Source organism: Dreissena polymorpha, chromosome 3 (assembly GCF_020536995.1).
Source record: "Dreissena polymorpha isolate Duluth1 chromosome 3, UMN_Dpol_1.0, whole genome shotgun sequence".
In the NCBI taxonomy this organism is placed as follows: domain Eukaryota; kingdom Metazoa; phylum Mollusca; class Bivalvia; order Myida; family Dreissenidae; genus Dreissena; species Dreissena polymorpha.
This window is the reverse complement of record NC_068357.1, coordinates 127,029,109-127,150,951: the sequence shown is the minus strand read 5'-3', so window position 1 is coordinate 127,150,951 and position 121,843 is coordinate 127,029,109. Positions and strand designations below refer to the sequence as shown.

The following is a 121,843-nucleotide window of genomic DNA, read 5'->3' as shown; positions in this document are numbered from 1 at the left end:
CTTGTTAACACTCTAGAGGCCACATTTACTCTCCAATCTTCATGAAACTTGGTCAGAAGATTCCTCCCGATAATATCTTGGACTATATCAAAAATGATGCTGGTTGGTTAAAAAACATGGCTGCCAGAGGGCGGGGCATTTTTCCTTATATGGTTATAGTAAAACCTTGTTAACACTCTAAAGGCCACATTTATTTTCCGATCTTCATGAAATGGGTCAGAAAATTTGTCCCGATAATATCTTGTTATCTCAGGTGAGCAACTTTGGGCCTTTCAGGCCCTCTTGTCTTTAAATTCTGTATGAATATGTCAATGATGTTAACATTTTTTGTGCCCCTGGTAGGGTTGCATATAGCAGTTGAACTGTCCGTCAGTCTGTCCGTCCGTCCGTCCCAAAACTTTAACATTGCTTATAACTTTTGCAATAAAGATAGCAACTTAATATCTGGCATGCATGTGTATCTAATGGAGCTGCATACTTTGAGTGATTTTTGAAAGGTAAAGGTTATCCCTCAAGGTCAAAGGTCAAATATATGGCTTCAAAGCAGCGCAGTAGGGAGCGTTGTGTTTCTGACAAACACATCTCTTGTTCTTTTTTTGTTCTCATTTATTTTACCATGTTTGACGTGTACATAAACAACATTTCTATTTGTATGCATAGTACATTGGTTATATAACATATATGGCACACTCATTCAGAATAGTTTTTAGGATTACACAAGTGAAAAAACAACAACTTGTTTCCTTACACCAACATTAGTGTTCATACATACTACATGTACCTTACTAACCATTAAAAAAAACTTCGCAAATTTGCATGCTTTAAACATAATATTGTATATGCAAAATGTATTATGATTATGTAGGAAATGTAATTAATTTTTTTTAGAGCAATTTAAAGACCTTTCTCCGTCTTATAATTAGTGCATAAAAAGTATGTGAATCCTATTATTTTAGTATCACTTTTTGTTTAGCCACATTATGTAATGAACTGTCCAATAGTTATGGATACATGTGAACCCACTGGACTATTAGAATTATTTATTATTAATGTTAAATTTCATATTGCAATTGGACAAAGAAAATTGTTATTTGATTATTTTATTTTTTGAAATAAACTGTGATCAGAGTTTTTTTCATGTTGTGGCTTATTTTCTTGATATTATATTATTACATAATATACTTTGAGGACTTTTGTATATTTTATTATTATATAACATCATAGAAAATACAATAGTCTGTGTTGGCAGTTAAATAATGTGCGGACTGCACAAGCTAATCTAGGGCTGCGGACTGCACAAGCTAATCTAGGGCGACACTTTACGAACATTCATTAAGCCCAGATTTCACACAAGTTGACACAACTAAGCTCAAAAACGTTATACATGTATATAGGAAAGGATTGTTGGATCTAAAATGGATGGTCAGATACTGCCAAATTTATTTTATATAACTGCCATGAAAAAGGTATTTCAATCTCGACTAATGCCAATTTATCAGGAGTGTTATTTTTCTGCAGATTTCATCGTATCAAATTCACCCATGGGTCATTTTTGTTTCTCGTGTGAATTCGTAAACACTTAAGGATGAGATGCTAGGACCGATTGTGTAAGCGGCCCAAACAATCCTATCTTTCAACCTCTCTCGAACAATCTTATCTTTCAACCTCTCTCGAACAATTCTATTTTTCAACCTCTTTCGAACAATCCTATCTTTCAACCCCTCTCCAACAATCCTATCTTTCAACCTCTCGAACGATCCTATCTTTCAACCCCTCTCCGAACAATCCTATCTTTCAACCTCTTTCCAACAATCCTATCTTTCAACCTCTCTCAAACAATCCTATCTTTCAACCCCTCTCGAACAATCCTATCTTTCAACCTCTCTCGAACGATCCTATCTTTCAACCTCTCTCAAACAATCGTATCGTTCAACCCCTCTTGAACAATCCTATCTTCCAACATCTCGAACAATCCTATATTTCAACCCCTCTTGAAAAATCCTATCTTTCAACCTTTCTCAAACAATTCTATCTCTCAACCTCTCTCGAGCAATCATATCTTTCAACTCCTCTTGAACAATCCTATCTTTTAACTCCTCTCGAACAATCCTATCTTTCAACCCCTCTGGAACAATCCTATCTTTCAACTCCATTCTAACAATCCTATTTTTCAACCCCTCTCAAATAATCCTATCTTTCAACCACTCTCGAACAATCCTATCTTTCAACCTCTCTCAAACAAACCTATCTTTCAACCTCTCTCGAACAATCCTATCTTTCAACCTCTCTCGAACAATCCTTTTTTGCAACCTCTCTCAAACAATCCAATCTTTCAACTCCTCGCAAACAATCCTATCTTTCAACCCCTCTCGAACAATCCTATATCTTTCAACCCCTCTCAAATAATCCTATCTTTCAACCCCTCTCGAACAATCCTATCTTTCAACCCCTCTCGAACAATCCTATCTTTTAACCCCTCTCAAACAATCCTATCTTTCAACCCCTCTCGAACAATCCTATATCTTTCAACCCCTCTCAAACAATCCTATCTTTTAACCCCTATCGAACAATCCTATCTTTCAACCCCTCTCGAACAATCCTACCTTTCAACCCCTCTCGAACAATCCTATCTTTCAACCCCCCTCAAACAATCCTATCTCAACCCCTCTCGAACAATCCTATATTTCAACCCCTATCGAACAATCCTATCTTTCAACCCCTCTCAAACAATCATATGTCTTTCAACCCCTCGTGAACAATCAAATCTTTCAACCTCTCTCAAACAATCCTATCTTTCAACCCCTATCGAACAATCCTATCTTTCAACCCCTCTCGAACAATCATATCTTTCAACCCCTCTCGAACAATCCTATCTTTCAACTCCTCTCAAACAATCCTATCTTCCAACCCCTCTCGAACAATTCTATATCTTTGAACCCCTCTCAAATAATCCTATCTTTCAACCCCTCTCGAACAATCCTATCTTTCAACCCCTCTCAAACAATCCTATCTTTTAACCCCTCTCAAACAATCCTATCTTTCAACCCCTCTCGAACAATCCTATATCTTTCAACCCCTCTCAAACAATCCTATCTTTCAACCCCTATCGAACAATCCTATCTTTCAACCCCTCTCGAACAATCTTATCTTTCAACCTCTCTCGAACAATCCTATCTTTCAACCCCTCTCGAACAATCCTATCTTTCAACCCCTCTCTAACAATCCTATCTTTCGACCCCTCTAGAACAATTCTATATTTCAACCCCTCTCGAACAATCCTATCTTTCAACCCTTTTCGAACAATCCTATCTTTCAACCTCTCTCCAACAATCCTAACTTTCAACCCCTCTCGAACAATCCTTTCTTTCAACCCCTCTCAAACAATCCTATCTTTCAACCTCTCTCTCAACAATCCTATCTTTCAACCTCTATCGAACAATCCTATTTTTCAACCCCTCTCGAACAATGCTATCTTTCAACCCCTCTCAAACAATCCTATTTTTCAACCTTTCTCTAACAATCCTATCTTTCAACCTTTTTCGAACAATCCTATCTTTCAACCCCTCTCTAACAATCCTATCTTTCAACCCCTCTCTAACAATCCTATCTTTCAACTCCTCTCGAACAATCGTATCTTTCAACCCCTCTCCTACAATCCTATCTTTCAACACCTCTCGAGTAATCCTATCTTTCAGCCCTCTGTATAATTCACTGGCACTACTCATAGTAGCATTTTTTGTAACAAGCATTGCAATTGACTGTCTTTTACCAATCTTCCAATACTATCGCAGAGACATAGTGTTAACTACGTCGCTGACTATCGGTATATGAAAACCTATGTATTACTTCTTATCTGACCAATTTGCATATCATAGTGTTGGTTTTAAAACATTTAAGTGTCTTCTGTTGTGCCAAGCACCAATCTACGTCTATAGTGCATTCGGGTGGCCAGTCTAGGAAAAACAGGTTTTGGGCGGATTTTGACTCCTTAAAACTGCTGCAAGACTTCCTTTCTGGAATCTGACTTGATCTCAGACAGACGTGTTTGCAGAGAGTGATCATTGTGTTATCCTGACCTGGTGCGCTTTGACAAGACAGTGTGAATAATTATTGGACCTGCGCGTGAGTAGTGTAGTTATTTGAGAGGCGTAAATAAAATGAAACCGCCAAACCGCAAAAATTCATCATCTATGCGAAAAAAATCGTGAGCTACTGATCCAGATGTATTTCGTCTTTAATGGATCACTGCACTGTCCATATTGTGAAAGTATATCGTATGCTAGTAGAGTTCATAGGAGCCGAGACACAATTGCGAACATTATCAAATTCACGGCAATTGAAACTGTTAAATTTAATGTTTGTTTATTGTTAGAAATGTTTTCAGACACATTAACGTATGTTCGTACTAACTGATGTGAACACTTGCACAGTATCATTTCATGTACTGTGTCTGTCAAAGATATTGTGTGTTGTTGGTTGCAAAATACTGACAAAAAAACTGCAACATTTGTTTTCATTAATGTTAATTTTATTAACGAAATAATAATACGAAATACATAGAAAAACTGGTATAAAAAGTTTAACACCGTCAGAAGCAAGAATAAACAATACATCACATTACACAACGTCATGGTTCAATCCTTACCCAGAATATAATAATAACAACAACAACAATAATTATAAAAATTGAAAATAATAATAATAATAATATTATTATTATTATCACTATTATAGTTAATTGGAAATAATCAGATCTAACATATGCCACATTACAACAAGTGTATAACATATATCAAAACAAGAATCAACCAAATTAAGTGGTAAATGGGCATTATGTCTGAACAGTTTCTTTTTACCAACCCAACCTACCCTTAATGTTTGAGCTAACTATTCAGTTGTTTTTTTGTAGTCCAGTTTGAGTATTTCTTCATTTTTAATAAATTCACTTATATCTTGTTTTCAACATTAGATTGTATTTGTAAAATTAACTTCACATTTACAAAAACACAAAACTAAAGAGAGATCGGGAAGATTTTTACATGCAAATGTATATTTTTTTATAAAAGTAGGGAATCGTAAAAAATCAACAACAAAAAAACAGTTAGCCGATGTACCAACATAATTTTAAGTGATGTTAAATTAGACATTTGACTTCCTGAGAATGTTTTAGGAGGATTTTTTTCTGGCAATTATCGAACTGAACATTGTATTAATCTTTACATCTTAACAAATGTTTTAAGTTTCTTTATAATATTTATTCATCTCCTTAAATTGCACATATAAACAATAACCCTGTACATAAAAACACTAACCCTGTTCTTTACAAATCACATGTCACGTGTAAAATCTTTACCCTTTTAAAAAGTACGAATATACTCGACTATAAATAAAATATCAAACTTTGTATTTAACCAATACATTTTACCAAACCGTTAGGTTGTTGAGAATATATATATATTCAGGTTTTATTTTAAATTATTGTTAAAATTGCAGACACACACGGATCAATTGAATTATATACGATGATGTTTCTTACATTTTTTAACAAGAAAAAAGAAATGTCACTTAAAAAAACCTTCTGTACATCGCAAAATAATGAAGGTAAACACTGAATATGCATGTACATTGTACATACAAGTCATGTAAGTGTCTTCATTTGTAAACATTTAAAACATATAAATATTCAAATATTTTTGTTACAATAAATTATCACAACTTTGTTGTCGAATTCGACTCTCCAATGGGTTCGTCCTTTGCATCTGTCGTACTTTTCTTAGCGCAACACGGCAAACATGCGACGATATTTTGCATGAATCTGTCCATGGGTTTGAGAGACCTTAGAGGCTCTGGCAAAAAATACCAGTTCCTTAAAATCATTGGCAGAGCCATCGGTGCTTTACTCTGGAGGATGTTTATGACGACGACTACTATAACCAGTAGGAGAATCGGCGCAAGAACTGCTACCATCGCAATCCAGTTGACCACGGAAAGCGCAAACACGGCTGCTGGGAGTAGGAAGAACACCAAAATGAGATACATGATAGCAAACCATCGGTATTTTGCGGTCTGATTACCCAGGAACTTAGCCAAGTTAATGGGAAAACGGAATTTAGGAATGGGAAAGAATAAAAGTATGCCAGTAAGGTTGAAAAACAAATGGCATAATGCGATCTGCAAAGCAAGTCTGATGTCGGTTGAGCTTTGAGCAAATGCCGCCAAAATGGCTGTTGTTGTTGTGCCGATGTTCGACCCGAGTGTAAGCGGATACATTCGGTCAAGTTCGATGACGCCGATTCCAACCAATGGTGTCAACGCAGATGTAAACACAGAACTCGATTGGACGAGAATAGTGAGTCCGGTCCCAATCAAAATCGCCAGGTATCCCGTGAAGTAACCCAAACATCCTGGAAAGTTTGCGTTGACGAATTTCTTGATGATTAGGCTGACTTTTCCTCTTAAGAGTGAGTTCAGGGTCTTGACAATGAGCACGAGGCAAGTGCAGAGTAGAACAAGGGCGATTAACAACAGGATGCCACCGATTGTCGCATCATTGAGGTGGGTGGCGGCACCCTCAAACATGTATTTACCTGGAACAGAGAGTGGGTTATTGACATATTTGCATGACTTTTAGAAAGCAATGTATAAACAAATATCTATTGAAGCTCTCAAATTTTATAAAAAACAAAAAAATGAAATGTTTTAAGGAGACACAAACAATAAACATAAAATAAAAATTGTCCTTTTTGCATTTTTTCAATTCTTTAAAATTGTAAACAGACTTATATGATCAAAGTTTTGTTTGTTGATGCAATCATTAGAATTGTTACTACCATACGACCAGTTACAGCTTGGGTAATCACTATATGGCGGCGTCCAACTCGAGACACGTATTTTTCGTCGTTGTATACTCTTTATTAATTGTTGAAATGCCGCTTTCTGTATACCGTATATTACTTGTATTTTAATGTTAAATGCCGATAACTTTGCAGTCATATCAGTAAGAAAATGATAAGTTTTTTTTGTATTAATATTCGCTTTATATCTCGACTACTCGCTACGAATTTTCTAAGCTGTAATTTTGTGATCCCGCTAATCAAGTTCTTACCGAGTAAAGTCGAGATGATATCAATGCTAACTAAACGCTTATAACTTTTTGGCTTATATGGCTGGAGAGAGAGCGGCATTAAACAAATTAATTGTAATGATAAACGGTTTAACACGGCGAACAATTCGCGTCTCATTATGGACGTCGCCATTTCGACTATCACGCGATTACCCATGAGTTACGCATGATGAATACTTGTTTTCATATTAAATACACGTATTGTAATCTTTAAGGCCTATGATGTTGTACAAGGAAAGAAACAGTAGTGATGAAAGAGAGCTTTCAATCAAAATGCAACCATAATGATAAGATTTAAGTTGCTCGTTCTTGCATAATGCAATACTTCAATCAAAATTGTTAAGACTTTTTCCAGATGAATAAAACATAATCGTAACTAACTTCACATAATGAGCCGTTTTCCCATATCCACGTACATCGTTACATATATTAAAATCAGACATATGAGATAATGTAATGCTCATATTTAGTTTCTAGTAGAAAGTTCAACTTTCTACCAATTGATTACAATTTCATCTCATACTCACATTTTTCCAGGCAAATTGTGCTGTTGTCCGACGTTGACGTATTGATATAGGTCACGTCGACGTTTCCCTTCTTGCAGCAATGTTTGATCATGCTTTTGTTCAGGGCATCTGGGTCGCCTTGGGCAACGCCCTCAATGACCTTACTGTCTACCTACAGGAAGAACAACCATTGACGTGTAGACAAAGTTTTGAAAACGTGACGTTAATTTTTTATAGTTTCCTTCGAGTTTTGTCATTGTAACGTCTTATTTGAAGATCTACTGTTAACAATTTGTTCTGCTATCCGAATACATATGTAAAAAAAAACAGCTAAAATGTCTTCATATTAGTGGAACGTCGCTTCTAACGACTGTTCAAAAGTTGTGCTTAAACAAACAATGACGCAAAGAAATGTAAAGGATTGCATATTAGATTATCAGCCTACTCATCTACATGCGTACTTAACACCGTTGGTAATTGGACAACCAAATATAATAAGAAAAACGTTCTTACATACATTTCAAATGAGTTTATGTTCAATAGTTTAATGTACTTACTTGAATTATTAGTTTCGTAAAAGGGTGAGTGATCACTGTCAGAAACTCCCGGTCCGCACCCTCATTCGTGGTCAGTGGCATGTGATCAACAATGAAGTCAGATAAGTGGAACAGGTAGCCTGAAATAAATGATACAACTAATTGATATGTTGTCTGCTTCATGAATCGTCTCATTTTTGAATACTTTTTCTAATGTTAAAAAGTAAATAGCATTTCCTATGTTCGTTTCCCAGCTTAACGAAATTAACATACAAAGAGAGACACTTATTATAAAATTTTAGTAAGGATGCACTTTTGTAATTACTAAAAAATTAAAAATTAAAAAGAGCAGACAATTTTCGTAAACATTTTACAAATGGAGACAATATTCATAACATTTTACAAGAGAAGACAATCTTCATTGATAAATGTATCCCTTTCCTTCCAAAGATGATGCACCACGTTTAACAAATGTATCTGTATATATTGGTTCTATAAAAAGCGATATAAAAAGCCACACTTTTTCCAAAATAAAACGTCCTCAAATTGTTCACAAGTAAGTACTATACTGTATACACCTATAAGGATCTTCTAACAATGGTTATGTCTAACGACGACTTACTCGAAACAACTTCTAAGGGGAGCAAAACCAGAACTGTGATCCAGTTAAACATATCATGGACAGTGGCGCCCGCAAAGGCGCGTCGGAAGTCCCCTTTGTTGGAAATCTGGCCGATGGAGACCAGCGTATTCGTAATGGAAGTTCCGATATTCGCACCCATAACCATCGGTATCGCGTTACGGATTGGAACAACTAGAGAAACAAGAACTATCTTTAAAACAAGACAATCAACGTTTACATTATCATCGATGTTATTTTTTTTGTGTGTAAATATTTACGTTATTAATATACACAGTTTAGATAATTATATAAGCTTTTTTAACGTAAATATTTAAGACAATAAGATTATTTATACATTAAACATAACTATTCTAGATAATAAGCTTATACATATAGAAATAATGAAACCTTTACAATCTACACCTTAAAGATAAGTTTATTGGGAAATACAAAATGCAATAATTCACAAAACTAATTGGTTGCAAGATATAAACGAACATCGACTATAAATTAATCAACGTGCTTTTTGAGGCCACCAGGCTGACAATGATAGATGTCGTAGTTGAAGATGATTGGAGGAGAACGGTTGCTAGGATACCAATCATGAGACCCGACACTGGGTTCGACAACACATCGCTTTGTTTGAATACTTCTCCGGCAGCTTTTCCTGGTATTAAAAAAATGTTTTTTACCATTATTTTATCTGGCTTAAAAAGCATTACCCACAAATCTCACATTTTGTTATACGACATAGTTTATAATGCGTTTCCGGATAAAAGGACATCTGGAAATAATCCTTCCGCAACATTCTATGATACACAACTATTCCCTGCTTAATTTTATGCAATTGTATTCCGTCTAAATAAACCAATGCGCTTGAAGTATTGGCAGGGTAAATGTTGCTGTGGACTAACAAATCACGTTTAAGTTTTACTGTTTGATGCTAAAGTGGCAAACTTGCAAGGAGTATTGGTGGATCTATCCCTTATTTTCATAGTATCCGGCCTTCCTCAGCGTATCGCGACTTTAAAGAGTCCACTTGAAAAACCACCAAGAAGAGAAGAACAGTCAATGCTGTTGTTGTTTCAATATTTAAAAATTTAATTTATTAAATGGTTATTTATGACAATTACGACGATCACTTTTATGATTTCCGGTTTCATAAGAAAGTAGGTAATGTATACTCTAGGGTGATGCTATGATTTTTAAATAATGTAACAGATAATTGTGCTAGTTTGTTTATGGTTAATTAGCAGGTTTATCCAATTTTGAATAAGCCACTTATTTTTAAAACAAATGTATACATATTCTAGGAACAATGTGATTGAGGGTTTCTTTTTAACATAACATAACTATTTAAAGATCAAGCACGCGCTAATAAAATCTTACCGTAGCAACCCATCAGAAAGGCGATATTTTGAGAACGTTTACAAATGCTACAGATAACCATATGGAGCTACGTTTAGCCAGTATTTGCCAAAACATTGCCGATATAAGTGCAGAGTTTGGTTTTTAAAGATTAAAATCATTTAACAATAGATTGACATATTAGACATGTTTGTGTTTTTTGTTTTAATATTTTCACTTGACATATTTAGATGTATTCATTAACCGGGCCGATACTACCGATACTCATGCTACATTTAACAAAAAGTAGGTCTAACATATTACATACATAGCATACATGTTTTAAAGTCAGCTTTGAATAGCATGCGAAAATGTTTTGTTACCCGTTTGTCATTAACATTTTGGAATGCCATAATCGTACATGTTTTCTCAATCGGTACAAGACAATCGAGCGTTTTCATAGTTTCTAAACAAAACATGACACTGGAAAAATTGATCTGTTAGATATGCAGTTTGGTAAGAGGTAAAGACATCGAGTGCTGATTTTTTGGTTTTCGTACCTCCGATTAGTTTAAAGGCGTTGCCAAGGAAATCCAAAGAGCAGATGAAAAGGTAGAGAAGGCAAACTAGGACGACGAGCTTGCCGAAGTAGTCCCACGTTACCCTCTTGAACTTTCCGCACGCAGACAGTTCTAAAAATAGAGAGGAAGAAAATAAAATGTTGATAGCATAGATACGAGTATCGGCCTAAATGGTGGTATACTTGTCTTTACTGCATTTACATTTCAAGCACGCTCGTCTATTATAGCAACAGACATGCATGCCAGAAAAGTATGCGTGACAACACAATCACAACATTTAAATATTTTACCAATCATGATACCTCTAAACATCAATTCTTCGTTTTCATTTTGTTTTCCATTTTTCAATATAATAAAATGAAATATAGTCTCGACTTTTCAGTTACGATTAAGTGCAAGGTTCAGCATTTATGTATTTTACACACGTTTTTAACACAGCACCGGTCTAATGATTTGCCAAGATGCCAACTTGTCTCCACTGTTTAGTATACATTTTCTATATACGTTTAATTGGGGTTTCAGAATGTTCCAAAGTTCATAATTGAATTTCGCTAACGGCATCGACATTCTTTGGAATTACTGATATGTTAAGTGTCTTAATCAATTTTATAAAATAACATAGAGCTTTTAAGTCTTAAAACATAATACTTTTAACCTGGAATAGCTTAAACTTATTTATTATATTTGTTTGCACATACCTGTGTAATGTGAGTGTTGTTTCTACCTCTTGTGTAGCAATACTTAAACCAATAGCTATATCAAGCTAGTTAAACGATATTTTTAAGAAACTCTATTATATGCATGTACTAAAACATTTTAAAGTCAACGTTCAATTCAACTTGTAATATATGGAGGTTAATAAAAGTTACATAACTTATTTAAATTTCCGTTTAAATGGGAATTGCAAGACTTCCTGTTTTTTTAGAACTATAACTGGCACAAACAATTTTCTAAACACTTAGTTGGTTACGACTGCGCGGGATTAGTAAACAAAACGAAAACTGCACACTACGTCAAACGATATAAACTGGTCTGAGCATTTGTAAAGGCAGACTTAGTTGTTTATATATACTATAGAAGTGTTTTAATATTTTAATGTATACATGTGTGAATGAAAATAATAATTCTTAATACGGGTTTATTTGTAAGATAATTTTTTTTTGAACGTATCAGCAATAACAAAAAAACAACTCCAGCTCCACGAGTCCAGCCAATTAATTTATATATCAATTTACGGACTCGAATCAAAGATAGAGCTACCTTAAGGCTGCTTTCTGAATACTTATTAATCTGAAAATTGTTCTTATAATCTCTTACTCTATAAAACACTTCCATGTATAAGTCATCACTTTTGTTACACGATTCGGTATTTTAAAAAAAAGCAACATATAGCATACGGCCCAGCATTACACCAAAATTGTATTTGCTAATAACTCTGCTTTTGAAATAAGAATCCGGAAAATTTCAGCATCCAAAACACAATCATGTCTAGAAGAAACAAGTTACTATCTACTCACCGTTCCAGGGTGTGACCTCGATGTAGACTTCAGATATTTTCCACGGGTCTTCCTCCAGCTCGATGTCCACCTTTGCCTCGTTAAGTTTGTCAGCGTTTATCTTATCGAGTCCTTTCTCCGTTGAAGCCTGTGCAAATGTCAGGAAGTAATTATTATTAAGGTATTGTGATTGATGGAAATCGTTTATTTTAATAAAATTATACTGTATCAGAGTCTTGACTATGTCGTCATCGAGGCATATTTGATACGCGATATGCACATTTTTGAACAGAAAATGCTAATAAAACTAATACTACTACACATACTACTACTACTAATAATAATAATAATAATAATAAGTACGATTATTCTACGTCGTAATATTATTAGTATAAGTAATATTATTATGATAAATACATTAATTAATTAACTTACTGCATCATCTATGCTATAATTGTACCCAAGATTCATAGCCCCCTTTTCCTGAAAAATTAAATGATAAACTACATTAATTCATAAATTCCATCATAACAACTTAATGATATTTTACATTCGAAACATTAAAGTGGTGTATTATATCAATATTTCATCTGACAAACGTTATTATAAAAAAAATATGATTAATTGACATAAATAATTGTGTTTTCTGATTTAAATATACTGTTGTTGTTTTTTATTTTGCGTTAAAACAAAACTGAATAGAATTTAAAACAAAGTCTCGCATTGCGATTAATACTATTTTTTAAATGCATTTTGTCTTCGAAAATATTAAACACTACCTCATAAGGTGGAGACGGTTCTCCATTTCTGGTTTTAGAACCATTTAAATCCATGACTAACGGCAATCGTGTTTGACAAGTCGTCTAGAATATTCAGTCTAATAAAATACTGCTTTCTGACTTTCTGTCCGTTGGACCACAAGAGCAATTACCGTCAATTGTCGTCAGCGAATTAGCACAAGTTGACGTCTGCTTATATACCCGACGCTCGAAATCAAGGGTCGCCTTTCGGGACGTTATCATGAGTGAAGCCTCGTATCGCGAATCTCGAGCACGCGTATAAACTTGGCGAAATTTTAAGGTAGAAAATGAGTCGAACAAAGTTCAATGTTTAGCGACGACGTTATTTAACCTAGGGTGGGTACTACCGTCAGATTGACACCCGTCTTTAATGAAAGAACGTTACTTCTGCTTATGTGCTAATCAGGAAGCATCGCTCTTTTCACAAATGAACTAAGTTGTCTGGTAATGATAAATTATGGTAATTTAATGAAATACAAGCAGCAATTTGTCAATTTACAATTATTGCATGTAACTACACTTTTTCAGCTTAATTAAATATAAGTTAATGCCAATATTCGTTGTATCAAGAACGTAAAATTTGTTTTTGTTCAAGTCAAATCACGCAATTACGTTGATTCCAATTACATACTTCAAGCAAGCGTTTGGTGTCGTTTGATTTCTTGCCAGTGTGTTGCGGGTTACTAAATAGTGTTCTAAAAAAAGAAGACGCAGTGTGTGGGCATTTGGATCGTAGTCAGAACATGGTAGATTGAAACATATGTGTAGTGTTCTGAGAAAACTGGGCATAATGCATGTTCGTAAAGTGTCGTCCCAGATAAGCCTGTGCAGTCCGCACAGGCTAATCAGGGACGATACGTTACGCCTAAATTTTTGCTAAGAAGAGACTTCATTTAAACCAAAAATGTCATAAAAGCGGAAAGTGTCGTCCCTGATTAGCCTGTGCGGACTGCACAGGCTAATCTGGGACGACACTTTACGCACATGCACTATACCCAGTTTTCTCAGAACGAGACTCATATATAAGCAGATAGAGCATCGTAAATCTGATTACAACATAATTGATCATATATCAATTGTTAAAATACATAATGGTTATGCAAATATTGGAGGTTTAACCCATTTATGCCTAGTGGACTCTCCCATCTTTCTAAATTGGATCAATTTATTTCCAAAATTAGGGAAGTCTAGTATATGTTTTTCTATATTTAGAATATTTCTAACAGAAATTCCTTTAAGCAAACAGCGTAGACCCTGATGAGACGCCGCATCATGCGGCGTCTCATCTGGGTCTACGCTGTTTCCCAATACTTTTTTTCTAGACGCTAGGCATAAATGGGTTAAATTCATGAAAGCTTCACCGTTGAAGACTTCACTGAAACCCGGCTTTAGATAGCTACTGCGGAGTCGGCTGTGCGTAAACATGGATGTTTCTAAGCTTTGGCGTACTTGCCACATAGTGGAATAAACTCTTGCGCAGTTTGTAATTCTGCTCATGTCAGGGTAAACGAAGGGTAAGTGTATTAACCAAAATCATGCTTTCAGATAGTGTATCCCATGACAGTAACGATAGCATCACAACTGTTAGACTTCTATCAGCTATCAGACGGAGGGGGAGGAGAACTTGGCAGTAGTAATGGAATGTCACTCGAAACAGGGGGCATCTCGGTATTTGTAATGGAATGTCATCCGAAACAAGGGGGGGGCATCTCGACAGGAGTAATGGAATGTCACCCAAACCAGGAACAAAGTATTTCCTGACCAGATTTTCGGCATTTTTTAAACATGTTTACAAATACGTGTCTTCGCGTATGCAGAAATAAATTAACGTAATTGTCAATATTTAATTAAAATGCATGCCATGATGCCTGTAAAAGCGGAGATTCTTTTCGTTGGTTTTATTGTCCAGTCATATCACCGAAATACCTTTTCGGATTGTTGTGTTTGAACAAATGACAATCCATTAAGTTCGCCGTGGCGTAATGGATGTGTCCGCCTAGCGATCGGGAGGTCACGGGTTCGATCCCCACTCGGGGAGCGTTCTCTAGTACTTCTCAAGTACTGGTTATAGACCAGGACACGGACTCGCAAGTGATTCTATAAACCTAAGGCTTTCGATGCAATCGAGCTAAAATAAATCGGTTTAAACTAACAGATGACAAAAAAAATCTTAGTCGATGTCTGTCAATGAATATATAAGTTTTATTCCAAACATTCAATGTGTTTACAAAACGCACGTGTCTGTTCATTTATTTAAATTATTTCAGCTATCAGTGATTAAAAAAGAGAAAAGAATATATACACTAATGTTAACAGTAATTTAGTCAAAAGGCATACTCATCATGATCGTTATGTTCGAGTTATTACAAGTACATACGTCCTTAAATTCGGTCTGTAGTGAAAAGCGTGGTTTCTTATCAGAATAAACCGGTAGGTGAATTTGCGACCGATTTTAGAACGGTCATGTATTGCATACGAGCCATCAATACCTCTTAGTTCACATTGATATATACATGTATAATTTTACACAATAGGGTATTATCGCATGGTATATAAATATATAGCCGATATTTCTTATTCCTACTTTACTAGTTTAGAAAGTCTTTGAGTGTTCTTTTCGTAATATTTGAAAATTGCTGCCTTATGCACGGACTGATTTTGTTGTAAAACTTTTTTTAAAGCAAAATGAGTCTTGGTTTCAGCGACAATTCAGGTATTTACCTTCTTCATAATATACATAATTTTACAAACTGCATAGCACACAGTTTTTCAGACCACTGTTGTGAATTGGAATCGGCATACCGGAATAATTACATCAGTTTGCCCATTTTTCAATCCGCATGCGTGTTTGAGCTGTCAGAAACAAAAGTCATTGATAACATATACGGGTATTGCATGCTCGTGTACTTAATACACGGAGAAATGGTAGATATTCAATGAGAGAGGACACATAAGTGAAACCCGTTGTCCCTTATCAGCTCAGTCGAGTGAGGACTTCATGGATAAAACGCGTCTGGGTATTGAACAGGCATGAAGCCTGCACGCGTGAACAATGTTTTTAATCGAACGTTTAAATTTGCGAAAATAATTAAAATAAACAAAGTCCCATCACACTGTATATATAGACAGATTTTCTTTATCCCGATTTTGAAGTCGGTTTCAGAAAGTCCGAGGGTACTTACACCACTTTCTTTGTTTTTTATAAATTTCTTTTTTGGATGTTTTTACTCATGAATGGACTGATTGGAAAGTCTGTCATAGGTGAGATATTTTTCAGTAATATTTCAGAAAAGTTTATTAAGACATTCCCCGAAATAAGAATGGGCATACTTTTTGTCATTTTAAAGGGGCCTTTTCACGTTTGGGTAAATTGACAAAATTGAAAAAATTTGTTTCAGATTCGCAAATTTTCGTTTTAGTTATGATATTTGATTATTTGTGAGGAAACAGTAATACTGAACATTAACCATGCTCTAAAATAGCCATAATATGCATCTTTTGACGATTTAAAAACCCGAAAATTATAAAGCGTTGCAACGCGAAACGAATTAATAATTTGGAGAGTTCTGTTGTTGTTGTTGTTATATTTTGTGAAACAACGAGGATTGGTTATATGAAGTATAAAATACACGTGTCATAGTATCCGGAAGGATGGTCGAGTGACCTAAGTGGAAGACTTTTTACTCCAGTACTTCAGGGGTCAGTGGTTCGAGCCCTGCTGAGGGTTACCCTTTTTTTCTTTTTTAAATTTTATTCTTTATTTTTTACTGGAGCTTTTGATATCCAATATTAACATTTATCAATATAAAGCATTAATGACAAACTTCAAAACATGCCAAAATCTGTAAAAAAGGCCCCTTTAACCGCGTGTAAATACTCGATATAACTAACCTACGTTAATATAATCTAAGTGTGCTTTATAATTTCCTGTAAAATATTCGATACTTTCATTAAGAAATACATTTGTTTTTCTAAGGAACAACATACAAAGCACAACTGAAGGATTCATTAAATGTTATGCGCATGTAAAAAACAAAATGCATTACGTGCACCATAAAACCTTAAATAGTTTTGGATGATTTCACTTGAATGAGATAATGGTATTGTAAAGGGGCTTTTAAAACAAAAAACTTATATCGAACGATTTCGTAGGCCCCTTACAAATGAGCATACATCTATGCCAATTATTTGATCTGAGTTGATACAGGCGACAATAAAATGTAAAGTTATCCACAATGAAGATAAAAGGCATGATAAGCGGCCACTTGATAGATCGTTGCACCATTCATCGAAACAATTACTTTTCAATAAATTTGTCGTTTAACCCGTCTTTAACTTTGTCCGTGCGTATGTGCCGAACTTCCACCAGGCTGTCACAAAACAGACGAGACATGTCTCTTTAAGAACTGGTAAATGTTAACATTCATTTGATAAACGAAGAAGCTGGTATGTAGTTCGCATGACCCGATAGCTTGACGTTCAGGTGACCTTAGTTTCTCTCATTCCTGAAAAGCCCACGCATCCCTTATCAGCCGTAACCTGGTTTATGATCAGATCTCATGTCGGTGTGTTGAATGAGCCGGATAAGTGTCTATCACGAAAGGCCCATGTGTGATACATCGCGCAAGGAAGTGAAATATCTAAATTTAACCCATTTATGCCTAGTGGACTCTCCCATCCTTCTAAATTGGATTAATTTCTTTCCAAAATTAGGGATGCCCAGTATATTTATTTCTATATTAAGAATATTTCTTACAGAAATTCCTTTAAGCAAACAGCGAAGACCCTGATGAGACGCCACATCATGCGGCGTCTCATCTGGGTCTACGCTCTTTGCCAAGGCCTTTTTTCTAGACGCTAGGCAAAAATGGGTTAAAGGCTTAATGCTTCTATAAGGTAACGTAGATTTATAACTGTATCAGAACCGTTCAAAAATGCGTTTCATACGTCTGTATCGTTTAAAAGAGCGTTAAATATGCGTTTAACTCGTATTGTTTTGTTGAATGAAACCTTAAAATTTATTGTCGTTCGTATCTACAGTCGTACCAAACGTCTTTCGTATTGCGCACGGAACTTTAAAGTTAAGTGTCGTTTAGTATGGATCGTGTTATTGAACGTCCATATTTCGTGTCGTTCGTTAATATCGATAACCAAGCGTAACATTCATAGAGAATACTAGGTTAGCGTTGAATACAGAGAAGTTTATGTTGCGAGGCTTAGAACGCCGGAAGCGCGAGCCTTGGCGAGCGCTTTCGGTGTTCGAGCCGAGCAACATAAACTTCTCTGCATTCAACGCTAATCCTAGTATTCTATTTATCCCATTTGATTTTTTCAACGTGACATTTAACATAAATAGATCTAATAACCTTAACAATAATTTTAATTCAGTCATAAAAGCGCTTAAAATCTAACAAATGTAACCATGCGTAGTGATATACATGTATTTGCTCTGGTACGCAAAATAGTCTTTAAAAAATTCACACAAAATGTAAAACAAGTAAAAATATCACCGTATGCCTACATTCAATTTTACGCAGTATGCGAATTTTAACACATTACGACCGCGAAAAGAAGATTTTACTTTACTATAATTCATTTTATTTTCGAAAGAAAATGATCAAAATCCAATATGGCGGCGATTGCTCCTGACAAAATGCTGCCGATGTCAACATACATGTACACCATCGACCTTTGTACAGGTCTGTCAATACTAAATAAACTGTACGCTGAAGTTTCTTTAGCTATCGAAGACCTTGACAATTTTGACGAGTAAACAGACAATTGCAGCGACTGACACTTTATTTGACAAAATAGGCTATAATACAGGGGACCGTTTCAATAAGCTCTCGTAAGTATGTTACGACTCGTAAACCAGTTGCGATTATCGCAACTTACCATTTTGCGTTTCAATAAACTTTCGTAACTTACGATATCGTAGAATGCTCTCGTAAGTTTACGAGAAGTAAGAAGCAGTCGTAGTGACGTCGAAACCAAAATGGACGCTGCGTACTATGTTGTTCGCAGACGCCGAGAAAGACGCTTTTCGTCCCGTGTTTTGTTAAACGATATACCAGATGATGTATTCATTTCGCGCTATAGGTTAAGCAAAGAAAGTGTCCGTGAAATAGTGGACTTGCTTCGCCATGATTTAGAGCCGCTTACAGTCCGTGGAAGAGCAATAACTGTGGAAACTAAAGTAAGTACTTTACGCCCGACTACGAGGTGATCACTTTTCTTAATGCACATTTTGTTTTGCGTGCTTTCTATAAATGTTTTTTCTTATAAGTTGACTACTTTCCTTTAAATAGTTTTAATTGGGATCAATAAGTCAGTTACTGCCCTTTGTTTATAATTTGGATAGACTCCGAACTAAATATTGAAATTTACGTAGTGAATATTATTTACGTCAAAACCTATGTATTAATTATTTTTGTTATAAAATTATATAGTTCAACAACAGTTGAACTAAATGAGCTTTCCGCCGCTCTAATCATTTGTGAAATAAATGATTACTGTGGCTGTACGCTTCTATCTACATTGAATGGGAAGGGATTTCGGATTTTGTTTGTGTTCGGATAAGTGCTGAATGGAGCTGAATGGAGCCTTGTTGTTTAACAAAATAATTTGCTAAAGGTTTGTTAATCAATGCTGTAAGTCTCGTAACAATGTATAAAAAAATTTCTTGTGATTCTTCAATATTCTTTAATATATTGATATTTCTAAATGATGTAAAGTGTGCCTTGTTTGGCAACTCTGTTATCAAACCCCAAACCACTGAACACTGAATTGGGGATATAACAATTGAGTTAGCAGGATGTCTTGTTCTTAAAAGCACACACGTTACATATTAAAGTAAACTTTTCATTTCAAATACATAAATGTATATTTAACGTCAAAAAGTATTCAATTGTTCATTGCTGTCCTACAGGTTCTCATCAGTTTAAGATTCTTGGCGAAAGGAAACATTTACTCAGAGCTGGCTGACCTTCATGGGATTAGCAGATCATCTGTCTCACGAATCCTACATGCGTTTGTGAGTTCAGTAAACAAGCGTATGATAAACATTCGGTAAATGTCTTTATGCCTTTTTAATAAATAATTTTCATTTATCATAAATTCATCCATCATGATTTTAAACTCCATTATTTCTAAATAAATGATATCTTACAATAGACATCATCTAGATACAACTTTTGACCAAGTTTGGTAAAGATCGGATGAAAACAAATCAAATTAGAGAGCGGACACTTAATACGGACAGACAGACCGACAGACAGACTAGCTCACTCCTATATACCCCCCTAAACTTCGTGGCTGGGGGTTTAATAAATAATGAAAACTAAATCAAAATTAACAAAATGTAAACAAATGATTTAAAACATAATATAAACACATGATACATTCCATAGGTTTCCAGTCGATGTACAAGATCAAACATGTGTGAAGGTTGGCTTCTTCCGACTATGCGGTCTGCCACAAGTCCTGGGAGCAGTGGACGGTACTTTGATACCAATAATAGCCCCGAAGGAGCACGAGGAAGCATTTGTATGTAGAAAAGGGTTCCACGCTCTGAATGTTCAGGCAATTGTTGATTCAGAATTAAGGTAATTCAATTTATTGACACCATTTTTTATAGATTTCAGTAAATTATTTGAAATAAGGAGTTAATATTGTGTAACCCAGCCAGACAAATCCATGACAAACAGGTGGATCAAATCCGGAACCTCCCGGTTCCAAATCAGGCAGACACTCTACCACGTGGTAATAAAAGCTAACTCATATAGCAAGGCAGTTTAAGTTCTCCTTATACCTAACCCTTCTACACACACCACCTCAAATTCTGCAATTCTTCCATGAATTTCCTACTGTCACGACATCTTTGGGATGTCTGACACACATGGTGGATTTTAAGTTGGGCGCCAATATAACCCAGCCAGAAAAATCCCAGACTGCCATGGGGATCGAATATGGAACCTCATGATTTCAAATCAGGCACACTTTACCGCGTCGCTTTAAAAGCTAGCTCATATAGCAAGGCATTGTAAATTCTCCTTATACGTAACCCTTCTACAATTGGTGTATACATCATAATGCTATACTAAATATCATATCATAAATAATGATTCACCATTATGCATTCATTTTTGCCTGTTTTGTAGACTGAAGAGGCTTATGTAATAGATATATATAATTTGTGTTTAATGTATTTCAATTATATTTTAGATTGTTAAAAAGATTAAATGAAGATTGTTGTTGTTTAACTTAACTTTAATCACACAAAAAATATCATGTTATATCAACTTTACAGATTCCTAAACGTGGTGTCAACCTTCCCTGGGTCAACACATGATGCATTCATGTTTGAAGGTTGTGGTGTAAAGGTATAACGATATAGCAAAAAATAAATGTTATTAAAAAAAAAGTTATTATGTATTGACAATCCAATATAAATGATAAAGCGCTATATTTAAAGTGCAAGGATTATGTTTTTATGCCCTCAGTAGGGAACTGTCAGTCTGTCTGTCCGTCCGAAATCTTTAACATTGTCAAGGTCATCCTTCAAGGTCAAAGGTAAAAAATGAATATTTTCAAAGCGGCGCAGTAGGGGGCATTGTATTTCTGACAAACATATCTCTTGTTTATTCCTAGAACATTATTCAAAGGTGCTGTATTGGGGCAGCTATTGGTTTATATTTTCCTTGAATAGAACAACAACAAAAAACACACTGAAAAATAACTTAATTTCAATGATAAAAACTAGTTGAAGAAGCTTAAAATGATCTACCTTTGAACATCATAGTATATTATATGATTGTTTGATCCATGTAGGACTATCTGGAGAGAAACGACGTGGGCTATCTGTTGGGTGATAGCGGATATACTCTTCGAAGATACTGCATGACACCATTTGCCAATCCAAACAGTGTCCAGCAAACCCGGTTTAATATAGCCCATAAGAGAGGACGAGTTGTTGTCGAGAGGGCCTTTGGTGTTCTTAAGAGTAGATTCAGGTAAATTATCATAATTTATTAATGTAATTAAACATATACATATATAAATCGTCATTAAAAAAACAATTTGTGCTCGTTTTAAATTTTTAATTACCCCCTTGAGTTTTGAAACAATAAAATATGAGATTCTCCCACATGTCAACATTTTATTTGATAAAAAAGTGTGTGTCTTTCTTAGTCTTTCCTATGAAAGGTACAATCTTAAAAAAGCCAAATACATAAAACAATTAATATGACATCATTTCTGAATACGTGATTAGCATATTTTAAAATTTCCTGCACATTTATGGTTTGAGAATTGTGTCATTCTTTTCTTAAATTAAAATAAATTCTCAAAATTTATCATTTAAAAATTGCAAATATTATATATTTATTATTATTTATTATATAGAGGATATTTGTTGGATTTGGTGGAATATCAATTTTATTTCACGAGTGATCATAGAAAACAATATTTTCGAGAGTGGCGCAGCCACGAGTGAAAATATATATTTTCTATGATCTCGAGTGAAATAAAATCGATATTCCATCGAATCAAACAAATTTTCTTTTTATTTTATGCTTTTTTCACCGTTTATTCGATACTTTTGCTGGATTCATGACGTCATTTCGTTGAGAAAATGACGTCATTTCACAGTAAAAGAGTGACAAATATCAATATTTTTCACTGTTATTTTTCACTGTTATTTTTCACTGTTTAAAACAGTGGAATACCAGTTTTATTTCACTGATATTTCTCTATAAACCACCGGAAATCATAAAATAAATTGTATTATTATTTATTTTCCTAATAGATTGAGAATTAAATTTGAAAAGTTAAACAAAAACGCTTACAAAAGCCAACATACAGACATCTTGTTTTGTGTACCTTCAGATGCCTACATAAGACTGGTGGCTGTCTACCATTCACGCCATCGAAATGCGCTCAAATTGTATTGGCATGCATGCATCTTCACAATTTTTGTATGGACAGAAACATCATGGACCCAACCCTTATGCCTGATGTTGATGATGATGATGAAGATGATGCAATAGATAGACAGGCTGATGGTGTGGAGGGCACAGATAGAAGAAATGTAATTATTGGGAGAATGTGAACAATTATAAATGAGACGCTCTCTGAAACATAGACAAAACAAGTCTATAAAATGTGTGATATTTGACATCTGATAAAAGACAAAACAAGTCTTAAAAATGTGTGTTATTTTACATCTGATAAAAGACAAAACAAGTCTATAACATGTGTGTTCATTTACATCTGATAAAGACAAAACAAGTCTTAAAAATGTGTGTCCATTTACATCTGATAAAGACAAAACAAGTCTATAAAATGTGTGTCCATTTACACCTGATAAAGACAAAACAAGTCTTTAAAATGTGTGTTCATTTAAAGTGCTGTGCCTCCGAACACAAGTGACACTCGGATTTTTAAACTTTAAATGGGAGGAGAAACCGATATTAGCCGAACCTAGCGACAATGAGTCGGGTGGCGCCCGATGATACCCCTGCCACAGAGCAGCTAATACGAGTTATAACTCGGGGGACTAGGTGCCTGAGCTACTTTCAGCGATACAGGGATATTGAAGCACTAACATATTTTATCTAAGTTACGGGAAAACAAATTAAATTATTGACCTAACAATTTCAATATGAACATAAGAGTGAATATCAATATACACATTAGAGTGAACAACCCATGTACATTGCACAGGCTAATCTTGGACGACACTTGACGCATTTGCATTTAACCCCTTTTTTCAGAGCGCGTCTCATTTATAATTGATCACATTCTTCCAATAATGCAGGTGCATTAAACCCCCTTTTCACAGAGTGAGGTTGAAATGTAATTTTTATGCCCCCAGTAGGGTGGCATATTGCAGTTGAACTGTCCGTCAGATTGTCTGTCAGTCTGTGCGTCTGTCCGAAAACTTTAACATTGGCCATAACTTTTGCAATATTAAAGATAGCAACTTGGTATTGGCATGCATGTGTATCTCATGGAGCTGCACATTTTGAGTGGTGAAAGGTCAATTTCCTTCAAGGTCAAAGGTAAAAAAACAAAATCCAAGGGAAGTAACAAGCTTTAAAGGGAGATAATTTCTTTACCTGCTAAATGATAGATATAAATTTTATTTCAAATGTTTTATTTCAAAGGGGCGCAGTAGGGGGCATTTTGTTTCTGACAAACACATCTCTTATTTAAAGATGTGAATGTAAACAATATTAAAATTTACAACAGTGAAATTATTTTCTACTGATTGTTGAAAGTCGTGTAACTGACATGTTTATAAAATGTTACTGGTTTTATTTTTTTGTTTATTTTGGTGACAAACATCATTAAATGGGCAGAGTAATGTAAGAGCTCTTTATGTATTTTGTGCATAATTTTCTCATGAAAAATTTACAATATGTCAGTTACACTAGTTTTAACATTCAGCAGACGAAATAATGAAACTGTATCTCCCTCATAAAAAATCATAAAAATACATAGAATTCATATTACAATGTATTTATTCATTGCAAACCACTTACTATTGGAGTAAAAGTCTAGCAATCATTGTAAATGTCAGAAAATATAAAGATAACGACAAAACTTTCCAAATTATTATTTTTCCTGTTTTTTTACTGGAGCTTTTTAGTTAAAACAAGGGCTGTTTGTAAAACATGCATGCCCCCCATATGGGCTCTCTGTTGTAGTGACAGCCATTGTGTGAGTATGTTTTGTCACTGTGACCTCGACCTTTGACCTAGTGACCTGAAAATCAATAGGGGCCATCTGCGAGTCATGATCAATGTACCTATGAAGTTTTATGATCCTAGGCATAAGCGTTCTTGAGTTATCATCCGTAAACCATTTTACTATTTCGGGTCACCATGACCTTGACCTTTGACCTAATGACCTCAAAATCAATAGGGGTCATCTGCGTGTCATGATCAATCTACCTTTGAAGTTTCATGATCGTAGCAATTAGCGTTCTTGAGTTATCATCCGGAAACCATTTTACTATTTCAGGTCACCGTGACCTTGACCTTTGATATAGTGACCTGAAAATCAATAGGGGTCAACTGCGAGTCATGATCAATGTACCTATGAAGTTTCATGATCCTAGGCCCAAGTGTTCTTGAGTTATCATTCAGAAACCACCTGGTGGATGGACCGACCGACAGACATGTGCAAAGCAATATACCCCCTCTTCTTCGAAGGGGGGCATAATGATTACTTAATCAATTCAAAACATTTAATAACACACTTCCATACATGCCAAGATCTTTAAAAAGGTCCATTTAACAAGAACATTTAAGATTCATAAACATGTAACAACTCGGTGTCAGACATCAGGTCGCTGACCTTTTGGGCTGAGAGCAAACGTAATTTTTCTTTTTTTAATTCAACCATTGTTGATAAAGAAGCCTGAATGGCTTCAAGGCATGTCATCATGCGCTCTTGCTGGTTGATGAAAGTCTCGTCAAAGGTTCCTACAAAACAAGTATAAAACATTTCAATTATTACTGTTTTGTTGTATGTATTACTTATTTGATAATTGAACGTATTTATAATTGATCAATTGTGTAATGATGTGATCATCAGTTATGAAAACATATATTTAATATGTGGAATAACTTAGGCAAATTGTTTATTTATTTGTTTTTTTTCAAAAAATACCTCCACACAATGTTGAACATTGGTTGAATATAAATAAATGTTGGGTGTGAAATGCACACCTAGTGATTGAAAAACTTACACAAGCATAGACACCTGTTAAGTTTAGAAGTCATGTATTTAACATAATCTTAGTTTAAATGTTTCAAATAAGTTCAAAATTTTGGCTTGCTTTGTTGAATAATGACTGGCATAACACTATGTTATTGTTTGCTATAAGCTTCAATGGGTTAATGATATTTACTTTTTGAAGATTTCTTTGGTGTTGTTCTGGAGCTGGTAGTGGCTGAAATATCATATGCGTTAAGTATATCTTTATCACATTTAAGTTGCATACAACAACACAAATCTAGTTCCTAGTAAGTGTTTACATTTTCAACAAAGTATGATATTTATTATGCCCCCTTTTGAAAAAAGGGGGTATATTGTTTTTGGCCTGTCTGTGTGTCTGTCTGTCATTCTGTCTGTCTGTCCAAAACTTTAATAAATATTTAAGTGTTGTCATACCTTTTGCAATATTGATCATAGCAACTTGATATTTGGCATGCATGTGTATCTCATGGAGCTATGACTGGCTGCACTTCTTACAAATGTATTAATGTGTTTGAATTTGCAATTAATATAATAACCTGTTGCACTTTCTTGCAGACTAGTGCTGGCATGTCCTTCAGTATCTTTGCACAGTGGTTGTGGTTTTACTATATTGGGTACAACAAGGGATGAAATAAATAGTAAATAAAAAATAAAAATGCTATTTTTCATACATACTTATGTATATCACATTTTGTTCTTTTTGAAATATTAACATTATGGTAAATATACCAATCATAAATTTATAAGTGCAACCCACTATGTAAAAACATAAATATTCCAAATTAATTTTATGAAATTACCAGGTGTTGATTATTATACCCCGCGAACGTAATTTAGGGGGTAGGAGTAAGCTTGTCTGTCGGTCTGTCTGTCTGTCGGTCTGTATTAGGTGTCCGCTCTCTAATTCGAGTTGTTTTCATTTGATCTTCACCAATCTTGGTCAGAAGTTATATCTAGATGATGTCTAGATCAAGTTCGAATATGGGTCATGTCAGGTCAAAAACTAGGTCACTGGGTCACTTAGTGTGTATTCCGTGTCAATGCTGCGTGTGGGGTATTGGTCACCTTAGTGACAAAGCTCTAGTTTGGTTTGAAAACAATGTTTCTAAAACTACACCACATTGTAAAAATTCATTCTATGCTTAATTATGGTCCAAAATTGCAACAATGCAATCTATGCTAAAGCATGGCTCAAAGTGAAATTGGTTTTGGAACCTTTTCTTGGATAGGCTTTAGGCTGATATCTGTTTCCGCAGGCCCGCCTCCTGTTCGCTGCATTGAAAGTCGCCTTTTCTGTTCCTTTTTTTTAACCACACTCTGAAATAGTATTCAAAATGGTCAATCCTGAAATGTGAATTATGATACAAGGAACATAAACCTACACTATTAATTGTACATTTGAATGTAAATATTAACATGATTCAATTTTAGAAAATATGCATATTTTTTTTATTTAAGGATAAATAGTAAACATTTGCATCCAAAATACACCCTATGTTTAAAAACAAGATAAGAAACATTCCTTAAAAACTCTTGCAAAGCAGGGTACCATGTCCGCCTAGCATCCGGAAGGTCACGGGTTTGATCCCCACTGTGGGAGCTTTCTTTAGATCTCCTCCATAGACATTAACTTGATTAAGTACTGGTTTTAGTCCCAGGAAACCTACTCAAGAGCGTTTCAAATAAGCCTAAGGCTTTTGATGCAATCAAGCTTAAATTATTTTAATAGGTTTAAAATGTCAAATGAATTTCGGCATTTGCACACCTACCTTCAGGTCTGTCCATTTCCGTTGACAGTCTTCGCCTTTTCGACTCCAACCACCAACAGCATTAACTCTTATGAAATCAAAATATGTATTGTAAAAAGTGTGTGCAATTACATCATAAAAATGACCAAACATAGATATAAAAAATAAGTATAATTATTTTATGCTTTCCGGTGGTTTATAGAGAAATATCAGTGAAATAAAACTGGTATTTCACTGTTTCAAACAGTGAAAAATAACAGTGAAAAATATCGATATTTTTCACTGCTTTGCTGTGAAATGACGTCATATTTTTCGACAAAATGACGTCATAAATCCAGCGACTTTATCCAGTTAACTCTACTACAATGAAAATTAACGGTGAAAAAAGCAATAAAGTAAAAAGTTTATTTTATATGATCACTTGTTAAATAAAATCGATATTCCATCGAATCCAACAAATATCCTCTATTTATTACAATTTGTAATTCTAGTTGTAGTCTTCAATATCTTTTGGGAGCACTTGCCCGAAATATCAAGTTATGTAGTCAACTTTTAAAAACTTATAAAGTGTACTACTTGCTCAAGTTCCAACAACATTAATTCAATAAATTAACAATTTACTTGTTAAGGTTTTGGTAAAGTGGGTTAGTGTGCATAATTATTCCTGACAATGCTGTTTTTCCAATTTTAAATATCACATCATTAATCAGTTAATAAAACACCCAAGTTTCTTAAACGATATCGTTATCAATAGTGGCATATGCTAATTCCACCGTGTCAACATATATCGTCATACATCTGCGAATATTTGCAGTAAGTCTTATTCCTTATTATTATTCAATAGTGTGAATCTATTATTGCTACTTACTCCTCGGCGATCATCTTCCACAGCGATGACTTATCCTTGGAGGTTAAATTTTGGCTGAACCTTCCAAACAAGCTTGTGTTGTGTTTTTCAATTGCGCCTGCAAGCGCAGCAATTTCACCGTCTGACCAATTTTTCGCCCGTTGGTTTTTTTCAGACTCCATCGTCAAAGTTGCAGACGACAGTACGTAAAATAAATACTACCGGATATTGACAGTACGCAGGAAAAAATACAACCGGATGTTGACATTTTGAATATAACCCCAAAGAAAACAGAATGTACAATAAAGAAATCGTAGATTACGAGAGCGTTTTACGAGGACAGTTACGAGGGCGTTATTGAAACGGTTTACGAGAATCGTAAATCTACTCGCAACTACCCGAGTTACGATATCGTAATATTTACGATACGATATCTTATTGAAACGGTCCCCAGGGCAATACATTTTCCGACTTCGGACGACGAATTTAAGGACGCGCAGAACGTGTTTTTTATATAATGTTATGGGTATGCCGTGTGTGATCCGATGCATCAATGGCGCCCATGTTAAAATCATTTCCCCGAGAACAGGGAACGACAAAAGTACAAACAAAAATCAAAACACGTAAGAACTAGTATCCTGCCGTAACCCAAATTCGACGACACCGAAATTCGACGATGTTTTGTTTTTATCGCATCATCGTAAATCACGCGCGATTTGAAAGGTGAAGGTCGTTTCTGTTTTTCCCACGGTCTACTTCCGCTTTACGCTCCCGATTATTTCCAAAAATTATGGAGATTAGACAGGTAATTCTTATATTTTTCAACGAATTCGCTCTAATAATTGCTTTTCTTCACATCTTTCTTTATAATGCCTACATATGTACCCGTTTTCTTAATGAAATGGTTCGTAGTACACTGCATCGTCTGCCATTGATAGTAAAGATAGTAAAAATCACGTGCTATGACGTCACTCGCTCAACACTTGGAAAAATACGGAAGCGCATAATTGACTTATTAATTTGGAATAACAAGCACATTATTTGCAATGAAGGGCATTTTGGTTATCAGTTTTTTTTACTTGTTTTCAGAAAACTGATACAAAAAGAGGCCCATATCGAAGTTGCTATGACCAGGCTGATTTAAAATTGGCTTATGATGCAGTGATGATAAATCACATTTCTGTGCAGAGAGCTGCCACTACTTATGGGGTACCAGTTACTACACTAAAAGATAGGGTCCATGGTAACATCCCAATAGATAATGTGCAGTCAGGCCGCACCCAGTTGTTCTCAAAAGACCAAGAAACCATGTTGGCCCAGCATTTGAATTCCATGGCAGAGGTTGGGTATGGATATTCACGAACAGAAGCTATTAACCTGGCATCTGACTATGCGGTCCACCTTGGTATCAGAGATAAAGATCACCCTCTAACTCTTAGATGGCTATACAAATTCCTGAAGAGATTTCCTGAATTGTCCGTCAAAAAGCCTCGCAGTCTTGAGTCTGCCCGTGCCAGCAGAGGTGCAATTTCCAATTACTTCACGGAGCTTAATAAGATCCTGAGTGAAAATGATTTGCTGAGTCGGCCTGAAGCAATTTTCAATGTTGACGAGAAAGGCCTATCAGTCGACCACAAACCCCCAAAAATTATCACTGGTGCTGTATACAAGGCCAAGGCAATAACATCTGGAAGGTCTCAAACTGTAACCTTGATTGGAGGAGCCAATGCCATGGGGAATCAGGTACCACCATTTTTTGTCTTTCCCGGCAAGCGAATGTTACCTGAATTACTGCAAGGTGCTTCCACTGGAGCTACAGGTGTTGTTTCCGAAACGGGTTGGTCAAACACTGATATCTTCAGCCAGTACATGAAGGAGCATTTAGTGAAGTATTTGCCACCCCACAATGCCAAATCCCCAGTGCTTGTCCTCTATGATGGTCATAAAAGCCACATATCACTGCCACTGATTCAATGGGCCAAAGAAAACCATATAATTCTGTTTGTCTTGCCTCCACATTGCAGCCACTTGCTCCAGCCATTAGACATTAGTTGTTTTGGCCCATTTGAAGTTTCCTGGAACTCAACATGCCATGGCTACATGCGAGAATCTGGTGGACGAGTAATAAACCGGTATGATGTGTGCAGATTGGCATGCAAGGTATATTCTTACACTCTGACACCATCCAATGTTCAAGCAGCCTTCAAGAAAAGTGGAGTATATCCTCTGAACCCGGATGTTGTGTCAGACCTTGACATTGCCCCATCATTGAGCTTTCCAGCTGCAAAGGAAAGTGACAACAGCAAAAACAAACAGCCTGAAACCAAAGTTGAAAACACTAATACTGATGAAGCAAACACATTCCTGAAAAACAGAGGTGGAAACATTTTGGAAAATGTTAAGGTTGCTAAAGCTAGAAACACCCTCAGCAAAGTTGTAGGAGGCAAGGCGATCACTAATGAGGATGTGATAACAAAAATACAAAATCACATTCACTCACAGTCCACATCTATGAAGAGAAAATTTATTCCTCCATTTAAAGACCACCAAACACACCAGAAAGAAACCTCTACAATTAAGAAGACAAAAGGGAAACAGCCACAAGCTCAACACGAAAAAGTGAAGACAATCACTCATGACAAAACCATGGATTCAGATGATGACATTGAATCTGAAGACGAAAAGTGTTGTGTATGTGGGAAATTCTACCCTGACAAATCAGATTATGACCACATAAAGATAGTTCAGTGGGGACAATGTGACACTTGCAACAAATGGGTCCATTTGAAATTCTGCACAAGAGTGAAAGTACTCAGACGTGGTGATAGTTTTCTCTGTCCCACATGTTGCAAAGCAGAAGAGTAATCAATAACTATCAAACACCTACCTGTAAATAAGTTCAATTTAGTTAAAGTTATCAACTGTTGACTCTTACTGTTCATGTTATTGAAAATGACTATATAGCCCACCATATATTGACCTCTATGATGAAGAGAATATCCACCAATCAAAATCATCGAATTTAGGTGACCTTTCATTCACACTGGAAGTGACAATCGTGATACATCGGCTATCTCGGATTCCTCCGTAAGATAGGCCTCGTGGCTAACGGTCGCCATATTGCCTTGTATTACTACTTTACTACCCAAAAGGTTGTCAGTCTATTGTTATGAGGCTGTATACATGCGCGTTGAACTAGCGCCAAACTTTTTACCGAAACTTTGATATTAAGAGCACTATTAACGTTCATTTGTATTGCATTTTGACCTATTATCCAAGTGATTTACTTTTCCATTATTCTTTAATCACCCTATCATCCAATTTTTAAGATGAAATTACGGTGTTTACAAAACCAACCAAACCGAAAGTGAAACTGGATGCATTACGTTTCGCGATGTAAACATTAAATATTTGTTCAGTTTGAGGAAGCGAATCGATAATAGACGTTGGAATATGTATGCAATACAGACTAGCATTGCCGATTGTAGTACTGGCTAAAAAATACCTTTTATGACAGGTCATGTATAGAACGTTAATCAAATGAAATAGTGACCATAAATCACTACAAATGTCTGGGTTGTTCATTAACCCATTTATGCCCAGTGGACTCACCCATCCTTCTAAATTGGATCAATTTATTTCCAAAAGTAGGGGTGTCTGGTATATTTATTTCTATATTTAGAATATTTCTTACAGAAATTTCTTTAAGCAAACAGCGCAGACCCAGATGAGACGCCGCATTATGCGGCGTCTCATCTGGGTCTACGCTGTTTGCAATGTCCTTTTTTTCAGGACGCTAGGCATGAATGGGTTAATATAATTAATGCACGTTTCTGATCTAATTTCCTGTATCTAGTTGTAATTACCATGATATTGATAAAATTAAAACGTTTTTTTTTCATAAATTAACATTACATGTTTTATTTTTATCATTTAGGGAATATATAATTGTATCATTATCATCATTAAATATTCTGAAAATGATCTAAATTATCATGATTACTTTAAAGTAGAATTTTTAAATTTTACTCATTATTTTTAATGAATTTCCACATTTGCTTGATTCAAAATAAAATGTATTAATAAGGGTTTCAGTTGTTAGTTTTAACCCTTTTTTAGTTCGATTAAATTTAAAGTACTAACTACGTACATGTATGTGAAATGCTCTTGAGTTCGTTTCCTGGGCCTAGAACCAGTACTTGGGTGTCTCTTGGAGATTTCTTAAGAATGCTCCCACACTGGGGATCAAACCAGTGACCTCCAGATCATTAGTTGGACACCACATCCATTACACATCAGCGACCTTTAATTAGTAAATTACTTTAGTATTGCAGCATTATATGATGTAATGTTGCTACATATTTTTGGAAAATGATTAATGTGCAGTACTAAATAAATCTAAATGCATACAATTTTAATTGTGTATATTGTGTGATTATTAGTTACAAATTCCCTTTTTACAGGTATACTGGATTATGAAAGACTGATAAACATAAAATTGACAACTCATCTCCCCAACGATACTTTGTGTGGCTCATTCTCAGAACAAACCCATAGTCAGTGAGAAAACTACAGTGTAAAAAGACCACTTGATTGTGACAATTATGGCTGACCAAGCAAATGCTATCATTTAAAATAAAGAGAACTTCCAGTTCAATATACATTTTATACCAATTATGACATTGGCCAACACAGAAAATAATTATAAGGTTGATTTTCCCAAAATTGACTGTTTCAATTGGATACTGTTTTAAGCTTCACTGTACTTTGTCTGAAAATAAAAGTCCTTTATGATGTAATAGAAACATACATATTTAATTTTTAGTTTTACAAGGATATATATATACATACATATATTATAATATCTTTTATCGATGGTCAATCAATTTAAGTTTAAATAATATATACATACACATTTTATACATGTGTATGCTTTGATTTTTTTCTATTGAAGCCATTTTTAATATCCCATTAGATAGATAGATAATATCACAGCAGTATTTCTATTTTGTCTGCAAGTACTGCAGAAATCATGGATTATTATTTTACTGAGTCAGCCTTAATCTTTATATTATAATTGTTAAAACAGATTAAGATGTGCATTATACAATTGAGGATGCATCAAGATTAAAAAATTGTACATGTATTAATTAATAAATAATCAATAACAATCAGAAACTGTGCTTTTTTTCAGTATTGTGTGAAAGGATTTGAAGTAATGATGTGTTTTTGAAATATGATTTATGTGAATTTGAATAAATATATAAAATTAAGTGATTTTCTCAGACAAAAACTGTTAATTACATACTAAAGTATTCAAAATGTATTATTGTAATATTTATTCGAATTTTTTAGTACAAAAAGCACTTTTCCCTGGCATTTGTATTTATAGTAATTGCATATTTTATAATTCTGACAGCATTTATAAACTGTGTTCATGCAATCATGAACACGGTTTCATTTTTTGAGTATTTAAACAAGAGGGCCATGATGGCCCTGTATCACTCCACTGCTGAAAAAAAGGCTGAAACAAATTTCTCTGCATGTGCAAATACTTAAATATAGGCCCTATTTAAGCACATGTACACTTTTGTGACCTTCTGGGCTGGGTCAAATTTATCCCCAGGGGCATAATTTGAGAAAACTTTGTAGAGGACTACTATATCTCACTACATACAAAATGTGGTAGCCCTAGGTCCTAGAGTTAAGGACAAGAATATTTTTAAAGTTTTCACAAAATAAGAAAGATAAAAGCGTATATAATGTTCAATTTTGTGACATGCGGGTCAGGATCAAATTTGACCCAAAGGGCATAATTTGAACAAACTTGGTAGAGGACTATAAGATGTTACTGCATACCAAATTTGGTAGCCATAGTCCAAATGGTTTTCGACAAGAAGATTTTTAAAGATTTCACAAAATAGGCGCTTTAAAAGCGTTTATTCAATTTTGTGACCCCCCGGGGCAGGGTCAAAGTTGACCCCAGAGGCATTATTTGAACAAATTTGGTAGAGGTTTATTAGATGTCACTACATACCAAATTTGGTAGCCCTAGGCCCAATGGTTATGGACAACAAGATTTTTAAAGTTTTCACAAAATAGGCCCCATATAAGCGTATGTTCAGTTTTGTGACCCCGGGCAGGGTCAAATTTGACCCAAGGGGCATAATTTGAACAAACTTGGTAGAGAACTATAACATGTCACTACATACCAAATTTGGTAGCCCTATGCCTTATGGTTAAGGACAAGAAGAGTTTTAAAATTTTCACAAAATAGGCACTATATAAGCATATAATTGATTTTGTGGCCCCCAGGGCAGGGTCAAATTTGACCCCTGGGGCATAATTTGAACAAACTAAGTAGAGGACTATACAATGTCACTACATACCAAATTGTGTAGCCCTAGGCATAATGGTTATGGACAAGATTTTTTTTTAAGTTATCACAAAATAGGCATGATATAAGCATATGTTCCATTTTGTGACCCCCGGGGCAGGGTCAAATTTGACCCTAGGGATTAAATTTGAACAAATTTGGTAGAGGACTATTAGATGTCACTATATACCAAATTTGATAGCCCTAGGCCGGATTGTTATTGACAAGAAATTTTTTGAAGTTTTCACAAAATAGGCCTTATATAAGCATATGTTCAATTTTGTGACCCTCGGGGCAGGGTCAAACTTGACCCCAGGGGCATAATTTGAACAAATTTGGTAGAGGACTATAAGATGCCACTACATACCAAATTTGGTAGCCCTAGGCCCAATGGTTATGGACGAGAAGATTTGTAAAGTTTTCACAAAATATACCCTATATAAGCATATGTTCAATTTTGTGACCCCCGGGGCAGGGTCAAATTTGACCCCAGGGATATAATTTGAACAAATTTGGTAGAGGACTATTAGATGTCTCTGCATACCAAATTTGATAGCCCTAGGCCCAATGGTTATGGACGGGAGATTTTGAAAGTTTTCACAAAATAGGCCTTATTTAAGCAAATTTTCAATTTTGTGACCCCCGAGGCAGAGTCAAATTTGACCCCAGGGGCATAATTTGAACAAATTTGAAAGAGGTACACCCCAGGAACATTCCTAAGAAATTTCATCAGAATTGGACCAGTAGTTTAGGAGAAGATGTTTAAAGGAAAAGTTTATGCATGGATGCACGATGGACACAGGACCTTTGGCCAGTGGAGCTAAAAATCAAATTAAACATTTAGTTTTGATTTAAAATCAGTTTTTATATGCAAGTGTCTATTTCACTTATAAATTAAAACAGCATATTATTCATTATTGAAAAGATTATTCCAAGCTTGATGTCATATTTCAACTTTGCATAGTGTAGTTAATTGAACATTGTATTGAACTGTATGGGCAGCTATATTTTTTAATTTATGTATGTTGTATTATACAAAATGCATTATTTCTACCACAAGTAGACCATATAAGGCCTACTGCTACTAAATAGGCACTGGTATGAATTTGACACTGTTTTTGATGCTCATACAAAACTTTAATTATTACTACACTTTAGTATATTAAATATTTTCAAGTTTTTGTTCAACATTTTTTGCAAAAGAAAAGAGTGTCTTAATGCATTTGAAAATATACTTAAAACAAACTAAAAATGCATTTTAACATACCTTTTTCCTGGTAAAGTGTATTTTGGATGATAAAAAATACACTTGAAGAGTATTAATGCTGGAAAAATGCAGAAAAAAATACATTTGTTTATGTTAGAAGTGTGTCTTGTCTGCATTTTTAAGTGTATTAAATGCACAGCAAATGCAGATAAATACAATGCCAATACTGTAACATGTATTGTAATGGACATAAAATGCACTTGTTCTTGTAATTAAATGCTTTAGTGTATTGAAATAACCTTTTATAACGTTTTAACAATTAATAATACCTTTTTATATAAATTTGCTTTTGAAATGTGACACTTAAATGATTTTTGCACCACTAGTAAGAGATATAATTTGTGCTCATAATGCTTTATCATTACACTACATAATATCATTTGTTGTATGAAAATTACCCGTAAAATTCATGTGAAAGCTCAAGAAATCAATAGCAGCGTGCTATACCCTGCTCCTTTTTACATGACTTGATGGTATTTAATCCCCAATTCTACATGGCTAAGGGAAAATTAATGTGCAGATTTGACAAATAAGTCTTAACTGAGATCCAATAGGCAGACTTTCATATTACTTGTATTTAATTTAAATCATGATCTGAAATGCTCTTTGGCAAATCTTTGTTGGTCACAGTATTCAACTGAATTTTGTTCACTTTGTAGTGATTATATTTTCTATATTTATCAGACAACATCTTTCTTCAAAAGTTTAACATGATTGCTTGGTTAATTTAGAAACAAGATCAATGCATCATAACATAAAATGAAAAAATGTGTAATAGTAAAAATGGCAGCAAAAAAGCACTAGATTATCTGCCTTAAATCTGAGACGATATGTTGATGTATTGGAATTTCTCATAAATAATGTGCTCCATAGTTGTATAATTGTATAGTCGCATGCATGAGTAGTGTCAATGTCACAATACCAATTAAAGCCTATAATTTACTAAAACAATTTGAAGTTTGATGTGAGTTTTTTTCAAGATCTGTTATATATAATTATATATACATGTATATATATATATATATTGTTGAAAAGTTAACATGCAATAAGTTTACTGTAATTAAGTAACAAATAGTTTTACTGATTTGGTTGGAGGCATATATGCAGATATATCATGGTTTTTGCAGAGGACAGTAGCAAAAACAAGAGCTGTCTCCGTAGGATGACATACGCCCCCAATAAACGCTTTAATAGAAGTTATGAGCATTTTTCAAAACCTAAAAGCCGACCCTAAGTTCAAGGTCAAAGGGGTCAAAATTTGTGTGTGTATGGGAAGGCCTTGTCCATATACACATGCATACCAAATATGAATGTTACATCTGAAGCGACATAGAAGTTATGAGCATTTTTTCGAAACCTAAATGCAAAGTGTGATGGATAGACAGACGGACAGTGCGATCACTATATGCCCTCCTTTGGGGGCATAAAAATGTGTTTCACATTGTTTTGGTAAATGAGTAATGTAGTTAAAAGAACAGAATCATCAATTATAAAGTTATTGATTATAAAGTGTTGCTGGCATATTTGATGCATTCATCTAGCTATAAGAAGGTCCCTGTTTTATCCCCACTAGCACCGATTGAGGGTTCTCAAAATCTTTAAACAATATGAATAACTACATATAGGGTCGAGAGCCTTGTTGATATGGGGGCTAAACACCTGAAATCAAAGCGACCCAGGTTAAAGGCCGAGGCCAAATAAATAAACCAGAGGCCGCATGATCCTGCTATACTCTGAACAAGTATTGTTTCTTCTCAGAAAACTGGCTTAAGTGTCTTACTAAGCTTTAGACTTTGAGTTTCAGTGCAATCAATCTAAAATAAATTGGTCAAATTAAATAATAATTTGTAAAAAATAAACATTCTGCACAAATTCAATTATTTACTTTACCTGTGTGCATGAATCATTTCAGTCTTGATGGTTAGTGAACTATGTCAAAAGCACCATAGCTATGAAACACTTGTTTTTTTGAATTGTGCAATGTTCCACAGAAATGATGCTGATGATTATTCTACACGATGATGAATTCAATTATTAGATATATTTCTAAATTCCATTTCCACCAACAATTCGGTTATTCCACTCCCAGTTCACATGCTTCATACACAGTTGAAAATAACACTATTTCACTCAACAACCGTGACACATGTACTCAATTTTTCAACTTTTCGCAATTAAAATTGTCTTCTACTGTTATTGTTGTTGTTGTACTTTTGAAAGTAGTTCGAAAGATGGCGACCATTAACCCAGAGATTGATTTATGAAATAAATCGTCTGCTGATCCAGAGTGTGGAAGTGAGTCATATGCCGCCATTTTTGTTGTCAAGTTACGATAAAATGGTTGTTCATCGACTTTGAATCAATCCAAGGTAATAAAACAAAGTTCAAAGTTAATGACTGTGTGATTTAACAGTTCAATGTTTCTTTAATTTATTTGTTATTGCTGCGTGTATCTGTTACATCGTCGAATTTAGGTTACACCGGGATATCTTACCTTTAATTATCCTTTAAAATCCATTTAATAATCCATTTAACTCAATAATTGACGATTTTGCATCTAGGGTCTTTAATAATTATTTTAGCTTAGTTAAATAAAGACCCTTATGCCATTCTATCACTTTATTCAAATGAGTTTATGAACCCGATAAACTTTCTTCTTCGTCACACGCTACGTCATGTACTCTACATTACTACTGTTCAAATGAACCGGAGCAGTTTATCTAATAATAGCCGTTGGTAAACTCGGTTGCATTTGCAGATTTCTGCATACAAACATAATTATGTTTAAACTGGCACAATGTTTTATTTATCTATGGTAAATGCCCGTATTGTACGAGAAAATAATTTAATATATAAATACACAAAGAATGGAAAACATTCCAGTACACAACAGATAAATGAGTAGAAAATACCTGTGTACAAAATGGGACGTTCCCAATTCCAGTGTGGTGCTATTTTTACTATCTTATACTTTACACAGCTCTATGCCTTACGTGAATTAAATAGGAAAGCAAACATAGCAGAGTATTCATGAACTGTGCGATATGTGTATGGCTTGTTGTACATTCTTAATATTTAAGTTAAATGTCAAAAGTATATGCTTTGGTTATAAACAATGCACATTACACGAAATATGGAAAATGTGATCAATTGACAATTCAGATATGTCGACATACAGTACATGTAGAAAACATGTGAAATAAGTCGCGTTTATAATAAATCGTCCAAAAAATGGGGAAAATGAAGCAATAAGTATGTAATTTTATGACGCCATCAATCAGCTGATTCATTATACGGATGGCGAAAAATTATGTCATATGACTAGATTTAAAGGTTGAAGGTCGTATAATTTTGAAGCTTAAGTTTTATCGACTTTGTTTCTTATGAAAAATCTTTCAGTGGTAAAGTAAATATAAATAAAAAAATAACAAAACAAAAATCGTGTAACTTTATATTTTATTTCAACATTTCTTTTGGTGAATATGTCATATATATATTTCTGCAAAATATGCACATTTTCTTCTAATGGATGACCTTATAATTCGATCAATGAACCAAACAATATCGACATAATTTTAGCGCATATCGCATGACGTCATTTAAAAAGTAGTCCGTGCACGCGACAGGTATATTCCACAGTGTTGAATACAAGCAAGTATATTTCACAACTTGTTATACCGTCAATGTCGCGGTGAAAATGGGATAAAAGTGCATTTCATATCTTAACGTTACACAGAGCGTTCAAAATACGTACGTAACATCGTGCGACCTGCCATACCTGCAATTCGTATGCATTATAGAACGGATTAATTGCTGTACATGATAATATACTGTAATTTTTATTATTTTTCGAATTGAAGTTTGTGAAAACAATACTTTTAGTCAGTACGTTGGTCGCATATTTATGCTCCATCCCTTTATATCGAAGTCGAACGGAAAGATGAACTCACTACCGAGGGTCGGTTTGGTACCAATGTCTCGTCTCCGAAAAAACTAACCATACAGAAGATTTATGTAATGTTTTGAGCCACAGATCGAAAATGTGTATTGGTATTGATGGACAATTTAATCAGACACACTGACGTGTAAACTTGTTACAACTTATTCGTATCAAACTAGAATTGGAAACTAATTTCTGCACTATATGACTAAATTGCTACACTGATATCAACTGTGTTATTGTTTTGAGACTGTAAAATCCAGCAACTGTAAAAATAAAAAAAAGAGAAGAAATGCGTGCATGCCTTCGCACCCTTTTACGAATAAGTCAATAAATATGAAGGTATGCATCCCAGTGAACTGTTGTATGGAAAACCAGAAATACAGTTTTCGGTCAGTGAGGCAAACTGAACTCATACGACGCATGCTGTACGTTTTTTTCACGTAACATCTTTCTACCCAATCAGCGCTTTGGGCATCATGCGGCGTCTCATCTGGGTCTACGCTGTTTGCCCAGGCCTTTTTTCTAGACGCTAGGCATAAATGGGTTAAATAGTGTTTACTGGGTTTAAAGAAAATGAAAGGATTTACAGGCTCGCTTGCAGCATCTATACCATCTGCATAATTATGTAGAATATTTGAATGTAATTTTGTTCTCAAAAACAGGTGATTTATGTCTTATTCCTACATCAATAAATTAAATACACTGGTTCAACTAATAAAATAATCATGTTCGAGTGCAAAGCGGTCGAGTGAAGCCGGATTATTAATGCAAAACCGATTCTGTTTCATTACTTCCTTAAAAGTTATTTTGCTTATGCAATGTGTCGCTACATATGCATATGTCGTCTCGTGCAGGAAAACGAAACGCTTCCCTACATACATATACAAATCGTGTGTAGCGCCGTTAAATGTCGCATCGCCGTTATATGTCGCAGGCTACGAGATTTGTCGCAACCTCGAAGATATATGTCGCAAGGAACGATGTATGTTGCAAATCCTACGAACGATATATGTCGCAACTTAAACGATAAATGTCGCAAAAAATTCAACTGCCGATATATGTCGCAACATTTACGATAGATGTCGCACACCATTGTAAGTCATGTTGAAAATGAAAAGTTTAAGTAAAAATGACTAAAACTTTCAGGTTTGATCTAGATTACCCGACGAGGTTCTTTGGGCCGACTTCCATCACAATGGTCAGTTTTTAGTTAGTATTTTTTTAAACTTCTATTGAGTCTAATGCCCAGGGTTGCGAGAAAATTTACATTTTTTACTTGCATACATTAAGATAACCCTTAAATTTAATGTAGTGTCATTTTAATATTCAGGGTTGCTCATGCATTGGCGTTTTGTTAATTAACCACGATTTAAAGTGCTTTTGGAAAATGATCTTTATATCTTGAGGAAATATAGATTTGTTATGAGTTTTCACAAAATTAAATCCTCAAAGCAAGTTGCAATATTTAGCTTACCAGGATCAGATTTTTGTAAATTTTAGAAAAAATTGTATACAATTTATTTTTCTAAATAAAAGAAAGAAAATTACCCCCAATGTTGTGCTATATATACATACATATATATATATATATATATATATATATAGAGAGAGAGAGAGAGAGAGAGAGAGAGAGAGAGAGAGAGAGAGAGAGAGAGAGAGAGAGAGAGAGAGAGAGAGAGATTGAAAGTCTATAGTTATTTGTTCGATTATTTATGCGTGAAAAAACGCATGGGTAATAATACACGTATTATAAAGACGTTACCGTGCACTATTTATAGAAATATTAACTACTTAATTTACAAAATACGAGTTTTTTTAGGACGTACAATACTTGTTTTACAAAGAAATCCAATAACTAAACACTTAACATTAGCCTATGTAGTAATATGCATCTCGGGTCGCGTCAGGTATTCCGAATCATGTCACTTATTCCGAATCGCAATAATGGTAGTATTTTGTCTCATCAGCCTTGTAATAGTATTTAACAGGCTTTAACATTTTTGGTTGTTCATTCAACTTATATTGCACGTCAATTTCATTGTATTGTGTTTTAACTGGCGGTGCACTTAGACGTTGTCTTATATTATGTTTGATAAGTGGATTTTCATGTACCATTCGCTTTCAAGAGCGCCACACACATCGTAACGCAAATTAGCTTGGTACGGAAGCGTAACGATTGTATGTAAGTGAAGTTACCACAATATCCGATTGAGGCAACATAACATTATTGAAACATGTCTCTTTAAATTGGAAACCGTGTTCAACTGATTTGGCCGAGTCATCATATTTGGCTAAAATACCACTTTTAAATATTTAGATACAGGTCACACATCCAATGTATGTGGTCAAAAATTCAACTTGTCGCTTTTCTTATTTTGTTCAATGTCCTGCGCCCATAGGTCAGTAGCCAAAAGTCCGAATCAAGACTTTTCTCGAACAATTGACTATCAGGTTCTTGTAGAGAACACAAGCAACCACCAAGCTGATAGTGACGTGCCGTCTGAATTCGTCACATGCACGTGACCATTAATGCACGTTAGACTTATTTTTTTTAATTGTAATGTTTAGTGTTAATGTTTCAGTTTCCAAAAGTTTCATACAAGAGTCTTGAAACCATCAACTTATACGTGCTAGTAGAACACATAACAGCCACGTGACTTTATCGTAATGAAAGCTGTTTGTCCCATCTAGTGATCTACACGTTCTTTTGTAGCGTCGTTTTGGTATTGAAACAAAGTTACTGTACGTGAAAAGTCATCCGTCCATGTGTCTGAGAGATCCTGGACTAAAGACTAACACAAGTCCCTGCAAAGTTGGTGTACGTGACCGACCATTAAGCCAATTTGCTTACAGTGCAATTATTTATGCGGTAATGTACAGCGACCAAGTTGTAGAATCCTTAGTCCCAATTTAGAGATTGTCCGACCTATGGATGAACACGTACTTGAAGAGAACACAAACACCTATCAAGCGAATATAGGCACACGGCATCTGAATTCGTCACGTCTACATGATTATTAAACAATTTAGCGTTTTCATTGTGTGTTTTTTTAACGTACAGTGACCATTTAAAGTGGCCAAAAGAAGCAACCGAGAGTTTCCGGACTATGGCCCTTTATTTGCTTGCAAACTACCAGAACATACTCGTCACAACTGAAGTTCTTTACCAGCGGGTTTTTACTGATTCGAGGCAAACTCCCCACGGCTACTGGCGATAACCATCATAAGATAATCTTTCCAGGTGAGGCAGGATTTTTTTTTTTATTTTTTTTTATGAAAATTAGTCTTATTTATTTCTTTATTTCGAAAATAGTGTATAAGTTTAGGTTCATTACAAAGAAATGCTTTACTTAAAAGAAAAGTAAAAATAACAACTGGTTGGTCGTTAATTCTGTAAGACGCAATTATTGTACCACGTAGATCCACCCCAGGAAACCCGAAACCTTGTGTGCAGTGTAAAACCATTGGAGCAGTGTTCGGTCTTTTACCATTAAATTACATAGGGTAAGTTAATTGAAAAAACAAACATTTTCCAAGTCCAATTTTAAACAATTGTGTATTAATATTGATAACAAAGGTATTGGCCTACATGTAGAAAAAATCCGGACAAATTTACTTAAAAATGAGCGAAATGTTGCTCCCTGAAGTAGAAGATCGGGCAAAATTGGCCATGTTCGGGCATTAAGGGAGAATAACTGCTTTAATTTGAAAGCGACTACAATAATTAAAGAATTTATACAAACTTACACATGTCTGCAATAACCTCTCCGCAAGGCTTCTCCATAAATCTTTTTCTTGTGAAGAAATTTGCGTTTTTAATGACCATGTTGGGAAAAAATGGACACCATCTGGAGAAACCAGGAAACCTTAAATGAGCACCGACTTAATCATTCTTTTTGGTGACAAATTACCTAATTTCCAGCCATTTTGTTGCAATTTCTTTGCTTTGTAGAGGCCTATAGTAAGTATATATGGGCACATATGCATACAAATGAACTGTTAATGCCTTATGTACTATCAATAGTGCCTTTTCAACATTCTAGAGTGTTATTTCTTTTTACCAACACTATTTTGGAAAAGTTAAAGAAAGACTTGACTGCTGTGTCACATAAATTAATTGGTTAGGTACATAGAATGATGTCTTAATAAGTGAGAATGGGAGTTGTATGTATAATATTTAATTAGTTACAGTTTTTAAGTAGGTTGAAGTGATGATTGCAATCGTTACTTCATTGATTCACTTTTTAAGAGCCTAAAAAACTTGTCATTACTTTATTACCGAAAAATTAAGGACTTATTTAACGTGCTGACAACAACCAACTGCCATAGATAGGAGTTGTGTGGTGTACAGAGGTGACTGTTGTTTTCAGATGGTTTGAGTAACAGGTGTTGACTAGTTTTTTATGCATTGTGTATATATCTCTCAATTGACAAAAGTCATTACTTTTGGATACAGATGTCAATAAGTTAAACAGTTGATAGACACTGATTGCGAGTTGTATCTAAAAATGGGTTACACTAAAGTCAACAATTTATAGATACCCGTTTAAAATTCATTTTTTGAAATGTTGAAATGGGGAGAGGTAGCAAGCCTTGTATTACATGGACTCGTACATAGCATATATCTGATAAGATAAGGGGAGGTAAACCAAACTAAGAGGTAGCCATTAGTGAAATTGTTTGGAGATGACTGCTTGTTGTTGACAGTGACTGTTAGTGGATGTTTCACTGTAAAACAACTTCATTACAGCCTGACTTCTATGTTACTAATAAATGCAGATTTATATATATTTCATATGATGTTGAATGAAATGCAAAGAATATCATAGAATATATTATACAGCATTAAAATAACATTTGAATGCATATGTGCCCACCTACACTTACTATAGGCCTCTACAAAGCAAAGAAATTGCAACACATGGCTGAAAATTAGTTTTTGTCACCAAACAGAATGATAAAGTCACTGCTCATAAAAGGTCTCCTGGTCTTCTCCAGATGGTATCCATGTTTTTCCAACATGGTCATTAAAAACGCAAATTTCTTCACATGAAATAGTTTTCTGGAGAAACCCTGCTGAGAGGTTATGGCAAACATGTGTACGTTTTTTAAGAACATTTGTCAGGCTTTTTTCTACATGTAGGCTAATACCTTTGTTATCAATGTTAATACACAGTTGGTTCAAATTGGATTTGGACAATTTAATTTTTTCTATATACTTACCCTATGTAAGTTTATGGTAAAATACCGAACATTGCTACAATGGTTTTACACTGCTCACAAGGTTTTGGGTTTCCTGGGGTGGGCTCGGCAAGATTTGATATACAGCTATGCTCGGAATCAGTCAAATCTCCGCGAGGAGGTTGGATCCACGGGGCTAATATCTGCAGTTCTTACTTTCGATAAAATTAGCTTTGGTTTGATATAGGTTAACTCGCCCTTGAGTCGGACGGGTTAAAGGTATAAGTCTATAATAACAAGCTGTGTGATCAAAGCCGGGGGTAAGCTTGTGCAGGCTATAAGTATCATATCATATGAGTCTATGTTACAAATAATTATTTGATTCCGAGCTTATGTTCATTGGAAAACAGTTGATTAACAAACCCCACTGAATTCGCCCATGAGTCGGACACATTCGCCCTTAACATGGACACATATTTGTATTTAGCATTTATTTGGTTATACATTCCCGTTATTTATAAAAATGCAAATTGCACAGTAACAGACCTGTTTTAAAGTTAAAAGTTTATTATTTTGTCAACATGTTGACGCAAATTATTTTATCAACATGTTGACGAAAATTATGTTGTCAACATGTTGACGACAATAAGCTATAATAAAAGTACTGACAGTACTGGTGTGACGATGCTTTTGAAGAGGATTGATATAAAATCATCTATTTAAGTTTATCTACATCACCACAATTGTGTATGCGGGTACGAAAATGTTGGGTATGAAAAAAATTGGTACGAAAATGTTTGGTACAAAAATTATGCCCCCCCAAAATTGGGTAGGAAAAAAGATTTGGTTACGAAAAAAAAATTGGGTAGGAAAAAGATTGGGTACACACTTTTTTTAGGGTACTAACAAAAATTAGGGTACGAAAAAAGATTGGGTACGAAAAATGTAAGGTACGAAAAAAACATTGGGGGTACGGGGAGAAGTACCCGTGGGGAACTTGATCCATTCAGATAAACTGGGAGGCGGGTTACATTCTCGATCAAATATAACAAAAAATATCTTGAAAAAGATATTCGACGTGTATTTTCTGTACCACTTATCTTAAAAAAACGTTCTGTTACAGTAAAACGTTTGTGGGTTATACCATTACGTTTCAGCATATCGATTCAAAACTTGACATGCTCTTTAATTACACCATGCTCTTTAATTGCACATGTATATCATACCAAACTTTATATTTCGTTGTTTCCTTTCCTAAGTTAATGATGCTATGTGTACGGACGTGATTTCACATGCCAACGTGCATGAACATATATTTTTTCTCTTTTGATTATTGTTTTTTCTCTAATTCAATAAGCTTAGGTATGTTTGTTCGTTAAGTACGGCAATAATTTAAGGATAATTCCTGAAAATGGGTAGGAGAACATAGTCGTAAGAGCACTTGAATACGTGAGTTCGCCCATGAACACATGGTAAGGTTAACTAAATCTCCGCGATATGACCTAATATGTGTTTTAAACAGCAAACAATATCCAACAAACGAATGAATTATCAAACATAGTATGTGCACTGATGTGGCTCTGTAATTTCTGTTTGAAAAGTTTATTAAATATGCAAATGAAAAAGCACGCATAAGAGCGAGTTTCACAGACGTCATACGGCTATTTTGCTGTTTATATACCATAGTTGCTACAACGTTTACAAATGGCAGGTTCGAACTAATTAGATTTCTGTACACTCATGAACGCGTTGAAAGTAAATTATACACGTTTTAATTCGCAATGTATTTACTGAATCATGACAAATGTCAAACACAATACAGAAAATGCATAGTTGTTTCATTGATCTATAAACATATAATGGATTGAATATAACTGATTTAAAATTAACGTTTTCAAACTTTTATTAAATCTTTTTCCCAGAATAAAATTATGCGGTCCCATTTATAGCTGAGCTTCCTATACCTTTATCAATGATAATCAGCGAGGTATGCCGATTAGAAAAATCGAGCTATCTCAATCGGATTGGCTCGGTCTTTCACATAGGTCGCCATTGTGAAGAATTTTTTCATGGTATGATCTCCTAGACGAGCTGCTTCACAGAATCGTCAAATAGCGGACAAATTATATGGTCACTTATAGTGTTTATCTGAACTTAACAAAAACGGAACCATTTGTAGCACTGAGGGGTAACAAAAAGTACAAACATACAAAGATAAAAAACATAATGTGTTTCTTGTTGCTTGTGAGCTATGGGATTCTTTATAGTTTGAGTCGTGTAAATTGGAATGAATATGTGGATGCCTCTGCAAATAGATAAACTTATGTTCGACATAAGGGCGAATTGCTTTCGCCTCAAGGCCTAATTGAGTTTTTATACATTTTTTACTGTTAAATCTATACAATAGAGCGAACCAGTGAAAATTACCTATCATTATTACAGAGTAAGATAATGATTTTAATATCAAGTCATTTGTTAATGATGTGAAACGTATCTAACAAAAATGGCGATGGTATAAAGATGATCAATAATTGAAAATTTTGAATTGACCGTCACCAACAGTCATTAATATTGCAACGAATCTCAATTCATTGTGAGATAATACTTGAGAACATTTTAATTTGAGCATGAAGGATTAAGTGTTCGACATAACGTCATAAATCATGCTAAACAAAAATTATCTTTGCAAACTAAAAAAAAACTAAAATGTCCGCCTCAAAGTCAAAATCGACTCAAGGGCGAGTTACCCTATTCGAAAAATAAACGTTTCGCGTGAGACAATTACGTGAGGAAGATAATACATGAATACTCATGATTTAAAGTTTAACCTGGTAAAAATACCCAGGTAAGATAAGTAATTAAATTAAACACCATAACAAACATCATATTTCATTATTTTGCAATTAATTTTAATCCTCCAAGGACATTATTTTAATCAATATAATAAAATAGTATCATTGTTACCAGGCATCTTGAAAGTGTTCTAGATTTGGGATACCTATATATCCGGTAAAGGTCGGCCTTGAGTTGAATAAATGTTAATTATATTTTCTGTAACTTAACTAGTCAGTAATTATATCTGTTTTGCGCAAAGAGCTTCACTTTATGGCATGTTAATTGGTTCGGGATAGGTAGGTTTGTTACGAGGGAATGTTTAATAAAATGTTTTTATGTTGATGTTATTGGATTTCAGGTATTTTGTAACCTTTTAGGCGCTGTGCATGTCAATATAATTACGACAGCATCTTAAAATGCTGAACATATAATAATATAACCATAAATTAACCGTGTTTATTTGAAATCTTATAAAAATGATGCATGCGCGTGTCTGAATTAATCAGTTTTAAAGTCAGCAATACTTCAGGTCATCAAAATGTAAGGTATGTATTTTTTTGCATGTTTAATGGGTAAAAATATTGTGGGAAAGAAAACACATTGTTGTATTGCCTTTTAGCAAATGTGAATATTCATAAAATCATACTAAGTTAATAGAACATTTAACAGTAGTTATAACTGTTACCGCATGTACATTGATATAAATGTATGTCCTTTTCACCCGATATTTTTGTCCGGACTGTTAATGATGTATTTGCGATTTTAAAATAACTTGACACAAATAATTACAATGTGGAAACAACTTGTCGCACAACACACCCGTACCTTAAGCTCCTAGGGTCAAAATGAAACATACAGATCAAAGCGAAAGAATGGCAATTCTACCAGAGGGTTTAATGCCGTGACGAGTACGAGTTCAAATTCCAAAAGGATCGGGACTGTAATAAAACAACATTACTGTGTACGGAGGATGATCTTTGACAGTGTTACTCACCAAATACTTTTATATTCACAAAAGAAAAGGAAATAACTAACAGAAGGCTAAGTTCACTGATAAACGGGGATGAGTTGGTTTTTTTTCACTAGATTGATACTCTGCAGCGAGTCAGTGAATCGGCGACATAGAATATCGCTGCCTATATGTTAAGCATTAATTGAAGGCAACGATATTGAAAAAATAAAAATAACATATCAGTCTTTAGTCAGTTCATCAGTATGGTAGTACAAACTACGACATATACCAGCAAAATAGTAATACATTAACTAAGATAATGAGTCATGTAACTAACATACAATATTCAATACAATTTTATCGTTACTTGTGTTGCTGTAATAATGTTACAGTTTTATCACATCTTTTTTTTTATTCAATATAATACATACCATGTTTACATGTATATGATCATACAACATAATGATTGTACAAAGCAATAAAGTTCAGACATGTTATACAATATATGCTAATATATATTTTTTTTCTAAAGAGAAAAGAAAAGAACAACAGAAGAATAGTTATAAAAAATGATGAGTTGTATAAAGTCGGAACAAAATCATACTGGACTTGTGTGTTTTTTTTTGTATATTCACAATGATCTTATAAGATTGAAAAAAAATATACACAAATATTTTTGAAAGATAAACTAACATTAGAGTGAAATGTATATAAGTGGACAAACATTATGAGAATTTAATCCGATTCCATTTTTGTTCAAAGATTTGTAATGTGTCATTACTGAGGGCTATTTCTTTCTCAATCTGGATTTTTAGTTTAAGACTATGGACAAAACAATTAAAATTTGGTACTTGTTTTTTGTACTTCATGTTAAAGATAAAATATGTCATCAATATAAGAATAAAATTCACAATATTATTACAGCCTATTGATTTCAATGAATAAATTCCGAAACTTACATTTAAGAAAGATAGTTTAACGTTTAGTTGCTGTTGTTCAAGAAAAGATACTAATTGATTCCAAATAGGCTGGATGTGTTTGAACTCCCAAAAAAGATGTTCTATAGTTTCGATGTTTTCACCGCAGAAGTCACACAGATTTGAGTTAGATAATTTGCATTTAAAGAGATATTTATTTGTATCTATAATTCTATGGATGTATTTATATTGAAAATTTCTCAGTGTGCTTTCAATAGTTGCTTTATATGGCATGGTAAATATGTGTTTCCAATTAATTTCATGTTCTCCGAAAAGGACTTGCCATTTATTTTGGGTTTTGGAGTTTTCTGTAGGGTTTTTAATTTGTAGTGTGTAAAATATTTTATTCGGTTTGTTTTTTCTTCCAAGTATGTTTTCTACGAATGTTGTTTGAGTACATGATGTATTATTTGTATTGATTTCAGATTTTATATGTATGGGTATGCTTTTGATTAGTGTGTAGTACTTCAGAAAATTATTTGAAGGTATTCCGTATATGTAGCATATATCATCAAAAGAGTAGAAATCCTTAATTCTGTAGTCATATAATTGGTCGACATATTTAATGCTTCGTTCAAACCAATCTTTATAGAAAAACGTCTTATTGTTTAAAGTTATGTCTTTATTGTTCCATAAAATAATTTTACTGCTGGTTTGGGTTTCTAGGTTATGAGTGACATCACTCCATGCTAATAGAACATCAGACAGAAATATGTTTTCGTCACATCTTACAACCTTGGCCAATCTTGATAACAGCAGCCCATTTAGCACAGGGAAATCAACAACTGGCTACTTGAGCCAAGAATTATAAGAACGATTGGGTCAATATTGACCACAACTGACCATTTCGGACAATGCTGACCTCAACTGACATTTATGGATAATACTGGCTACAACTGACCATTTCGGTCAATACTAGGTCACATGCTCCCAAACCGGAACTCCTGTTTGCAGGGTTACATGCTGTCAACTTAGCACACATTGTTCAGTGCATGCTGCCTAGGATTTGTAAAATACCTTGCAAATGGTATGTTTTGATATCAAATTGATGGTATATTGTAAGAAATATTAAAAAAAAATCGATTTTTGTGCTTTACTTTTTCTGTTGATGGTTCCCGGCTTTGAAAGTAGGTCATACTATTTTAGCCCAAAATGGCCGCCTCAACAGCTGCCAAAACCGGTGTGCCTTTTCTAAGGTAAATATTTTGATTAACAACGTTTAGAATTTAATGACATGCATTTTTTCCCCAAAAGATTGTGCATTTATCTTTCCAATGATGTATGATGATATTGTGGTTATACGCTTGATCATGGTAAAAATTGATATCGAACTTCAACTATTTTATATAGAACATATAGAATGAAATTAATTGCGCATGTGTAACCTACTAACCAAAAAGTGACCATTCTGGTGGAACCTCGTCGAGTAATATAGATTTAACACTAACGTTTCAGTTATTTTACTTCAATTTTTCATTTTTTACATGACTTATAAAGGTTTGCGACATTTATCGTTAATGTTGCGACATATATCGGCAAATGAAATTTTTGCGACATGTATCGTTAAAGTTGCGACATATATCGTCAGTATGATTTGCGACATTCATCGTTCCTTGCGACATGTGTCGTCAAGGTTGCGACAAATCTCGTAGCCTGCGACATATAACGGCGATGCGACATTTAACGGCGCTACATCGTGTGCGTTTTTACTGCGCGTTAAACGATTGTTGCTTTTATGCAGCAGAACTGTTCTCTTTGTCACATAGTGCCTAAGCTATTATTTAGGATAATACTAATTTATGTTTGTTTTGCATATAGTTCAATATCGTGTCTTCATAAATAGATATGCAAACAGACATCATATGTTAACGTCAAACTAGACGAGGAGAGTTCACCAAGTTAATTGCCGATTGCTTGTTTCGCTGATTAGTCATATCTTGGGTAAGCATGCGACCCATCGTTTGTTGTATAATCTCATGCAAATGGCGGGCTAACGTCCATATACGTCCGTTGCATGCGTCATGTTACGTCGTTACCTTTAGGCAAGTGATTTATTATTAAGAAACGTTTTAAGAATATACAGATTAACCACCTATGACATGGAGGAGGGAATTGCGGCCCAAGTTTCATGAAGATCTGACTTAAACGTTGACTTTCAGAGTATATACGAGCTTTTTCTTGGATTTGATCTACTGACTTTGTATTTGACTTCACGTGACCCAGATTCAAACTTTACCGAGATATTATAGAGAAAATGTACTGAACAACTTTATGAAAATTTGACTAAAAGTGATGTCTATAGTGTTTATAAGGTGTGAGTATATCCATACAAGGGAAACTGTCTGGCAAATTGGCGGCAATGTTTTTCTACAGATTTTGATTTTTTTTTTAAACGGCCAAGATATTATTAAAGTACATTTTCTGTTAAATTCTCATAATGAATAGGCAAAAAGTGTCTTCTAAGCAGTTGTCAAGGTTTCCGAATAGTTTTATTACGCAAAATTCCCTGCCATATGGCGGCCATATTTTTCAATACACCAAAACCATTTGCAAACTCGTCTGATATACAAATGGAACACATGTTTTGACCAAGCTTCATAGATATTCGACTAACATATATCCTATTAAGAGTTAACGAACTTTTTATTTCAATTTGACACAGTAATCGAGTGTTTGACCTCAAGAATATAAGTTTCTGACTTGGCCGAAATATAATTAGATGTTCAGATCACGTTTCGTGAAGATTTGACAACAACATGGACAGAGTTAACAAGGCAAAGTTCAGGACGAACGACTGACTAAATGCGATCAAAATAAACCCATGAAGAGCACGTTGTACCCAGGCGAGCTAAATAACAAGAACAAAACAGTTAAATCATTACCAATGCATTCTTCACAAATGAATTAAACAGGATTAGAAAGGATGTGATTCTTATTTATATATTTTCAAAAGCATGTAAACAATCTTGGCCCAACTTTCGGTAAATGTGCATATACTGTTTCTTTATTTCCATGACGTAATTTAATGTATACAGTGGTTTTTCCTCAAGTTTGTGTGATTGTTTTAAAATAAGTACAAATAGAAATGATGGTGTACAAATAATAGAGACTACGAAGTGCCTGATAAATGTGAGACTGCGAAAGTTTGCGTTTCGCGATAACGTGTCCGCCTCGCCAAGATTCTGGTTAAGGTTTTTCTAAGTTTCGCTTAATAAACTTTTATGTCGTCAGTTCAGTAACGGAATCATTCGTAAATGTTTGCAAACAGTTGTTAGAACGACATAATTTGCTGCGAACTAAAATGTGGTTAGTGTCTTAAACTTTTGGCAATGTTCGTTAACGGGTCACGAGTTCGCGCTATTGAACGACACTGTTATATTTGCCAATAACAGGAATACACTAATTCTCTTTCAAAACTAAAATTGCGAACGCGTATAATGTGGCCAAATTATAAAGTATTATAATACGAATGTGTAATTTGAAACTGCGGCAATGTTTTTATCGAAAGCGACTCAAATATGGCTGAAACTTATACTTTATTTCACCAATTTTCATTCATTAAAGATTTGTATTCTATGGGGCTTCCATCTTCGAACGTTCCCGGCGATGTTGTCGTTCGACACGTCTAAAAGGTAACACATGCACAAACCGGCAGAGATAGGAAAAAAGCTGTTAGTTTGATAGTAAACACCCATGGTTTGGTGGAGACGCATGGCATAAATAAAAGGAAGTTTACATATTATTATGTATTTGTAGCAAATTAAATGTATGTATGTAAGCAATATGAAACAATAATGTTTAGCACAACGTTGTTTGAGTGTTGCACAGCCTCAAATATTTTGCATTCCTTATTCATGCTCAAAATGGCAGCCTCCGTATCTGCCAGCATTTTTTTTCTCTAAGGTAATATGTATTAATTACAACATCGAATAATTTCCTGAATTATCGCAATGGTGATGCCTTTTAATTTCTATGAACTTGCAAATTGTGTATTACCATTCGATTGACAACGACTTGACTATCATCAGTTGCTGAAAAGTGTAAACATTGGTATATTATTAAAGGTTTGTGAAAACATTTCTTCACTGACACAAGCCTAACTAAGAAGTGTTGTGACGTAGTGTATATGGTGTTCGCCTTGCTACCGGGAGGTCACGTGTTTGATCCCCACTGTGGGTGCGTTCTTTAGATTTCCTCCCATAGACACCAAGTACTGGTTCTAGTCCCGGGAAACGAATTCGAGAGCGTTTCAAATAAGAAGTAATACTTTAAATACAATCGAACTAAAGTTAATAGGTTTAAACTAAAACTAACACTTTAATACACGAGCCATACTATGCAGAGTAATACATTCTTTGAATTGATTTTGGACAGCGATTCATTCGCAAACGATTATCACATGAAGTGCCTTTGAATGATATCATTGTTTTGATAAAGCAGTGGTCTTTTTTAACAACTGAACAATGCTATAGGTTAGCGTTGTGTTGGATTTTTTTAAATCAAACATCAAGCATATGTATTTAATTTTATTTCATTACACAAATGATAATAAGATTTTTTTTAAATTAGATGTATTGAATATAAAACAACACTAAGTGGAATTGAACACGATTTACCACATTTCGTCATCCCGTATGTCATTTGATATCACAAACATTTGTTTTTATAACAATAACGAACATAATATTAATAATATCCACATTTCATAAATGCCCTTCTCAACCAAGCATACTTCAGATCAATAAAATAAAAAAAATGAAGCTTATATTTAATGAAACTATATGCAATTATATGACAAATAATAACATTATACAATAAAATATTTTCCTATTTATTAATGTTATAATTTATTTTAAAAAATACAATATGTTTTAATTACACAATTACAGACTTAAAAGCCATTAAACAAATTACATATTTTACAAAATGCCATGTGCATTAAAAATAATTTTAATGAATTGCAATTAAATATGATAAAACCATTATTGTTTTTACGTTTCATACATGCATATATATTTAATTATTATATTTGAGTCGCGCTCTGTGAAAATGGTATTTAATGCATGCGCGTAAAGTGTCGTCTAAGATTAGCACGTGCAGTCCGCACTGGCTAATCAGGAGCGACACTTTCCGTCTCAACTAAATCTTTGCTATGAAGAGACTATCTTTAAACGAAAATTATCATAAAAGCGATAGTGTCGTCCTTGATTAGCCTGTGCGGACTGCACATTGGACGACACTTTACGCGCATGCATTAAACACCTTTTTCACAGAGCACGGCTCATTTATTTTCTAAACCAATTAATCGTTTCGTGTTGCAACGCTTTATAATTAAAGTTTTTAAATCGTCAAAAGATGCATATAATGGATATTTTAGAGCATGGTAAATGTTCAGTATAACTGTTTCCTCATAAATATCATAACTACAACGAAAATTTGCAAATCTGAAACATTTTTTTAATTGTGTCAATTTACCAAAAGTGACTCACTGAAGTAAGGATTGAACAATAATTTCGTAAATCAATAAAAACAGAAACGATAAATGAAAGTGATTTTATTGTCACGAAACGAAAGAAAATGGATGTGTAAAATATAAAAGAGTTAAATTAGTTAACTGATCAGTAAATATTTACAAACTTGAAGACGCTTTCAACAATACTTTTTCAATAACTTATTACAACTTTGTATTGGAGTTCGATTCTCCAGTTTGTTCGTCATTTTCCTCGGTCGCATCCTTGTTGGCACAACAAGGGCAACATGAGACGATCTTTTGCATTAATCTGTCCATAGGTTTGAGAGACCTGAGTGGCTCGGGCAAAAAGTACCAGTTCCGAAACACCATTGGCAGCGCCTTTGGCGCTTTGTTCTGTAAGACGTTTATGACGGCGATTGCTATGACAAGCAGGGTTATCGGCCCAAGAACTGCTACCATCGCAATCCAGTTAACCACCGAAAGCGCAAACACGGCTGCTGGGAATAGGAAGAACACCAGAATGAGATACACGATAGCAAACCATCGGTATTTTGCGGTCTGATTACCCAGGAACTTTGCCAATCTTATTGGGAAACGGAGTTGAGGGATGGGGTAAAAAAGAACTATGCCAGTAATGTTGAAAAACAAATGGCATAATGCAATCTGCAAAGCAAGTCTGATGTCGCTTGAGCTTTGAGCAAATGCCGCCAAAATTGACGTTGTTGTTGTGCCGATGTTCGACCCAAGTGTAAGCGGATACATTCGGTCAAGTTCGATGACGCCGATTCCAACCAATGGCGTTAGCGCGGATGTAAACACGGAACTTGATTGGACGAGAATAGTGAGACCGGTACCAATCAAAATCGCCAGGTATCCCGTAAAGTAACCCATAAACCCTGGAAAGTCGGCGTTGACGAATTTCTTGATGATTAGGCTGACTTTTCCCTGAAGAAGTGAGTTCAGGGTCTTGACAATCAGCACGAGGCACGTACAAAGAAGAACTAGTGAGATAACGAGGAGGATTGCCCCAATTTCTCCATCACTGAGAGTGTTAGCGGCACCTTCAAACAAGTATTTACCTGGAACAGAGAGTTGGATACTTAATGCTCACTCTTAACAATATATGTTAACAGATATGTTGTGAAGCATTCATATCTGATATACGTTATTGAAATTTTACAACTGACGCGGACACCATAATGTATTTGTATCGCAAACTATATTAAATTGAGAGTCTTAATTTAAATATCTGATTGTTTACTACCAATTCATAATACAAATATCACTGCAGTGCTTCTTACATTTCTCTTGGCAAATGGATTCTTTGGTAACGTATGTGCGGTTTTCAGGCGTTGACGTATTAACGTAAGTTACGTCGACGATTCCCTTCTTGCAGCAATGTTTGATCATGCTTTTGTTCATAGCATCTATGTCGCCATTGGCGACGCCTTCAATCACCTTGCTGTCTACCTTTAGGGGGAATTAATATTAACGATGATGGAAATCTTTTTCTAAAATGTAACCTTTGCACATCTTTGCTCCAGTTTTGTAAATACATTTATGGCTGCAGAGCTACTGTTAGCATACATTAATGTAAAGCTTTATTTACATTAAGCGAAACATCCGCAGCAAACAAGTTTTACAACCAAAATCACTTGGAAATGCTTAGCACTTGTGATTGTATTCATATGCATCTTATCATTACCCTCGGTTATTCGACGAAAAGCTATGACCGAGAATAGTTTATACACAATTCCGTTTATGTTTAATAGTTCTCTACGTACTTGAATAATCAGTTTCGTAAATGGATTTGTCAGCACTTTAAGAAACTCCCTGTCCGCACCCTCGTTTGTCGTCAGTGTCATGGAATCAACAATGTTTTCGGTCAAGTGGAACAGGTAGCCTGAAATAAATGACGCCATTACAGAGATCATGTCATTTATAAGTGCTACAAAGGGCATATCAGGAATTCGATTCCCGTATGAGATTTTACTTTTTCTGACTTTTCTGACTTTTCTTAAATAAGTTAATTTCATTCACGTAATGCCTGTATTTGAATAAAGTGCCTTACAGAATAAAATGTATATTGCAATACGAATCCGTGTTTTCCTTTCTACGGTCTCTTTAACTCATTTATGCCTAGTGGACTCTCCCATCCTTCTAAATTGGATCAATTTATTTCCAAAATTAGGGATGTCTAGTATATTTATTTCTATATTAGAATATTTCTGACAGAAATTCCTTGAAGCAAAAAGCGCAGACCCAGATGAGACGCCGCATCATGCGGCGCCTCATCTGGGTCTACGCTGTTTGCCAAGGCATTTTTTCTAGACGCTAGGCATAAATGGGTTAATGTATTCTCACTTGTTTACGTTACTGTTAAAAGACAAAAAATTGAACGTGTCGTTTTCCGCATGGACAATAAAAAACATACACACAAAAAGAGACACTTATTTTCAATATAAGAATTGTATGTGTTTACCCTTTCCAAGTATAATGCAATTTGATAACTAACAATGTTCTCCTAATATAGCTCACAAAAGCCTGCGTATCCGCGCAATCATGTAGGGAGCTACCGTGCCCGCTATAAAGTCACCCAAGGTTTCGTTGTCACATTAGCCGACATTATAGCTACTGACTTGACTACGTGATTGCGTAGAATCCGCTAGAGCTATGTTGACCGCATTTTGAATAGGACACAGTTCTTTCATTTACGTGATAAAGAAATTATGCAAAAACAAGAGAAAATTGTCATACGTTTAAAGTAAACAGCAAAAAAGCCATTAAAATTAAAAAAGGGTCATCCGATATTTTTTGAGGGGTGGGGGGGGGGGGGGGGGCGATGGAGAGCGGTAAATTTCGACTTACCAGAAAATGCTTCTACGGGTAGTAGAACCAAAACTGTGATCCAGTTGAACATATCGTGGACAGTGGCGCCCGCGAATGCGCGCCGAAAGTCTCCTTTGTTTGACATCTGGGCTAGTGAGACGAGCGTGTTAGTTATGGACGTTCCTATGTTTGCACCCATTATCATCGGTATAGCGTTACGGATTGGAACAACTAGAGAAAAAATAATGTGGTAACAGTTGTTTCCCTTGTTCTATTTTCATTCATTGATAGTAAAACACGTAATTCGTAGTTTTATTGTATATTTAATTTAAGTTACTTATAAAATCATATTTTTGTATAAAAAGTTCTTTTGAAAGCACAAGTCGTGTTATGATTTGTCTAATTCGTACGCTAGATAATATGTGTATTGAAACCTTAATTATAAAATATCAACACGTCACAAATATGACAATCTCATTTGGTAAATACACAAGCATTTACGACAGTACATATTGTTTTCATTTAAAATTTAAAATAAATCGAAGATTAATTCATCGACATACTTTTTGATGCCACCATGCTGACGACGATGGAAGTCGAGGTTGACGATGATTGGAGGAGAACGGTTGCTAAGATACCGATCATGAGGCCCGCAACGGGGTTCGACAGAACATCGCTTTGTTTGAAAATATCTCCGGCAGCTTTGCCTATGATTTACACAACATTAACATCAACCATGGTATAAATGACATCGACTTCGCATTACCCCCAGAAATGTGTTACAGTTCATTTGTTTCACTCCTCTGGAAATTTGCATTCGTAAAGTAATGAGTTGTTATCCGAATAGAATCACAAGCGGACATACGACGACTATGATCACACACACCAGTGGCACTCTCGCGTGGTTGCGAGTTACATACAACTTAAATAAGCATGTAAAACAGTCATCCGAACCAGTCGATTTCATTGATGTCGAGCTGTTTACTACATATAAAACGACATACTTTCATTACTATTATTCTCAGCTTAGAATATATTTTAAGAACATGTTTGTTATGAAGGCCTCTGTCAAATATGGTGAGTTTTGTTTTGGTGTCAACACGTGTCGCTTTTCAAATAATCTCTGTGCGTTGTCGCGTTTTATAATGGAATAAACGTAGTTCTATTTTCATATTGCGCCAACATGTTCATTTGACGCTTCCACTAAACATTTTACTAAAATCACCATATTGTATATTGGTTGAACGAAACTATGTTCATATACTCACTCTATACACTGGATTAAATTAGTACACTAACTTTTTAATCTGAAATGTATAAGCTATACCAACACACACTGTGTTTCCTCCAAAGGCTGACAAAACAATTAAGCATTGAGTTATTTTCTGTACACGGACGAGCAAAATTGATTTGATCGGGTGTACTCAAATAAGTAAATAGACCAAGTGCACATGCACTTGTTTGTACCTCCGATGAGTTTGAACGCGTTGCCAAGGAAATCCAGGGAGCAGATGAAAAGGTAGAGAAGACCGACGAGGACGACGAGCTTGCCGAAGTAGTCCCACGTGACCCGCTTGAACTTTCCGCACGCAGAGAGTTCTAAAAGTAGATGGAACGTCAGTCAATCAAAACGCTGACAACATAAACAATACTGTTGATTATCAAATTCCCCATATGTGTACTAGTAAAGTCATTAAGCGTTTGCAAAAATTGCCTTTTTTATATGTAAACATGTATATTGTAAGCATATATATTCAATAATGATTTATGTATGAATTTTCGGTACAAACAGTATATATTTGTAAGAATCTGGTAAGTGCATATATTATCGACAAGGCCACACCAAAATGAAGCTATGGAATGTATTTATTTATTTTTGGAAATTCAAAAAAGGTCTCCTCCCTCACGGATAAAAAATCTATGGAAATAATATAACAAGCGAAGCGATTTATTTACTTTAGGCATGTTCACTGATGAAGATTGTAAATGAGTTTTATATATGTGCTACGTATCCATAATCGATGAGATGATTTATCATGTACATAAATACATAAATGAGCGATTGAAACTTTTCTTCTGAAGATAAACACTATGCAAACAAGCGATGTGTTTGTGAAACAATAGGTCCCCATATATTTGACCTTTGACCTTGAAGGATGATCTTGACCTTGACCTTTCACCACTCAAAATGTGCAGCTCCATGAGATACACATGCATGCCATATATCAAGTTGCTATCTTCAATATTGCAAAAGTGTACATTAAATGAGCGAGTTTGACCCATATATTTGATCTTTGACCTTGAAGGATGAACTTGACCTTGACCTTTTACCGCTCAAAATGTACAGCTCTATGAGATACACATGCATGCCAAATATAATGTTGATATCATCAATATTGCAAAAGTTATGGTAACTGTTGAAGTTTGCACAAACAAACAAACAAACAAAGCAGCAAACCAACAGAAAGGACAAAAACAATATGTCCCCCACCACTATAGATTACATGTAGGTAATAATTGCGAATATTAGTGCTGTTAGCGCTTGAGGTATGGTTATATGGTTATTGCATACTTAATTTACTTACAATATAGCACGCCCATTTGTTTGTGCTCATTATAGGAGACTTAAAAGGCGTGGGGACGGTATAATATGGTCTGGTTTTACCTTCGATGCCTAACAAATGCTATATTAGTAACCAGAGTTTTCAACTAAAATGTTTTTAACTCTATTTAAATCTATTTTTTTAAGCCATCAATCATAGTCCTATTACATTGCCGAAAATTAAGGCGATTGCAATACAACTGTGCCATGTAGACGTAGCTAAGGTGTTACTCTATCAATAAGCAATAACAACTTTTGGCCTAATTATTTAAAATCATAATCTGGAGCATGTGAACACCAATCGTTTGCAAATTTGTTTACTCCATCGAGAAGTCGCGACTCCTAAAAATCATTTAAAAAATGTCTTTATAACGGAAGTACTTGCAAGTAAAAACATCTAATTTCTATTTTAAAGCAATATCCGCGATGATGAGTAATGAGATGAAATTTGGAAAGACGTCGTTTGATTGGCTGTAAATATCGCATTATCCAATGAGACGTCACATTCTGTTTTCGACATCCGGTTCACCAAAAGAATGCTCTTTTAATGGAGGGTAAAATATGTACTGTTAGATCGAGCACCTGCTGTAAAGTTGATCTACATACATATCATTGTGTACACACCTGTCTTACTGACCTGTGTACTAACGCGAAAGGAATTGTGGGTAGCACTTCTTTTACGAATGAAAAGTGAAAGCGAAAGTAGATCAGGTAATCGTGCTTCTGATTATCGCTATCCGTCTCAATAGAGATGCAAAATCACATTTAAACATAATTAAATAACATTTCTTTAAACAACATTCCGTTTTTAACATCAAATAAAAAACGACTTTTCTTTCATTATTAACATTTTCATTCCTACGCAGAACTACTTTGGCGGAAGCATAATTCCCCAAACCAGGGGAATGTGATGCGTCTTAGTATAGAGGTGACAATAACGTAGTGACGTCACCATCTATGTATAGAATGACATACATATTGGTCGGAAAGCTCAGTTGTTAGATCGCTGGCCTAAAAATCAGAGGATCTTGGGTTCAATCCCCTACCCAGCCCGTTGAGGTTTCTGGTAATTACATCTTTTCCACGGCCATTCTTCCCAAACACTTACTTTAGTAGGGAATTTGTCGGTTGCTGGCACAAATATTTGCTCTTATTAATGATAACCCGGATATATTCAACTAGTAAACTGACTGAAAAACCCAACAATAAACACAAAACAACACACATTTGTCCGAGGTTACCACCACTTTTCAAAACATATAACATTTGGACTACATGACGAATTTGGAAAATGACCACTTATTTTCATCCAGAACAACTGTGAAGACTGAAGGATTAACCACATAAGAAACAAAGTGAAAATTACTTTTGCAACCAGCATAAAACCAGAACAGCCTGCGATTAACTCGCAGTCTGTTCATGTTTGATGCTGTTAGCTGCTTTTCAGTATCTAAAGGTTGGAAATGATGTCTTAAAAACTTGAATCTAGTAAGAAAGGTCTTTAATAAAAATGTGACTTTTTAAGGAGCAACAAATGCGTCAAAATACGTATCGAAGTGGTGAAGGATGCTACCGTTTCAAAATTGATTTTCTCATGAACAACAAAATCCCATACTTGAAAGACCCATTTACCAGGTTCTGAAACGTTTGGTCTTGCTTTACTGGTTGATGATATTTGAGTATCGATGCTATAAAACGGAGTGAATAGTTTTACATGAAAAAGAGGACATATATAAGAGAAAAAAAGTAAAAAGTACAATATTATTTTATTGTTCCGTATAAAATAAACCACTCTCTTTAAAAATGTTAGAATTGAAAAATATATAATTTTTCGATTGCTCAATTAATTTTTAAAACAATTCCGATACATAGAAGACTTTACGTGTATGTGGAAAAACACGAGAGCTCGCAGTTCCAATGCCGAAGTGAACTAAGATATCAGTTAAGGGACTCGCTGCAAACATGTAGTTATGTTTAGGCAGATTTTTTAATACTATTTTATCGGATTTTTTCTTAATTTTTCTTACTTTAAAAATCTTTTTTGTGTGTGTAAATTTCAGTCCTTTTTGCAGTTGTCTTTATCAAAATCAACATAACACAGTACGGCCCGGTATTTTTTCATGTGCGAATAGTTCTGTCAGTGAAATAAGAATTCAGAACATTTCAAGCCCCCCCCCCAAAAAAAAATAAATAATATATATATATATCAACATAGCACCATTTAAGATCAAGTTCTATGCACTCCACTGACCGTTCCAGGGAGTGACTTCGATGTAGATGTTAGAGATTTTCCAAGGGTCTTCTTCCGTTTCCTTCAGTCCTTCAATCTCCACCTTTGCCTCATTTTGTTTTTCAGCGTCCATTTCCAGTTGTTTCTCTGTCATAGCCTGTGCAAATGCGACATATGAAATGTTTGAAAAACCTGTTAGTGTTTTGGGATTGTTTGAAATACTCATAATATTAAATAACCTTAAAAATCTTTCCAGTGTTATGTTCAATTTTATAATCCCTTATTTTGTCTTCAACTGTGCACATGTTTTTGTTTTGTTTTAAAAGACCCTACATTAAGCATTTGATACATATTTGAAATTCGCCATTCCATTTCACGGTCTATAAAAATGGATACATTTGGGACCTTATAAAGGTACTTTAAGAGCCTATAATCTAGTGTACTATTCGATAAAGAAAACGAAAATATTATTTCAGATGTTTTAACGATTTATATATTGGCCGTGCTCTGTGAAAAAGGGGGTGTAGTACATATGCTTAAAGTTTCGTCCCAGATTAGCCAGTGCAGTCCGCACAGGCTAATAAGCGACGACACTTTCCGCTTTAATGATATTATTCGTTACATAAACATACAATTCACAGCAAACTTCTCACAGTGGTTATCTCCCCTATCACTATCAACAGCAGCCACCATGCAGAAAAGCAGTAGGTAACATCCCCGAACTGAACTTGTACATATTATGCATAGAAAACATTGTATGTACATGAATTTTTCTACAGTTTATAATAATGATAATATTAATAATAATAATAATAATATAATTAAAAAAATAATAATACATTTTATTATTCGACTTAAATATAATATTCTAAATTCTCTTGATATTAAATGTAACACTATAGTTGCTAATCATATAGGAACTATAACTTTTACCATACTTAATACTATGAACAAATTCATCGTATCGCATGATCGCTGAAGTATAAATCAATATCTAATGATGCACTTACTTGCATATTGCTAAACCAACTTTCCAATTACAAAAATGGGCTATTTGTCATGAATGTTTTGATGGTTAGCATGTAAAGAAATGAAATCAACGGATGTCAATTTAATTTGCCTGACACGATAAAGGTACGCAATTTATATATATTTGAATAAAAACATGTGGTTATTTGATATGGACTTGTTGACGAGCATAAGTTCATTGTACTGGGGAGGGCAATAAGATTTTTTTAAACTGTTTGAAGTTGTCTGAGTGGCAAATAGAATTCAACTATTATTATTGGAACATGGAATACTTTGAGGTTTGTTATTGTCGCTAAACTTTGTAAAATAATGTTTGCAACTCAAACAATCGAGCACATGAACTTATTGTCTGTAAATATTATATAGAGACATACGTAAATACAGCTGTAAATGTCCTTTCCCCTTATATCATTTCCGCGAGATTTACACAATTTAGATTAGATAAACAACGTTCCGTGTTGCGCAAACACTTGCAAGAGTTTTAAATAAACAGGTGTGGTGTCAATTAAGAGTATAGGAGGGTCATTAACATGGCACTTGAAATGCATATGATTGATGTCCCTGGTCAGGATTGTGTTGTGGTACTGAGGTCAAAGTTCAATATACTTTTGTCAAAATGAATTAATATGCGTCTATTGAAATCCTTGATCTATTTGTTGTATTACATCAATATGTCAATTAATAAATATTGCATAGATGATTGTGCACGAAATACCGGTAAATAGGTAGAATTCAATTATTATTAAATAATTGAACTTTTGTCATGGATAATGCATTCTGGTATTGGATTGTTCCATATCAACAAATTCCTGAGTTCAATTAAGGTTCCATCCTTGTCACTATGCGTCGTTGGAGAATGTTAAGAAATTTATTTCAAATCTGCTTTAATCTGTTTAACAATTATTGCAAACACGTACAATACAAAAGGTATTTCAGCAAAAATTTAAAAAGTTTTGAACTAGGTAATGTTGTCATTATTCATGCTTAGAAATTAACAGTTCTTATCAATTAACATCCGGTTTGTTCTTCTGATAATCAGATATGATTATCAGCTTAAAGGTCGGTTTTACTTACCTAGTAAATGTAATATCTTCACACCAAATTTATGTCAAAATAAGGAACATATATCGTTTTTCTCTACTAGCATGCCTCTGCTAAGAAGGCACCCTAGCTATCCTGGTTTGTTCATATATTTCCTTAGTAACATTGCTCTGCTAAAAAGGCTTCCTAATTAAACTGATTTGTTCATATATTACCTTAGACACATGCCTCTGCTAAGAAGGTACCAAAGCTACCCTGATTTGTTAATGTATTTCCTAAGTAACATGCCTTTGCTTAGATGGCATTCTAGCTACCCTGATTTGTCTATATATTTCATTAGTAACATGCCTCTGCTAAGAAGGAACACTAGCTACCCTGATTTGTTCATACATTTCCTTAGAGACATGTCTCTTCTAAGAAGACACCCTAGCTACCCCGATATGTTCATATATTTTTCTTAGTAGCATGCCTCTGCTGAGAAGGCAACCTAGCTACCCTGTTTTGTTCATATATTTCCTTAGTAACATGACTCTGCTAAAAAAGCACCCTAGCTACCTTGATTTGTTAATATATATCTTTAGTTACATACCTCTGCTAAGAAGGCATCATAGCTACCCTGATTTGTTAAGTATTTCCTTAGTAGCGTGCCTCTGCTAAGACGGCACCCTAGCTACCCTGATATGATCATATATTTCCTTAGTAAAATGTATCTTCTAAGGATTCCTACCTACTCTGATTTGTTCATATATTTCCTTAGTAACATGTCTCTGCTAAGTTTTCCTAGCTACTCTGATTTGTTCATACATTTCCTTCGTAACATGCCTCTGCTAAGATGGCACCATATCTCCCTGATGTGTTCATGTATTTTCTTAGTAACATGCCTTTGCTTAGATGGAACCCTAGCCAACCTGATTTGTTTATATATTTCCTGCTTAACATGCCTCTGCTAAGAAGGCTTCCTAGCTAAACTGATTTGTTCATATATTTCCTTAGACACATGCCTCTGCCAAGAAGGCACCCTCGCTACCTTGATTTGTTTATGTATTACCATAGTAACATTTGCTTAGATGGCATCATAGCTACCCGGATTTGTAAATATATTTCGTTAGTAACATGACTTTGCTTAAATGGTACCCTAGCTACCCTGATTTGTTTATATTTTCTAAGTAAAATGCCTCCTAAGAAGGAACCATAGCTACCCTGATTTGTTCATACATTTCCTTCGAAACATGTCTCTGCTAAGAAGACACCCTAGCTACCCTCATTTGTTAATACATTTCCTTAGTAACATGCATTTGCTAAAAAAGCACCCTAGCTACCATGATTTGTTAATATATTTCCTTAGTAACATGCCACTGCTTAGAAGGAACCCTAGCTACCCTGATTTGTTCATACATTTTCTTAGTAAAATGCTTCTGCTAAGAACCTAGCTATTCTGATTTGTTAATATATTTTCTTAATAAAATGCCTCTGCTAAGAAGGCACCCTAGCTTCCCCGATTTGTTTATTTTCTTAGAAAAAAGGCCTGTGCCGAGAAGGCACCCTAGCTATCCTGATTTGTTAATATATTTTCTTAGTAAAATGCCTCTGCAAAGTAGGCAACCTTGCTACCCTGATTTGTTAATATATTTTCTTAGTAAACTGCCTCTGCAAAGTAGGCAACCTTGCTACCCTGATTTGTTAATATATTTTCTTAGAAAAATGGCTCTGCAAAGAAGGCACCCTAGCTATCCTGTTTTTTGTTAATTTATTTTCTTAGTAAAATGCCTCTGCAAAGAAGGCAACCTAGCTACCCTGATTTGTTAATATATTATCTTAGTAAAATGCCTCTGTAAAAGAAGGCATCCTAGCTACCCTGATTTGTTAATATATTTTCTTAGTACAATTCCTTTGCAAAGAAGGCACCCTAGCTACCCTGATTTGTTAATATATTTTCTTAGAAAAATGCCTCTGCAAAGAAGGCACCCTAGCTAACCTGATTTGTTCATATATTTCCTTAGTAAAATGCTTCTGCTTAGAAGGCACCCTAGCTACTAACCTTGATTTGTTCATATATTTCCTTAGTTACATACCACTGCTAATAAGGCATCCTAGCTACCTTATATATTCATATATTTCCTATCCATCTGTTCTGTCATTATTATTACATGAACAATTAAAAATTTGAAGTACTTTTAATATAAATCATGAAAAATACTATTAGAAACTAATAAACACTTGCTGTTTTAAAGTGATTTTTTTTTACATGTTTTTGGCATTTACACAGGAAGTTTTTTTCCCAAAAAAAATATATCAAATCAACGTGTTTTTAACAAAAGAAAACACACAATCTACTCAATAGAATTTTCTAAATAAAGATAAATAACCAAAGTTTTATCAGAAATATGTCATTATTTCCACACAAAGGGGGATTTAGGAATTGATGAAATAATAGGAAAGAAGGCTATTATGAAACTGATAATTTATGATGATCTTCATGAACGTAACAAAAGCTGGTTTTGTTCAAACCTAATTCCGATCCAACTGTACATATTCAAGGGATATTGCAAGGGACGCTTTGCAGGGCGATTCTAAAATGACATTCGATGGAAATACCTTTATACAGATGGATGATAATTCCTTCTGTCCAATGATCGGGAAAAAAGCCAGAAACAAAAATAGCATTTATCATATCACACATATGATTGGATAGAATATAAATGCTTTCAAGAAAATATTCTTTTAACATTAAATCGCTACAAGCCGCTTTTTACGTTTTAAGAGTTTGATGGCCTTCCAAACGTCAGCCACATAATATGATATGATTGTCCTGATATTAAGTTTGAACGCCGTTAAAAGCATGTCTTCATTCTGCGTATCGAAATATTTTCATCCTTTGTCATTACCCAGTGTCGGTTGAGAATTCATGAAATAATGGTATGAAAGAGAAATGAGAAACTTCGTTTAAATTATGCTATGTAATACACAGAGAGTAATTTTGTTTTATATAATAATGTATTTTAAACATAGCTATCTTTATTAAAAGGTTAGTAATAAACTAATAAACACTGCTCTAAAACATTTTTGATGAAGGTCGTTTTTTCGACAGATGTATAGTCGGCGAATGTGTTGTTTACCTCTAGTTTGCACTTTTGAATATTTAAATACAACTAGGGCACATAAAACACCTTTTCGGTATTCATGCGGAGCAAATCATTATAACGATCGCTTTTTAAAACATACTCAAAGTCTATGTTCATTCTGCTCGTCTATGGAGATCATGTAAATTTAATTTCGATTTACTTAAGTGAACATGTAAGGATGTCATAGGGCGATACTTTATTGAATTAATTTGATAGTTGAACGATATTTTACAATGACAAGAAGTACACAGTGTACTTTTATAAAATTTACCCACCCGAAATTGAGTTATCTAACAAGCATTCACTTATAGAATGTGTTGAAACAACGCTGTATCAATTCTCCTTTACATTTATTGTGTCATTAAATCTCCCAACATTTAAGAATTGTTATATGTGTTGCTATTATTGAAAAATAAACTTTATCTTGTCATGTTGCACAGCACGTTGGTGTCAATCCAACGTTTGGGTTCAACGACAAAGTACTGTCAGTCAGACTTATGTATCAACACCGTACTTTCACTGTATATTTAATGTTTGTTATTACACATCATTAAGTAAAAGTGGCCTGAAGGGATGCATAAACATTCCTTTGTAATCCTTATCATAATCCATATCGCCGTCATCAGATGCAGAACACCACCATCATCATTGTTATCAACAAAAAAATCCGCCCTACACCATGTTCATTATTATCATTAAAAACAACAATGGCCTCTACCATCACTCTCGTCTTTAAGATTGCATCTTCAAAATCACCTTACCGTTCATCATTTCATCTTATAATACTCGATAAATCGCCCCATTGGTGCAAAAAGGTACCACGTGCTTTCTAATCTGAACGTAACATGGTACCTTTTTGCACCCACGGGGCGAAATACATCATTATTATTGAGAGTATTAATCTCATGTTTCACTATATCCATGCAATACATCAACGGACTGTAGTGTTAATCAAAACGCGAGCACACATTGGGTTTGAATACCGAAGTTAGATTTGAAACAAAGTTCGGTACCAAAGTTCCTCCTGATCACGAAATAGCGAAAAACTGGAGTGTCGCCCACTTTAATTTTGTAAGGTTTGACTGTAAATCGGAAAGTGAAGTCTTATCTTAAAAATCATCTTACTAACACAAATACTAAAGACAGTATTTTTTTGTAAAATGAGTTAACAAAGTATATGCTTATAAACAAAAGGACACATCAAAGTTATGTAACAAATATATCACTTTGGGGTTGGAGTCGGGCGAATTTCTTATGGTTGGACCAACACGACAGGTTGTTCGGAAAACAGCAGGGAGCGAAAAAAGTAGTAAATGGCCGAATCCGCGATCATGTGACACAGGTTTTGAATTATTTTCTAAATTTCGAAAAAAATACTTCAAGTTAAATCATTGGACGAACAATTCATTGTTTTCCAATTTTGAATGAAAACGACACAGATTGACGTAGAACTATTTCCTTGATATCTACCATTTTCGTATCGGGTCGTACTGACAACAAGATAATGACGTCAGAGTGTATTTATACAATGATATCCGCAATTATTAGCCGAAAAACGTCGCCAATTTTTTTGCCGCAACGAATTTTTATCGTGATTTTTGTTAAACTTTATTATGATAGAAAGAACTGTATGGTCGAACCAAAATCCAGATGGCAAGCAAAACCTTTAATAATAATAATTATAATAATAATAATAATTATAATAATAACAATTATAATGATAAATAATAATAAATTTTCAATTATCATCATAATCATAATAATAATAATGCAAATAAGATTTTAATAAGATAAAAACTGAACTTACAATATCTGCATTGCTAGTACTGAAACCCAGGTTTGTGGCTCCCTTTTCCTGTAAAATATAAATGACAACAAATAAATATTAATTTAGAATTTTTAACCAGAAAATTACATTGCAAGACAATTGAATTGCATAATAATATAAATATCTCAACATTACAAGTAATAAATATTACATCACACGTAGGCTAGTAACTAACATTTGTATTAGTTTGATTTACTCATTATAATATAGAAATGTTCATGATCAATGGTGTTTGCAAAAAATATATCAGCAACTTGGGATAAAAAACGTACATATTTAACACTCGTTTGACAGGAACTAATTCTTTTCAGCTGGCGATGTATACATTTTTCAAATTCATTATGTATTTATAAAAACACTCTTCCACTCACCTTATAAGGTTGTGATGAGGTTTCATTCCCGGTTAAGGACCCGTTGGAATCCATGACAACCGCCAAATCGTATTCAAAAGCTCAATAGTCCAGAATAACCAGATTTGCAACACAACAACAAGTATGTGCTTATTGCGTAGGTCGTCGTCTGCTTATATACTCGATAGAGATGAATTAATGTCATCACAAGTGAACTTTCGTTTCTCGAGCCATGAGCACACATATAAATGCGGGTAAAATTTCAGGTCGAATGGTGTTCGAAACTTTGGGACGAGAATATTTAATCGGATGAGTACTTCTGTCAGATTTACTACTGTCTTTACTCTCTAAGCGTGTCGTCTGCTGATGGTTTCAGCTGCATGTAGGGCTCAAAGGGACTCCCGACAACAAATCGGAATCGAGGATCGAACAATTACAAGCGGATCCGGGACAAACCTTTTTACCAACGAGAGTCGGGTCGCTTTTTAACGAAAGGGAGGATACAGGGTTTATTTGTAGATAGATTTAATAAATGCTGTCAAATTGTCTTTTAAATGAGTTTAAGCGTTGTTGTCGTTCCAAATTAAGATAAAACACGCACAAAACAGATGAAAATCGGAGTATGGTATTCTAATAATGGTTGAAATATTGTGTACGAATATATGGCGTATTCCTGAAACGATCATCTTGCATATAAAATAAATATCAACTTCTAACTTAAAAAGGCATTTAAAGCGACATTAATAAGTTCTTTCCTGCCGTTCATATTAAAGTTAGAACGTCCTTATCTAAGGTTGAACATAAGAAAATATTATGTGCTTTGTATCGTTGTTGCCAGTAAATATTATTACAAGAATGACCATAGTGCATTGCATTACTAACATTTTTTTTGTAAACATGCGATGTATACTTAAATTAAAGCGATGAAGGCACTGAATGTATTCGCTATTGCATAATCTTAGACGCAATTCATTTTTCAAAATTTATCTTATAGCTTGTTAAAGCGTAAGTTTGAAATGAACACAACCCATTCAAATTTATAAAGAGTGTGTCTTAATGTGTAATGTGTGTACACTGTGTATCATCATATTTACGTTATGTAGATATAACTTAAACAACATAACAACGTGTCTCTTTTTAGACGTTCTGAAAGCATTAAAAATATTATGAAAATGGTTATATGAGAACCAGTTAATATAAAATAAAATTTGCAATCACCATCATATTAAATGAACATTTTTGGAATATCGAATACTTATCACACTAAGAATATCATTTCATGCTGGAAATTCCCTTTTCAATTTTATTTTGACACCATATACAATTCAAAATAAACAATAAGACAATTGATGAAAATAATAAAAAAAAACATCTGCGAGCAGTACTTTTTACTCACGAATTAGGTAGCCATAAAGACAACGCTGTTGACCCGTACTTTGTTGTGTATGCATTAATTGTTACCCTAGTAGTTCACACGGTGTCAACCAATCTCTGACCTTAACATCGGTATAGAACACTCCTGTGCTTGTTCGGCAAAGCTGTTTTACCCAGCTTTTCATCTTAAATGATCTCAACATAACGCCAGCAGGCATGAATTAATACATTCGATTATTTGATAGGCTGAATCGATAGAAATCCCCTGACATGTGGCTGCATCACTGTGTCTGTGCACAGCGTAAAGGATGTAACACTGTTCAATGTACGGAATGCCGGACTACTCTCTGCAGGTTCGAACGACATTGACACAAATTGTGAACCAGTTACAATTACGCGTAAAATCCATCTCGCAGAATTTCAGGGTCTGTACTCGGTCACTAAATCGTCAGGGGAAGACAAAATTGACTATCGATAAACACAGTTTTACTTTCAATATGAGAAAAAAGCACTTCTGAAATAGTATAGTGTCACGTTAAGAGGAAAATCGTTTAATTATCAAACCACAATGTTTCCTGTACTCGGTCAGTACGTCTGGAAATCGTTCCTGACCGCCTGAATAGGCTGTCCTTATTTGCCAGTTTGATTTATTTGCTTTTAAATTCAATGTTATATCGAAATGCATTGTGCTAAATCATACCATTTACAACTCGCAATGTGATTTCAGAAGACCCGCGTCATACGAAAATGGCTCATATGCCATATGCGCCCATCATAGCTATAGCCCACCTAGCCTGCGCATGTCTTGAGCAATCTGGTCAGGAGATACGTAATGGGACCATAACACATTGAGTGATTTTATAGCGGACAGCATTGCCTCTGACCAGACTACGCAAATGCACAGGCTGAGATTGAGTTACTCTGGCCGAAACGCCATTTTCGCATGACGCGGTTATAAAAGTGTGATTTGAATGTTTCGAAAGAAAACTGCGTGTTACTTAATACACGAGTTGCACATGTACTATTGAGACATGAACTTAAATGTTTTTTACTGATAGGATATGTATTATTTTAATAATATGCACTAAGTAACTCTATTGTTTACCAAATTGTAAAAAAATACTCGCGCATCGCGAAATTGCTAAATTCGGTATAATATTGTATATAAACAACAAGAATACCTTTGGCACAGACGTCCTATTGGGGAAGATTGCGGAAAGTCAGGACATTAAAAGCCCGTTAGATTTCAAAAAAATTCGGATTTTTCGGCAAGCTTGTGGTGTCGTTTTAGTCTATTGGCAGTATGCCAATTGACTAAGGAGCTGAAAATCAGAAACACGTCTCGCAGTCAGGTGCGTGTCTTCGTGGTCGGAAAAATTCACGGATGTTGGCAGACGAGATAGATAACGTTTATTATAGTTGTATTTTTCGAGGCATTTTCTGAAAGTTTACTTGACGCAGTGGTAGCGCATTCGCTTGCGGTCTTGGTGAACACGGGTTCGAATCCAGGCAACGTCAAGTATTGTTTGTATTGTTCATTTTGTTCTCTTACTATAACAATAAATACAGACTATTAAACATTAAAGATTTTAAAGCAATCATATTTTATGACATTTGAAAAAGAGCCAAAATCTGTGAACAATTCACTTAAAATGATGGATGGGAACGAGATTTTGATTAAAATATCGTAGTTCCACAACCTGTTTCATAGACGCCATCACTCCAATAAATATCCTCCGGTTACCGCGTATCGAGAGGTCAAGGATACGAGAAGTAAAATTTCTCAATTGATGCAAACAATGCAAAAATAAAATATTTACCTTAAAAGATTTATTAAATTCCCGTTTAAACTTTGTCAAAATTGATAATTTACAGCGTGTTTAACCACGCAAAGCCAATAGTTCCATACACACCCGCAATAACATTCACTACGCGCGTGGTGACCTCGTATCGGGACGTCACACCGGAAAGGGAGAGTACTCGATTGCAAGGCTTTTGACCAACTACACATAAATAAGTGATTCACTGAACATATCAACTTTATATCAACTTAAGCAGTTAACGTTTTTTACAACTTCTATTTACTATTTAACAAGTTTCTGTTTTATCGGTCATTCTTCTTTCGAGCAACATTGGCACATAAAAGTACTCAAGAATTTCATAAACAAAATCGTTCGACATTTTTTCAAATAATTTTCGGCATATATGTAACTTTAACAAGATTTCCTGAAATATAAGTCCAATCGGAGTGTTGTATTCCCACTTAACATGTGTATATCCCCTGAGGCGATATGCTTGCCCAGTTCTTATGCTTCAATTGTTCATGCAACATTTTCTGAAAATCGGGAGAAAGTGAAACTATTTTTTTGATAATAAATTTAATGAATGAAATTGTTTACGCTCGCGCAGTATTCTGTTTCAATTTATGTTGACATTTAATGAAGAGGACCCATAAAATGTATGGAATACAGATACATTTTGTTTATTATAGTTGAAGTAAGATTTTGAAATGCAACTACTGATAAAAAATCGTCGTATTTCTTGCAGAAGACTGGCGAGTGTTGTAAGAACTGTAATAGTGTTAAACTTTGTGACGGCAAATATTTGCCTTGCGATTTGGGGCGGTAAAAGAGGGGTATCAAATTAAAGTATTTTGATATTAGACTGAAAATTATGTTGCATGTTAGTTTAAGTTCTTGGAATAATGTAAATAACGATGAAAAATTGTTGAACGTAGTAAGCTCCAAAACACAGCATGAGTGTTATATTTTAAGTCAGTAACGTGGACAGTAACTAAAACAGCAACAACGACAATACAATAACAACAACAACGAATTGTTCCTTTCTGCTTCAATGAAACTGAAGCGATCGTGGCAGTATACTGAGAAGTAACAAACAAAAACAACAAAGATATAACTTTGACTTAAGCATTCGGATGAAAATGTCGTTCAGTCTCGTTAATAATAATGATGTATTGATCAGGTTAATTACCGCATAGTATAAATACCTACAAGGTGCCTGTAATAGTTAGAGCAATATTTTTTTCATCTTTTTAATAAACAAACAACGGACAGATTTTTATGGAACTTTTTCTCCACATTAAAACAAGAGCATAAATGAACACCCAGCCAATCAGAAATAACATTTACATCCGGCCATTTACTTGCTTTCAAAATACTAGGCTACCTGGATACGGGTTTATGATTTCCCGATTGATATAGGATGTTTTGAAATATTTCATCACTTCTTGTTTAATGTATATGCACTTATTCTTTATATAAATAAAATTATTTTTCTTAAACATTTACTTCAGCAGAAACTTGTATCTTTCCAATAGACTTTCAATGCCGTCAGCGCTTTGATTGTTTACAGCAAGACCAAGTACAGAAACGCCAGTAAGCACGTGCATATTGCTTGTTTCGGCGGGCGATTTTGGAGCCGAACGCACATAAAATTTTTAGGATGTCTGCACGTTGACAAAATGTGAATTTGAGATCATTAGAATCAATGTGCATTATGCGACCAGCCAGCGTTGCTAAAGAAAAGGTTGCGCAGTTAAACAGACTGGTTAGGAGCTACGCTGTTCTCTATAAAGTTACATACGGTTTTGTAGTCGTATTAGCGAAAAGTGCAGCTCCTGACCAGACTGCGTGACTGCATTAAAATAAATATCGAAACACACCAAAAATAATTATTTTATTTTGAGCAAGTTTCATGAAGACTGGACAAATAATGTGACTTCTAGAGATTTCTAATACAATGCAGTTCCAATATATGTATGGGAAACCGCCTGCCCCTTGGTAGTAATTTGGTCATAAAAACCCGAGACCATTTTCAAAATTGGCTTATATTTTGTTGGAGCAAATGTTCTGACCAAGGTTCATGAAAATTTGATTTTCTATATGACATCTAGAGTGTTACCAATCTTTTAACTAAATTTGACCTAGTTTCGCCCTCTCGTGAACCAGTTTTGAATAAAGTTTTTCGACGCATTTGAATCATTTTTGTTTAACCTCGCACGGCAGGGATATCATTAGAAAAAATGTCCTGACCAAGTTTCATGACGATTTGATACAAATTGGCACATTGAGAGTGTTAACTTTCTTTGTACAAATTTGACCTGGTGACCTAGTTTTTTACCTAGTTGAGTCAGTTTCGAACTTGTTTTTAATATAAGTTGGAGAATGATCTGACAAAGTTTCAAGAAGATTGGAAATAAAGTGGCTTGAATAGTGTTAAAAAGGTTACGCTATTGCTATTAAAGAGTTCGTCAACGTTTGCAAACGGTCTGCAAGTTCGCTCTAATAAACGACAAGTTTTGCAGCGAAATTTTTTGCAAACCACGAATGTAGAAAATAGAAAGTGTGCGTCCAAAACTAAAATGGCGCAATGTTGTTGTAGGATTGAATTACTGAAGTACATATATGCAATTTTAAAGTTTAATAAAATAGTTGAACAATGTAGTTATCAAAAATCAGTCCAGTATTTGCTTAAAGCCACACACCTTATTTGGCATAGTAAATTTAAGAATAAATAAGAAACATATTTTATCTATGTCTTTTAGAATATATCTATTGGTTACAATGTATAAAGCCATCTTTTTTGCGCTTTAAAACTTAAAAATAATCGCGTTAGTCGAAATGGACGTATACGTCTAGAAATCCTACTTTCGGTTTTAAAAGCGGTACCGTTTGAAAAATAATAAATTACTTGCAACTAGGCTATAGATTTAATTGTATCTATGCCAATTAGAATATATCTGGTGGTTACAAGGTAGAAATCCGTCCTTTTGCGCTTTAAAACTTAAAAAATAATCGCGTTTGTCGAAATGAATGGACGTATACGTCTAAAAATCCTACTTTCGGTTTTAAAAGCGGTACCGTTTGAAAAATAATAAATTACTTGGTAACAAGGCTATAGATTTCATGACAATTTTGCACACTTTCAAATTGCATCTATATGTATTGATTAACATGTATTTCATTTCAAAGTTAGTGGCAAGGTGTGTGGCTTTAAGTTGTAAAATATTACGTTATTGAATTTTTTTTTCAATCATAAGTGATTTTAATTATTTTGGGGTTAAACGTTCGTGGCAATCTCATCTTAATAGGGATAAAAGGTTACACATTTGCAAGCAGGAAGTCCAATCAGAAGGTGAACATGTTGTTCATTTGATAATAATCACTTATGGTAGGTCGTATGACGCATTATATGCATAAAATACAGTTTAAACGATATGGTTTGCTAGTATAAAAGGTATATATGTAAGCAATAAAGAATAATGCCTTTTTGAAACTACTTTGTTTGAGTGGTGTACAGCTTCACATATTTTGCCCCATGTATTCATGCTCAAAATGACAGCCTCCATATTGGCGAGGAACGGTGTGTTATTTCTAAGGTTAATAGTTTATGTTTAAACACATTGAATTAATTGAATAATTTATTGTCAAATAAGTTGTTTTAGCTTTCCAATCATGCATGTTAATGAATTTAAAAATGGCTTTCTTGCGGTAAACACTGACAATAACATTGCATATTTTACATAAAACAAAACATGAATTCATTTGCGCATGCGTAACCTTACTACGAAACGATTGGTCATTAGCAAACGTTCACTGTTACTGAACGAACCACTCTTTTTAACCTACTAACATACACTATTATGACATAATAACACATTTTATTACAAACGTATTTAATAAACTATTCGTTTTATTTTTTCCGTAAAGAACACTTTCCCGTAAATCAAAGATGACATTTGAATTTGAATAATTTTGTATATGTTCTGTCTACTATATAATTTAATTTTCCAATTGAAGCCCAAATTCATAATTCATAATTGTTTCGTAAATAACGGGATAAGTATTGTTATTTTATGTATGCGATACTTCTGTGGTATATCAGCATGAAGATTACGATTTCTTTTCTTGCCTTCGTTTTTGAATACAACTACTCAAAAAGCAATAAAGATATTAATTTCAGAAGACTGAGAGTCATTTATTTACGTATAATTTTTTTTTTCAAATTACGATGTTTCATGGACAACGACTTGACTTAAATAAGTTGTTGAAATTTGTTACCGTTGGTCACATTATCAAGTGGACATATTTCTATTTCTTCTGTCTTAGCTCATATATGAATGATAAGTAAATGTTTTCAATAGATTTCAAGAAGTGGTTGATTCTCAAAACATTATCAAATATATTTGCATTTGAGCATTAACAATTGCTAGGATAAACATAAGCATTTTATAAGCTTTATTAACAACATAATAAGAAGAAATAAATAAATATGTATAAAACATGTATTAAATACAAAACAACAAAAAAATGCTAAAAAACAATACATCACATAACGAAACCCCATATATCAAATGATAGTACATACAGTTTAATAGTATGATTAAATAATTATACTCAGATTTAAAAAAAAAACCTTTGCATACAAATATCTTACAGATCAACGTATCATTCAAACACATTGAGTGGATAGTTGATATGACCGCCGGTTCGTTAAAGACAGCAATACCACTACAACTTAATAGAATTCACTTATTTGCACAAGAATTAATGCTATAATTTATTCAATATACATTTTTATTTCTAATTTGAAAACTAAATCAACACTTAACAAATAAAATAATGATATGTCGTATGCATTTCGTTAAAATGTCAATGAACTAAAATACAAAATGTATATTATTGCAAATTAAAGAAATAATCAATTTTAATCAATATTTACTTTTTCGAAATATATATTTATGAATCATGTGCATATTAGATTTGCACGATTCAGATGATAATGATTTAATCATTAAAAAAAAGGTAAAATAATACGGATCAATCAAGCCGCCATAAGAAGTTATGATTCAATAGTCTACTTTGTATATGAATAAGAACATAAACGAAACATAAACGTGATTTCATTTCATTTCCTTGCACGCAACGAAAGAAATAGTTGAGAAAGGATGCAAACAAAATGAAATGTAAGTTTATTGAACAGTCAATATTTACAAACTTTTAGTCGAGTTCAAAAAGATCTTTTATCACAACTTTGTTGTCGATTTCCATTCCCCAGTTTGTTCGCCCTTTTCCTTTTTTTCACCATTGTTAGCGCAACATGGTAAACAAGAGACGATCTTTTGTATGAGCCTGTCCATAGGTTTAAGAGACCTGAGTGGCTCGGGTAAAAAGTACCAGTTCCTTAACACCATTGGAAGCGCCATCGGTGCTTTATTTTGCAGAATGTTTATAACGACGACTGCTATCGCTAGAAGGAGAATCGGTCCAACTACTGCTACCATCGCAATCCAGTTGACCACCGAAAGCGCAAACACGGCTGCTGGGAGCAGGAAGAACGCCAGAATGAGGTACGCTACAGCAAACCATCGATATTTTGCTGTCTGATTACCCAGGAACTTTGCCAATTTAATGGGGAAACGGAGTTGAGGGATGGGGTAAAAAAGCAATATGCCAGTGAGGTTGAAAAACAAATGGCACAATGCAATCTGGAATGCAAGTCTGATGTCGCTTGAGCTTTGAGCAAATGCCGCCAAAATTGACGTTGTTGTTGTACCGATGTTCGACCCTAGTGTGAGCGGATACATTCGGTCAAGTTCTATGACGCCGATTCCAACCAATGGCGTAAGCGCGGATGTAAACACGGAACTTGATTGGACGAGAATAGTGAGTCCGGTACCAATCAAAATCGCCAGGTATCCTGTTAAGTAACCCATTACACCGGGAAAGTTTGCATTTACAAACTTCTTGATGATAAGGCTTACTTTTCCTTGCAGAAGTGAGTTCAGGGTCTTGACAATCAGCACGAGGCATGCACAAAGAAGAACTAGTGAGATAACGAGGAGGATGGCTCCAATTTCTCCATCGCTGAGGGTGTTAGCGGCACCTTCGAACAAGTATTTGCCTGGAACCGAGATGGTGATATTGAGATTTACTTAACGCTCTCGGAAAATGATATATATTAACAAGTATTTTTTGTTAAGTATTCACAAGTTTTATACAATAAACTGAACTTTTACAAATAATGCGTAAATCTTCATGCACGTAAGACGCAAATTATATTAAACTAAGAGTTATTTATAAATATATGCTTGTCCACGATCAGTTGATATAATATATATCTTAAGTGCTTTTTACATTTCTCCAGACAGATGGATTCCTTTGCGATGTATGTGCGGTTGTCAGGCGTTGACGTATTGACGTAAGTTACGTCGACGCTTCCCTTCTTGCAGCAATGTTTGATCATGCTTTTGTTCATGGCATCTGCGTCGCCATTGGCGACAGCCTCAATCACGTTACTATCCACCTGAAGAAGGGAGAAAAACATTAACATTTAAGAAAGTCATTCAAACAGTATAAATGTAAACACATCTTTCCTCTAGGTTTTTAAATATCATATGATTGCTGCGGAGCTAATGTTAACAAACATGTATGTAAAACACCTCGCGTATAAAAGAAATTAAGCTTAATTTACATTAATAAAACGTCCGTTTCAAACCACATTCCAAAAGGTCAACACAGAAACTTTCAAATGCTAAGCACTTGAATTTCTGCGCATATATAATACATATTATTCGACAACAATCTATGACAAAATATTTTTTTACACTTAGTTCGAAGACACTTATGATCAATATTACTTACTTGAATTATCTGTTTCGTGAAGGGATTAGTCAGCACTTTTAGGAACTCTCTGTCCGCGCCCTTGTTAGTCGTCAATGTCATGGAATCGAGAATATATTCAGTCAAGTGGAATAGGTAGCCTGGAATAAATGAGGCCATTTAAGGGATCATGCAATTTAAAGGGGGCACACAAGTTTTTTTTAATCAGAATTTGACAATCATAATACTGGCATGTAACAACGGACACAACTAGCTATATGTAAAAAGTAACTGTTTGTGCATTCTAAGAAAAAAATAATGTAATTATACGGGGTCTATTTGTTTTGCTCTTTCTATTTTGACTTCATCACTGTGTGAATTGTACATATCAATAAGTTATTTATCAATCATGATAACCCCATTGCTTAGAGCGATGTCAACTGTCGTTTTTTCGTATGACGGCAAAGGAAAGAGTTCGCTACCCAAACGGAGTTGTACATATTTTATCTGAATTTAAACTTTTTTGTTTCTTTAAATCATTTTATTCACGTTGTATAAGATTGAATGCCATCTACTTAATAAATATATTTAAGTCAAGTGCATTTGATTATAACAATATTTATATTGAAATTTTCCCCGTTATATAATCACCTTACATTTTTGTGTATTCGGATTGTTTTCCTGGATATCAAAATAACTATAGCATAAAAGTGTATTCTGCTTGACAAACACATTCAACGGCAGAAAAAGGAGACACATTTTAAATACAATAAATGTCTTTTTCCCATCTTTTCACGTTATAATACACTCTGAAGATGTTTCCTTTTTGCAATCGCGCAGAACAATGAAACTATTTTTTAATTTAAAACTGAACAAAAACGTTTTAAAAATAAAAAGGCCATCTTATTCTTTAACAACTAATTAAACGTGTTTTATCATGTATTTTCTTTCGCTTTTGTCTGTTTTTGGATGGACGGGTGGGGTTGGGTGAGGGGTAAATTCGACTTACCCGAAAATGCTTCTACGGGTAGTAAAACCAAAACTGTGATCCAGTTGAACATATCGTGGACAGTGGCGCCCGCGAATGCGCGCCGGAATTCTCCTTTGTTTGAGATTTGGCCAATGGAGACGAGCGTGTTTGTAACGGAAGTTCCTATGTTTGCACCCATGATAATAGGGATAGCGTTACGGATTGGAACAACTAGAGAAAAACATAATGTATGTGATAAGATATATTAACCTTATTAAGTTTTGGTTCATTGCTTTTAAAAACTTAGTTAATATTTAATGGCTATTTACTATATTAAATTGATACAAAATTAAAAAAAACACACTATTTTAACAGCAAAAGTAATGTTATTATTAGTTTAATATCAACGCTATATAATTAGCGCATTGAAACCGTGATTATCATTTATTAACACGTTTTATGAATACTGAATCCGCGGGTTAAATACGTAAGGTTATAATTGACAGTGCATATTGATTTCATTGATTATAAAAAATATCGACAATTAATTCATCGACCTACTTTTTGAGGCCACCATGCTGACGACGATGGACGTTGAGGTTGACGATGATTGGAGGATAACCGTTGCTAGGATACCAATCATAAGGCCCGCCACGGGGTTTGACAGAACATCGCTTTGTTTGAAAATATCTCCGGCAGCTTTGCCTATGATTAACATAACATTAAAATATTGTTTAGAAGATGTGACTTTGCATTTACCCGAGATTTTCGTAAAATTGTACATGCTTTATTTACTGTTGAACTGTTATGTGGAAAAGTTGCGAATTGTTATCCGAAAAGAATCCCATCTGGACATTTCAATACGTCTAGAATTGTATACTACAACGGACATTTTTCTAGGTTTTGCTTCTAAACTAACCAGTGTCCTGACGTTTTATGATAGGACATCTGTTGTAATATTTTCATTTTGCGCCAGCATGCGGATGAGACGCGTCCACTAACATTTACAAAAATCACCTTACTGTGTATTGCTTTAACGAAAAAAGATTTTCGTAAACTCACTCTTAGCATCATTAAAACAATTTGTAAATGCTCATTCACCGTGTTTGTTGAGTTATTGTGTTATATTGTGTAGCGCAAGAATTTACATTATGTTTCAAATCACGAATAAAAACAATTTAGCATTTACGTATTGTCTATGCATGAACAAGCAAAAATGCATTGCTCTGATATTCAGCTGTACTGCAAAAATAAACTTGCACCTATACTGGTTTCCTACCTCCGATGAGTTTGAACGCGTTGCCAAGGAAATCCAGAGAGCAGATGAAAAGGTAGAGAAGGCCGACGAGGACGACAAGCTTGCCGAAGTAGTCCCACGTGACCCGCTTGAACTTTCCGCACGAAGAGAGTTCTAAAATTAGATGTTACATCAAAACGCTGACAGCACAGAAATACGTAGATTACAGTATATATATTTCTATGCTGGCATAAGTCTGGACACATAGTGTTTGTTAACCTGCTAACCCGGGATATTGAGAGTTGGTAAATTTTCCGTCGTGATGTGACTAAACTACTGTTGAGAAAGGCGAAAAATCAATTAAAAACAAAAAACATGACCTAAGTTACCAGGACTGTTCGAAATAATCCAGATTATTCCTGCACACGTTTTCTTTATAAAATGACAACCTATTTTATCCAGAATGCTGTAACGCTATGTTGGCAGAAGGATAAATACATGTTTGTTTATGGTGAATCGCTTGATTACACGTGTGTGTCCCCATAGTACAAAGAGCAATCATGGCCTATATGGAAGGTGAATTAATTGGACTTCTGCATGAGTGCTCTGCTGCTGTTACATTATATGATTTCACCTGGACAGCAACAAACCATACGTGCAGGGCATATAGACCAAATTCTCAAAAGTCTAGCATTAGTTATCTGGTTTTTGATATTATGGTTTCGATGCTTAAACATGGGAAACAGTTATCGTAAACAAAGACAAAGATGTCCAAAATACGAATGATCATTTGAGTCGTGTTCTGAGAAAACTGGGCATAATGCATGTGCGTAAAGTGCCGTCCCAGATTAGCAGGACGACACTTTCCGCTTTTATGGTATTTTTAGTTTAAAGGAAGTTCCTCCTTACCAAAAATCAAGTTTAGGCGGAAAGTGTCGTCCCTGATTACACAGGCTAATCTGGGATGACGCTTTACCCACATGCATTAAGTCCAGTTTTCTCAGAACGCGTCTCATTTAAAGACAAAATTAAGCAGTCATGCGCATAAGCCAACTCATATGCTGTTCGATATTTTACCCTATTATATATATTTTTGGATCTTTGGAGTGGCACATTAATTTCGCTTATTTTTTAATAAGTCAGGGACGACTATAATTTCTACACAACTGTAAAATGATCGATAATAAGTTTGATAGCTGCACAAATTGCATATGCAATATATCGATTTTGTAAAAAGTAATCTATCATTGTATCGAGCCCTTTAAAATTAATCGCTCGCTTAAAATGTCAGATTACAAACTTATTTTTGGTATCTTAATCCGTTTATGTTTTATATAATTCTGATCCAAGCGCGACGTGAATTATAACATCATTTTCTGAATCCTTTTTATAGAAACTTTTGCCGTCAATTTACTAATTTCAATAAAAACCACTTTTCCGTGTCAATGGCAATGCTTAAAAAAATACAATTCTGTATTAAAAACAAGAATATTTACTTGTTATATGTCATTTGCGAAGAGTTCTGTCAGCTTAGTTAGAATAAAGAATATTTAAGATAAAATAGCAACATAACACCATTTTAGAGCAAGTTCTATGCACTCCACTGACCGTTCCAGGGTGTGACCTCGATGTAGACTTCAGAGATTTTCCAAGGGTCTGGTTCCGTTTTCTCCATTTCAATCTCCACCTTTTCCTCCTTTTGTTTTTCAACGTTCACCTCCAGTGCTTTTTCTGCCATAGCCTGTGCAATAGCGACAAATGAAATGTTAAGAGAAACAAGTTTGACGGCTTTGGGATAGTTGGAAATAATCATACAATAATAAACAAGAGATTGCCAAGCAATATGGTCCCCTACCGGTGAAACTCCACCAGTGTCGGTATTTTTTTTATTTGTTGCCATAGCAACCAGATTTCTTAACAAAATAAATTGACTTGCATAATCTTCATATTGTCATCTGCCCATGTTTCAAGTATCATGAATTTTTTTTTATAAAACTTTCAAAGTTAACGCAGGATCCAGAAAGTGTGACGGACTGACAGGCAGACTGACAAACAGAGCGCAAACCATAAGTCCCCTCCGGTTACATGCCCTTACTTTCTCATCGTCGCTGAAAATTAGACGCGCAATACGCACATTATTTATTGGTTAACCCATTTATGTGATAAATACTCAGTCGACACTGAGTCACGAAAAAAGTATGTTTTTTAATACGCACAACATTATTTAACCGGCGTTCATTAGGACACTTAAATTGCAAAATAGATGATCTGACATGTGTTTACCTGAAGATTATTTTACATCCTATAAGAAATATTCGAAATGTAGAAATAAATATACTAGACATCCCTAATTTTTTAAATAAATTGATCCACTTTAGAAGGATGGGAGAGTCCACTAGGCATAAATGGGTTAATCTCTTAACAGCCGAAGCGTATAACGATGAAACTCGATTCCCCTTACATAGTTATGTAAATGCGGCATGCACTTTTACATGTTTTTCAATAGGATGTAAAATTGTTTGCAATTTAAGTGTCCTAATGAACGCCGGTTAAATAATGGTGTGCGTATTAAAAACATACTTTTTCGTGACTCAGTGTCGACTGAGTATTTATCACATGCCATACCCTGTTTCCCATGTAATATAACCATTACAATTTTTTTACAAATGTGTAATACAACATTTTTATGCGTTTTCATTGGCTTAGTTTTCGTTTATTGACCAATCGCATTAAAGGGATCTTTTCACGCTTTGGTAAATTGACAAAATTGAAAAAAGTTGTTTCAGATTCGCAAATTTTCGTTTTAGTTATGTTATTTGTGAGGAAACAGTAATACTAAACATTTACCATGCTCTAATATAGCCATTATATGCATCTTTTGACGATTTTAAAACCTAAAAATAATAAAGCGTTGCAACGCGAAACGATTGAATAATTTGGAGAGTTCTGTTTTTGTCGTTAAATTTTGTGAAACTACGAAGATTTTTTATATAAGGTATAAAATACGTCAACTATGTGTACTCGGCGGAATAGCTCAGTAGGCTAAAGCGTTTTTACTTCAGGACTCTGGCAGGACTCCAGGGGTCACAGGTTCGAAACCTGCTCCGGGCAATGTTCTTTTCCTTTTTTTAATTTTATTCTTGATTTTTTACTGGAGCTTTTACGATCCAATGTTTACAATTATCAATATAAAGCATTTAATGAATAAGTTAAAAAATGCCAAAATCTGTGAAAAGGCCCCTTTAAGTTATTTAGCTGAAATGACGTTGCAACGTCAAATGACGTCACGAAATGTAAACAACATTCGGGACTTACCATTATGTTTGCGTAAATATTTATTTTATTTGCTCATTTAAAAGCATGTGATAAAAAAGATCTGACACTCGTTGTCATATCATACCATATTTTATTAAACTCGTCCAGGAAATTCGTTAGTAAGCTCGCCAAAACTCCTGAACTCGTTTAATAAAATATGGTATTTTCTGTATTTATAAAGTAAACATGTATGTTCATCAAATGAGAGTTCTGCAGATTTTACGGAATTTTTACAGACCATTATCTGACAAGCTGCCTTTCCCGCATTTATGTATGTTGAATTGGCAATGTGTATTAATGTAACTACAAGATTGGTGGTTTCGCCAAAGTACATGTATGTATATAATAAGAATTCAATACTGCTCCAGCAGCTGGAGTTTCACTTCTTTACAATGATATGACAACTCGTGCCAGATCCTATTTGTATGAAATAAAACGTACCACCAGATATTGACAAGACACAACTTTCCAGATAAAGCTTTTTGTAGTTATAGAAATTGTCGTGTGTCGCTGTTATTTAATGGAGTGTTGTTTTTTTTTAATTATTTAGTGGTCAAATTATTTTTTTTACAATGTTATTCAATAAAAAAAATTACAGCGTTATTTAGGAAATTTGTATGTAAGATTTTTTGTACGGCTGACGGATAGCACAGTATTTCCGTGGAAAACATCTTTCTATTAAACAGTATATACAGTACTTTTTGTACATATTTTATACGGGGGAAAAAGATAAACGACCAAAAGTAAAAAAGGCCGTTAACTCGGAAAGTAAAGTTAATGACGATTTAATGTGACAAACATTTCGAATAATTCGTTTTCTATTCGAAAAGAAATACGTTTAGTTTAATTATTGGATAAAAAAAATGTTTTACAGTTGTTTATTTACAACAGACAGATTTTATAACGCAACGTTTTTTGGTTTCCGTTTTGTGCGTAACGTCTACGTATTAATTACGACTTTTAATTGATCATTAGAAAGAATCCAATTGCGTAACAAAAGTATGGTCTAACTAAAAACCGAATGCACGTAATATTAATAATAATAATAATAACAATAATAATAATAATAATAATAATAATAATAATAATAATAATAATATAATAATAATAATAATAATAATAATAATAATAATAATAATAATAATAATAATAATAATAATAATAATAATAATAATAACAATATAAAGTAACTAATACAATTTAAACAAACTTACAATATCGCCATTGCTGAAACTGTAGCCCAGGTTTGTGACCCCGTTCTAATGTTAAATATAAATGGAAACAAATAAATATTGCAATTCAAAATTTCAAACAAGGCAATAATTTTTTTTCAGGCGGCCAATTTCATTGTATGATAATTATTATTTAATTATACGTAAGCTATTAATAAACATTTATTATTGGTTTTATAAATTTAATAAACTATTGCACTATTCATAAAATAAATGATATTTAACACACAATTATCGACATGTAAGAATAAAAAAGAAAGTATAAATTAAGCGCATGTTTCACAGGTATTTACAATGTTAAGCTTTCGATTTATACATGTCATCAAATTCATTTTATATTGAAAACATCAAACACCATAACACTTACCTCATAAGGTGGTGGTGGGGTTTCATTCCCTGTTGCAAACCCGTTCGAAGTCATGGCAACCAAAAGCTCAATTGCCCAGAATAACCAGACTGGCAATTGTCTGATATTCAGACTTATACTTGGAACACAAGGACAATTGAATGCAAATTGCTCAGGTTGTCATCTGCTTATATACCCGATGGAGAGAAATCAATGTCAACCTTTCGAGATGTCATCACAAGTGAAGCTTCGTTTCTCGAGCCGTGAGCACGCATATCAACTTACGTTAAAATGCAGGTCGTATCGGGTTCGATATTTTGGGACGAAAATATTTAATCGGATGAGTACTTCTGTCAGATTTACCACCGTCTTAACTTTCTAAGCGTGTCGTCTGCTGATTGGTTCACCAGCATGTTGGGCTGCGTACCCGACACTTAATCGGATTCGGAGATAAAAAAAAAATAGCCGCGGATCCGGGACAACGTATTTCCCAGCGATACTGTTCTCATACGATTGGTTATCGTTTTATCACGGGCTCTAAGTGACCTAATCGATAACATAATTGTCAGGAAAATAATTCGGTTAACAAAGAATGCCTTTATTCGATATAGCACTGCATTACAACACAATGTATACCTTTGGAACAGGCGTGTTGTGCACGCTATTTTAACGCGATTGTTGAAATTCGGGCCATAAAACGCTCGTTTGATTCATAATTCACACGTGAATTGCGACAAGCGTGTCGTGTTACTTTTGTTCACCACAGGCAGTCCAGTTGCGCAACAAAGTCGCCTTTTGTAATCATGTGCGTCGCGCTTAATTGCGGCATTCGATTTTTTTTTAGCAAAACACGTTCGACATACGTAGATTAACAGCACTGAGTTTTCCGGATGTCTGCACGTTGACGAATTGCGACCTCAATGCAATTAAAAGTTTGGAAAAAGCCTAAACACGAAGGCATGAAAGATCAATCATGTCAACCGCTCCTTCTATCGCTTGCGGTAAGGGTTCAAAAGAGATAAAAATGCCTTATTTGAACATATTTCAGTAGAGGCACATATGGCTGATATATTTGAGTGTAATTAACCCATTTATGCCTAGTGGACTCTCCCATCCTTTTAAATTGGATCAATTTATTTCCAAAATTAGGGATGTGTAGTATATTTATTTCTATATTTAGAATATTTCTTACAGAAATTATTTTAAGCAAACAGCGCAGACCCTGTTGAGACGCCGCATCATGCGGCGTATCATCTGGGTCTACGCTGTTTGCAAAGGCTTTTTTCTAGACGCTGGGCATAAATGGGTTAAAATATCAATGCTCAATTCCTATAATGCTGTAAGACAACTTTCTTTGGTTAATATACACTTTTATAACTTGAATCGCTGATTCAAATAAACAAATAATAACAAGTTCAAATTAAAAAATAATAACACCATTGGATGTTTCCAATACAAATTAAAAGGCTAATACTGTAATACAACGGGTTCATGTCCACCAAAACTAAGGCAAATATCGCTAGGTCAAATCCATAAAAATCAGGCCTATATCGATTGATCGAATCCACAAAAAATATAAGCTGATTCAAATGCATGAAACATGGAAGATAAATGTTTTACAATTTAAGTTGACAGATAATGTCTGTTTGTTTCTATAACAGCAAAAAAACGACTCACGAGCTCAATTTTGAATTACATTGTTTTTATCAGCTTAAGGTACTGAATGTGTTGGACTTGCCTGATATTTAGTGACAATGTCAGTCAATGGACGGATACTTGGTTCGTATGTCAACACCGAATCAATCTGCACCGAAAAAGGAGGTTTCATCATTGACCATTTTTACATCTGTTGCATAAATGTTCCATGTGTGTCAAACCTCGATCGTCGGATTGTTTGTTTGAGCGTATACAACGATTTAGTATTCTTAAAAAAGCTCATTGAAAACTTCTTCGGTTTAATAACATTGCATGAACATGTCAAGGTACCAGTAACTTGTAAACAGAGAGGCGGGTAGACTTGCGACATAAGTGAAACGCGTGATCTCTTATCAACATAACCGAGTAATGGTTTCATTGATGATTTTGTGGCCACTTTTAAGGCACTCTGTACCCATCACGCGTGACTAATGCATTTACTCATACAATTTACATTTTTGACGATCTTTTTAATTAACAAGAACACCACCCATTGTATATATAGCCTAATGTTTGTTCCGCTTTCTAGTCGGTTTCAGTTTAGATGTTGTTCTCTTCTTCCATTTGGATGTGTTCCACATGCACGGACCGATTATTTTAATTTCCAATGTATTAATAGTTCAATTTAAAAGGTGAGTCGTTTTAAGTGATAATTTAGTCGTAATTAATGAAGGCCATATTTTCATTCAATAAAGCTTTTTTTGCGATTTACAATTTTATTACAACGAAACACGAATTTAAGAATCCAATTTCGTTTTGTGAGAGTTAAATGTTGATTTAGTAATACTACTACCGGTATACAACAATCGACATTTTTCTTTGAAGTATGAGAGATACGAATAGCATTCTAAGAATTTTAAATTGATAATAAAATATATATAAGGGGTAAATCATTGTAAGAATTATCCAAGTAAAGAAAAGATACATGCAAGTAAATATGGTAACCAAAGAAGGGGCTTACATATTTATGAAAAGTCGCATGTAGGATGCATGTAGTACTTATGCGAAGTAATATATAGAGAGTGTATAGTCATTATGATAAATAGCATGTATATGTATATATTTTTATTAGAATCCGCATGTAGAGGGTATAGACATATTTTTTTATTTTATTGTATGGTAGTAAATAAATCAAATGGATTACTTTTCAAAAATACGAAAGTGTGTGTACAACTACCTTAAATGGGTCTTTTTTACCTTAGACTGATTACCCTGATTGTGTATCATAACTAGGTTTTGTTAATGTTAGTTATTACACATAAATGGCATTATTTTTATTTACTTGTAAATTTCTTGATTTAACTGCGCTATGTGGTAACATTTAACCCATGTATGCCAAGTGGACTCTCCCATCCTTCTAAATTGGATCAATTTATTTCCAAAATTAGGGATGTCTAGTATATGTATTTCTATATTCGAATATTTCTTACAGACATTCCTTTAAGCAAACAGCGTAGACACAGATGAGAGGCCGCATCATGCGGCGTCTCATCTGGGTCTACGCTGTTTGCCAAGGCCTTTTTTCTGGACGCTAGGCACAAATGGCTTAACTTATTTGCAAACGTGATACATGTATTACCTCGAAATCGATCTAATATGGCACAATACACGATAACCATGTCACAAAGTTGAGTACCGGTAAATGAATTACAGATTATATGTACCAGGTAAGTGTATACCTACGATTGCGTATTAAATGACCATTCCTGCATTCGATATATTACGTACAAATTTCGATGTCTTTTTGTCGTCAACGTATAAAGCTGGTTACGCAAGAACTGGCCTACGTTTTCTGTAAGATTTGACGTTCATAGCGACGCAAAACTTGAACAATATACAATCTAAGTAAGTGATTGCACATGTGTTAAAACAAATATACGCATTTAGTTCCCTCCATAAAATACAGACCAATAAATACATCAAACCTTGTAAGTTTCTTCACTCGTGGCGTTGATTTTTAAAGGAGGGCGGATGGTTTGCATGAAATAAAACGCTTGAACCGGAAAATGCCATCTTAAGAACTCGTTTCATCATATATGATGAATTTATAATATACTTTTGCGTCATTTAACTCTACATGTGACGGCCTTGGATTCCGTTGGAAATAAGTTGTGTACGCTATATCGTCAAAACTTTACGGGTAATCCAATGCACTTATATTTCTATACTAAAATATCATGTAATATTGATCAATAAGTGTGATAAATTGTGATATAGTATGAACCATATATATATGTATTTTGATCTCTGATGGAAACTATCTGTGATATATCTAAATTGTTAAAAAAAATGACTGTTGATTGTATTGATATGATATGTGCACAAATAAAATTATTATTAGTATTATTGTTTAAAGAACGGATATGTGGTCTATATTCTGGAGCGTTGTACCTGTAACAGGCAGATATCAGAACTACCGGGTCGCAGGTTCAATTCGGAAGTCTTCTGGGTGTCATTCGCCCTGGTAGAAATCCTCAGTGCACCCGATATAAGTCTTCTACACACTCACTTGAGTCTTACATGACCATACCTGCATTCCTGTATTCGACATATTACGTACAATTTTGAATGTCGTTTATATCGTGTACTGAATATTTTGCCTGAACTTGCCTACGTTTGCTTTAATAATCAAATCAAATCAAATCAAATTTATTTTAAGTCGGTGCATGTGTACCAAAGAAACATTAGCTATGAATAGCTATTAACCGACATTTACAATAATAACAATAAATAACATCCATAATTATGTCTAACATGTCGAAGGACATTGTGACTAAAACATGAACAACATGCAGTCTAAGTAAGTCAGTATACATGTCTGAAAACAAATAAGCGCATTTAGTTCCCGCCATAAAACACAGACCAATATATATATTGATCGTTTCTTCACTCATGGTGTAGGAGTTTTATCCTTGACCAGTTTGCGAAGACCGAGTATTCTGTGACAAAACTATAAAAAAAAGCAGCGCATGCGAAATTTATGACACACTTGACTGATTGGTTGTGTATCTGTACGAAATACCTCCGAGTTCCGTTTAATGTCGGCAGTCATCGTAGAGTGTATTGTTTATACAGCTATATTTAACTTAGACTGGTGTACATAGCCTTTCTGTAAAATTGTCGTTGTTAATTTGAGATAATCATATTGTTCAAATTATTTTTATATATTGTATTTATTTATGTAACATAGGTGTTACATAACGTATTGTAGTAAATTTCAAACTGTTTATAAATTAGTATTATATAAAGAAACTTCATATCACCACCTTATGAGTAGTTCGTGTTACACGTTCATAAAATAAGATTTATTTGTACTTTTACTTTTACTTTTGCGATGAGCTTTTAAAAAAACGGAATGAATCTTCATTGTTTCACATGAAAATCGTTATTGAATTGGAAATATAATTTGTATAGCGATTCTCATTGCATGATTATCTTTTTTATAAGAATATTGTTCAACTAAATGACCATTTATATTCGCATTTGTAATATAAGCATATACGTTGAATAACTAAAAACTTACATATGATTGTATATATAAATATGTAACTCGTTGGATAAGTCATCGTAACACTGTTTTTAACTTAACTTTCGTGATTTTACTGCCATGCTTGATTTTTGGTTTAAACAAAGATTTAAAAACAACATTTAACGTATCGCAGATACGAATACATTTTGCAATACTGTTTCAAAAGAATCGATCAAAACTACTCAATTATACTTTTAAACTACTCTATTATATCTATACTATAAGTACTACGAAAAAACATGCACAGTAACCATATATTAGAAAGATCAACAAGACGCTATAAAACTACCCTATGTGTATAGCTATAAGACAATTAATGAAACAATAAAATTTTAAACTTGAACTATAAGTACTACATAAAAAACATCATGCACAGTAACCATAGATTAGAAAGATCAACAAGACAAAACAGAGACAAACCAGAGACAAGGGTAACGTCAGGATACCATTACCACGAGTCCACAAATCCCCAAAGGAATAAGTATGCTTCCTTTAAAAGGGTTAATTCAAGTTCATGCTGATTGAGACAAGGGTAACGTCAGGATACCATTACCACGAGTCCACAAACCCCCAATGGAATACTTATGCTTCCTTTAAAAGGGTTGTTTCCAGTTCCCCCCAAAGGAATAATTATGCTTCCTTTAAAAGGTTTTTTTCCAGTTCGTGCTGATTGAGATTTTATATACTGAAATGAATAAACCACTGCTTATATTGCATAAGATTGGAGGAAGAGGTGAGTTGTCAATGCCTTTTTGAAAGAATTCAGTGTTGAAGAACCTCGAATGTTTCATGGAAGTGAGTTCCAGAGTTTGGGAGCAGCGTACATGAAACTTCGCTCTCCGTATGATACGGATTTAATCTTCGTTGGAATCACTAATGAATTGAACTATTTTATTTGACGATACACTTTTTACTGTAATTTTCTATGGAAAAGCATATCTTGAAAAATAGTAAATGGATTCGAATGAAAATGCATATGGGTAGTGCTCTTTAAAAAGGGATATTATTGCATGTGCGTAAAATGTCGTCCCATATTAGCATGTGCAGTCCACACAGGCTAATCAGGGACGACAATTTCCGCCTAAACAAGATTTTTGCTAAGACTGCACAGGCTAATCTGGGACAACACTTTACGCACATGCATTAAACCCCCCTTTTAAAAGTGCGAGGCTCATATATTGTTAATGAGCTTTGGCGGAATTGCTGTGTAAAAGACACATAACATTTTTTTCAATTTTATCAGAATTATTTTATAACAAACACCATAAAATTTGATAGGTAATACAATTTAAGCAACAATAAAAGATAATACATTATCAAATAAACATGATACAAATGCAACATTTTAAGCAGCGATATTTTTTTATAATGTTGTTGATTAATATAAATTTCAAAATTAATTTTGAAACGCACATTTCAATCCAATGTTTGGTTATTATAAGAGTACATTGTTTATTTTCATCGCTTTTTTTCATATTCTGAAGAGTAAATATTTGTTAAATTGGTCATGTTTTAAAAAAGTTTACAATTATAGTTGATAATTAGCGTTGTCCTACTAAGTATCAAACTATACCCAAATTAATTAATTATTAAATAATAGAACTTAGAGACAATCTTGCCAAATCCTTTATCGCAAAGAAACGTTGCTCATAGAATGTTTGTCGAGTTTTCAGAAAAAGTTCGATTAAATCCACATAAAGTTAGTTTAGTTTTTTATAATTGATACAAAACGTTTTTGTGTGAGATTTTGTTTGCATTTTGTAAATTTTGCAAAAGTTGACTCGTTGGGAAACATGGATCTTCGAGGCAAATATTTCATTTTTTAATTTTGTTCGACAGCACAAAGTAAGTAGAGGCTGCATTTTGAGTGTCGAACATATAAGTATATATATGCTAAAACAACAACAACAGCAAACAATAAATGAATATATAGAAAAAAATGGGGTCATGAGTCCTTGCATTGTCCCAATAAATATTTATATAAAATATTAATATATCGACTGATAGCAATGTTACCTACTTATGGAGTGACAGTTGAAACCATTTGGAAGTTTTGTCACGTACATATACCATTTTACCCATTTATGCCTAGGGTCTAGAAAAAAGGCCTTGACAAACAGCGTAGACCCAGATGAGAGGCCGCATGATGCGGCGTCTCATCAGGGTCTGCGCTGTTTGCTTAAAGGAATTTCTGTAAGAAATATTCTAAATATAGAAATAAATATAATAGACATCCATAATTTTGGAAATAAATTGATCCAATTTAGAAGGATGGGAGAATCCACTAGGCATACATGGGTCAACTCGTATAAGATACTGCTTATTATTCTGGTCCATGGGTTAACTCGTATAAGATACTGCTTATTATTCTGGTCACATTTATTCAATCCGTGATAATTACGTAAACTGGATCTAGTAAGAAAGGTTAAACACATGAACCATGCTTTTCAGCCCGTGCTGGTCGGTGTCGATGAACTCCCTGACGACCATGCTTGACTTCCCGACACAGACGCGACTCGGCCGGCTGACGCTACATCCGGCGGGAAACATGTTTTCCACCATGAGGTTCCCGTGCTGGTCGAGTATCAGCACGCGCTTCTCGCGTTCGATGGCGGCGAACACGAGACCCCGGCGGCTGTCGATGCTGCAGACGATGTGCGGCGTGGTGTACGTCCAGATGATATCGCCGTTGCGGCTGATGCAGATGACGCCAACTTGGGCAGCCACGAGGAGTTTCCGACTGTCCGGCGCGGTGCAGATGGCGGTCATGTTCTTCAGAACTAGATCGTCGTTGCTGCCACAGATTGTCTTCACCTGAAAAAGGGGCGACACAATTGGCGGAATTCAGTTTAATAGGTTGAAAACAATATAGTTGTAGTGTATTTATTTATTTTTACAGCCTAGACCGTATGCACCGAACACAATTGTTGTAATTATGACTTGCAAAACTAGAAAAAAGCATGGGTACTACACTGCTGTTGGTGTAGTTGACATTTGTATTTCAATGAATTTTGTTTTAAATGTGTGTGCCGATACAACAATAGGAAATGGTTTTAAAATCGAAAGAAACTTTTAGAAACATGACATAAATTAGAACGTAATTAAACGTTAGAAGTAATAATTTAGTATGATTATAGCGCTAGAGCCCACAATATTTAATGTAATAAGCTGCACTTCACGCACTATTTCTCTTCCTTTCATCAACTTATACTTAGGTGTTTGATATGTTCGAAATCCGACTACGCTGTACGCTACATTTTGTTTCACATTAGATGTTTGTACAGTCTACTGACCTTTGCCGGTTTCAGCGTGATTTCTTCGATAAGCCCGTGCGTGACTGACTTTCTCTCATACGTCACAACCATGACGTCAATGCAGTCCTCGCGGTTCCACACGTGCATGGCCGCCAGATGGAGGTGATACAGACATCGGCCGTATGGGTCTTCCGTCATCGTCGTACGCATGTGACAGAAGCTCGTGTACCTGTGCACGGTAAAAATGAGAGCATCGTTGTGTGGAAAGGGGGTTTAACTCATATGCGTAAAATGTCGTTCCAGATTAACCTGTGTAGTCCACAGAGGCTTATCAGGGACGACACTTTCCGTTGTTTAATATGATATTTTTCCTTAAAATAGTCTTTTCTTAGCAAAAATCTAGGTAATGCGGACAGCGTCGTCCCTGAAAGGCCTGTGAGGACTACACAGGCTAATATGAGACGACACAGAGCAAAACTGATAGATATGACATCATACTTTGATAGAGTAACTGTGATACGGGTTGCAACAAAAATTTCAATATGAATCAGTATTAATAGTAAGGTAATAACAATGAAATTCCACCATTTATTGAAACCTTCGGGTTATTTATTCGTTTGATATCTTACTCAAGATGTTGCGTGTGTATAAGCAAAATGTTACCGTGTCTTATTTTTACAACCATGAACACATTTTTCACGGGAAGCAAGTCGTTTGGGGGGGGGGGCACATAACAAGTACAATGATAAAATGAACAAAACAAATCAAACAGCATACATTTTGCGTAATAATTGTAATTGTTTAGCATTCACAAGTATGTAGCCATTTTTGGTATACTGCAGTAGGCTTGCAATACCTACATTTAGACAAGAGCTGTCAGAGGACTGCGCGCTCGACTATTCGAGTGCTTGACAGTATAACGTAAGCCATCATGGAGGGGAGGGGGGTATAATGTGGTGTATGGTTATTTAATAGATGATCTTTCAAAAATAAGGAAAACAATTTTGTATTTATTTATTTAAATTTTTTTTTTTTGGGGGGGGGGGATTCTGGGGTGGGGCATGGGGGATGGTTTGGGTGGAGTGTATTGTGGTATGTCAGTTAAGTGTTGTTTTGTCAAAGTATTAATCAAATGTGATCATAAATAAAGAAGTCATGGCAATTAAGCAAAATGTTCAATTATCTAAGTATAAAAGGGGCCATAATTCTGTCAAAATGCTTGATACAGGTGTCTGCTCGTGTTTATAGATTGGGATTATGTTGGTAAAGAAGTATGCAAAATATGAAAGCAATATGTTAAAGGACATAGAACATATCTGAGGTGGTACGCAAACTATCACATAGATTTATCCATAATATGCATATTCTAAGTATAAAAGGGGCAATAATTCTGTCAAAATGCTTGATGCAGTTGTCTGCTATTGTTTATAAATTGGGGTCATTTTGGTAAAGAAGTATGCAAAATATAAAAGCAATATGTCAAAGGACATAGGAAATATTTGGGATGGTACGCAAACATTTGCACGCTAACACTAACGCTAACGCTAACGGGAACGCCGACGCCGCGGTGAGTAGGATAGCTCCACTATATATATTTCATATATAATAGTCGAGCTAAAAATAGTTACTAATTGCGGTTAGCGCTCAATGTCCCCGTGAATAAATCAATACAGGTGCGTAGAGTTTGTGTCAGATTAGCTTGTGAAGTTCGCACGGGCTAATCAGTGACGACACTTTCCAACTAAAGTAGATTTGCGCTTAAACTGTGCTGAATGTGCGTATATTGTAGTCCGAGATTAGCCTGTGCAGTTCGCACAGGCTAATCAAGGACGACCCTTTCCTTCTAAAGTAGATTTTCGCTAAGAAAAGACTTCCTTCAAACGATGAATACCATAAAAGCGGAAAGTGTCGTCCCTGATTGGCATCTGGGGTGCCGCTTTACGTACATGCATTAAGCCCAGATTTGCCAGAACGAGGCTAAAATCATCACTGAGAGTACACGCTTGATATAGTTATTAATTTGCAGAAGATTATAAGAATCTTTGGCAAGCACGTTCTACAATTTACCCATTTATGCCTAGCGTCTATAAAAAAGGCCTTGGCAAACAGCGTAGACCCAGATGAGACGCCGAATGATGCGGCGTCTCATCAGGGTCTGCGCTGTTTGCTTAAAGGAATTTCTGTAAGAAATATTCTAAATGTAGAAATAAATATACTAGACATCCATAATTTTGGAAATAAATTGATCAAATTTAGAAGGATTGGAGAGTCCACTAGGCATAAATGAACGCACACAAACCTGAGGTCACTCGAGGTCTTCAGTTTTATTGGTCATCAACAATAAAACAGATAAGAACTACGCACATGTGGACCAGACGGTTCAACTATATCTGGTGCGAGGTTAACAATGTGGAGCAGACGGTTTAAGTACATTTGGTACGAGGTTAACAATATGGTTAAACAAACAAAAAATACCATTTAATCATTGCGTTATGTTTGCAATTTCAAACATATGTAAATTTATTCCATGTGATTGCCATTAAATTTGCTAAATGCGTAGATACCAGGATCAAAAACAATATATTCGAGAACACATAAAATTAATGCATAACATTAAATTAATTCGCCAACATTTAGACACTCAATACGCAAATTTAGGCTTGTGTTCAAAGACCACTCTACCAAACTTTATTATGTAACAGTCGTTAACATATATGATATTTGTTGTGACGGATCGTATCATTACTTCATGAGTGGGCATATAAAACATTTTTTGTCACGATTAGCGGAGGCCATTATCCACCATTATTCGCATTGAAGAGGGACAATAACTCAAGTGTACCTGGTACCATCGCACGTTGCAAGATATGAGGACCCGGAGCATGTCCTAACACTCCAACCTACTTCACTTATAAATGTGTGATGAGATCTGAATTATAGCTCCAAGGATATTCAATATTGGCGTGGCGTTGTGTTGGACAGATGGAGTACCAGAATTTAACCGGCAGAGCTCCAGATAAGGTTTTGGGAAATTCTTAACGTTACTACCAGATTTTCAAAAAGAATTCTTAACTCTGAAATTTTATTCGTAATGTTAGTTACTACTAAGTTTTGGAAAATAATTCGTAACTTTTCTAAATGACCTAAACATAAATAATAATGGTTATTTTATGCACAAAATTAAAAATAAACATACTAGCAACTTTATTTATACGAGTTCAACAGTGTCTGTTCAGTATTATACAATTTTATTTTTCAAATACTTTCATATGCCCAAACTGTGCTTAGATTGCATGCCTTCGATGGATTTTTACATATTTCACAATTAAAACGGGTCTCCCCTTCAATTTTTTCAACGATTAGACACGGGAATTGACCCTTCCACTCGTTCAATGTTTTTTTGTTTAAGTTTGGACCCGTCGTGTCGCGTTTTTTTAGCTTTTCCGACTGTGTCGGCAACTGAACATACACCATCGTCTAAGATCTTTTCTATAATGTCTTTCTTAACATTCAATTTCGGCTCACTTTGCGTACAATATGTTAAAAACGTGTTTTTGCACGCTTTGCAGTTTTTTAGGACGCTCTCAGGGCGCCGCCATTGTTTTTGACAGATAGACTGTACACGCCGCTTTTATTGGGAAAAAATGCACTTTGTTAAACAAACCCGATAACCATTCTATATAAGCAACGAAAAGATCTTTAATGCGCGAAAAGAACTCAATAAAAATCGATACGAACCGATGCAAAAATAACATTCGTAACTTGATTTTGTAATTCTTAATGGTACGACAAGATTTTAAAATAAATACGTAACAGACTTAAAAATAATTCGTAATTACGAAAATACGACCCTTATCTGGAGCCCTGAAACGATATGGTGAAAACTAACATAGCTTACATGCGCCGAGAGCAGGGATTGGACCCGGGCCGCCTAGGTAAGAAGCGCATGTACCAATCTCTGGACACCAGCGACCTTGAGTGCATCGCTTATTGCTTGTATATGTGTTGCAACTGTCAGCTATCTATGCTGTGCTGATGTTCAGTTTCATGTTTTGATATGAGAATATGTACAATTTTATTCTGGATTTGTAAAAAAATGGTCATGGATCAATTATAAACCAAATTAAATCCCTGTTTACATGAGCTAGGGATGATTGCAATCATCGCTAGGAGGCCCAATCTTTATTTATGACAAGTGACCAATTGTCCAACAATTAGACAAAAAACAAGTGCACCCGAACAACGCCAAAACAAATTAATAAAACTGGGGACACCACTTTCGAAAGCCTTTTTCAAAACAAAAGATTGTGGTTTCCAACTGGTGTTACAGCATCAAAAGGGAATAATAGAAGCCCCGTTCTGGAAAAACTGAACTAAATGCATGGATTTTAATGTGTTTCAGTGCAATCCCAGATAAGCCTTAGAAGTCCGCACAGGCGTTATTCAGGGACGACACTTACCGTCTCTTTGACTCCGTCTGATCTTGAGTTTCCTTTAAACAAAAAATCCAACAAGCAGTAAGTGTCGTCCCTGCTCAGACTGTGTGGACTGCACATTCTAATCTGGGAAGACACTTGCATTAAGCTCATTTTTCCCACAAAGAGACTGCTTACTTACACTCGGTCAGTATCAATCCGGTAGAGCAGCTGTAGCCTCGGGGTCGTGGTAACCAGGGATATGCCGCTACTGTTGTCCATCACCAGGATGTTTCCGGTATCGTCGCGTGCGTAGCAGAGCTTAATCGGCGCGCGCAGCGCCATGCTTTCAATGAACTGGTAACGAAGCGAAAACTTCTGAACCGCCCTTTCTGTGATTGTGATTATGTTGTTCTCGATCAGAATGATATCCTCGCATGGAAATTCGAAAATCGACTGCTGGCTAATGCCCTTTAATTTCATGGACCGGACGTTAAAGATGATCGACGTTTCAGCGGAAGTGATGTTCCCGGGCGTGAGACGTGGAAGAATTGTGGGATGCTTCTCCTGCGCGCGTTGCTGACTGGACGGCGGATGTTGCACCTCGTAACGTGGCGTGAACGGTTCCGGTTCCTTCGGCTTCGTAGTAACCGGAAGTGTCCGATAGGTCGACCGAGATCTCGGGATGGTCGTGCTGACGTCGTTCGTCCTCGGCGACAGCTGCTCCTTGCTGTTTAAGCTCGAATCCCGGAAGGTAGATCGACGGTTGAGCGACGGGCGGCTCTTGAAGCTCTCGACGCTGGGGATGCGCTGTGCCGTGGTCGGATTAAGAGGCGTCCACGTGGAGCTCTGATTCTGCACCACCACTGGCTCGTGATTCAGAGTGAGCAGGTCGATAAACGGTTCGTCCGCCTGCACGTTAACGCAGAAGGGGCGCTTCTCAACGGCGGTAAGAACGGCCTGGAAATGCTCCACTTGATCCTGCAAGTTTGGTTAGTACTATTAAAGAACATGGTCGCATGCTCTCAAGAAAAAATTATGTTAAGATAGACGAACTGTAATATAAACGTAACATTGCAAAGGGAAAGTTAATTCGGTCCAAAATGATGCTAAGGTAAAAAGACTAAGAAAACAAACGCAGGGGTATTAAATAATAATTTATGCAAACATGGCTTTTATATTACTAGTATTTTGTAGTTGATGTTTTACTCAAAAAGGTAAAGTTACACTGAGGCAATTTTAACATAAAAACACAATGCTGATCACTTTTACAATGTATTTAAATACTGAGTCCACCAACAATTCAATATAACGCGATAGTTGTCGTTCCATGCTCTCACACAAATTCATACCGAAGTGCAAGAGAGTGATGATTAGTCAGAGTATTTTAAAGGGGAATCATTTCAAAAAAATTAAATGGCGTTCATGTTGTTTGTAAGAACTGCAATACATAATGTTTATTTTCGAATTAACGAAATGCACTTGACGTAAAAACAACTACTTTAAAATGCATTTATTGAAAGGAAAATCACAGCATAATGACATACCTCGTGCCAAAACTATTACTCACGTGACCATATCATTACCCTCGTTACTTCATCATGTGACGAACTACCATTACGCACGTGAAAAAAATATTACTCACACTACCTCACAATTACCATACGGCTGAAAACTTCAACCAATTGAAAAAAAGAGTTGCTCACGGTACCACACCGTTACCCACGGTAACTGTTAAAAACAATAACGCATTAAGTAAACAAACACACACATATTCCCACATTATTGTGCATGTTACCAAAATCACTGCCCATATAGCCGCATCGTAAGCGATATGGACAATCCTAAACCGAAATGACAGCACTTAACCGATTCGAATCCCAACAACCTTACGCGTATAAAAATAGTTATTATCCCACCTTTAACTAGTTGTCCCCACTGTATCATATTGGTAAAACATTAACACAAATTTGAGAAATTGCCTACCTTAACCGACATGACCCCATCCTAACCAACAAGAAATATAATTGACTTACACACCCAAAAAAACAACAAGCCCATCCTACCTGAAGTGGCTTCCACAGTCGCAGCATGTCCAGCTGCCCCTCTTGCGACTTGGTGTTGGTTGTCTTTAGGGTGTCGTCTACCAATTTCTTCGTCTGAGAAATCAGCTGCTGTGTCGTCTTTAAGTGATCTTTGTCCGCCTGCAATTCGCACATTTACAGGAAATGTATAGCAATCAATCATCAATCAATCAATTTAGCAATCAATCAATCAATCAATCAATCTATTGTCTTCACCTACACCACACCAATTACCACTCACATACACCGTACTATCGTCACTTCACATACATCATACCCATTTTCCCTTACCTATTCCATACCCTCAAGTTCCCCTCTTCCTCTCGCATCAGCTTTCTCCTCTTCACATACATCCTACCCTATTTAATTTCCCTTCAAGCCTTCACCAAAACTGACCCACTTCCTTCATATACAACCTACCTATTCCGCTCATCTACACCCCACCCTTACCTTCATTTACACCCTACCCTCTTCCACTATCAGACACTATACCATCTCTCCTTTACTTACACCACACACCCCCTTCCCTTGACCTACATCCAAGGCTCTTCCCTTCACCTACATCCTACCTTCCTCCTGTCATGTACACACAACCTTATTTCATTCACCAGAACTCACTTTCTTTTGCGCTACATCCTATATCAGCTTTCCTTCACATAAACCTACTCTCTTCTCTTCATCTTCACATCACTAATGTCCCCTCACCTGTATTATACCCTTTTTATTTCACCAACAACATTTTCCATGTCCCTCACATGCACACTAACCTCATCTCTTCACCTGCACTCACTCTACCATCGCCTTAATGTATACCCTACACTCTTCCCTACAACAACCACGCTCCCTCCCTTGCACTCTACCCACTTCTTTTCACCTGCAACTATTTCCTCTTCCTCTCACATGCAACTCTTCCCTCTCACTCTAATCTGTACCTCTTCCATCTACCCTCATCTGCACCTCTTTCTTCACCCCACACCTGCACCTCTCCTCTTCTCCCCCTAACATGCATATATGTGTATCCTCCTCACCTGCACCTCTTCCATCCCTCCCTCACCAGCACTTCTGCCCTCTCCCCCTCACCTGCACCTCTTCCCTCTCCCCCTCACCTGCACCTCTCGTATCACCTTAATATATTTTTATCCTCCTCACCTGCACCTCTTTCATCCCTCCCTCACCAGCACCTCTGCCCTATCCCTCTCATCTGCACCTCTTCCCTCTCCCCCTAACCTGCACCTCTTCCTTCTCCCCCTCACCTACGCCTCTTCTATCTCCCCCTTACCTGCACTTCTTTTACCCCTCACTCACCAGCACCTCTGTGCTCTCCCCCACATGTTCCTTCTCACCCAAACCTGCATCTCTTTCAAGTCCTCTTACATGCACCACTTCCCTCTCCATATAACCTGCACCTCTCACCTAAAATCACCTCCACCTCGTACGGCTCTACGTCACCTGCACATCTTCCATCTCCCCCTTACATTCACATCTTCCGTCTCCCTCTCAGCTGCACCTCTTCATTTTCCCCCTCACCCACACCTCTTTCATCTCCACTCACCTTCATCTCCGCCCATTTCCCTCCAACCTACTCCTCTTTAATCACCCCTCACATTCACCTCTTCCCTTCCCCCCTTCACGTTCACCTCTTCCCTCTCCGCAACACCTGCATCTCTCCCCTCTTTCCCTCACCTTCATACATGTATATTTTTATCCTTCTCACCAGCAACTCTTCCATCCCTCCCTCATCAGCACCTCTACACTCTCCTCCACACCTGCACCCCTAATCTCCCCCCTCATCTCCCCCTTATCTTCACCTCTTCCCTCTCTCCATCAATGCACACTTTTTCCCTTTCACGTGTATCTATCCCCTCACCTGCACCTCTTCCATCTTCCCCTAACCTGCCCCTCTTCTATCGTTCCTCACCTTCGCCTCTTCACCTTACCTGCAAAACAACCTCTCCCCCTCACCTGCACCTTAATCCTCTCCACCACACCTGCACCTCTTACCTCTCAACCTCATCTGCACCTCTATCCTTATCCTCTCACCTGCACCTCTTACCACGCCCTTTTACCTGCACCTCTTCCCTCTCCCCCTCACTAGCCGATTTTCCTTCTCCCCCTCACCGCCACATCTTCCTCCCGTCCCTCACCAGCATCTCTTTCCTCTCCCTCACACCTGCACCTCTAACCTCTCCCCATAATCTGTACCTCTAACCTTATACCCCTCACATGCACCTCTACCCGCGCCACATTATCTGCAATTCTTCCACCCCACCCTAACCAGCACCTCTTCCTTCTCCACACACCTCCACCTTTTTCACCCCTCTCACCAGCACCTCTTCCATATCCCCCTTACCTGCACATCTAACCACTCCCCCTCACCTGCACCTCTATGTTTATCCCCTAACATGCATCTCGTCCCGCGCCCCGTGAACTGCACCTCTTCCATCCCGCTCTCACCAGCACCTCTTCCTTCTCCCCCTTTCCTGCACCTCTTCCACCCCTCTCTAACCAGCAACTCGTCCTTCTCCCGTTACCTGCACCTCTTCCATCCCGCCCTCACCAGCACCTCTTCCTTCTCCCCCTCACCTATACCTCTTACACCCCTCCCTCCCCAGCACCTCTTCCCTCTCCCCCTTACCTGCATTTTTCCATCTCCCCCTCACCTTTACCTCTTCCATCTCCTCTCACTTTCACCTCTTCCCTCTAACTCTCAGCTGCACCCTTCCCCCCTCACCTACCCATCTTCTATCTCCCCTCACCTTCACCTCTTTCCTTTCCCCCTACCTACACCTCTTCCATCTTCCCTCACATTCACCTCTTCCCTTTCCCCCTCACCTACACACCTTCCATCTCCCCTCACCTTCACATCTTCCCTTTCCCCCTAATCTAATCCTGTTCCCTCTCCCTAACACCTGCATCTCTCCCATCTCCCCCTCACCTGCATATATTTTCTCTCCACCTCACCTGCACCTCTTCCAACCCATCCTCACCTGCACCTCTTTCCACCCCCACCCCCCTCACCAGCACCTCTTCCCATCACCTGCACCTCTTCATTTTCCTCTTCATCTGCACTCGTTCCACCCCTTCCTCACCACCACCTCTACCCTCTCATCCACACCAGTACCTATAATCTTCTCCCCCTAACCTGCACTTCTGCCATCTCCCCATCCCCCCCCCCTCCATCTCCCCATTACCTTCAGCTCTTCCCTCTCCCTCTCAGCTGCAACCCTTCCCCCCTAACCTTCACATCTTCTATCTCCCCTAACCTTCACCTATTCCCTTTCCACCGTACCTGCTTCTCTTCCATCTCCCCTTACCTTCACCTCTTTACCCGCATCTGCAACCCTACCCTTCCCCATCACCTGCAACTCTAACCTCTCTCTAAACACCTGCATTTGATCATTGTCCTCTCACCTGCACCTCTTCCCGTGCCCTCTTACCTGTGATATCCGGGTGGCTGTCTCGATCTGTTGGCGGGACTCGTTGAGCTTTTTCTTCATCTGCCGGGCGAACCTGTCCACCATGTGCTCCACCTCCCACACCTTCTGCAGGAGGTCCTCGGCGTGCGTCGCAGCCACGTTGGAGTTAGAGATGCGGATCGCATGCTCCTCTGCAACGAGTTGGGATATTACGTTTTGGGCTCAACGAAAACAGTCCGTATAAAAGTAGTATTGGTAAAAATATCTTTTAGAGCAAATCAAACGTGAACCTTAAATAGTGTCGATGTATATATGTACATTTGAAAATGATATTTGACGAACGTTTGATGTTAAACATTTTACGTTTTTGTCTACCAGGACGCGATGTTTCTCAACCAAAACTAGAAACATAAATATTTAAAAATTGAACTTTGAACAAGTATTAAATTGCTTCTCGAACATTACGCCAGAATAAAACAACACGCATATTGTTTTAAAGTTATTGTTCACAACCAGATTCTGTGTTACTGCCACCTTTTAAAGGGACTGTCAACCACGAATGACGAAAAAAATTAAAGTTCTAAAATACCGTGTTATTTCACGATTATTGGTTTATATTGATTAAAATTTCACGACTGGAATATTACATTACTTGAAAAAAGTTCATATTTTCAGTATATTCGGTAATAAAATTTCGCGATGTGAAATCAAAAGTACATCGCAAAAATAGGTGACATAACGATATACACACTATAAATAACGCAAGTAGATTGATCATTTTATATATAAAATATATTCAATTCACTACGCATGCATTCCTTGGTTTACCACGTGAAGATGATGATCAATCTACTGGCGTTATTTATATTTAACTGGTAGTTACCTGGTAGACATACCCAGTACAATTTATTACCGATATATACTGAAAATATGAAAACTTAACAACTTTTTTCAAGTAATGTAATATACCAGTCGTGATATTTTAATCAATATAAACTTATTATTGTAAAACAATACGGTATTTTACAACTTTTCTTTTCTTCGTCGTCGTGGTTGACAGTCCCTTTAAAAAATTCCTGAAAATTGAATAAAAGGAAAGGAACTTGCATTATCATAGAAACAGGCATGATTTGTTTTTAAGGAAAAAAAGAGTAATGGACAGAAAATATCAAAGACGAAATCTTTGCCTTCCTTTGGTTTGTGTGTATGAATACTGTGTTTGAAGAAGTGTTTCGAATTCCATACATTTAATGGTTTAAAGTTTTACGATTGTTTTCAGTTGTTCGACATATTTCCCCCCCCCCCCCACCTTTTTCCAAAAAAAGATAAAGATCAGTTATATTTTTCTAAAACATTTTTGTGCGCTTCATGTATGTATTTGCTATATACATTACCTATTGCATATTTTCGTCCATTGCAACCATCCGGGCGATATTTTATAGTCAGTGGCAATTGCCGCTAAGCACAATAAATCTTCAAAAATACTTCAAACGCATATTTTACAGCAACTTAAAGACATTTAGATTTCGTTTTAGACACGTCAAAGCAGCTTCAGGCACCTGTACCGTTTACAATTTAACAAGAAATAAACAGTCATAAAAAAATGTAGGCTTAACCAAAGCCAAAAGAAAACTAGATATTGGGAAAAAACAAAATCGGGTGTGGTATAAAATGGACACTGCGGACGAAATTATTTGTTTACATAATTTTACGATTTTACGCATATCCGTCGAACATTTCATCAATTTTTATGTGACGTAACGTATTTACAATCTTTGTTCAAAGTCGCATGTAATTCATCAACTTTATGTAAAGTCAGGGAATATATAAGTTGAGAAGCCACTAAAGGAATGTTGATTGGTAAACGTTACACATTTAATTGATGCAGAAACACGATTCACTTTTACCTTTACCCATGCGTTAAAACGTTGAGAAAAGTTTGTTTCATAAAAACGGCTTTAATACTCACTTTAATGTTGCTTCCATTCATCTTTTATCAACTATGGTGAGACAGCCACACAAAAAAATGTTCTGTTTATCTTTTATTGTTTATTTTGAACGATGCTATTCTTTTTATGAATATATATATATATTTCTTCTGTCGAACACGGTAATATTTTTTTTGGCATTTAGATGGTGTTATTGTGTTGAAAATAAAATGTTTAAAAGCGTTATAAAGTGATAATTGTTCATAATTTAAGACGCAATATTTTTCAACAGAGGATAACATAATCACCATATTTCTTAGTTGTGTACTCTACTTCATCACTATCATTTACACCATCAACTCCGACACTATGATCATTGTTGTTGGAAAACTGGCTTAATGCATGTGCGTTAAGAGCCATCCCAGATTAGCATGTGCAGCTCGCACAGTCTAATTAGATACGACACTTTCCACTTGTTTCGATTTTTTCGTTTGAATGAGGTCTGCTTTAAATGAACATCAAGGGTAGGCGGAAAGTTTCGTCTCTGATAAGCCGGTGCGGGTTGCAAACGCTAATCTGGGACAACACTTTACGCACATGCATTTACACTTGCATGTTTTCCCAGAACGCGTCTCATATTATGTTCATCGTCGCCTCAACGACAGTAAATGTTACCAAATATAAACAATAACTAACTTTTAATATTCATTAACACCATGCAACCAATTATCAAACGACAGGGCTATAATATAGCAGGCGCTAACGAGCCCTTGCATCCCAAAAGGTTCTGCTGGGGATCCTTTTATTTCAAAGAAAACGCTGTATCCTCTTTAAGAGAAGTACTGAAAAACAATTGAGCCTCGCTCTTGGAAAACTTGGCTTAACCCTTTGCATGCTGGGTAATTTGTCTTCTGCTAAAATGTCGTCTGCTGAATTTCTAAAATTAGCATTTTCTTCGATTTTTTTCAAAGAATACTATCAGAATAGCAAACAGTTTGGATCCTGATGAGACGCCACGTTCTGTGGCGTCTCATCAGGATCCAAACTGTTTGCAAAGGCCTTCTTCAAAATTTGGTTCCCGCACTGAACGGGTTAATGCATGTGCGTTGAGTGTCATCCCAGATTAGCCTGTGCAGACTGCAGGGAAAACACGTTACGCTTTTATTGAATTTTTCGTTTTAATGAAGTTTCTTCTAAACAATCATCCTGGTTAGCCTTTACATTGTTTCATCATCAATATGAACATTAACATTTGAAAAAAGTGCCCTTTTTTATAAAACCTAAACATTGACCCCACTTTAGCTGGTATGTGATTAACTTTCCTTTTTATTTATAAATAAATAAAACATTATCTCCTGATACTAGTAAATGAGTTTTTGCTAAGCTAAGTAAAAAGCAGATAGATAATGGAGTCTGGCTCTATGAAGACAATGCTAAATGCATATGCGTGAAGTGTAATCCAAGATTAGCCTGTGAAGTCCGCACAGGGACGAAACTTTCCGCTGAAACTGGATTTTCGTGAAGAAGAGATTTACTTTAAACGAAAAATTCCATAAAAGTGTAGAGTGTCGTCCATGATTAGCCTGTGTGGGCTGGAAAGGCTAATCCATGACGACGGTTGACGCACATTCATTAAGTCTAAATTCTCCACAGCGAGGCTGAATTGTTGAACAGCATCAAATAAAAGCGTTTTCTCACGTGTCTGCGACGACGTGCATATGCAGAGTTATAAGGCTTAGAATCCTTTCTTTGACGGACCTGTCACAAAGAAACATTCGTGGACTGTGCAGTGTGCGAGTATTTTATGAGGTCCTACTGCGCCTCAGGCTGCATAATGTGAGGATCAAGAATGTGTCCCAGTACGCTTACTGTCTTTAACTAGACTTACGAAAGTTGGGATGAATTTTGAATTAGATCTGTAATTTCCGGGTATTTGATTATTATTGAAAGATATTGACCGTCTTGAGCTGTGTGTATGTGTGTGCGTGGGGGGTGGGAGGGGGAGGGGTGGAATCTGAATTCCCGGAAGAAACCCCACATGCCCGTCATCGTTACCACTTAAAAAGCTCACATGCGCACGAGGCGAGGATCGAACCTGTGTCGCCTATGTGAGAATAGCGTTCACCAACCACTGCGCTAACCGGACGGCCATAGACTATACAGACTGTTTACAAGGGGCTTAAGTAGGCGTGGATATCAGTCAAAACGTTCTTGACTCACGTACCTTGCAGACGGAGCTGTCCTAGGAGGTCACCCACGTGTTTCTTGACGTCATTCACGGCATCCTTGCAGTTGCGTGCGTAGCATGGCGCGTTCGTATGCTTGGCGATGATGCAGTCGGGACAGTGGAGCTCGCGGTGGTGGAAGCAGTAGTACTCCTTGAACTTGTCCGAATGCACCTATGTGGACGGCAATAAATTTCCCCTTTAAGGGACTTGTTATGCGTACTTTCGAAAATAACTAATTGTCCGATTAGCCTGCGCAGTCCGCTTTTATTGTATTTTACTTTTACAGGAACTCTCTTCTTAGCGGCAATACGGTTTGGAAAAAAGTGTCGCCCGTGATTAGCCTGTGTGGACTAAACAGGCTAATCTGGGACGACACTTTACGCACCTGCGTTAAACCCGTTGTCTCAGATCGAGGCTCAAATGGGTTTACTTGTTCTTACAAAACTATAATATTTCAAACAATTAAAATTTTAAAATAATTATGATACCAAGAAAATACAATTAACTAAAAAGTGTTCCTTCCCCAAAATTTTCATCCGGGACCTTCGGAATTAAAATTTAACGCCCTACGACTGGGTTTGTATGTAAAACGTATTGGTATCGCATTTGATAAATCTCTAAATGGGGCTTAATAACTCAAGTGCAAGTAATTAGGTCACTTAAGTGACAATTCGTTAAAACGTCCATCCGTTCGTTTGTACTTATGTTCTATCCTGTCACTGAATTATCGCAAATATGCATGGTATGTTTGTAAATAGTGCAATTGTTAATTACTTAGACTCTGGCAACATATATGTTGTCTCACACGTTGATCCATCGGTCAATAAAGCTCCACGGTGTGAGTAATTGAGCTAACGCGGGTACCGACGACGAGTTTGACCTACCGGTCCGAAAGTTGGTAGAGCGCTCAATGACCATGGTTTCGATGCCCGGGGCAGCCACATTACTTGTGTGGGGGCGTTTGTGAAATAATTTCTACGGCCATTATTCCACAACATCGGATTTAAATAGGGCAGTTGTCAGTTACTGGCATAAGTATGTGTGCACTGGCAAATCAGGTAACCCAGATAACCCTGGAAAAGTTTGATGCGGTTGAATATGACCGTCGTCTATATTATGAGTCAACTACTCTTGAGCACAGTTTAAATCCGAACAAACGAAATAAAGACAACATTGACATACCTCGCAGACTTGAGAGTCCTGGAACCGGGCCAGTGTCTGCAGTTGGATAGCACAAAAGGCGTCCACCGGGAACCAGTCCGCCCAGTCTTCCGTTTCCGTCGTGGGGATGGCGTGGCGCGACCGGCACTCCGGGCAGTCGAACGTGCCGTTGAGGTCGTCACGCTTTAGGGCGGACTTGATTAGACCTGTGAGTGGGTTAAGGGACTTTAAAATGTATTACGTATAGTTATTTTTAGTTGTAGAATACTATATATGACTCGCGCTCTGTAAAAAAGAGGCTAAATACATGTATATGCGTAAAGTGTCGTCCCCAGATTAGCCTATGCAGTTCGAACAGGCTTATAAGAGACGATATTTTACGCGTAAACTGGATTTTCGTTAAAAAAATACTTCCTTTAAACGAGAATAGCCATCCGCGCTGAAATTGTTGTCCCTGATTAGCCTGTGAGGACTACAAAGGCTAATCTGGGACGACACTTTACGCGCATGAATTGAACCGCGTTTTTCAAGTTTGCAAGAGCGAGACGCATATCATAGCGTTATGTCTGCCGTGTGGGCTTGATGGAATCACACAAACATAAAACGTGTTTGCCCACACAGGCAAACTGTTACATATGGATAGAATTCAGTTGTACATTGTTGTGCATAAAATAATTCTGAATTAGAAGTATGCATTATTTCATTTATATTATAACAGTTTTCTCAGAACGCGACTTATAAGAACATGGCAGGCACCTTTCAGACAGTCCTTGCATAGCGTGTGTTCACATGGTAACCGTCTCGGGTCCTTCAGCTTGCCCAGGTGGATCGGACACTTGAAGTGCTGAGACACCTGTTCGAAACTGCGTGACGTCTTAGACATGGCCGTTCGTGAGCGCGTGTGTCCGTCCGCGTGCAGCCGATGTAGAATACGTGAAACTCCCGAGTAAAAATACCAGAGCTTATTCTTCTCTGACTGGAATCGTGGGCAATGTTGAAAGAGTTTAATTGTATTGATTTCTTAAACTGGCGGGCTCGTTTGATCTCAACATTCCTTCAATGTTTTACTTTATCGTTTTGATTCATGACATTTACAGGTGTGTATCCTTTTGGAGTTCACAGAACAGATAATCAACAATTAATACGGTACATTTAATCCACAAAGTTCAGACAGTCACCAAATTCAAAATTAAATGCACGTTTTGAATAAAAGAACTGCATCATCGCGTGTAACAAATGTTAATTCACTCGGATACGTGTTTTAGTGCATTGTTTCCATTTCGTTGGTAGTTATTGGTTTGTTATTATATTGGCATTTAAATTGGTGTGTAATTAAAGCTATTCCCTTTGTTACACGGGAATGTAAGCAAGTCTTTGAGGCCCAGGTTTAAATTTCTTTTTGCTGAATATTTAGTGTCCATGAATTGATCGTGTTTACGAATTTGTTTACGAAGTACCGGGAGCCTTTACATAAATGGGCCCTGTTCTGTAAAAAGGGGGTTTAATGCATGTGCGTAAAGTGTCGTCCCAGATTAGCCTGTGCAATCCGAAGGGACGATACTTTCTTTTAAAGAAAGTCTCTTCTTAGCAAAAATCCAGTGTAGGCGGAAAGTGTCGTCCCTGGTGAGCCTGTGCGGACTGCAAAGGCTAATCTGGGACGACACTTTAGATACGAACATGTATTAAACCCCTTTTTCATAGAGCACGACCGAAAAATATATTACAATGATAAGTCAACTATTGTTTGAAACTATATAGCCTTACGTGAATTCCTATTTTTATGTTATATGCTCGTTGAAATTAACCCATGTTCAAAATGCGTATAATGAGAGAACATTAAATCAAAAGTATAAAAGCTGCGTTACATACAGCGTCTAGACCATACAGATCGATTGTTAGCGCTATGGCCCTTCGTTCGGTCTCATTGGCTACCGCATGTAATCGTTGTTGTATAGAATAAACGTGGTTTTATCCACAGAACATGTATATCTGCACATACATTTGAGTACCCGGTATATACATTTTAACATATGTTTTTGTCAAGTATGACATTTTTATGTATTTTAGATATAAAACATCATTATAAAGGTGTAAATAGAGAGCTCATATATATATATATATATATATATATATATATAAAATTCTGATTTAAGTCTCACTTTTTGATCTTGATAATATAAAGTCTTTCAGTTTAAGATAATTACAATACGAGTCGATTAAAATGAACCCTTGCTGTGTTAATATTTCGAAATGCGACATTGTACGTATTCCTAATCTATAGATTTTGATTTGAAACCGTTCCACGCTATTTTATTAGATCTCATGTCTTTCTAAGATATTTTTCAGTTCGCAGGTACATATGCTCTTGTTTTGTTTTTTTTTTCAATGTCGCAATTGTTTCTTTAAAAATGGTGCAAATGCACAAAATAATAAAGAGATAAATCTTAAATTCAAAACAAAACCAATAGCCGTCAAAAGTGTTTCCTATATTGCAATATTGTCCGTAAGTAACAAATATACCGAATGAGAGAGGTACCCCATGAAGAACAATAGACATGAGATAATATTTCTGGTTTGATTGTTCAGTTGCGACAGTTAGCAAGTTCAACCCGTAAACAAACTCGTAGGAAAGCCGCCCATACAGCACAAATACACAAAGGTCAAATTTTATTTCAGAGCATTTTCAATGGGTATTTTTTTCAGAAATTATTCAATCGTTATAACATTTGTAGTTTGCTTGGAGATATTGATAAATAAAATTTAGTAAAAAACACAGATGAAAAGAAGTGTTTGATCAAAAGTTATTATGGCAGCCAATATGGGCCAATATGGGTCTTCGTTTTTTAAATGTTGTAAATTGCATTATATATATTTTTTTTTTCTTATATGTATTTTAATAACACTGGGTAAGAATGTGCATTGGATTACAAACAAACTTACATGCTATTATACTACTAGGCCAAATGCGTCATTAAAACCAAAGTGTGTGGCCAACAAAATTAGTTCAAACGGAACTCAAATGTCCTTACATTGTCCACCTATCAGCCCGTCCGTTATTCGCGTCGGTTGAACATATAAACAGACAAACTGTCAGAATTGTAGTTGATAAGATAACTTAGATTTTTTCTTTTGAAAAAAAGTGCATATTAACGAAATATTTTTTAGGAACGTAGTTTATCGGGTAATCAACATCGATGTGCAGTTCTGGTTCTATACTTACGTAGTTTATAGCAAGGTATAAGAACGACAAAGATTTGTTTAATGAAAGTTTACCAGCGACAATTACACATATTTTCGCATCTTTCTGTATGATTTCAAAAAATTGTGCTGTTTAAAACGAAACTATACATACTTATAAATGTTAACTAAAGTAATGATATTGGTTGCTTTTTGATTTGTTTATAGCGAAAATGTCGAATTCAAATTCGAATTAGCCACACGTCTAAAACCAACTTCATGATACGTGGATGAGAGGTGATATCACAGGGGAAGATAAACCGCATGCTTGTTTCAGCAAGTTCTAAGAATAAGATATGGTTTTAATATGGATACTAAAGACATTACATTTTTCGAAGGGTGTGTTGCTATTTTTATATTGCCTACATGTACATGTACGTTAATATTCAACAAATCTGTTAATATACAAAGAAACTATCTTAAACAAAAAGGCAAACAAGTCTTATTTCCAATAAAAATCAAACAAGTTAAAAAACGTAGCTGTAAATACATGTTCATGTGTTCAAGTGTACGTCCTATTAAAAAAGGGTGAAGTCAATATAACTCAGCCTCAGTCTGATGTATTGGCATTTTGTAAATACACGTTTAATTCATTTATAGTATAACTGTTACTAACAAACAGGATGTTGATTACATTGTCATAGTGAACACATGCACAGTGCTTTTCCAGTCTTTCTCGCTGAACTCTCGCACAATCACACTGTGATGCTCAACGGAGACGCGATTTGGTCTCACAATATTGCAGCCGAGCGGAAATAAGTTCTCGATTAAATTATTGCCCGCTTCGTCCAGAATGGTCAACTTCCGCTCGTTTTCGATGCAGACGAACACCAGACCTTTATCGCAACACAGACCGGCAACAAACCTAATCACCGGCCGCGTCCAAAGTATCTCCCCCGTTTTTCGGACGCAGACGACAGCCGATTCACCGCCAATAATCAACCGTCGGCCGTCTGCTGTCGCCGCCAGAGCATTCGGACTCCGAACAACGGCGTGCTTGTCGCTTGAGATGAGCGTTCGGGTTCGAAGGGGAACTAACTTGGTTACCTGGTTGGACGTGAAGTTACTGAAGGGATTCTTATCATAGGAAACCTTCATCAGATCGACGCAGTCCGCTCGGAGGTCAGTGGTGTGCGATAGGGCAAAATACTCGTGGTACTTGGTTTTACCAAACCTGTCCTCCAGAATCTGCGTGCGCATGTGGCAGATCTGCGAGTAGGGTTTCTCCGTCTCTATCCGGTAGAGAATCTGCAGGGAGGGGTCTGTGCTAACTATGGAGATGAAGCGCGTGTTGTGATTGATCGCCACGTTGGCGGTGTCTTTGATGGCGCATAGTCGCCATGGAAAGCGGATATGGAGACTTTCAATATATTTATAGTCCAGTGAGAACTTCTGAAGCGACGATTCCGCGATAGTTATCAAATTGCCATCTAGTAGCAGTATGTCCCCACACGGAAGTTCAAAATTAGAAATCTCCTGTATTCCGCGCAGTTTTAACTCGGGGTCGCGAATGCTTTTTCCGGTATCTCGGTTAATAAGCTCTCCTGTGGCAATTTTCGGAAAGATATGCGACATGCTCTGCGAACGGGAGTTTCCAGCAAGTCTCACAGGGGACGCTCCGACGAGCTTCTTGTGTCTGGGAGTGTCTTCACTAGAGGCTGGCCGGAAGTCGTAAAGTTTCTTGGCATTGTTAGATTTAGTAAGTGCCGGCGTTGTTAGTGATATCATAGTCCGTGTCGCCATAACCGGACTAGGTATGGTCGTCACTTCCGGTGAACCGTTCGCCATCATTCGCGGCGTATCCGGTTCAACTTGAATCACGTTATTGCGTGATGTCATCCTTTGTAGCGTCTTTTCTTTCGAAGGAGTAGCCGGAAGTTCCTTATAGTCCCTGGCGACGACCAAAGGACTTTTGTCATAGGAAATGAACTTCAGGAACTGTTCGTCCGCCCGTACGCCGACGCAGTAGGGTTTCGTCTCGATGTCATCAAGGGCTTGATCAAAATTCTGAGTCTCATGTTCAAGCGGTGTCCAAATACTGCAAATAAAAAAGATACATATGAGTCGTGCTCTATTAAAAGGGGGTTGAATGCATGTGCGTAAAGTGTCGTCCCAGATAAGCCTGTGCAGTCGGCCCATGCTAATCAGGGGCGATACTTTCCGCTTTTATGATATGTTTTGTTTAAAGAAAGTCTTTTCTTAGCAAAAATCTAGTTTATGCGGAAAGTTTCGTCTCGGATTAGCCTGTGTGGACTGCACAGGCTAATCTGGTCCCACACTTTACGCACATGCATTAAACCCCCTTTTTCTCAGAGCACGCCCAATATATTACTTAGTTTTTTATCGTGGTTTGATAGCTAGTAAAACTACCACTCCTTCGTCTCCACCTCCTTAAATTTCTACTACTACTGCTGCTGGTGCAACTGCTACAACCGCGTATACAACTTCTTTTAGAATGTATACTTCTGCTACTTCTACTTGTCGTAGTATTACAATAACTGCTTCTCATCACTTAATCCACTACAATCTTCGCCACAGCCACCACCCACCACAATCACAGTCACCTCCATCTCCTATACCACCCACCACCATCACAGTCACCTCCATCTCCTATACCACCCACCACCATCACAGTCACCTCCATCTCCTATACCACCCACCACCATCACAGTCACCTCCATCTCCTATACCACACACCACCATCACAGTTACCTCCATCTCCTATACCACCCACCACCATCACAGTCACCTCCATCTCCTATACCACACACCACCATCACAGTTACCTCCATCTCCTATACCACCCACCACCATCACAGTCACCTCCATCTCCTATACCACACACCACCATCACAGTCACCTCCATCTCCTATACCACACACCACCATCACAGTCACCTCCATCTCCTATACCACACACCACCATCACAGTTACCTCCATCTCCTATACCACACACCACCATCACAGTTACCTCCATCTCCTATACCACCCACCACCATCACAGTCACCTCCATCTCCTATACCACCCACCACCATCACAGTCACCTCCATCTCCTATACCACCCACCACCATCACAGTCACCTCCATCTCCTATAACCCCCCACCACCATCACAGTCACCTCCATCTCCTATACCACCCACCACCATCACAGTCACCTCCATCTCCTATACCACCCACCACCATCACAGTCACCTCCATCTCCTATACCCCCCACCACCATCACAGTCACCTCCATCTCTTATACCACCCACCACCATCACAGTCACCTCCATCTCCTATACCCCCACCACCATCACAGTTACCTCCATCTCCTATACCACCCACCACCATCACAGTCACCTCCATCTCTTATACCACCCACCACCATCACAGTCACCTCCATCTCCTATACCACACACCACCATCACAGTCACCTCCATCTCCTATACCACCCACCACCATCACAGTCACCTCCATCTCTTATACCCCCACCACCATCACAGTCAACTCCATCTCCTATACCACCCACCACCATCACAGTCACCTCCATCTCCTATACCACCCACCACCATCACAGTCACCTCCATCTCCTATACCACCCACCACCATCACAGTCACCTCCATCTCCTATACCACAAACTACAATCACCACCAACACTACTATGACACCGTACACGACGAGTACTTCAACTATTCAAACTACTTATTTAATTTATACAACTTTTACCAATACTACTTTTACCACTTCTTAAACGCCTTCTACCAACAATACCACCACCACCAAAACTACTACTAGTAACACTGTATACAACTACTTCAACTGCTCTTACAACTACATGTACTTTTATTTTTAGTACAATTACGAATAAAACTGTCAGTGCTTCTGATACGATAACTACTTCTACCAACCATATCACCACCAATACCTACCCAACCACCACAACCAATAGTATCATCACCAACACAGAAACAACTTTAATAATCCCACCTGAACATCTCGTTCACGCCGTCTTTCCGCTTCTTCTCGGGCCGTATCACGTTCTCCACGTGCTCGCGTGTTCTCGCGATCAGCGATTGCAGCGTTGTCACGTGATCCTTCTCCGGCTGCGAGATCTTCGTCATTTCCGCCACCTGCTGCTTGGATGCTCGGATCTTTGCCTTCATTGACTTATAGAACTTCACAAGCGTCTTTTCAACGTCGCTAATCTTCCTCAGAAGTTCGTCCGCGTGAGAGGCGGCGACCTGGGACTCCATGATGCGGCGAGCCCTCTCCTCTTGCAAGCGGAGTTTCCCGAGGAGCTCTTTGATTTGCAGACGAACTTCTGTGATGGAGTCTTGGAGGCTTCCGCATGAGCACGGCGCCTTAGTGTGCTTTTCAATCACACAGTCGGAGCAGAGCAGTTCGCGGTGATGGAAGCAGAAGTATTCTTTGAACTTTTGAATGTGTTTCTCGCAAACGCTAGACTGTTCGTACTGGGATAGGGTGTGAAGCTGAATCACGCAGAAGGCGTCAATCGGAAACCCTCGGGCCCAGTCACGTGATTTGTTATTCGGCACGTGGTGCTTCGAGCGGCAGACCGGACATTCGAACATGCCGTCGGTGCGCGTGCTCAGCGCACTGTTGATACATCCGTTCAGACAATCGGCGCAGAAGGTGTGTTCGCAAGCGAGCCGACGGGGGTCCCGGAGTTTCCCGAGATGAATCGGGCAGGTGAAATGCTCTGCGATGTTTTTGTACTGGCGAAACTCCACTGTTGTGGCGGATTTTGCGTCCATGTTTTTTGTTAACACTTTCTTTTTCTTTTACAATCCTGATACGGCAACAAATATCTCGATATATATTGAGATCACTTAGAAAATTAGGCTGATTCTATAGCTGTTTTTGTTTTCCGTACGATTCTTCTAAAACAGTGACATAAATTCACTCAGGTAACGTATGTTTCTTAACTTTGTGAACAAACGTTCGAGTGTGTAATTATAATCATTTGAATCCCTGCAACAATACAATAATAAGCATTGTACTTTTGTTTGTTATATTTATGCTTGCATGAATCAGTTAGATACGCTTTACAATTGATTCACTTCATTGTGCCCTTTGTTTTCGTAAGACAAAAGAAAAAATCCAAATTAGTCAAGGGTAGTAACTCTTAGATATATTAAAATGTTGTATAGAAAGAGTACTTTCCCTTCTGAGGTTTTCCTCGACGACAAAAAAAAGATACGGCATATTATTTTGATTACATTTAGGGATAAGAACAAACAGCTGTTCGAAAAAATGTACAATTTTATTTAGTATTAACAAAAAATCCATAATGTAAAAGGTGACCTTTCTACCGATATTTGTTTAATATTGAGGCCAAAAATAAAGAAGGCGTTCGTTTCCACTTAAAGGATATATGTCGGCTAAAGTATTTTACGATACAATATTTATTTCCCATGCAAACGCCATGGCATGCAAACATCTTCTAAATATATGTTTAACATTCTTTCTTCATTACTCTGTTCAATTTAGTTATTAGCTATCGAACATGGTCGTATTTAGCAAAAACGATACACCTCTCAAAAGTCAATGAAGGGTATACGATCGATGTATCAGAAAGATTCGAAAATTGTATGTACAGACCAACAAAAAACAAGCAGATATAAAAAAAATAAGCCGCATATTATTTTATGCGCGGACAAATAGCCGTATAATAAACTATTTTTCTTAAAAGTCAAAACTCGACTCTGGCACACTTTTCTCCCGCAAACGAGTATTGATATAAGGAAATATTAGATTTTTTATTGTAGTTTTCCCATTGTCTTAAAAGTTATACGGTTATAATGCACACTATTTTCCATTTATCATCTCTACATGGAAGCATACATTATAATTATAATCAGGTTATAAACATATTTATCTCTCTAAAATACTAAACATCAGTGGTAAAATTGTGACATATAACCAAAAATATACTTGCTAAAATAAATGATTGTAGTAGTATTTTTGTTTAAGAAAGATGTCAATAGTTTCGTAAAATGTGAACAATCACACGAACGATTTTACAATGTTAAGATTAAATTTTTGGCTCAAAAATAATTTTTCTTTGATATTTGAAGATTGAAACTGAAAACTATTCCGAGTGTTTAGTTTCCTATTCAATAAACAAGTGAGACGGGTCGAAACCGGCTCATTTTATCGCAGATGCAATATAATTATGTAAGAGTCAAAATTGTTTGTACATCCTAGTATTTCAAAATGAAATGGATGCATCAGGTATGTGTTTCATTTTAAATGGTTATGACACTTACATATAAACATATGCATATTTCGAAAAAAAGGTAAATAAAAGAAATCAAGCTGTTATTGTATAGTACAAATACGCGGCAAATAGCAGTTATACGGAAAGGAATAAAAAAAATCTTTAAAGCGTTTATTGGACATTTGCGTCTTGAAATGAAATGTTTCTCTTCAATCCACCCTGCGCAGATCATCTATTAATTGGAATTCAGTTACAATTTAATGAGTCTTAAACGGCGCGTGAGGTATTTGTTAATTATTTAAATTATTCTTAATAACATCGTGTCGTCTGCTTAAAGAACGCTTTTTGGACCTATTTTGTGCCGCTAACAAAATATTATTACTCGGCGCGTGTAATGCGCGTGCCTCCATAGAGATAAAGTCATAGTTTAACGATACTGCATGCTGGGATACTTGGCGACACTTCCGCTGTTGTTCTCAACCAATCAGCGTTAAAGATGATTCGATAACCTTTGCGCATGACGGAATATTTCAAACTGACAAGAAAATACCTGCTGATTAAATCGCTATCGACTCTTCTGTATCGTGTCGGAAAATGCAAATGTTAATCAAATGTTTGAATGACCTTATTTAAAGATGTCGTTCTTGATAATGCCAAGGGTGAGAAGAAGATTTCTGAAGATTTCAGAACACTGCATCGTTAGTGTCTTAATAAAAACTGATCAGCATCAGGTAACGCTGTTTACAAATATTTCAAAATCGAAAAAAAATAAAATAATCACGTTGCATCATATTTAAAAAACGTTAGCTTACTGATGTTTTGCTGCTTAATGAATATTTGCGTTTTATTTCTATGTAGATCAAAGCAATTGTCAAATAGAATTTAACGGCAACTGACTTGATTTAGTTATTTTAATTAATTTCACTTAACAATTAAGAGCGTATGTAAATAGAGCAGAGTTTTATCAATGGCTGCACCGAATCCAGCGTTTAAATCGCTTAATGTGTATCACATATTTTACAACAAAGATGTTCTGGCAGTGACTTAGATTGTTGTTTCACTAAACTAAAACGTTTGTTCAATGCATAATGAAAGATAGTAACTATCATGAATGACTAGTGCGTTAAGATCTTTCTACATACTTGTACTATCAATATTTGTCATAAGTGATT

The 121,843-nt window shown here is 35.8% G+C and overlaps 6 protein-coding genes and 3 long non-coding RNA genes across 11 annotated transcripts; 3 read left to right on the top strand and 6 right to left on the bottom strand.

The window, feature by feature from the left end:
* Nucleotides 1-4,506: 4,506 nt before the first annotated feature.
* Nucleotides 4,507-13,171, bottom strand: LOC127871362 (sodium-dependent phosphate transport protein 2B-like). Its single transcript, XM_052414177.1, has 9 exons — nucleotides 12,991-13,171; nucleotides 12,647-12,694; nucleotides 12,233-12,359; nucleotides 10,695-10,826; nucleotides 9,311-9,454; nucleotides 8,788-8,979; nucleotides 8,187-8,305; nucleotides 7,651-7,801; nucleotides 4,507-6,587 (listed from the first exon to the last, which is right to left on the bottom strand). The coding sequence occupies exons 1-9, from the start codon at nucleotides 13,042-13,044 to the stop codon at nucleotides 5,710-5,712; spliced, it is 1,845 nt and encodes a 614-aa protein (XP_052270137.1). The 5' UTR covers nucleotides 13,045-13,171; the 3' UTR covers nucleotides 4,507-5,709.
* Nucleotides 13,172-16,153: 2,982 nt separating this feature from the next.
* Nucleotides 16,154-50,970, top strand: LOC127871383 (uncharacterized). 2 transcript variants are annotated; one of them, XR_008045310.1, is made up of 4 exons: nucleotides 16,154-16,272; nucleotides 41,104-41,155; nucleotides 43,019-43,198; nucleotides 50,569-50,970. It is a non-coding gene; the product is annotated as an uncharacterized LOC127871383 (long non-coding RNA). The 2 variants fall into 2 exon arrangements; XR_008045311.1 differs by lacking the exon at nucleotides 16,154-16,272 and adding an exon at nucleotides 38,314-38,383.
* On the top strand, nucleotides 19,370-23,407 carry LOC127871377 (putative nuclease HARBI1). Its single transcript, XM_052414254.1, has 6 exons — nucleotides 19,370-19,644; nucleotides 19,940-20,079; nucleotides 20,421-20,615; nucleotides 21,320-21,392; nucleotides 21,841-22,022; nucleotides 22,897-23,407. Exons 2-6 carry the CDS (start codon nucleotides 20,066-20,068, stop codon nucleotides 23,117-23,119), a joined length of 687 nt encoding a protein of 228 aa, XP_052270214.1. The 5' UTR covers nucleotides 19,370-19,644; nucleotides 19,940-20,065; the 3' UTR covers nucleotides 23,120-23,407.
* On the bottom strand, nucleotides 24,234-26,387 carry LOC127871381 (uncharacterized). Its single transcript, XR_008045308.1, has 3 exons — nucleotides 26,313-26,387; nucleotides 25,928-25,969; nucleotides 24,234-25,499 (listed from the first exon to the last, which is right to left on the bottom strand). It is a non-coding gene; the product is annotated as an uncharacterized LOC127871381 (long non-coding RNA).
* On the bottom strand, nucleotides 26,946-28,821 carry LOC127871378 (myb-related transcription factor, partner of profilin-like). The gene is made up of 3 exons (XM_052414255.1): nucleotides 28,393-28,821; nucleotides 27,546-27,612; nucleotides 26,946-27,093 (listed from the first exon to the last, which is right to left on the bottom strand). The coding sequence occupies exons 1-3, from the start codon at nucleotides 28,551-28,553 to the stop codon at nucleotides 26,968-26,970; spliced, it is 354 nt and encodes a 117-aa protein (XP_052270215.1). The 5' UTR covers nucleotides 28,554-28,821; the 3' UTR covers nucleotides 26,946-26,967.
* Nucleotides 29,106-31,369, top strand: LOC127871365 (uncharacterized). Its single transcript, XM_052414183.1, has 2 exons — nucleotides 29,106-29,176; nucleotides 29,461-31,369. The coding sequence occupies exons 1-2, from the start codon at nucleotides 29,162-29,164 to the stop codon at nucleotides 31,234-31,236; spliced, it is 1,791 nt and encodes a 596-aa protein (XP_052270143.1). The 5' UTR covers nucleotides 29,106-29,161; the 3' UTR covers nucleotides 31,237-31,369.
* LOC127871386 (uncharacterized) lies at nucleotides 29,928-38,762 on the bottom strand. Its single transcript, XR_008045312.1, has 2 exons — nucleotides 38,509-38,762; nucleotides 29,928-30,652 (listed from the first exon to the last, which is right to left on the bottom strand). It is a non-coding gene; the product is annotated as an uncharacterized LOC127871386 (long non-coding RNA).
* Nucleotides 50,971-55,333: 4,363 nt separating the features above from the next.
* Nucleotides 55,334-87,702, bottom strand: LOC127871361 (sodium-dependent phosphate transport protein 2B-like). Of its 2 annotated transcripts, none has more exons than XM_052414176.1 (9): nucleotides 87,523-87,702; nucleotides 87,138-87,182; nucleotides 84,217-84,349; nucleotides 82,651-82,782; nucleotides 81,933-82,076; nucleotides 81,411-81,602; nucleotides 80,444-80,562; nucleotides 79,937-80,105; nucleotides 55,334-56,454 (listed from the first exon to the last, which is right to left on the bottom strand). In XM_052414176.1, the coding sequence occupies exons 1-9, from the start codon at nucleotides 87,574-87,576 to the stop codon at nucleotides 55,577-55,579; spliced, it is 1,866 nt and encodes a 621-aa protein (XP_052270136.1). In that variant the 5' UTR covers nucleotides 87,577-87,702; the 3' UTR covers nucleotides 55,334-55,576. The 2 variants fall into 2 exon arrangements, with proteins under 2 accessions (XP_052270136.1, XP_052270135.1); XM_052414175.1 differs by lacking the exon at nucleotides 55,334-56,454 and adding an exon at nucleotides 77,459-79,703 and having other exon boundaries at nucleotides 87,523-87,680.
* Nucleotides 87,703-94,149: 6,447 nt separating this feature from the next.
* Nucleotides 94,150-112,404, bottom strand: LOC127871359 (RING finger protein nhl-1-like). The gene is made up of 8 exons (XM_052414168.1): nucleotides 111,968-112,404; nucleotides 111,233-111,417; nucleotides 110,047-110,221; nucleotides 105,916-106,085; nucleotides 102,461-102,598; nucleotides 100,597-101,375; nucleotides 96,019-96,208; nucleotides 94,150-95,539 (listed from the first exon to the last, which is right to left on the bottom strand). The coding sequence occupies exons 1-8, from the start codon at nucleotides 112,092-112,094 to the stop codon at nucleotides 95,138-95,140; spliced, it is 2,166 nt and encodes a 721-aa protein (XP_052270128.1). The 5' UTR covers nucleotides 112,095-112,404; the 3' UTR covers nucleotides 94,150-95,137.
* Between the last annotated feature and the right edge of the window lie 9,439 nt (nucleotides 112,405-121,843).

What these genes read in the sequence shown, in the direction of transcription:
- LOC127871362 (XM_052414177.1), bottom strand. Translation starts at nt 13,044, where the DNA reads ATGGATTTAAATGGTTCTAAAACCAGAAATGGAGAACCGTCTCCACCT. An exon ending in CGAGGTCACACCCTGGAACG is followed by an intron (nt 10,827 to 12,232) that starts GTGAGTAGATAG and finishes CTCTATTTTTAG; the next exon opens with AACTGTCTGCGTGCGGAAAG. An exon ending in CGCCTTTAAACTAATCGGAG is followed by an intron (nt 9,455 to 10,694) that starts GTACGAAAACCA and finishes TTTTAATACCAG; the next exon opens with GAAAAGCTGCCGGAGAAGTA.
- LOC127871359 (XM_052414168.1), bottom strand. Translation starts at nt 112,094, where the DNA reads ATGTCTAAGACGTCACGCAGTTTCGAACAGGTGTCTCAGCACTTCAAG. An exon ending in AGGACAGCTCCGTCTGCAAG is followed by an intron (nt 106,086 to 110,046) that starts GTACGTGAGTCA and finishes AACTCGTTGCAG; the next exon opens with AGGAGCATGCGATCCGCATC. An exon ending in GACTGTGGAAGCCACTTCAG is followed by an intron (nt 101,376 to 102,460) that starts GTAGGATGGGCT and finishes CCAAACTTGCAG; the next exon opens with GATCAAGTGGAGCATTTCCA.
- LOC127871378 (XM_052414255.1), bottom strand. Translation starts at nt 28,553, where the DNA reads ATGGAGTCTGAAAAAAACCAACGGGCGAAAAATTGGTCAGACGGTGAA. An exon ending in TGGAAGATGATCGCCGAGGA is followed by an intron (nt 27,613 to 28,392) that starts GTAAGTAGCAAT and finishes TGATTTCATAAG; the next exon opens with AGTTAATGCTGTTGGTGGTT. An exon ending in GGAAATGGACAGACCTGAAG is followed by an intron (nt 27,094 to 27,545) that starts GTAGGTGTGCAA and finishes ATACTATTTCAG; the next exon opens with AGTGTGGTTAAAAAAAAGGA.
- LOC127871361 (XM_052414176.1), bottom strand. Translation starts at nt 87,576, where the DNA reads ATGACTTCGAACGGGTTTGCAACAGGGAATGAAACCCCACCACCACCT. An exon ending in CGCGTTCAAACTCATCGGAG is followed by an intron (nt 82,077 to 82,650) that starts GTAGGAAACCAG and finishes TGTTAATCATAG; the next exon opens with GCAAAGCTGCCGGAGATATT. An exon ending in CAGCATGGTGGCCTCAAAAA is followed by an intron (nt 81,603 to 81,932) that starts GTAGGTCGATGA and finishes GTTTTTCTCTAG; the next exon opens with TTGTTCCAATCCGTAACGCT.
- LOC127871377 (XM_052414254.1), top strand. An exon ending in ATTGTTGATTCAGAATTAAG is followed by an intron (nt 20,616 to 21,319) that starts GTAATTCAATTT and finishes TCAACTTTACAG; the next exon opens with ATTCCTAAACGTGGTGTCAA. An exon ending in TTGAAGGTTGTGGTGTAAAG is followed by an intron (nt 21,393 to 21,840) that starts GTATAACGATAT and finishes TGATCCATGTAG; the next exon opens with GACTATCTGGAGAGAAACGA.